Source organism: Condylostylus longicornis, unplaced genomic scaffold (assembly GCF_029603195.1).
Source record: "Condylostylus longicornis isolate FDR11 unplaced genomic scaffold, ASM2960319v2 ptg000137l, whole genome shotgun sequence".
Taxonomy (NCBI): domain Eukaryota; kingdom Metazoa; phylum Arthropoda; class Insecta; order Diptera; family Dolichopodidae; genus Condylostylus; species Condylostylus longicornis.
The window spans coordinates 523,842-650,832 of NW_026578105.1; the positions used below are offsets into that span (position 1 = coordinate 523,842).

At 22.3% G+C, this 126,991-nt stretch overlaps 9 protein-coding genes across 12 annotated transcripts; 4 read left to right on the plus strand and 5 right to left on the minus strand.

Moving 5' to 3' along the window:
• The first annotated feature begins 3,236 nt into the window (after positions 1 to 3,236).
• On the plus strand, positions 3,237 to 9,827 carry LOC129615552 (zinc finger HIT domain-containing protein 3). 2 transcript variants are annotated; one of them, XM_055530795.1, is made up of 4 exons: positions 3,237 to 3,419; positions 3,473 to 3,624; positions 3,812 to 3,987; positions 9,672 to 9,827. In XM_055530795.1, the coding sequence occupies exons 1-3, from the start codon at positions 3,355 to 3,357 to the stop codon at positions 3,982 to 3,984; spliced, it is 390 nt and encodes a 129-aa protein (XP_055386770.1). In that variant the 5' UTR covers positions 3,237 to 3,354; the 3' UTR covers positions 3,985 to 3,987; positions 9,672 to 9,827. The 2 variants fall into 2 exon arrangements, with proteins under 2 accessions (XP_055386770.1, XP_055386769.1); XM_055530794.1 differs by lacking the exon at positions 9,672 to 9,827 and having other exon boundaries at positions 3,812 to 3,991.
• On the minus strand, positions 4,217 to 13,174 carry LOC129615551 (beta-glucuronidase). 2 transcript variants are annotated; one of them, XM_055530792.1, is made up of 11 exons: positions 12,954 to 13,174; positions 6,635 to 6,861; positions 6,379 to 6,558; positions 6,096 to 6,262; positions 5,521 to 6,037; positions 5,292 to 5,464; positions 5,069 to 5,212; positions 4,920 to 5,004; positions 4,688 to 4,864; positions 4,492 to 4,630; positions 4,217 to 4,404 (listed from the first exon to the last, which is right to left on the minus strand). In XM_055530792.1, the coding sequence occupies exons 1-11, from the start codon at positions 12,982 to 12,984 to the stop codon at positions 4,217 to 4,219; spliced, it is 2,028 nt and encodes a 675-aa protein (XP_055386767.1). In that variant the 5' UTR covers positions 12,985 to 13,174. The 2 variants fall into 2 exon arrangements, with proteins under 2 accessions (XP_055386767.1, XP_055386768.1); XM_055530793.1 differs by lacking the exon at positions 12,954 to 13,174 and adding an exon at positions 7,094 to 7,197.
• A 5,986-nt stretch (positions 13,175 to 19,160) lies between these two features.
• On the minus strand, positions 19,161 to 36,721 carry LOC129615581 (centrosomin). The gene is made up of 11 exons (XM_055530842.1): positions 36,572 to 36,721; positions 29,337 to 29,797; positions 23,988 to 24,031; positions 23,615 to 23,844; positions 22,998 to 23,264; positions 22,739 to 22,930; positions 22,469 to 22,654; positions 22,363 to 22,395; positions 22,139 to 22,225; positions 20,146 to 22,051; positions 19,161 to 20,090 (listed from the first exon to the last, which is right to left on the minus strand). The coding sequence occupies exons 2-11, from the start codon at positions 29,405 to 29,407 to the stop codon at positions 19,792 to 19,794; spliced, it is 3,315 nt and encodes a 1,104-aa protein (XP_055386817.1). The 5' UTR covers positions 29,408 to 29,797; positions 36,572 to 36,721; the 3' UTR covers positions 19,161 to 19,791.
• Positions 36,722 to 47,128: 10,407 nt separating this feature from the next.
• On the minus strand, positions 47,129 to 84,258 carry LOC129615571 (sprouty-related, EVH1 domain-containing protein 1). The gene is made up of 8 exons (XM_055530827.1): positions 83,870 to 84,258; positions 53,558 to 53,735; positions 53,248 to 53,416; positions 49,414 to 49,496; positions 49,253 to 49,316; positions 49,035 to 49,183; positions 48,518 to 48,960; positions 47,129 to 48,462 (listed from the first exon to the last, which is right to left on the minus strand). Exons 1-8 carry the CDS (start codon positions 83,887 to 83,889, stop codon positions 48,336 to 48,338), a joined length of 1,233 nt encoding a protein of 410 aa, XP_055386802.1. The 5' UTR covers positions 83,890 to 84,258; the 3' UTR covers positions 47,129 to 48,335.
• A 1,267-nt stretch (positions 84,259 to 85,525) lies between these two features.
• On the plus strand, positions 85,526 to 88,375 carry LOC129615544 (eukaryotic translation initiation factor 3 subunit B). The gene is made up of 4 exons (XM_055530782.1): positions 85,526 to 85,737; positions 85,922 to 86,237; positions 86,296 to 87,845; positions 87,910 to 88,375. Exons 1-4 carry the CDS (start codon positions 85,623 to 85,625, stop codon positions 87,996 to 87,998), a joined length of 2,070 nt encoding a protein of 689 aa, XP_055386757.1. The 5' UTR covers positions 85,526 to 85,622; the 3' UTR covers positions 87,999 to 88,375.
• A 230-nt stretch (positions 88,376 to 88,605) lies between these two features.
• On the minus strand, positions 88,606 to 90,088 carry LOC129615545 (uncharacterized). Its single transcript, XM_055530783.1, has 3 exons — positions 89,820 to 90,088; positions 89,160 to 89,283; positions 88,606 to 89,057 (listed from the first exon to the last, which is right to left on the minus strand). Exons 1-3 carry the CDS (start codon positions 89,953 to 89,955, stop codon positions 88,658 to 88,660), a joined length of 660 nt encoding a protein of 219 aa, XP_055386758.1. The 5' UTR covers positions 89,956 to 90,088; the 3' UTR covers positions 88,606 to 88,657.
• A 2,129-nt stretch (positions 90,089 to 92,217) lies between these two features.
• On the minus strand, positions 92,218 to 94,644 carry LOC129615594 (ATP-dependent DNA helicase 2 subunit 1). Its single transcript, XM_055530868.1, has 5 exons — positions 94,407 to 94,644; positions 93,423 to 94,335; positions 92,730 to 93,363; positions 92,542 to 92,667; positions 92,218 to 92,488 (listed from the first exon to the last, which is right to left on the minus strand). The coding sequence occupies exons 1-5, from the start codon at positions 94,477 to 94,479 to the stop codon at positions 92,375 to 92,377; spliced, it is 1,860 nt and encodes a 619-aa protein (XP_055386843.1). The 5' UTR covers positions 94,480 to 94,644; the 3' UTR covers positions 92,218 to 92,374.
• Positions 94,645 to 95,124: 480 nt separating this feature from the next.
• LOC129615553 (eukaryotic translation initiation factor 3 subunit C) lies at positions 95,125 to 98,862 on the plus strand. The gene is made up of 7 exons (XM_055530796.1): positions 95,125 to 95,229; positions 95,403 to 95,523; positions 95,609 to 96,852; positions 96,924 to 97,077; positions 97,131 to 97,657; positions 97,925 to 98,453; positions 98,525 to 98,862. Exons 2-7 carry the CDS (start codon positions 95,422 to 95,424, stop codon positions 98,705 to 98,707), a joined length of 2,739 nt encoding a protein of 912 aa, XP_055386771.1. The 5' UTR covers positions 95,125 to 95,229; positions 95,403 to 95,421; the 3' UTR covers positions 98,708 to 98,862.
• Positions 98,863 to 100,026: 1,164 nt separating this feature from the next.
• On the plus strand, positions 100,027 to 113,185 carry LOC129615547 (protein ROP). Of its 2 annotated transcripts, none has more exons than XM_055530786.1 (10): positions 100,027 to 100,164; positions 101,142 to 101,324; positions 101,423 to 101,578; positions 102,049 to 102,155; positions 110,481 to 111,000; positions 111,134 to 111,255; positions 111,632 to 111,745; positions 111,837 to 112,004; positions 112,065 to 112,255; positions 112,322 to 113,185. In XM_055530786.1, the coding sequence occupies exons 1-10, from the start codon at positions 100,137 to 100,139 to the stop codon at positions 112,542 to 112,544; spliced, it is 1,812 nt and encodes a 603-aa protein (XP_055386761.1). In that variant the 5' UTR covers positions 100,027 to 100,136; the 3' UTR covers positions 112,545 to 113,185. The 2 variants fall into 2 exon arrangements, with proteins under 2 accessions (XP_055386761.1, XP_055386762.1); XM_055530787.1 differs by lacking the exon at positions 102,049 to 102,155 and adding an exon at positions 103,248 to 103,351.
• Positions 113,186 to 126,991: the final 13,806 nt, after the last annotated feature.

Here is a 126,991-nt window from a genome sequence, read left to right on the forward strand (position 1 = left end):
TTCAGAGAATTTTTATTATTTTTATTATTATTATTATATACTTACTATGTTTTTCCATCTTTTATTTTGCGACTTCTTTTTTTTATATATAATTCTCATTCTCAAGCCTTCCAGCTGATGATATTTCTTACATTACTTTTTATAAAAAAAAAAAATAAAATAATATTAAATTTTTCTTTTTCTTTTTATAAAATATTGGTTATATCTGGGCTGAATGAAATATAAAAATCATATGATGGAATTTGAAACCGGTAATGGATTTGTGACCGAGACTACATGGAATGTTGACACATTATCATGAAGAACGAACACACTATCAAAATACAATCGCTATGAAATATTTTGCATATATTGAAAACATAATTTATATGATATATCCATATATAGTTATATGTTTATATTTGTATGTACATATTATGTATAAATATGTGATACATACTACATGTATTATAAATAATACAAACAATTTTATAAAAATAAATTACATACATATATTGAGTGATTTCTTTTCAATTAATGAATTCGCGAGGGATTGAATTAAATATTTCTTAAAACTTTTATTAGGAGTGATTTAAATTCACACTAAAATACACATACACAAACATATACATATATAAATTATATAAAAAAAAACATATTTTTCATGACTTTTTTGGAGCAATTATTTTACTTTGTACAAACGGTGCAAACCTTTGTGTATTTACATATTACAAATGCATATAATACATTTCAGAGTATATGACGTACATATGTATGTACATATACTTATATGTTTGTATAGACGAACTCGTGTAAGCATAGATATGAATATTTATTAAAATTTTTAAAAAATAACAAAAAAATAACAAATCTTAATGTAACCTTTGAATTTAGTTATACAAAATTGAAAATACATTCAACAGTGTATTTATGCATGCATGCAAAATATTTTATTTAAATGCAAACTAATTTAAAGCCGAATTTATTAATAAAAATTTAGTATTTTGCTGAATGCTGAATAAACAAAAGTTGATATTAGATATGTATAAGTATGTACGTTATAATAAATGCGAAATATAATACCGTACTACTGTTAATCAGTTGTCATGTTAAAAAAATCTACGCGTTTAACACGGAAAATGTTAAGCTAAAAAATTAGGTTAAGGAATTTAAAATGAAAATTAGGTAGAATTGTGTTATCTAAAACGCTATATGTATGAATGTCTGTACGTATGTACATATATAAGCTCGAAATAATTTAAAATTTCAACACTTGCAATGGATCTTTTCCGAAATTTACTTTTGAACAAAATTATTATTATATAATTATTATTATTATATAATTTTTATATTATAATTAGAATGAATTTTAATATTTCAATATTTTATTTATATTTTTAAGATCCTTAAATTTGTAATTTATACATGTTTACTATACCTAGAGTATTTTTTGGACGTTTAAAAAAATTAAAAATTTCCCTGATATTTTCACCTACATTCTAAATTTCTAACCATATGACACATTTAATTCAGTTAAAAGAAAAAAGAAAGAATCAGAAAAAAATAATAATGAACTCATCTGTAACTAAAAACTTTTAATGATATTTTTTTGCGATCTAACTATATACATAAATGTATATATATATTTACATCTTAAAAATATTATAACTATATTTGACTCTGCCCAAAAAAAGTCGTAAAAAAATATTTTGAATGATCTCATAATGTAGATATTCATATTGGTTAGTAGTTATTAGTAACTCTGATTAATATAAGTATTTAACTCAATATATTTAAGTAAATATATTGTAGGCTCCGTATACATTTCTTAGATATATTTCTTAGAAAATAAATTTGTATATTTTTTATTTTTTGATACATAATAATTTTTAAAAATAAAAACTTACAATTGCATATTAAAATAATTTATTTATCCGCTCTAGAATAATTGCAATTGTTTGTAAATAAATTGTATTTGAAATATGTATAAAATGACGATAATATGCACATATTTAACACAGAACAACATTATGAGTAAAAAATATAAGAAAGCTTTAAAACTTCTAGAAGAAGTAATATTAGGATTACAACTAAGTTTTCAAAAGTTTATAGACATACATATCGATGAATACATACATGCATGTACTTAAATGTTATGTATTTTTGCTTGCCATTGGAAATCTTTGACCTCTTTCACTTATTTTTAACTGATGATTTATGTTTCTCTTGCTTATCTTATTTAAATTATAGCTGTTTTTTCAAAACTATAAAACACGTATACGTATTTAAATACGTATGTATGTAAGGGGATCTAAGCCTAAGCTACTTAAAAAATGCATTTGAATCGTTATGTAAAAAATTATTTTCAAAAAAACTCTCTATGCTATGTAAGCGATTAGTTCGATAATCTCGTCTGTTTTAATTTGTTTTACGAAATGTCTGTTCAAAGTATCAAAACTCAAGGCAGAAATTCGAACAATTTACAGGAAATAAACTCGCATAAGTTCCAATCTTTCACGCTTATTAATTTTTCTTTTGCAGTTTTATTTATTTTATACTTGTACATTGACTACACTATTTTTAAAAATACATACTTATATGTATATGTAAGTATGTATTTTAAATATATAAAATACATAACTAACGGCGTTGTAAATATATGCATTTCCGATGTCAGTAAATGTTAATAGGTGGCTACAGATTTTTCAATTTCGCACTTCTATATTATTTAAGATTTCATCTCCTTACTTAGCCTTAAGTTGCTTTTCTCATGTTTTATATTCTACATCTTCATCCTGAAAAAACTTACTCTCATAATTATTCATATCAATTTCCTAACCATCTATATTTTGCAATGTATTATTATAGTACATACTCTACTAATTTTGAAAATATACCATTATTACGTAAATCAAAATTTAGTCAAAATTTTAAACCTCGTATAACTTTTGGCTGCCTGATGTACTTATGGAATGAAGTTAATATATAAAATCTTTATATTTACAGAAATTAATAATAAAGTTCGTATTTCCACATACATATATTTTTTTTAATTTACTTATGAACTGTGCAGTGTATACAAAGTAATATAACTGTGTGGTTAGATAATGAGCAATATATGTCATAATTCAATTTTCAAAGACAAAAATCGATTAATTTTTACAAAAATCGATTTTTAGTTTGATTGTTCCAGCACTCTCACCTCAAAAAATCTGATCTGTCAGGCTGTCAAATTTTTAGTTTGAAAACGGCGGCTGACAGAAGTACTGATGTTTTTGTTATATCAAGTTGAAAACATAAATCATATTTTGTAGTAAATAAACAAACCCAGACGAAAGAAAATTAATCTAAAACTTTTGAAAAGTTTATAATAAAATGTTGTGTATAGTTTGTAGAAATGAAACCAATAAATATAAGTGTCCTAAATGCTTTGAATATTAGTAAGCAAATTAGAAATATCTTAATTTTTTTTTAATTTCTTAAAAAACCTTAGTTGTTCTGTGGGTTGTTACAAGTCTCATACGGAATCAAATAACTGCAAAGTGAAAGAAAGTAAATCAACAGAAGAAAATGTGGATAATCCTAGAATAATTTTGCCCTTTACCACTGAAGATACGGTAGACATTGCACTTTTAAAAAAATTAGGTAATATGCGCTTATGAATTTAAAGTTAAAATTTTTAATCTTATTAAACATATTTTGTTTGAACTTTGAAATGTTCTGCTGGGAAATTTAAGGCAATTATAACAATATGTATAATCTACTTAATATGTTAATGTACTGTAAAAGGTATTTTGTTACAATTATTATTTTTTTTTTTTGATTTTTTTAGAAAAGAGTGATGAGCTTAGAAAACTTCTTGAAAATCCTCATTTGCGAAATTATTTATTAGAAGTTGATAGAGCACCAAGCGCCTGGAAAGCAATGAAGGTGGCTATGCAAGAGCCTCTCTTTATAGAATTTGCTGATGCATGTTTAAAAGTAGTGGAACCAGAAAACAAATAATTGGTATTAATATCAAAACAATTACTGTTTTTATTCTTAAAAAATTTGAATAAATTTAGTACAAATGGTCATAATTCTAATCGGTTTTTTTACATTTAATACTTCAATTATAAATTTAGTTAAATTTTACATATTAGTTTTTTTATTAGTTATAAGAACAGTTTAAAACGCATTTGACTTTAAAAATCAGAAGAGTTAATTTTCGTTTATGTCTATCCTATAATTATCTTATTTATAAATCACTAATATCTCTATATAATGCTGTTTGATATACATATTGGTATAAATCATCAGGTAAATCACAATTATCTAATTCTCGACCTAAAGCGAAATAACGTTTTCTAAGCAAATGAGCGGCAGCCTTTGGTTGACGATTTCTAGTAAATATGCCTTTTTTGTTGCCACCAACACGAGTTACGGCTAAAATATGCAAAAATATATTTGTATAAAAAGTAAATTTAAACTTATAGAGTATATAAAAATTTAAAAAGATATTTTCTGTCATACTTTGGGCAGTTTTAAAATCAGCAAAATTCCAAACAAATTCTCCTATAAACCACCCCTTTTGCCGCAGCTTATCAAAAGCTTTAAAATGTTTTGAGTATAAATCACTTTGATATTCCTCGGTCCAAACAAATGCCGGAAGCTAATAAGTTTATTTTTCTATAAAATTTTTACTCAATTCAAAAATTAATTTTATTACTAAATGCAATCCTTCTACAGTATCCGCACCATATTCAGACATTAATATTGGTTTTTTATGCAAATCGTGCCAATGTTCTGCTTCTTTCATAACATATGAAGTAATCATATCTAATTTTCCAGCGTGAGCATACCATCCATTATACCTATTAAAACTTACAATATCTAGATGTTTGGCCTAAAGAATATTTGCGATTATAATATGAAATTAGCTTGCATATATTTTAATTTACCGCCTTATCATCATCAGCACCAACTGCTATAGCAGCAGTTACTGGTCTAGTGCTATCTAAACTTCTTACATATTGAGCCACTTTCCTAAAAATAAAATTTAAAACTTAAATTTCCGCAATTATTTTAATTTTTATATGTGTGTAGGTACATAAAGTATTTGTCAGCTCTAGCATCTGCCGTACGTGGTTCATTTGCAATCGACCACATTACCGCACTAGGATGATTTTTATCTCGTCTTATCAATTCTTGCAAAGATTTTTTATGATTTTCCAGTAAAACATCTGTATAAATACTAAAAAAGAAAAAAAATTATGTTAAAATTCTTTAATATTTTTTAAGATCATAAAATTAAATTATAATTTAATTATTACACTGTGTCAACACTTGGGCACTCATCAATGATCATAATACCATGTTCATCCGCAAACTGCATTGATTCTTCCGAATATGGATAATGTGAAGTTCTGTAAGCATTTGCTCCAACCCATTTAAGTAAATTAAAATCACGGCTTATTAACGCATAGTCAAGACCTTTTCCTCTTATCTATACCAAAAAATAAAACGTATTATTATATAAAAAAAAAATAACTTAATTAGTACATCGGAATCTTCATGACGTCCAAAACCTCTAAAATAAATTGGTTTTCCATTAATTAGAAATGATGTTTCATTCCAGCTTAAAGTTCTTATTCCAATATTTAAACGATAAACATCTATCGGTTTCTCTTCACCAGTTTTAGGATCGAAAATTTTTACCGTCATTTTATAAAGATATCCTGGATTGGGATCCATTAAATAAGGCCACCATGGTTTGGCTTCTAAAATTTTAATTTCTCCACTAAAAGTACTATTAACGAGAGAGCCAGAGCTTGAGTGATCTTCTGTTTCACCTTTTCCTGTTATTATTACTCTCGCATGTAAACCTTCCGTTTCTATTCCACCAACCTTCACATTAAATTTAACATTTCCTTCACGACTTTCTGGTTCAAATTCTGTTTTCACATCTATATCTTCAACAAAAATTTTCGGTGTTGTATATAAATGAACAGATCTATGAATTCCAGCATAATTAAAGAAATCGAAAGTATAAGATTGTGTTACAACATATCCTAAGTCCCTGTAATTTTGTTTATTTCTTATTTATTTTCGAATGTTAAATAACAAATAATTATTACGTATTTTCCTCTGCAACTGTTCCTTGCGGTACAGTATTATCCAGTAATACATTATCTACCAAAACGGTGATACGATTTTCTTGTCCAAATTTTACAACATCTGATATTTCAGCTTCAAAAGGTAAATGACCAATTGAATGTTTTACAACCTCATTACCATTAATCCACTAAAATTTAAAATTAATATAATCTTTTTATTTACATATATAATTTAAAAAATAATTTGAAAATTTTTGAATTTATGAATTATTTATTTATAATAAGGTTTGATTTTATCAATTACCACTATTGTATCATAATGTACACTTCCAAATCGTATCATTACTCGATAATCCTTTTCCCATTGCTTTGGAATAAAAAATTTTCGGTCATACCAAACTGATCCAACATGATCTCTAAGTGAAGCATCTGTTGTTATGTCATTATAACTTGCAGGAACAGGCATAGGTATAGTCTTTTTAACCTTAAAAATATTGTGTTATATTAAATAATAGTGTTTATTAATTATTCATATTTAAATAAAATCTAATAAATCTTACTTCACTTAAATCTTTTAAATACCATCCATCTATTACACCTTGTGAATATGTTTTTGAATCACATTTAACAAAATTCCATATTCCATCTAAAGATCTTAATTCTCTTGTTTCTGATTCTTGTGGATAAAGTAAACCTTTTGCATTTGCTTCATCCATGTTGAAAATTAATGTAGAAAGAACAACTAGCACAAGATAACCGATAACACCCATAGTAATTATCGAAAATGCTAAAATATTTATATTAAAATTATAATTTAATCAATTTATATTATTTAATTTATTAAAATTAAATATTATTTGTATAAAAAAAATGTTGACATTTCAATTTTGGAACGAAATAAATATTTTTATTTTTAAAAATCAAATTCAAATCAGTAAGAACTCCATAATATATTTTTTTAAATGAAAATTATGAATAGAAGACAAGATAAGACATAAATTTTAAAATTATTATTTTACCCTATAATTTTTGAATGCACCTTATGCGTTGAAAGGATTGAAATTAAAACTGAAGAAATTTTATTTTTTTTATATTTAAGTAGGTATAATATCTTGCAAATTATCTACATAAAATCATAAAAAAAAAATAAATTTTTTTTCGTGATTTGTCTATATATTTCGAAATTAAAATTGATAAGACAACAACGGTTTTACCCACCTTCCTTCTTTTCATTTGCAACATTGTACATACATATTTTTTATTTACATATTTATTTTACCTTTTTTTTTCTTGTTTTGTAATCTAGGTAAAACAGCGTAATTTTATTTTTATAATCGTATCTAAACGAAAACAATAAGAGACACTTGCTGTGTGTGTGAAATACAATTTTACAAATTGATGTGCTATTTAATTGAATTTTCTTTAAAATTTATTATCGAAGTGTTCTAATTTTTAATCTGTAATTTAATAATAATTTCGAGTTGGTTATTGAAGAGCACAAAAACAATATTTATTTGTGACTTATTACCGCCTGTTATTAGATAAGTCACATTCAAAATATACAAACCGACTTGTTGAAAATTGAGTAGGGTACTTCTTATAAAATAATTAAAAATATTTTAAATTTTGTAATAAAAACAAAAATTCTTTAGGTATCAGAAATTAATTTTGAAAAATACGCTTAACTGTTAACTATGACACAAGAAATAATATTTGCTTTAAATTAGTATCTTTAAAGGGCTGAGTATTTAATAATCAAAAAGTAAAGGTTACAAAAGTAATACTGTATTAAAGATATCTCTTTCAAATAATAATTTATAATTGTCCATTGTTTTTTCAATCCCAAATATTTCATTCTAACTGAGAGTTTAACTTGTTCCATCAAGTTTATTGTAAAAAAAAATGTTAATTTTATACCAATTTTTATAAATGATCAAATCTACAAACATATGTATATGTGTAGACATATTCACATTTAACAAAAAGCTCACTTGATTTATCCACAAATATGACCGGTCACTATAATTTTGAAAGTTCGTATGAAATTTCTTTTTAAGTTTTAATATACCAATATCAATACTCTACTTATTCGTTTTTCAAAATATTTATTCTAACAAAAATTTTTTTTTTCTATTTAGAGAACCTGGTATTATTTAAAGTTCTTACATCTAGTACAACTAATACATTTAAAATCTTAAATAATAAATTAATTCTATTGAATCTATTAAATTATTTCTATTTTAGTTTTTATTGTTCAATATTCAATAATAAATTTTCATTTTATACATAAGTACAAATAAAAAATGCACTATCTTAATTTCGTTCTCAATTTTTGAATCTTTCATTACATTCAATATGTACTAAAGTAAATAATGATTGAGTATTGCTTTTAATCACATATATATAATATTAAATAATATATATATATATATATATATATAATATATAATTATATATTTATATATTGTAAATTACGGTAAAGAAAAATAATAACAAACAAAATTTTATTTATTTTTTAATACTATTTTTTGTGTTATATATGTAAATATAATAAATTAATAATTAATCCTTATTAAACGTAAATTAAAATTATATAAAGAAAAGAAGAAAATTAATAAATGTTTGTGATTAAATATTTAGAAATTTATTTTATTTAATGTTCCCATTACACATATGTTTTATTTTTTTTATTTTTTTATTTAAAAATTATTTACCAACTTAATTATTTTTATTATTAAATTTACATATATGATACAATTGACATACAATTGATGTACGCCCTCTTATACTAATTGATAAAATTTTTAAACTCGTATTTATTACAAAATATGTACACGTATTACAAAAAAGAAAATAATTAATATTTTTACACACCAATTTTTTTTTTCAATTTAAAATAAAAACAATTAAAAATAAACTTGTATTATAATTTCGTATGTAAATTCGAAATAAACTAAAATGAAAATTATTAAATGAAAAAAAAAATTGTTTGAAAATTTTAAATCATACCACAACTCATACCACGCACTTTATTACAATTATATTGCTAAATACTAAAAAACAAAAAAAATAATTAAAAAATTATATACTTTTTTGTAAAAAAAACGCATTTTATGAATATTTGATTATTTTTTACTTTTGTTTTTTTTTTTGTTGTTGTTGTATTTACATTTATGATAAGTACAAATACAAGTTTCGATTTCTAATACTAAGATTATCTCGTTGACACAATTAATTAGCATTGAATTACATACAAATTTTCATTATACCCATATTTTGTTTACTTGTATACACAATTCTTTACTATAATTTCATTTTTAAAATAAAATAAAAGAAACAAAATAACAGCAATATAACAGTTTACAAGAAGCCATTTATTATTGGGTACTCAGTACGTTGTTTTTTTTGGTTGGTTTTTTTTTAAATATTTTTTTTACTACAACTTTCAATTTTCTTTCATTCATAAGTTGTTTTTTTTATTATTTTTTATTTTTCTTTATATTTTTTTTTTATTTATTTATTGTATTCTTTTGCTATAAAGAGACTTATTGAATGATGACCTTAATGAAGTATTTTTTTATTTTTTTTTATTTTTAGGGGATGTTTTTTATTTTTATTACAAAGTATAGTATTTTCCGTGGGACGGAATAAAGAAAGGAAGGAAAGATAAAAAAGAAATGCATTTTTTTCTTTTTATGGAATGTAAAAAAATATTATAAAATTTTTGTAATTTTGTTTAAAAACGTTCATAAAAATGTAAAGGCCAATACATATTATGTATATATATTATGCATTGGCCTTAAGAAGAAAAAGTTAGATTTATGCATTTTGTACTTTATAAATTTTGAAATCAAAATGAATAAATTATATAACATATGTAGTTCGAATATTGTTAATTATAATATAATTTTAATTTAAAAAAATACAGGCGATTTTTTATTTTTTTTTAATAAAATTAAAAATTTTAATTTATATTGTTCTTTTATATTTATATTTAATTTATATTTTTTTTTTGGTTATATTTATATGTAATTTATATTCTTCTAGTTATATACTTAATTTTTTTTATAATATGTTTTTTAATATATATTTAATATATGTAAATTTTTATTAAAATATTAATAATTAATAATTTAATAGCAGTTAAAATTCATTTGAAATAAAATATGTAGATAGAAAAATATAATTATTAATTAAAAAATTTGTTTCACAATAACCATGTAATACTGTTATAAATATGTATAACTATTATTATAAAATTTAAATATCATTTAAAATTGAAGAAAAGTCTTATTTCCACAATGTATTTTAAGGAAGGCACATTAAATTCTTAAAAGGAACATACCCAATTTTTAGCTTAAAAAACTTTAAAAAATTAAAATCCTTACGTACATACATATATTAAAATATTACATGTATACATACATATGTAAATGTAATTATAATTAATTTAATTAATTTACAATTTAAATAAATATTATTACAATAGAATAATTTTAAACAAAACATTTATTTATTTAATCTTACCAATGAAAAACTTTTTAAATTTAATTAATCGCATTCCAATAATGCAACATTTTCAATTATTTCTTTTAAAAATATTTAAATATTGTTTTTTTTTTATGTATTTCCTTTTCCAAACAATAAAATAAAATGAATTCAATTAAAATTTTTTCAATATTTAATTTTTTAAACAAATAAAAATATAATTAATGACAGCTATTAAAATTATTTAAAAAATTTTATTTTATTTAAAAATTTTCAAGTATTTTTTTTTTTGAATTGTGCGAAATAATTTCATGTTCTTTAAAAATAAACTTTATAATGAATTAAAATGCAAAACTAACTGAAAAGGGTTGTTTTTTTTTTCAATGGCTAAAAATGTTATTGGAATGCTATACAATATTTATTTTACATTTTTTTTTCTACTTTCTTTTGCTATTTAAATGAAAAAAAAAAATGTGCTAAAGTAAAAGGACAGAACAAATATAATTTAAAATTTTTTGTAATGCAACAAACTAAATATGAACTGAAATCATACAATCAATTTATATTAATTATACTTTTTCATAAAAAATTATAATTATTTGTACTCGTACATAATTAAATAAATATTTTAAATTGTTTATTATAAAATTTTTTTGAATTGTTTAAGAAATAAAACTAAATAATAAATTTTTATAATTACATGAAATATAATTTAACAGTAGGACAGAATTTTGCATTGTATCACATTTTTTTTTTTTGCTAAATTTTATAAATGCATGATAAATATTTACAAAAATGCATAAACTAGGGGGTGGTATTTTTTCTTTCGTTCAGACTTAAGTCGATTGATAGTATTCTGATACTTCAATAAGATAATAAAAGTAGAATAGAGGGCAAATATATACTGTTTCAAGGTTCACTTAAGAGAGAGAAAAAAAAAAATTTTTTGTACGGTTTTTTTTTTTGTTTTAAATTGTGACTTTCCCTTTTCTTTTATTTTCAAAATATTGTCATTTATGCACTTTTAACCATAAAAATGTTTTATATATATAAAAATAATATTAGACTTTACATTTATAATACGTACTCGATTTTCAATTTAATTTCTTTTTTAACTTAAAACTTACGATATTAATATGTTATAAATATAAATTATAAATATACATGTATAACTTAACAAAAAATTTAATAATCTTTACACTTACATTTTGTCTTCAAAGAAAAATAATTGAAGATAATTTATGAATTATAATTATTGAATTTGATTTAATAATTGTTTATCACTTTCTTTCTTTGGACATTTAAAAAAAAATGTTTGCAGTATGAATCTTTGAAACTTACTGACCATTCTATAAAAAATCATTAAACTAAATAACATGTTTTTATATTAGAATAAAAGTTTTTTGCCCTGCGAAACTACCTTTCAATAATTTTTTTTTTATATTAATATTTATCATTTATAAAAATTGATTTAATAAAAATCTTAATGAAAAAAAAATTAATATAAATAATTACATATTATAAAGTTTATTTCACGTTTATAAGAACGTATAAAAAATTTTAACATAGAAATGAACAATTCCATATACCGAGTAATTTAACTACTATATTCGAACCATTATACGAGGCTTATGTCTTTGATCCTGAATAAATAGGTAATATTTTCATAGCTTTTTTTCAATTACTATGTTCTGTAGATAAGTATATCTCTTTAAAAAAATTGTATAGGATCATTAGCCCTTTAAAAGTGCATTTATAGTAAATAGAATGTAAATTAACAACCTGATACTTACAAATACAGAGATTTTGTTGAGATTCTGTTATACCATGAAAAACTAAGGATGTAAAATATAATAAAATAGGTACATAGATACTTTTTCAAAATCATATTGGAATAAATAAATAAAAAAAAAATTTCATTAAATAGCAAAGACACAGCGAATCTATTCAGTATCCTTTAGAGACCCCAGCACATACTTATGTAAATTGAAAGAAAATTATAATCTACATTACTTAATGAATCGAAATTATTTATACCTAATGTGAAATTGGAAAAAAAAAACTTTAGATAAAACAAAAAATTCTCTGTTATAATTTATTATTTTGTCTTAAATCTCATATTTCATATTTGAATATTTGATTGTTATGTTATTGATTGGAAACATTGATTTTATTGAGTAAAGTTTGATGAGCTTTAAAAAAATCTAGGGTGAATTACCCTTTCGAATATCATCACTTGTATATTAAAGCTTTCAAATTAAAATAATCTCGTCTTTGAAAATTAATCATCATTTATTTTAGCTTATAAATTTTAATCATAATTCTATAAATATATCAAAGAGCTTCTATGAAAATATTTGCTTGTATGTACATACATACATTCATACATACCTAGTTCATCAAATAGCTCAATTACCATCATGCAAACAAAACCGTAAAATTTCAAAATCCATTATTAATAATATATCTGAAGAAAAATACTTTTATATGAAAAACAAAAAAATTAAATGAGGATTTCTGTAAAGAGAAATTCCAAAATGCTTAAGTAATTAATATGTAAACAAATATTAAATAACGACAGTCAAAAATCAGAATTTAGTATCGCGGTCAGAAAAAAATAATAACAACCAATGACAGATATGTCACTGATAAGAACAGAACTTCAAAATACAAGTAAAAACATTTTATGCGATCTTACGCCCCTAGTTTCAAAAATAAATATTATTCCACAATTATAGTAATATAAAGGTGAATATACATGAAAAGTTAATTTGACTGATTTTTTTAGTAACTTAGGAATTGAATATCAACATTGTTTAGATTTTAGTGAAAATTTAATATTTTTGCTTTCAAAATGAATTATTTTTCTTTAAAATTCAATAAAAAAATTACGATTATATAAGTAGATTTCTACAAAAAATTTTTAAATGAAATTCAAACCAAAAAAAAAAAAAACAGATTTTTTTTTTCATATTCATAATTTGAGAGCTTAGAAGTCATACAAATAAAAAAAATGCAGTTCTATAACTGTAACTGTAAAAACATAACCCATGCGATTTTAAGTTAAAAGCAGAACAAGAATGATTTTTCTTGGCAAAATGTCAAAATTCATATAGAATACAGAAATATACACAAATGAGACTAATAGCGGTAAGTTTGCTTAAATTCCTATTTTAAAAGGAAATCATCCACCGTTGCCACTATACATGCATTAGTTCATGGCAAAACGTATTTTAAATTTAACTTTGCAAATAAACTTGAGATGACTTAATAAATTGAAATAAGAACACATTTTTCTCAGCCCTGCTTACAAATAAATAAACAAAATTTTGTTATAAATTTTAATCAAGAACATTGTTTAAATTTAACATTAATAACTGATTAAAAATGTTTGAAATCTGAAAAATTATCAAATTATTAAATTTAAAGCACAACTTAAAACTTTTGCAAACATACATACTAACATGATTTAAAGGGGATAGTCTTTCACTAAATTTACTAAATTCAAGATTTCACTCGATTAAATAATTTTTCACATACTTATGTAAGTATTTTGTAAATATTATCTATAGGACTATTATTATTATGTAATTTGTTATATTTTTAGTAAATAATAATATTTAAATATTGTTTACTAGGTAAATATTATCTACATACGTACATATATAATGCTTAATAAAAGAAAACGTTATTCAAATACATGTAGTAATTTATACATAATTCTTTTAAACTGTATTTTATTAGGATTTAAAGCATATAAAACCAACTCAACTATTTTGTGTATTCTTAAACGCCTATAAAAAAGTAAAAGTCGAAAAAAATATTATTACATATAAAATAAGTATTTTTTCAAATTCTTAATTCTGTTTAAGATAACAATAAGGAAAAATCCTTACAATTTCAAATCTTGCTATCGACATTCTTATAAATTTTTATTTAACTCTAATCAACTTATTTCTAATCTCTTATTTTAGCCCTTTAACAGATTTATCTACTTATAAATATAAATATATGTAGGTACTAACCTAAACAGGAAACAGTACCATTTTCGTATATCCTTGCAACACATTTCAGTTTTATTAACATTAACAACAATTAAATTCTAATTTAAAAAACCTCTTTAACTTATATAAAAATATTTTACATAATTCTTTTAATCATTTTAAAAGAAAAAATTATAGAAAAGTAAGATTTGTTGGTTTTATTTGAACTGAAAGGCATTCATAATTTTCTATATCACGTAAATAAAAAATGACTATTTTTATACATAATTATTGGTTGTAGTTGTAATCATAATTTAAATAAATTTCTATATTTCAGGTGAATAAATATTTTAATGTTCAATCATTAATATATTAACACCCACTGATTACAAATGATTTGACCGACAATCGAATAACAAGCGCAAGTAATAATATTTAACTTTAACTTTACCCCCGCTATAATATTTGAGAAATGTTAATATATCAAATAAGTATATTTTGTTTATAAATAATAAAACAAGGTCCTTTCTTTATTGCATTCATTTTGTATGCATACGTACACACAAACATTTACATATACATACATATATATTTGTGTAGATAGAATTTTTAACAAAACAACTATGACTGTAACATTAATATTAAAATAGTGAATTATAATGTGATAGTTGATTTCTTAAATCAAATATCGATTTAATTATAGAGATAGGAATTGCAAGTATAATTTCATAATTATTGTAAAATATAAAATTGATTGTTTTAATATAAATCTAATGTAGTGTATTCGTACTAGTCCATTGTATACTATACATTATAAGTCAATCAGAATTGAAAAAAATAAAGTACCGACCATTCGTTTTAGTTGAGTATCTAAATACTTATTAGAAAGCTTTATACTTTATACGTACCTAAATACGAGTATAGTACATGGTTTTTGTATAAGGGTTATTATTAAGTACCGGGTTATTTTAATTTAGTATTGGGTTAAGTCTAAAGTAATTTCCTCAATTTTTTTTCTTTGCAAATACCCTATTGTACGGGTGTATATAAGGCGTAAACTCCACAATTAATTCAAAAATATTATTTAAATTCGTGTGCTACACTAACATGTTTTTTTAAAATTATTATTGTCAATTAATATTATTTATTTTCTATATGTTCTTTTTATTAGAACACATGTATAGAAACCATTATTACAATTGAAATTTAAAGTAATTAAAATAACTTGTACCAGTCCTTACTAAACAGGAATAATTTAATTTCAACTAAAAATAGTTAAAAAAATAAGTGTATAAAAACTGAAATAAACATTTTAAAATTTCAGTAGGTATATAAAATTTTAAAATTAATTTATAATTAAAACACTTTTTTAAACACAAAAAAAAAAATAGTAATTATTAATTAATAATGATATTAAAAAACATGGTTCTAATAATTACTTGGACGCACATGGTCATTAGTGGCACTCTAAATACTATTTTAGAATCCCATAGACATAGCAACATATGTACATACATTCATAAAAATATTGTCTAATACTCACCTCATGTTTCATAGTTTCTTACATATTAAAAAAGAAATCACATTATTATTAAGAAATCACCTAGCAATCTATATATATATGCACATAATGTTGCAAATGTACACGTCATAATCGAATATAATAAATAAATTATTTTTATTATCCTTTAAGGAATTGTAATAATAATAGTGATTAAATAGCCTTAAAGTTAGAAAAGTGAGACTATTAGAAGAAAATTTTACCGCAAAAAAACTAAATATACGTACATACATGTATACTTAAAAATTAGTATGTAATTTTTGTAAGTTCGAAAGTTACAAACAAATTGTAATTTATAAAATTTATTGAGATGATATTACAGTATTGTAAACTTATTATTGCATAAAAAATAGAAGTGAATAATATGTTCTAGCTCTGTATGTATGTACGTACATAACTCCCTGCAATTTTTTTAAAAAAAGTTTTTGCATCATTAAGTTTAAGAACGTCTATACCAAAATGCAATTTTTGCCATCATATTTAAGTATTTTAGTGAACGAAATTCTTTTCTAAAGTCAGAATCCACTTTTATTTCGTATTTTGGTAAGCAAGTTGTCATCCTCTTCATGATTTTGTGCCCCCCCCCCCCCCACTTGATTTGAGTACATGCGTATGTTATTTCAAAATTTAAAAAAAAACCCTTTATTTCCTAATGACCACAATGTAAATCTAATTCAACTCTAAGAACTATCAATAATTTAACTTGAACTTTATTCGGCAGTATATCTCAATTCTTATAAGGGGGTACATTATTGTATTCATATAAATTATACTCACTTATAAATTTAGCAAAGTAAAATAAATGCTTATTAAAATTTTTAATAAATTTTATTAAATTTTTTACACGACTTTATATTTACAATACATAAGTTAAGAAAAACATTTCAAAATAAACCAAAGAAACGTAAATATATAAATGAATTATTTCTTTATTTCTTTGTGTGTTTTAATTACCCACTAAAATCTAATTATTTTATCTGTAGAAAATTTAGAATAAAAATACATAATTAAAATTAAGATTATATAAAAAATAATAAAGTAAAAATGAAGATAAATTGAAGGTGGTCAAATTAATTAAAAAAATTTAGAAAAAGAAAATTAAAACATGTTTATAGTTATACAAAAAAAACAAACAGAATACAACCTAGCATAGAGTGATTTATTAGTAATATTAGATAATTTGTTGATAATACAAAATAAAAACAAAACACAAAAATTTTTACCTTTCAAAAAATTATAAAAAAATTTTAAGACATTTATTTGTCAAAAGAAATTACTTCAAATCTATTTAATTTTAGTCTTATTTGTATTCGGGCTCATCTATCAAAATGAAAAGCTTGAAAAGCGCCACACCAAGAGCTTTAATATACCCTCAAACTATTATAGTGATTATAGTTTTGTAACAACAAAGAAGAAAAACAGATACTTAGTGAGAATCATTCAAGCATATGTAAATAGGTGACCACAAGAGAAATTGAACATTGATTGCATCTCTTATGCGTAAAAATGGGGAAAGCCGTTGATTACGTAAATCCTTACATAGCTCATTCAAAAAATTAGAGTTAAACTAAGATCTTTTTCAAACAAGCCTCAAAATGTCACTTTTAATCTAGAATCCATCTACAACACATATCAGTCATGGTTACATAATCCTGACTTCAATAAAGCACTTGCAGCAGTTAATATGTTCTTTAACAAGTTTTTGCAGAATGATTGAGCGGATTTAAAGCTTGGAACAATCATTTCTAGATTTAGCGATTTTGCCGCGCTAGAAGCATGCCAATATTTACAAAAATTTTTAAACTTTACCAGATGATCGACTGATATTAAGGATCGGATATTCACTTCGAAACTTGCCAATAATGCGAAAAGAATCTTCAATGAACAAGAAAAAATGTATAAAATTAACTTTTATTTACCGTACATGATTGATCTAAAAAATCTTCTTATTCAGCAAAAGTAAATCAATCCTTTCTTTTGTTATGCTGTATGTTTACTTCTAAGTGACACCAGATGATTAAATGCTAGAATGCTCCTGGAAATCACCATTCCAGGGAATGTATTGAATGTGCAGATATTAGCATACGCAAAAGCAACCTTTCTTGGAAAAGAGCTTCTCGGAATTATGGAATCCGAAAACTTAAATGGAAACATAGAGCCAATAACCGGATTGGTATTTATTCATAAAGAGAAGGAATTCAAAGACGAACAAGAAGATGGATTATTTCTTTGAATTAATTAAAAATAAAATTATTCAACCGTGAAAAGGCACACTCGGAGTATATATAAAGATTTATTTTTAAATTTTCTACTTAAGGAGGAATTTATAAAATAAGCTAAAAAAGCAAATTAAATGTAACTAAATTTAATAAAAAAAAAAAAACTTTTTCTCTAATTCAAATTTCGAATGCGTTAATATAAATAAATTTCGTTAATTTATTAGTTCGTTAGTTTTATAAATGTTTTCTTACATGTTAAAAATTAATTACATTTTATGGAAAAAAAAATTAATATTATTACATTCAATATGAATGATTTTCGTTTATTATATTATATAAGAAGTCTTTTTTAGATATTTTAGTCACAAAAATATTTATATAAAATTTACATACATACATACTATATTTTTTTTTTTTGTATTAATATTTTATTCGAAAGGGGAACATAATTAATTTTTTTGGTTAATATTAGAAGGATTATTTGAACACCAAATTAATGTTAACACAAGGTTGAATTATGTATAATTTTTTTTCACTGTAATTTTTAATAATTTTTTTTTTTTCATTTAACATTTACTATATACAAATACATTATGATTTATTTAATGTTCAAACATTTAAAAAATATATTCGATGAAATGACATGTTTTTGATTCAGTCTTTATTTTAATAATTAAAAGTTTGTAATGAAAATTTACAAACAATTTAAACAATTTTAAAAATATAAATATTACAAATAACTATTCAAATGTAATTTATTAGATTTAATATAAAAATTTAAGAAGAAGTCTTTAAAAGGAAATTTGCTTCTTTGTTATATTATTGGAAAAACCGAAATATATATCATAATATTTAGTATTTGTTGATAATATTGGTTCATTAATAATTTTTGTTCAAGTTTTTGGTTGATTTTTTCTTTTACATAAAAATATAACAATTTTTTGGTACATATATATATATCTACATAACCTTTTTTACTTTCATTTGCTTTTTTTAGAATAATAAATATCAATTTTAAATATCTTTGGCATCATATCCCTAATTTTATTTTGGCATTTTCGATTTTAAAAACAGTCATTATATCATATTATTAACATACATATAGCCATTTTACTTTTTAAATTTCATTTTCATTAAAGCAAAAGGAAGACATGCTCTTTACTTCTCTATTAATACATACAATATGTAGCTTGATTCTGAGCATTTCAGAGTATTATTTAAATATAATATTGAATTCACGTTAATTTATATAATTCGTTTTCGTTACATCAATTTTATAGGTTCGTTTAATTTCGTGCGATAACTTGATATTATATTAAAATATACTTAATTTTTTTTTAAAATATGTGTCATTTCATAAGATCTCATTTTAATACACCTAGGTATATATGTACATATTTTTTTTAATACATAGATATATAATATAAAAATTAAACCATTGTTTATTTCCTAATTTTCTTTTTTAGCTATTGATTTTTTTTATGAATATTTTCTAAATTTGTTTCAATATTGGTACGAACATTTTTTAGTACAACGTTAGTTTTGTGCAATTGTTGACGAATATCTCGTTCAACTTGCTCTTTTAATTGATTTGCTGTGCGTAAACGTTTTAGTGTTTCTTCATATTGACGAATCGTGCGCTTTAATTTGGCTTTCAAATCAAAATTTTCTTTATATACCTGCGAACAATCATGGTCACTTGGTATTGTTAATATTTGTGATAAAGATATTGATTGTTGATTTCTATTATTATTATTTACGTTATCTAAAAAGAGAAAAATGTTAAATATACCAAATTATACAAAATATTTTAGTATTACCTTCAACTATCAATTCAGTTTCTTCATTTTCTGGCGATGTTTCTTTTTCCTCGGCATTAGATTGTCTGCCAGTATCACTGTCTATTCCTAAATCCGGAGAAGAATTTTCTAATCTTTGATTCCCTTGAGGTTCACCACTTCGTGCAATTACATTAATTTCTTCCGAAGTGTAACCGCAATGATTGTTAACAACTCTAAGTTTATCTTCTAAAATATTTTTTTCTTTTAAAACTGATTCGAGTTCATTTGTTAATTCCTGAACTTTGGCTTCAAATTTCAATTTTTCATTTATAGCTTTTGTTCGCTCTAATATTGCTTTTGAAACTGAAAGTGTTGTTTCATCTAAGGTTTTCCGCATTGCTCTGACTGATTTTTCATTTTCAATTAAATGATTTTTTAACTCTATTTCATTTTCATTTAAATATTCAATTGTATTCTCAGATTCGGTCAATTTTTTTTCAAGTTTATCAATTTCTTTTTTTGCGTCATTGTATACTTGTCTTGAAATCCAATCACGTTCGATGGCTTCCTGATGTTTTAGTTCTAATTCCTTAAGGTTTTCCTTTAAAAGGTCTTGAAGTTGTTTATGCATTTGAGTAAGACGTTCTTTTTCACTATTTTGTAAAGATTGTATGTGTTTTTCATGTTGTTGTTTAAGATTGTTTATTTCAGCTTTAAGATTTTCTATATGTGTTTCAGCCACTCGGACTTCAATAGTCAATTGATTACGTTCATCCTGAATTTTATTCAACTGTGCGGTTTTGTTTTGTAATTCCAATCGAAGATTTTCTTCATTTGTTTTTAGAATATTTAAACTTAGAGCTTGATTTTTTAAAGAAGTAAGCTCCACTTCCATTATTTCATTATTAATGCGGTACTCGTTCAATTTTTGGTTAGTTTCGGCTAGTTTTAAAGATTCTTTTTTCAAACGGTTATCAGCCTCAAGTAATTCACATTGTATTTCAAGTATCTTATTGTCTTTCATTAATATAAGCTGTTCATATTGAGAAATTCTGTCCTTAATATTTGACTTAGATTTTCTCCCCAAATCATTATTTTCTGTACTGCTACTACTTCTTGTTTTATTAATAGAAGTTTCTGAAGCTGGCTCATCTCTATTAATTAGTTTCTTTGCTTTAGATAAAGTATTTAGTGACTCCTCCAAGCCAATACGAGCTAACGAAACGTTACGATCTGGTTCAGACCATGTCTCTGATTCTGATTGATCTAAGTGATATGAAGATAATATACTTCGACGTTCCTTTTTATTTATTTCTTTTGATGTTGTTTGCGTATTTTTCTCTAATTCATGTTTCAATCCATTTGCTTCTGATTTTAATCTGCTGATAATTTCATCATTGATTTGTGTTGAATTTAGTAATGCATTGTTATTTTGCAAATTTCCAGTATTATCCAATATATTGGTTATATTACTTATATTGGCAAGACTACTATTGTTTAAAGAAAGTCCAGGAAGTGTAACTGCTGTTAAACTTCTTGATAAATCTAAAGATTTATCAACAGCTTTTCTCATGGCACGACGCCGCTCTGATGCAACAGCATTTAATATTTCTTTATGTTTCAGTAAAGAATCAAGAAAACCTGCTAATTCTTCTAGCCGAGCTGTTAAAATTACACAAACATCAGAACATTCTCTTCGCCATTTATTAGCTTTGTCAGCATCCTCTTTGGCTTCTTTGATTTCAGCTTGTAGTTTTGAAATAAAGGAATTGGATTTGAATATTTTTAGATCATCTTCAATGGCCGTTAACTCTTGATTTGATAAATTTCCTTTACTTATTTCTGATTCCGATAAACTACTAGGCAATTTAAACTCATCGTCCAATACAATCGAATCAATATTTTCAATTTTTTCAGTACTATTTTTGGTGGGATCATTTAAAATCTAAAAAAACGAACAAAATAATAAAAAAGAAAGTTTTTTGCAAAATTTATAAAAAAAAAAGCATTTAAATGAAATGAAAATTTGTACCAATTTTTTAGCCCATGATTCATCCAAACTGTCTTTAAAATAAAAGCATTCCGAGTCACTTAAAGATTTGTTCATAGAAGATAAGAGCTAAAAAAAAACACCAATTTATACTTAAAAAAATATAATTATTATTTATCTATATCCATATATAAATGCTACTGTATACCCATGTACGTATAACTAGATACAATACCCGTATTTGATAGTAAAACACAAACTCTTACCTCTTTATTTACTGATATTTTGAATGATGACGGCTGAACATTGAAAAAACATAAATATAAATAAGTGTTCTGATTTTTAATGAGTACATAGTCATATTTTATATACCTTTCTTAATTGCTCAATTTCACTTTTTAAGGATTTTATAGTGTGAACAAGTTTTTCAATATTCACAACAGCTTTCTCATAAGCTAAATTTTTCTCATTAAGTTTTTCTTGCAATTCATCAACTTCACACATCTTATCAGCAAGCTGAGATCTGCATCTATCTAAATCACCACGAATTTTGAGAACCTATATGAATAAGAACACATATTTTAAAAACAAAAACGGTTACATGCATATGTATAGGATAGTATACACATATGTAATTTTTACATTTATTTGTTGTTTTGAATCTAAAACCTCTTTTAATTCCAAATTTTGAAAATTCAATTCCTTACGACTAGTTTCTAAACGCTCAATTGTTTTATCTCTTTCAGCTACTGTTTCTTCTAGTTCTTTTAAATGAATCGTTAGCTCTTTAATTTTATCATCAGCAACTTTTATGGATCCTTCAAGTTCACGAACCTAAAATAATAATATGTTGTTCATTTTAATCTGTTATTCAAAATTATATTGATTCTTGCAAAAATACTTTTTGAATCATATCAATATTATCTCCATCTAAATTAGTTCGACCCATTAAATCATTCATAATGGTTTCATCATTGTTTAGAAAATGATTAGCTGATTGATCTTCCAATTCTAATATTTGTATTCTTTGGTTAAGTTCATCAATAATTTGTTGATTTTTCATTTCAGTTTCCTTTTGTATATTTTCCATATGTGTTAAAGCATCAGCAGCTTCCTTTAATAATTGTTGTTTTTCTTCAAGATCTTTTCTTAACATTTCCGTATCCACCTAAAAAATATAAAAAACAAAATTACCGGAAATATAAAAATCAAATTTAAAAATTATGTTTTACGTATTTTGTATTTTTAATTTGGCACTACAGATAAATTTTCGTCATAGTCTATTAATCAAATTATTGATTTACTATTTTAAGTACATAATACACAATATCTTAGATGGAAAAAATAAGTAGAGCGTTAATGGAAACTACACATAATGTGTAAATATACATAATTAAACTCAAAAGAAGCAAGTAGACTTGCAAGAAAATTTAAGGTAGGTCTTTTAAATGATTTTCATACAATTTTATCTGGGATTGTTGTATAAACATATATGTATATACTTATTTTATTTATTACCTTATTATCGATATATTGTTTCATTAATGATTCTTGTCCTTCGGGTGTATTCATTTGACTTAATCCCGGAATTTTTTCTTCAAGAAAATATATTCTTAATTTTAAATTGAAATTTTCTTTTCTTAAAGTAGCCATCTGTTCTTCAAATTCACGTACAGATCTACCTTGACTTGGTGATGTTGATCCATTGTTTTGATTAGTAAAAAATGGTGAACGAGATCCAAATGAAACTTAAATTGAAAAATGTAATACATATAATATTCAAATTTTAAAAATTACATACATATATATACATATATATATATTCAAAAAGACTCATAAAAATTTAATCTTCAAAATTCATTTGACTGAAACATTACAGAATTCAACTTACAATGGTTCTCTGTTGTCATGTCTTGCAATTGACCGGGGCTGACACTGTAATAAAAGCAAAAAACATTTATTAAAAATTTGACGAAATTTAATAATATTGGATTAATAAAATAAAAATTGATTAACTACAATACTGTTCAAATTGTAAATTATTGAATTTTAAATAATTTGAACAACAATATTATTTAAATAATAAGATACTACAGGAAATTATTACGTGACCTTATTTTCAAATCTATAAAATTTACAAAATATCAACAAAATTTTATTAATCTAATAATAACCATATAATTTAAAACTAAATAAAATTTTTAATTTTCAAGGTAATAAATTTAGAAATATATTGTAAAATACAGATCAATCACTGTTGGAGATTTTGAAATTATATTTCTAAATTAAATTTTAATGTTGGAAAAAATATAAAATTCTATTTTATTTTATTATTATGTATATATGTATGTATATGTTGGTATGTGTTTGTTTCCCTTAAACTTCTTTCTTTTTTAACTTAAATTTGAATACGTGACGTGGCAAAGAATTCTCTTTTCTTACAATACATACATACATATAATTAAAACTTATACATAAATGTATAAGTAAAAATTTTTTCGTTTATTTATGTACTTTGTAAATACAGTAGTGTATCATTTTTAAAAACTTATAAAATTTTATTTGTAGCATAATAACTCATAGCAGTTTTGCTAAAATATTCTGGATTGCATTGTTTGAATTAATAAATATGCTTAAGTAATATTCCTGTTTTCCTGGATGCACCAAAAATTTCAATTAAATTTTTTCAATTAAGTTGGAGTTTTTTCAATAAGCTCAGATCTATGAAAATTAAATTACAATTGCGGTAGCACCGTAATATTTGAAACAGCATTCGTTCAAATTACCTTCGTTTTATTTCATTTCATTTCACGTTTCCAACTCATTTTTAGTTTATTAATTACATAATATTATTAGTTATTTTAATAGTTTTTAAATATTCAATATTTTAAGTGTTGAACAAAAGATAATTAATCAAAATTTAATACTATGATAGATAATTTAAACAAAAATCGCTACGATAAGAGAAATTTTGATTTCCTAGCCCAAATGATGTTATAAAATTTTTTCACTTTTCTTAGAATTTTCTGTATATAAAACCGCATATAATTATTAAAAATTAAAGCCATATAGACTCTTGCTAAATTCAACAAACAACACTCAGACATATTTACAAAATTTTATAATAATTATAAACACATAATTTATGTGTTTATAGAATGTTCTTATTTTGTTCTATATTATAAATATTGCATATTTTATGTGTAAGAGCATTCAAATATAATATCTATCATAACAAATAATAATTTTTAATCTTATACGATTTATCAACGTGTGGTTTAGAAAAAAAAAAACTGTTGTGGAATTTTTGTTACAATTGGATAACATAACCTGTAAACATGGAAATAATGAAATTTAAAACGTAAATATGTGCATATGCAAATAAATAACACTATTTTTTGTTTTAAAATGATTAATGTAAAAACTTAAAGTAAAAACACTCTTTTTGTCTTATTTTATATTAAATAAAATCTTTTAATTTTTTCATACAATACCATTAAAGTATCTTCAAAAAGATTTTCATTTTTAATTCTTATCAATAATTTAAAATTTTAATGTAAGAATTTAAGTAAGGAACTGCTCATCTATTAATTGAAACTTTGGGAAGCCAAAAACTGTGTTGAATAAACAGTTAACACAGAAAAAATGTAATTGTAAACAGTTCTGAAGCATAACAGTTCAAAATATATAAGCTGTTTTAGTTAATACTATAGCATACATATACTTTCTTTTTATAAGCTTATTTGTTATTTCTTATGGCAGATTTAATTCAATAATATAAAAACTATTTGGATTTCAACCAAGTAAATTTTATGTTACATTAACATAAATTAATGGTTCATCTGAAAAGGATGGGCAAAGTGGAGAATGAGTTGTGTCGTCTATGCGTGGAAGACGATAAGATATGTGCTTTGTAAATGTGAGAATGTTAACCAGTTTATGACGTTTTTCGGAATTTCACAACTTCGGGTAGACGTAATCTATGAGATTCGTCAGGGGTCTAGAAATAGAACTCATATAACTAGATCGCGAATCGCGGCATTTCCCGTGAGATGAGATGAACGTATGGATCGAGGTGAGAAGGGCCACAGGGCTCATATAAAAAAAGTTATAATTAAGAAAGTTCTATAAAAAATAATGGTAATATTATTCCGCAACAACTGATTTAAAGCTGGGAAATATAATTTCTATTCAAAATAAATTCATCTAAAGAAAATTATTTTAGTTCTGAAGATTACTGCATCCAAGTATAATCAGTTGATCATACATACACGTTTTAACTCTTGCCATAGAATATATGTAGATGTTTTACAATTTTATATCGTTACTTTTCAAACTATAATCATATATTATGTCAACAAATATATTTATTACATTTATTACATATAATTATATAATTATATGCAATATGTAGTTATTTTCGAATCTTATATACATATTATGTACATATTTATAAATCTTTATTTTGGAAGTAAATTTATAATTGATTTTCTAATATTTTATATTTTAATCGTTCAAGAGTTTCTAATTACTTTCTAAATAACATAGGTGTATTATTAGAGAGCATTTATTGTAGAATATTTAATTTTAGATTTTCCCTCTATTTTTTTTTTTCACTTCATCTAAAATAAAATCTATAGATGCATATAGTCACACATGTAACAAACTATATATATATAAAAATATAATATGCGCTTAGTTATTTTTGTATTCTTAATTAATATTGTGAAGAGAAACAGACATAAGTTTTGTGTTTTTTTTTGTTTTTAGAGAACTAAAAACCCAAAAATAAATTCTAAACGTTATTATGGATATAATGTATAAATATGTACAAATAAATTTATATGTATGTACGTAATATACCTTTATTTATAGCGATATGTTTATAATATAATTTCAAGATGTATGAAATTTATAAATGAATATATTCTTGTAAGTTGTTTATTCTTCACAATTGAAAGTTGTAGATCGTAACTTTTACATATTTAATATTATACACACTTTACATACATATATGTATACATATTACAATTTCATGTCTCATTTTTTTAATCTTTGCGGTTTTATGTACATACATACTTATTCATCAGTTTTGTTTTTTTTTTTTATATAGAAAATATAAATATTATTTAGTTCACTGAAGTCAGAATAAAAAATTAATGAATAAAAAATTAAATGAAAAAAAAAACCTAAATTGATAAAAGCGAATTTTTTTTGTAATATGAAAAAAAAACTACTCGACATTTTGTTTTTATTTTTTATTTTATTAAAGAAAAACAGCGAATCTGATTTATATTTGGCAACCATATTGTTGCTTAATTAAAAAATTTAATAATATTATTTATATTACATGCAGATAGAAAAAAAACAGGTATTGTTATAATTATATTTTTGGCTATACTTAATTATATAATGTTATAGTGCAATAAATATTAAAAAAACAAAATTGAAAATAATTTCTAAAAAATTCTAAATTTTCGGAATTTTGCACAAAATAATCATTTTTATTTGACATTCCGCCTAATTTACGATGCTCCCAATCTACGTTGTATTTTTATAATGGTTTTTTGTTCTTATATTCTTGAATAAATATATTTACAAAATTTATTTATTTCAATATTTAAATAAAAACAGAAAAATACTTGAAAAAAAAAAAACAATTTAACAAAATTTTGATTTTTAAAAAATCTTAAATAATATAAAGCAGAATCAAAAAAAAAAAAAGAGTGTTGCCCCAAATAAAATTTTCTACTAAGTATATTTGAAAAATTTATAAAAATAATTCTCATTTTGAATAATACAACTATAAAAATTTAGATCAATATTTTGTTTCTGCAGTGTTAGATATTTTTTTTTTTTGCACAAAGTTGCAAAAATGAAGAATTTTCAACTTAAATTATATACATATTAAGATTTTAGAATTATTCGCTGAGTTGTTAAAGATGGATAGAAACTGTGCTCATGCTATTGCGAATTTATTCACTGCACTCCGCCTTACGCAGATTTTTTATAGGACAGTGATGAAACAGATATATTAAATTACTAAGAACAGATATATTAAAGGCGAGAGCGGGGAAAGGCTTCGATAACTTGCGAATAGCTGCAGTGGTCCGAGGAGAAATGTTCTCTTACCTCAATTCGGTTTTTTTGAAAATTCTACAAGTCTATAAGATTTTGAAAGCGAAAAATTTTAGATACCTAAGTTTAAATACATTACATATGTAAATTTTTTCCAATCTTTTTATATATATTTTTTTTTAATATTTAAAATATGTATATTATAGTGTACTCCAAAATTTATTGAGTCTCCAATTTTTATTTAAATACAAATAGATGGATAATTAATGAATTAAGGAAAACCCATTCGCTCATCCACATCATTCAGTTTATGAATTTTACTAAATTTTATATATATAGCAATACAATATTACTGCAAATTGTAATGATCCTAATTGAAACAACTAATTTTAATTAAACCAAAGATATTTCCTAGTTAGAAGCAAACATATATAGTTAAAATGTTTTTGAAATATATCGCACCCACGCAATATTAATGTATATAGAATAACTCACAAAACGTAATATTATCATTTTACACTTCCTTTATTCAGTTATTATTTTCATATTTATATTATATACATATATTTTTTTATAGTCTGTTCCTCTTTTCCTATATATTGTTATGTAGATATGAATTCAGAATGATTTTAATATACAAAATACATAACCGAATAAAGATTTTTGATAATTCAGTTCTAACTTAAGCCTTAATATAAAGCGCGTAAAGAAAAAATTCAAACTGCAAAATTTGCAAAAATCTGCACGTTTGAAAGTAATAGTTGTGTTGGTGCTGTGAGTGTAGAAGGAAAAAATTTCGCGAAAAATACGTAATGGAAAAAATTGGGAAAAAAATTTGATTTTTTTTTAAATTTTCAATTGCGCTCCTGTTATTCGCTGCTTATTGCAAATGCGTATGCTTTGCTAAATAAACTTTGTAAAATCCAGTAATAATTAAGTACATTGATGTAGATAAATAAAAATTTGCACTAGTATAACTAGTATGTCCCCTACTTTCTTGTCACAATTTGAAAGACAAAATCGAAAATTTTATTCTATTTTCTTTTTAAGTTTATTACCGGATATTTCAAATTGGTTTTATAATTTTTATGCTTTATAATAAAAATTATATATAAAAAAAAAACAAATATAAAATTTAGTAAAGAATGTGTATGTAACTTACCAAAATGGGCTTATGGTCCATCGTTTATCCGGTGTTGAAGATGATGAATTGTAACGAAATATTCCAGACATTTTTAATTTATTGAATTTTTTCGTTTTTCTTTTTTTTAATTAAAAACAATTTTTTTTCTTAATTTTTCTTCTTTTATTTCACTTTTATTAAATTTATAAGTAAATATGACATATTCATTTTATACGCGTTTATGTATATGTATATATTTATATATGTATACTCACTTTGTTATAGAATTTTTTATTGATTTACATTATTATACTTGTATATGAGTACACTTCTATAGATTTTTCTTTAATGTATTTTTATAAAATTATCCAAAATAAGTTTTATTATTATTTAGAAAAGTTTTAAATTTATATTCAAAGTTTATTCTTTTAAATAGAATGGCACATAGCTACATTATTACATTTTTCTTTTTTTTTCTTTTTTGAACAATTGTTTTAATTCTATTAATAAAATTAAAAATAAAAATTTATTGAATTTTTAAAAACAAAATCAATTCAATTTTCAAAATTAAGAAATCGAGCAAAAACAGATTCATAAAATATGTACGTTATGACCTACAAATAAAAAAATTTTAAAAATTATATGGTCTTAAAATACAATTATATTTTAAGCAAATTTTTAGCAAATTATAAACACTAATACAATAATATTTATATATATTGGTGATGAACCGCAAAGATATACTTTCGAATATAATTTATTTATAAGAATATTTTTCAATTTTACGAACTTATTTGAAAAAAATTCCATACTTATTTACTTAAGCAAAATATTATTTATTATAGGTATACATTTTATTATAGGTATACATAAGTATATGAATTGTACCGCAACGCCACAGAACAACGTAAAACGCATTTTGGAATCGCCTTAAATGGAATTGCACACAATGAAACTGTAATCAAAAACTGCAACTTCAAAATTATTTTATTTTCAATATTTGCAATCGCTGCCTGTTATATTTTTCTTATTTTGAATTAGAAGTTCTTTGAGTTTTCAGAAAATTCTGTTTTGGCATAGCTGAATGGAGAAGCAAAAAAACACAATAGTCATTAGTCGAATAAAGTAAAGTTATAATTATTTTTTTTTATTGTATGTTATTGTATTTTGCTGCTGCAGCCTTATTTTGTTTTATAGCGCGTTGAAGCTAACATTTTTTCAGTTATCAAATTTTGCAATTTTTAAATGCGGCTTCATTGTGTTTATGACATTAAAAAATTATTCAATTTTTTGAAAAAATAATTCAATTTTTTTTGTTGTATGTTTTTTCATTAATTGTTAATTTATGAATAGAAAAAACTAAATTTTCTTATATTTTCAAACTACAAAATAAAAAACATATGATTGTCAATTTGATAACAATGAAATTGGAAATTTCTTAGGTCATTCACTAGTTGAAGGAAAATTATATTTTTTTCCCTTTCACTCGTTGATGTAATAGTAATCAATAAATGAAAGTCCCTATTATGAACGAAATTTGTGACATTTTATTTTTAATTAATAAAAAGGAGTGATATTACGCTCCCGCTAAAGCTGTTTCCCTATCGAAATGTTTGTGGCAAGAAATCTTGTAAATTGCTTTGCGAACCCCATTCATTACTTTAGAATTACTTGTTTACAATAGCTTGTTTATTAGTGTGAATTTGAATTGTTTAAAGAAGGCATTAAAAAGAAAACAAATTAGCTAGTTTTAGCATTAAAGTCTTAGTGTTTAGTATTTACTTCATTGCAAATAATAAACAACAAATGATTTTTTTATTAAAATTTTGTAAAATTTCACTACAAATGAGAAAATTTTTCTCAAATTAATTTTTTTTTTTTTAGTACTCTTGAATTTTAAATTTCATGTCTTTTCATCTTTCAAAAGTAAGGTAGTAGACCTATATATTTGCCTATATACATATGTATATACACATTTATAAATTTGTTCAACAGTCTAGCTACACCGAATATATACTTAGATATCTGCATAGTTTATAAAGAACGGAAATATGGTTTTATAATTTAAAAATTTATGCATGCACTTAAAGTAAATTATTTTGGACTTATACTTTTAAAAATAATCAAAATCATGTACATAATTTTTTTCATTTATGTATTTTACTTACATACTGTTATGTACTTATTGCATAAATACATACATATGTATTTGAATTTGAGTATTGAAATTGAACATTTAATTTGAATATTAAAAGGAATAAATTCTATATATTTGTTTATCAATTCAATTACAACATGTATCATTTACATATATTACATATTTAGTATCTATACATTTTACATTTTATAGATTGTTTGCCTAATTTAGAATTTGGATTTAAAGTTTTCAAGAATTGAATTATGTATTTTATTCTATAATGATTACATGTATTAGTATAATTGTGATATATGTATAAGTATAGTCCGACCCTGACTATATATGAAAAAAAACTTAACTTGTTGACTATCACAATTATGTATGTTGTATGTACGGATAGTATATACGTAAATTTACAATACAAAGGAATTATTCCAATTCAACTGAAGTGAATTGACTTTAAATATGTAAGAATAAAACGTTGTGAACACAATAATGGATAAAATTGCTTTTTTTTTCTTTTTATTTTGTTTAAATTTAATTCAATTAATTTCAATATTAACTATTTTAAAATTCAAAGTTTTCGAAAAAAAATATTAAATGTGCATATATATATACCTATATGTACATTATATTTTTTGTTACTGGAATTAGAATACATATTATACTCTTTGTGAGCAGAAATAATACATACTACTTATATGTAACGTATATATATATTGTATGTATGTTCTTTAAAAATTAACTATAAAATTGCAAAAAGTGTATTAAATTTATGTTGTTCTTAATAAAAATTATTAAATGTTCTAAATATTATATACAATTTGCTATACTGTTAAAAAATACGTACGTTAATTTAATACAGACATACGTATATAGAAGCAATTGTGTTGTTAATTATTTAAACTGTGATCTCTGTTTGTTTCCCCCACCCACCTAATATATAAACTGACTGATCGACCGCATAAAAAAATTTAATTGTTCTTTTTTTTTTCATTATTTTTTTTTTTCTTTTCTTTCATTCTTATCATATCAAACAGACATTTAAAGTCAAAAGTGTAATTTATTTAAATAATATATAGGGGAAATTTTTTATTCAACGAACACAAACAAATAAAAAAAAAATATTCATATAAGCATTTTACCTACTATTATAATATGTATATAAATAATATGCATATTTGTACATATGTACTATATATGTAAAATACACTTTTGTATATATTATTGAAGACAAGTACTTATAATAAAAATTATACAAAAAGTTGAGTTAAATCAAATTAAAGAAATTTATAAAATTATTGTACTCGTACGCATAAAAAATATTTAAAAATGTTATGACTTTATTTTAATTTGAAAGAATATTTTACATTATTACATTGAAGTAAACATAAAAACTGATACATGCTTGTCTTAATAACTTATCAGAAATTGATTTCAGTTATTTCAATATTAAATTTCAGACTAGAATTGTCAATTACCTAAATCCATTTTATTTTTTTTTAACAGAAGGAAATACGGCTATATGGTTTTGAACTGTGGGGTTGGGCAAAGAAGACTCACATTAAGAAAATTCAAACCCTCCAGAACAAAGTTCTACGGGGCATGATAAATGTGCCATGTTATATATGTAAAGGCGACATCCACAGGGATTTAGGGATTCCTTTGGTTGTAAATGAAATTAGGAGTTGTGCTACAAAGCATAGGACTCGTCTAGGACAGCATGTAAATATGGAAACAGCTCGGTTGCTAGACAATGACGTTATGACAGAAAGACTTAAACGTACAACGCCTTTTGATTTAACACAAAATACCAATTTCCTTATGGAAAGTATTCAATTCCTGTACGGAAAAACCAGGTTAGCGCAGAGGTAGTAGATGGACTATAGAACAAGTCTTATCCGTTCAGAGTTTAGGTAATTTTTTAGGATTGGAGTCACGCTCCCCCACTGTCGGAGGAAAAAGGCAGGTAGCATCGTCCTGCTTCGTCTTTCGAGATTTTTTCCCCTACTAGAAAAAAAAACTAGAACAATAATTAACCTGTTAGTTGTGAAAAGCCAATTGTATATAAAGGCTCCATTGTCATCATTATCACAAAAAAGTGAATGAAAGGAAAAATGAGTGAAATGTAAAAACTACCTTTTACCAAAGAAAAAATAAGTGGAATGATAAATAGCTGCATCAATCATTGTTTTTTTAATGATGACACCCATTTCAGTACTTTTTCCACAGACTGCAACTTAAATGCGAGTATATTCGGGGGGTGCGAATTTTATTTTATGCTGGAAAGAATCATCCCTAAAATTATTTGCCACCTTATACGAAACACTCTGTATATATATACATGGCTAATAATATATACATTTATGTACATATATGTATGTAAATTTTGCTTTGAAATGTACTATTGAACAAAAAATAAATCAATTTATTATTTTAAAATTATTAGTCTAATCTAAATAGTGTAATACTATTTAAGTATAATATTCAAAGATATTTTTAAGAACTGTTGTTGTCATTTCAACTAACATTTTATACGAGAGTAAATTCTCGTATAAAATACTATACATATATATATGAAATGAAATTTTAATATTACTTATATGAAATTTCCTCAAGAACCTACGAGTATATACTTCTCCCATAGGAATCTAAAGATATAAAAAATTCGTCATGTGACTTATAATTTTAAAAATGATTTTAAAATAAACAAAAATATAAAATTACTATATTAATTTAAAGAAAAAAATAATATTTCTTAATAAATTATTGTTGAAATTTTAAATTAATATGAAAAAACAATAATATTAATTTAATAATATTAATTTCATAATAATATAATTATTAAAAAATATAAAATTTAATTGAAGTTCCTTGATTAGAGGTTATCCTTTATATATTATGTATTTAATTTTACAATTATAAATATTTTCTATGGTAATAGAAAATAAATAAGAGTTTTGCTCTCTTTAATTTCCTTAACAAAAATAACCAAAAATCCTTAATATGCCCAGTTATTTTTATATTATTTTAAATACTATAATTCAAGATAATGATAAAGTGTTAAAAAAAAAACTTTTCAAGTAAATATAAGTAAATAACAATAATGTTAATTTATTTGATGATAGTGATATTTACAGAATTACAATAGACGCTATTAAAAGATGCTATCGCTATAATATTCATAATAAAATCGTGATATACGTACTCATACATACATATGTAAGTATATGGCTCGCGTCACACGTGACATATTGTTCTAACAGCTGCTCATTTTTCTTAATAAAAGAACAAATAAAAAAATTTTCCTATACATTTTTAATATGTATAATATTTATTATATAGCAACCTTCAAAATCCTTTAACTAATACATGCATATTTGAACGCTGGCCATAAAACATATAATATGAATACATATGCAATTGTTTCGTTAGTTGTTTTCCTTTAAAAAATCCTTTTTTAAAAATTAATATCATTTTTAGATCTTAGTCGTATTTTTAAATCCGAATTCCAAAATTAAAGAGTTTTAATATTAAAAATATTTTAATAACACTATATTTAACTACAATTTCTAAACTGCGCTTTTTTTTATTTAACAGTAAATTTTATTTATACACATGAATACATATATAGAATATATTTTCATGTATATGTATAAAATTCAAAGTTAATGACACAAAATATATAAAGTTTGATGAAAGGATATAAAATTTCAGATACGTTTACATTTTTAAAAATCAAAGTTGAGTTGAATCATAAATAGAAATTAGGTTGAAAATTTTATGTTGAAAGACTTTTTACTATACAATAAAATTTTATCTGAAAAATTAATATAATTGAAAATTTCTTTGGAAAATTTTAAAATCACAGAATTAGAGGGAAACTATTAACAATTACTTGTTTTATTTTTTTTTTTTGCTTACTTATTATAATTTTAAATATTATGTGTAACGAATTTTGTGGGATGTGATTCATATGGTCAATTAAAAAAAAGTGCTTAGTGTTTACTTGAACACAAACAATATTGTATATTTAACCAAAATAATCTAACTACTCATCTTATCCAAATTAAAATTATAAAATTCTAGGAAATTTAAAATAAGGGTTTAAAAAAAATACAAAACGATTATATTTTACCTATCAGAAATATCATGGGCCTTTTATTAAGCACTATTATTCATATATACGAAATTATAAAATTTTTAAGAAAACAAGGTAGATACATATGTATGTATATATAAACATAAGTTTGATAGGGTTGGGATATATCATTAAATGAAGTATTTTTGAGCAGAGTTGTTTTTAACAACTCAGCAAGTATAGCAGGAATTGGAAAGTGTAAGTTTGATGTGAGTCGGATTCGTATTATATTTTATTTAATATTATAATTTGTAGTAATATTCGTTCGTTTCTTATATTTTAACTATATTAAAATTATATTTAATAATTTATTTCGTTAATATATGATAAATTTATTGATTAATACCTCAATTATTGTAATTTTTCTTTTTTGTAGCGGATTTATTTAATAAAATTATCTTAAGTATTTATAAAAATATTCTTATTAAAATATTCAATAAATAAAACAATATTTTTAATAATTTCAAATTTTTTTTCTAATTAATTTGTAAAATTAATAAAATACATTGTTAATTATATTTTCATTAATTTTTATTAATTAACTACAATTCATTTGAATGAAATAATTTAAGAATATTTTAAATAATGAAGTAAAATAGAAGAATTAAAATCGCATGTATTCAGAATCAACTATTAAAATGTCAAATATAAAAAGGATACTTGCAATAATATTCAATACATTGAAAATACAATGGAGAATTTAATTGTATTGGTACAAAGAACAAAAAAAAAAACAAAAATATAAGGAAAAGAAAAACATCTCTTGTTGGATGCTGGTTTATGACTAATCACAGATAACCTTAATAATATTTTTTTATCTTAAAAAATTTGCTTAGTACCAATGAATTTTTATTAAATCTTCGCGTGTGGTCTTTATATATGCAGTGTTATAAAAATAATTATAATCCCAAAAAATTCACAATTTATAAATTAAAAATTTTTTATTATTATGATTATTTTTTTGTTTTTACTAAATATTATTAATTTAAAATTTACATTTTAAAGAATATAATATTGTTCAGACACCCTTTGTGTTTATTTATTTTAAAATTTTTTTCATTTCATCAGTTTTTCAATTGGACAACAACAAACACACATTTTTATAAAATTTTATTGTTTATTCTTAAAATCCAAAAATTTACTTTTACTGTTTTATTTATAAACACATTTTTTTTTTTTCATTTCATTTTATTTATAACTTTTATTAAATTTTGAGAGACAAAAAAAATAAAATTTTATATTAAAAAATCATCAATTTTTTTCATATCAACTGTTCAATTACACAGTAAGAATAGAACTAGAATACGTAAAGAAAAGCGTTCTCTGTTCAGTAATGTTTTTATGATGATGAATAAGGAAATTTTTCATTGTAAAATTTCATTTATTAGAATATATACATACATATGCACATATATTTATGAAAATTAAAGATATACTAGGTATACACATACATTTAAACATATTAGCGAGCATATTATTATTATAAAATATTATAAAAAAAAATGAGCATATTTGTAGTGTAATGTGATTATTATTGAATGAAAATTCTGAGCAAATGGAGGGTTAAAAATGAGAGAAAAAATGATGGAAAGTGATTGATCATTGTTTGAACGAGTGTAATTACAATATAAATAAAATACGACTAAAATACTAAATAATGTTATATGGAATGTAGCTACAAACAAGATTAAATTAACCGAATTTATTATCAACATACAAACTTGTATAATCAAACATAATTTTTGATATCATATTTATGTAAAATGAAATCCTAAATTGAGATAATGCAACTTAAATTCTCTACACATGTACATTGTTATCTGTTTTGCTTATAAGTGCATATTATGAAATTAACATCAAAAACTATTTAATCTATTTTTTTTTTTTTTGATAATATTGTCATACGGAATTAATTTGAGATATGCAAATTGTTATAATTGATATATTAAGTTTAAGATAGCATCATTAAAGAATTTTATTAAGTATGTTGTATTGTATAAATTTTATGATGTTTGCAAATATTTTGTTGTAGATAAAATTTGTTGCAGTTTATTTTAAATAAAATAAAATAAAATTATTCTATATTAAGTATTGCTTTACAATTCATAAATTCATATAACGAAATATAACAAAGCATAACTAATATCGAAATTACTTCACAATATCAAGATGAACTTGATTTTCTTGATTATGAAGTGATGTTAATTACAGTTCTTTTACTTTTGACACGGAAAAAGTTCAAATTAACGTAGAGCGATTTTGTTGTTGTTTATTTAAGTAGAAAATCTGTAAAATTTTATAAAATAATTCATAATGACGAAGAATCAAGATCAATATCAGTGTGAATATTAGAAAAACATTTATAAAAATTGTAGGAAAATAGAATAGTTAAATAATACGATCTGATAGTAAATAATACTATCAGGATTATTGCTATTTGCAATAGATATTTCTTACATTCTACTCGTATTTCTTAAATTCTATATTACAATGTTACCAGTTATCACAAATTAAAAACTATCTACAATCTACAATAAGATATTTTAATAATTTTAATTATATCGTTTGAATTACACATATTGATATATTTTAAAAAATATTAAAATATCTTATATCTTGGACACAAACCAAGATATAAAATATTTTAATATTAGGTTATGGTAGATAACCCAATAAACAAGATATCATGAATCATGATTTATATTTTAGAGCGCTTTAATCGGTAAAGAGAAAAATGTAAAACAATTTAACGCAACAATATTGACAATTGACACGTCATGTATGCATTGTTCCTATTTACACGAGTATTCTTGCATCAAATGTTTCCCTATACTTTTATAATATTTGTGTTTACACCATATCATAACTATAATCTGCTTTTCACTTTTAATCATTTCAAGTCAATGTTACATTTAACTTTAATTAATTTTCACAAAATATTTTGGGAAAAAAATTTATTTGCTAAAATTAAAATCGCTCCTTGCTACGCATTTTGATAAGTAAAAAAACATTTTTAAGCGAAGTAACAAAAATCTTGTATTTTCTTTTTCTTTTGGAACAATTCTTAACATGTACATAATGTAAGTACGGTCTTTCAGACTGAATGCATACTAAAAATTTATTTAGAAATTTATTGTTAGTTGACGTGAATTTGACTTTATTTTGACATTTTGGTAAATATTACTAAAATCAATTTTACTTTTTGCAGATTGTTTCGAAATTCAAAACGTTATGTTTAAAACACCAAACGTTATTTGATTATATTAGATTTTCAAGTTGTTAAATATTTCAGATGATAAACAAAGAGCTTTCCGAATAATAATTATTTACTGTCTGTGAAACGCAATACTGCAAAAACATATATTTTTAACTATTCTATTAAATCAGAACAGTTTATACGATTTATGTAACTGTGCTACTCTTATTAATTTCTAAATTTAGCAATATTTATATACAAATTAGGTTAGAAACATAATTGCTATAAATATTGGAACGATATAAAAGCGCAATTTTTGCAAGTCTCATATACTGCGTTTATGAAAAGGCCTTTATAATAATGGGTAAAAAGGGAAATGTTTTTTTTAGATAGGTGGGGGTAATAAAATATAGAAAATTATTTTAAATTATTTAATTTTTTTTTTTATTAGTTTAAATTAATTTTTTTCTTTTTTTTACATTTTACACTTTTTTTTCATATTAATTCTCAAATATATATGTATATGTATTATATATATATACAAATATATATGTATATATATATAAACATATATATATACATATATTTTTAATTTTTTTTTTTTGTAGTATTTCATTATTTTGTTTTATACCATTTTTTTTTTTTTATTTATACATTGAAAGATATAGTTAATTCTAAAAGTGTTTTTTTTTTCTTAATGTTTTTCTTAATTTAATTTAAATTTTTTTTCACTTCTTAATACTAATATATATATATATATATATACTTTAATTTTGTTTTATAATGTAAATATTGATTTATTTAAGTTTTTTTGTTTTTATTTTTGTGTTGTTCTTAGTTTAAATGTTTGTTTTTTTTTTTTTTTTGAGACATTTTTATTATATTAAGTATATAATGTTGGTAATAGTTTTCTTTTCTTTATTCCTCATTTTAAAAGTTAAATTAAATTTTTTTTGTATTACATTTTGTATATATATGTATATACACAAATTTTTGTGTGTATATAATGTATACACATATAATATATAATATATTTTATTATAATAATTATAATTAGTACATAAATATATAAATTATAATTTAAACTTATATTTAAGGATCTTATAAAACTAGATTTTATTCATATAATTAAATTTTTGTTCTTCTTGTTCATTATTATTAATTAAATTTTCTTCTTCATTTTTTTTTTTTATTTAAATTAAAACGACAAGTTTTTTTTTAATATATGTATGTATATACATATAAATATATATAAATATATATACATATATATATGTATATACATTTGTTATTTGAATTTTTTTTATTACATTTTTAATAACATTTATCTGATTTTAGTGAATTTTTGTATCTTAACCTATTAAATTAATGAATTGTTGTTTTTTTTTTTTTGTTTTTAATTAATTATTTTTATTTTTAAATTCATTTAGGTATTTTTTTTTTGAGTTTTTTTTTTTCAAATTATGAATTTTTTAAATTGTTGTTTGTTTTTTTTTTTCTTTTTTTGTTATCAAAAATGATTGATGTTTTCTATTTCATTTCTTTTTTTAATTTTTTAATTTTTTCTTCAAAGTTTCTTATGATTTTTTTTTCGTGTAGCCTGCTGTAATTTTTACGTTTTTTATAATTTTACGCTAAATGTTTTATTTAATTTTTCTAATTTTGGCTTTTTTTTTACTTTATCGATTTTACTTAATATTTTTTTTTTAAGTGTTTTTTGTTCTGTGTTATTTATATTTTGTTTTGAGTTATTTTTTAATTTTTAAAGCTTTTTTTTTGTTTTGATTTAAATCAGTTTATGAACTTTGTTTTTTAGTTTCTTTTTTTTTTTTTTGTTGAGTTTTTGTACTTAATTATGTTGTTTGTTTGTTTTGATATTTGATTTATTACAAAAACAAAAAGAAAAAAAAATTTTTTTTTTGTTTATTTATTTAATTATTTAATTAATTTTGAACAATATTTATTAAAAATATAAAAAATAAAAGAAATAATATTAGAGATTCTTAATGAAATACAAAATTTCTATGAATATGGAAGTTTATTAAGACAATATTGCTAAATAATTAAATCTGAAAACGTTAAATCTGAATTTGAGTAGATGCTCTATGAATTTAAATTTTTTTTTTTTTGAAAAAACATTTATAAAGAAATATTATAAAAACACAATTGTGTTCTGAAAACAAATATGTTATATTAAACATAACAAACATGTTAATGAGCAAATATAATATTATTAATTGTGATCCATTCAAATTTAATATGTATCAAATTTAAATTGCAAAAGAAAAAGATTAATATTAACATAATAATTTAGAATTTCAATATTTAAATGTTTTTGCTTTAATTACTATATGAAAATCAAAAAAGCTTTTTCGAAATGAGAAAGAATTTAGTGATGGTTTAATTATTTAATATTTCAATAATTTTAATAATTTTAATTTCAAAAATTATTATCAAAAACAAAAGTACTAATAAAATTTTAAAAAATAATATATATTTGTATTTAAAAAAAAAGAGCTTAATTATTATGGATGATTATGGGAGTAGATGAATTGATAATTTTAATAAAGATTTACAGAAAAACAATAAATATTTAAATTAAAAAAAAAAAAGATATTGTATTTTTTTAGAGCCTTCTATTAATACAATTTCTCTTTTTTTTTTTTTGTTTTTTTTTTAATAAATCAGAAAAAATTATTAGTTATTTTTATTAAAAAACGATATTAAAAAACGAATATTTGAAACTCACATTTATGGAAGATTTTTGTTATTTGCTTGTGTCATAACATTAACGAACATTAAATTCGATTTAAATATCCGAAATAAAGTATTTAATTTAAAAAAATTAAAATTATTTTACTATAATCATATATTAATTTTAATTTATAGTAATTAACATCCATATAATGATTAGCTGTTTTTCGTCTATTATTAACCTTAAATTTTTTTTTTAATAAAAAATATTTATATTTTTTTTATTATATTACTTACTATTTTGATTTATTCGTTTCAAATTTATGACACAATTTAATTTTTTTTTTTAATTAATTTTCTATAGTTTCACAAAAATAAAGAGCAAGAAAACTTTAAAATAAAATAAATAAAAACATAAACGAGATTCATATGAAACACAAAAAAATATTGTTTTGCAAAATTAATATTATAATTAAATTTTTATAATATTATGATGTATGTATAATTATTTCCTTTTGTAGTTAAAAAAAAAAATAAAAATAAATTTAATCTTCTTGGGTCTTTATGCTTTTTATTTTCGTTTCATTTTAATGTTTATTAAATATTGTTTTTTTTTTTTTCGTAATTCAAATATTAATTACAATTTCATTTGTTCTGAATTTGAAATTTTCATTTGTTTTTCATATTTTTTGTTATATACATATATTATGTTTTAACATACTTCATATTTTGTTTAAATTTAATAATATGTAAGTATGTAAGAAATAAATAATAATTTTTTGTTACATATATGTATATTATTTGATATCATATATTTACATATATATATAATATTGTATACCAATTTTGGTATTTAATTACATACATATTTATTTATATTTATATAATTTTTTTTTGCACAACCAAATTGTTCATATTGTATTTTTTATTATTCATTTTAATTTTGTTTTTTTTTTTTTGTAAATTGTTAAACACATATTTTAAATAGTATGTAATTTATAATAAATAACCATTTAATAACGAAAATTTGATAAAAATTTTTTTTAATTTTTTAATTTTTTTTTATTTTTTTGTTTCAATTAAATTTTGCTTGTTTTTTTTTATAATGTAAATATAACAAAAAAATATAGTGAATTATGGAGAAAATAAAGGCAATAAAATGAATAATAATATATTGATAAAAGAATTAACATAATGTATACACTAACACGAAATATATATACAAATATATATATATATATATATATATATATATATAAATATATATATATATATATATATATATATATATATATATATATATGTATATAAATATGTATATTTGATATTAGGTATACATTTTTAAAAATACATAATTTTAATTATTTTAAAAAATCGTCTTATTTTTGTTTTCTTTTTTTTTTTTAATATAAATGTAAATATATATGTATATATATAGTTTATGTGTAAAAATAAATATTAAAAACGATATTTTTTTTAATTTTGTTACATTTTTGTTTTTCAATAATATTATTAAATTCACATTCCTTTTTTTTTTGTGTTTTTATTTTTTATTTTTGTATAATAGATGTATTATAGATTTTATTTCTTTTCTAAAAGTTAGCTGCGCTTTTGTTGATAAAACTAAGTTTTTTTTCTTTTTTAAATTCTTTGTATTTATTTAATTTTTATTAAATATTAGTAGCTATAAACGTTAATAAAAGAAAAAGTTTTTAACTTATTTAAGAAACCAAAAAAAAAAAATTAATTACTTTTGAATAAAACATTATAATTCAAAAAATTTTTAAATTTAAAAAAAAAATTATTTTTATTACAATTTAAAAAAACAATCGTAAATGCCACGTAACTTACAAATTATAGAATATATGTATAATATTTTGTATTTCAAATATACAATCTATATAAACGTTTCATTTTAAGATCATTTTTTTTTTTACTAGGAATTTTATCGAAAAAAATATTTATAAAATTTCTTTTTATAAAAAATCGTTTTGTTTGAATACACATTTACATTTCTTACATTGCTAAATTATAAAACAAACGTTTTTCAATAAAAAGAATTTTTTTTTTGTTACTTTAAGCAAAATAGAAAAGTATTTTTGTGAAATTAAGAATTACAAATGTTAATTTGAATTATAAATAACTTAATAAATAATTCATATATATTTTAAATTAATTATACAAAATTATTAAATGAAAAAAAAAAAAATAAAAAAAATAAATTTATATTATTTTATGTAATTAAACACATGCACAACTCTGACCTTTTACAATCCTCGCCTGAGCTATTACGATAATCGCATTTAAATAACAAAAAAAGTTCAAGAAATTGACTGAATTGTATTATAATATATTTTTGTACGCAAAACTATATATGAACAATAATTTAACTTGATATTTATGTACGTTTTAAAGTTAATTTTCATTACTTTAAATTTTAATGGATTTAAAATAATACAATTAACATAATAGAAAAAAATGTAAATATGAAAAAAAATATTTTATTAATTATTCAAATTATAGAAACGTTTATAGAAAAAAAATTCCTTTCGACCTTCAGTGAGCCCTATAGAAAGTGAAATAAATTTTTTTTCTTACATATTACCTATAAATACATATGTATATACATATACATGTGTATAGATTGATACACATGATTATGTATAAAAATTCAAATTAATTTTGATCCTTTTTCTCATTTCACTAATATTTTTCTAATTTTTTTACGTTCAGAAAATAATGTTTTTGATATTTTTAAACTTTTCAAAAACATAAATTTGAATTTTTTGGTTTTTTTTTTCGTAAAAAATTCCTAATAAGTTTTAAATTTTTTTTAAATAAATGAAAAACTAACCAAAAAGAAAATTTAATACAAAAAAATTTTGTTATGAAAATTTCCGCTGTAAAATTAAAAAAGTTTTTACTTAAGAATCTGAATATAATATAAATATATAAAATATATTATTTATATGTATATATATGTTTAGTTATGTATATTTTATGTATAATTTAAAGTTTTTTTTCTCCTTTTTACTTATGTATTTATATATTAAATATATTTATACATATTTACCTTTTTTTTCTCACAAAATATTTTTATTATTTTTATTTTTTTTTACATTTCACATCAAAATTACATTTTCTTATTTAAAATATTATGGTTTTTTTTTTTTGGTTTATTTTCTTTTAATTTTAAAGTACTTTTTCTTTTTAAATTAAGTTTTTAATATTCTATAAATTTAATTGAAATACTACACTATATTGCTATACTATAATTTTTTGTAAATGCTTAATAATTTTTTGTAAATTCAAATATTCGGATCTTCATTAAAAATATTTTCATTGTGTGTGTGTGAAATGTTGTATGAGATTTTATACATTTTACATTTTCACAGTAAATTGTAAAATATAAATTAAATTGTAGCTAAGAATAAAGTAAATTGTACCAATAATAAAGTAAAACAACATATATTTGTATGTACAATAGCTTAAGCTCTCGTTATCTATTTAAATTTCCCTAATAAAATTATTTTTGTTTCTTTTCTAAACTTTTAAAAAAAATTTAAAATAAAATTTAAAAAATATTATTTTTGAAATATTAATTAATTTAAATCTTGTCAAAATCTTGTCAAACCTTATTATAGTCAAACATATAGTGTAGTTTTTAATTAAAAATATTTCAAATGATTGAAATTCTTTTGCAATAATTTTGATTGAATTATACCACATCGTGTTTTTTGTATGCTTTTTTGCGTTTCACGCTTTTATGTTTTGAAAAATGTTTTTGTTGTCAGTGTTTATTTCAATATTTTAATTGTTTTTTAATTGTTTTTTGTTGCTCAATATGCTTTTGAGAAAATATTCATTTGGCAACTTATTATTTTTATAAAATTGTTTTTCTTATAATAATTTCTTTTATTGATACATTCAATTTATACGTTTTTTTTTATAAGATTTATAATATCGATCTTTCTAAATTCCCATATTTTAATTGATAAATTGTGTTATTATTCGGTTTATATTTCATTTCATTATACAAAGTTGATCTTTTCTCAATTTTAATATTTCATTTTGCAATTTACTCATTTTGTTTTTTTTTCTTAATTTTTATTAATTAATTTTACTATTTATTTTTTACTCAGCCGATTTAATTTTACATTTCTTTTTGTAAATATCTAAATTTTTGTGATTTCAAAAATAAGAATTTTAGCCAGTATAAAATTATTCAATAATATTTAAAATTTTTTTGATTGCAAAACAAATAAAAAACATTAAATATTATAAAATAATTTCTCGACTAAAATTTTAATATTTTGTTTTTTAAATTATGCGTTTTCAAATTACTTATATAAGTATTTTTTTATTTAATCATTTATTTTTTGGCTTTAAATTCTTTTAATTAGTTGGGTATTTCTTTGTTTCTTTATTTTGTTTTTAAATTTCATTATGTCAGAACTGTACTCGTTTAGTTTTGCTTATTTTCATGTTTTCATGTTATTTATATAAGAAGTTTTATCATATCAGATTAAATTTGTTTTGTAAAAATATTTTCTTTTGATTTATATAATTTTGTGCTATACATTCTTGCCAAATAACTGGTATTTTTTTAAAGCAAAATAATAGAAATAGTAAATTTAAAATATTTAAACATAATCATACAGAAGAAACAAAAATTAAAGCATAACCGAAAATATTAAACATGAAATAATGTAATGTTTTTTTTAATATTATGTTTGTTATTTGTAAAATAAACATAAGAAAATTAATAATTTATAATCTATAAGTTTGCATCTAAGCTATTTTTTTGAAATAAGAAAATTTTGCGAAATTGTGTTTCGCAAAATATATTTTATGTGTCCTTAATACTATCTGATTTTATTGGTTTTAGAGGCAATTCAAAGCCATATAAATAAATATTTTATATAGCGCTAATACAATCATATTTATATAGCTTTTAAACAATTGAAAAAAATGTTATTTTCTTTTGAAAATTAATTAAATAAATTGAAAAATTAATCAAAAATTAAATAAGTTTCAAAATCACATGCATACAGAAAAATATTCAGAAAGTTTAAGAGTTATTTAATTCTTTGTTGTAGAGTTGATTTAAAAAGCTTTTTTAAACTTTTCAGTATTTGAAAAAACTTTTACAAAAACGTTTAACAAATTTTGAAGAAATAATTAAAATATTTAAAAAAAGAAATATATACATTTTTAAATTTTTCTTTTCAATAATATTTTATTCAAATTATAATATAAAATATTAAATTAAACTGTTAGCTATAAAATAATAATTAAACTAATCATACTTTATTGTAGATATAAAAAAATATTTTCTTAAATTAATTGAATAATTTAAAATTAAATAAAAAAAATATAATCGTTGGTTTTGTATACTATTTGGTTAGTTGGTTTTATTAATAATTTTTTTTTAGAAATACTTCAAAAATTGTCCGTTTATAAGTAAAATTAAATTAATTAAATACAATAAATTAAATATTTCTTAAATATATTGTATATCTTATTTGTGTATGAAAATAATTCTCAATAATATTTGGCAAAAATTTTAAGAATCAAAGAAAACAAAATTAATTGTATAAAATTTTTGTTAAATATAATGTAAAAAATGCGTTTTAAAATTTGTGTGTTTTTATTTTTAATATTTTGTATGTTTTAAATTTTATTATTCGAATTTTCCCTAAAATTATACAGTTTTAAAACTAAATTATAATAAAATTAAAAAATCATTTGGGTTTATAGTTTGTTTTTTAATCAATAATTTTAATATTGATTCATTTTGCACAGATTGTGTTACAAATCCGATTTTTCAATATATAATTCCATAGTCTTCCTATATATGATTATTTTCGTTATAGAAATATTTTTATGCGTATATATATATATATATATATATATATAATAATATATATATTTATACGTTATTTGGTCAAATTTATCATAGAAAATGAATATGAAAATTTATCATAAAAGTTCCTTTTTTTCTCTTTTCATATTTAAATGAAAATAAACATTTAATAGTTTTGAATTTAAAGTTAAAAAACCAAATTTTTCTTTGCAATCAATTTGTGTTAGCTGCAAACAAATATACATATTAAAATATCTGAAATACATTTCCCTTTACTCAATACTACAAATGGCAAGCCCCGATTATTTTGCTTTTTATTTTGGATCCGGATAACTTCTAAATTTAAATATATAAGACGTGCTAAACTAATTAAAGTACTTCCAATATCTTCGATTTTCTATTTCCTTATTTTTTTTTAATCTATGTTTGTATGTATGTTTTTGATAAGAATATTATATAAAATACAATCTTTTATTCATAATATTATCACAAAAATTGTAAAATATATTTCAGATTTCGTTCAACTTAAAAAAAAAAAACGATATCTAATACAATGTATTGATATCACAAACGATGATTCCTAAATCTGCGAATAAATTATGAAAACATTTATTTTATTGCATAATGTTTTGAAAGTTTCTAAATTACATAGATAAAATACATGCTTCTTTTTGCTCGAATTTATTCATTAAATTGTATTAAATGGCAAATCAAGACTTATAATAACCCTATTTTCTTTCAGTTTGTATAAATTAAATTTATTTAGTTAATATATCAATCGCAGATTTGTCAAAAAATAGAACCATCATTTTTAATACAGATTTACACTTCTATTATTTTATTATATTTGTATTATCGCAAATTAAAATTCTTAAATTTAAAAAAAAAAACCAAATAAAAGAAAAAAAAATCGATACAGCTTTAAAATTTTGCTTTCCTTTCTTTCAATAAAAAAAAATTTGATCATATTCATTTTCTTGTAAATTTGGCCTTTGCTCCAAGTGTCAGACTTGTGGTTTATGTTTGCCACCACATATTCCACACGATACTCCAATCCAATGACAAGTTTTTAATGGAGGATAACACCATAAACAGGGGACGATAAGTGATAGCAATGCTAAACCGACCCATCTAAAAAATTAAAAGAAGTTTTAATGAAACATTTAAAAAACTATTTTCCATTTACCGTTTAGTGCAACCATTTTCGTTAACGCATTCGCATGGATGTTGGGGTGTTTCACCTTCTGAATCACTCATACAGTGATATAGCATACAACGAGCGCAACCCATACCTGATATACATTCAAGACCAGACTTAAAATAATCTGGAGCAAATTCGCATGCTCCTCGTCGATTCCATTCTTCAGTATAGAATTCATGACAAAAACGACAGCGTACACGATTTTTTATTAGCAATCCACTTCCACTACCACCACCACCAATACTACCACCTACACCACCAGCTGAACCACTTAATGGATCCTTAAGTATTGATACAGGTTCTATTATTGAACCTGGTGTTGTACATTCTAAAGCTGTTCGTTTTTTCAAACTACAAGTTGAATCACGACGTGCTGTTACAACAGCAGCAACTGGTTCGTCAACAACTGGATAATTGTAATCGTGAACCTATATTGAAATAAATTTTAAAAGTAGAAAAGAAAAATTAATATTGTTGAATTGAGTTAATTTTAAATAATTACTGCAGTTAATTGAACGTATGAATAGTTATCGCCCGGGGCTATAGTTGTTTGCTGATGTTCCCCATTTGGACTTGGAGGCAATGGAACTTGTGGTTTGTCACAGGATATGTAATGAATATTTGGTTGTTTTTCTTTGTTATTTTCACTCTCTATAGTTAAAAAAAAAAAAATTACTTTATTTTATTAAAAAAAAAGAAGCTAAAAGCGAAATATCTTACTGTGACTTCCACTTCCTTCAGGACTTGATTGATTTTCAGATGGTTCAAGAGGTAAATCAAGAGTCTACAAAATAAAAATTATACGATTTTTTTTATTTATAATATGTATAATATCATTGTATCAAACAGGTAGGTACATAAAATTTGTAAGAAATTCTTACCATGAAGACGTCATCTTCACCAACTGAGTCATATTTAGGTATTTGGGGCCATTTTTGAGATTTATTATTATTACGAGTCAGTCCTGAAAAGTACAAAAAATTTTTCCTCATCATTAAGAATTTGAAATTTTTAATTTTGTATAACGTCTATAATTACCAACACAAAACAACATTTATGTATTCTTAATTTAAACCAAAATATAAAGATATTATTTCAGAGTACATAATTTTGCGTTTTAATCGGAATTCAATACAAATTAAAAGTTTAGTTATAATATCATGAAAGAAAAATAAACTACAAAATGCTGATAGTTTTATGGAAAATTAAAAAATTTAGAAGAATCATCCTAAAAAATTAAGATTATATAAATTCTATTTTAGCTCAAATATTTTTTGATTGCAACAATCCTTATTTCAGTTCATTTTTTAATCTATTGTACTTAAATTCAAAATATTTTTCAAAACATTCGCCTACAAAGGATTTTCCTGTTGAATATTTAGTAAATGCCGTAATTTATATGCCGTAAAATTCTTAGTTGCATTGAAATCCTTCATAGATTTTTTCTAATTTGTTATGGCAGTGCTAATTATTTGTTGTTCATTTGTTATGGCTATTTTTTATTAAAATCTATGTCTTATTAAAACTCTAATCTATGTACTTAGTGCTTATATTTAGTTTTCTCAATTTTCGGATTTCATTATTTAATAATTAAAATATTGAGTCAAAGCCCTTGAGAAATTTAATTAGAAAACTGAAATTTTTCTCATTCATATGTAAATAATATTTAATCATTTTGGTAATATTTTAACTATTTGTTTAAACTAAATTATGTCCTTTTTTCTATTTCAGAATTCAAAAGTATAATAAAGTAATATTATTTGATTCAGTTAAAATTTTAACTAAAAACTGAATGAAAAACCCTTAATAAAATGAACTTTTTAAATATGAATATCAATGCAAATGAAATTTTTTTGAAATAAAAAAGGAAAATATTTGTAGCAAGCACAGTTTCTTAACAATGAATCGACAAATCAAATTTTTAATAGCGACCGATTTTAATTTTGTAAATACTATCATTCTGTTTATTTTGAATCAAAAATGAAAAGTTTACATTTAAAGTCACCACACACACTTATTTTAAAAACTTACCAATAACAAAAAATTGTTGAATTATATTTTCCAATTTATGAGGCAAAAAATATAAAACAAAAAAGAGCGTATGGTGTTAGATTTCGAGAAATTAAAAAAAAAAATAACAGACAGACTATATACAAGACAAAAAATAGAAATTTATAAGTATAGTAAAAAAAAATAATAGAAAATTATCTAAAAAATGTAACCGTTAACTAAAGCAATACATAATATCATTTACTATATAAAAATAAGACTATTCAGCTTGGAAAAACTATGTAAATATCATAAGTTTTACAAAGCAGTAATCTGATAATTAAATTAAATTCAGAAATTTATGTTTAAAATTAATACAAGCAATATTAATTGCAAGCCTAAATTGCTGCTCTTGAATTCAAAATTTTGTTAAGAAAAAATGTTGAATATCATACAGGCAGGGTGATCTTTCCTGTATATGATAATTTTTTAAAATCCCTTTTTTTAGTTAATTTAAATATTTTCATAAGATTAAATATTAAATTATACTAAATTTTTATTTATATCAATTAGGAAAACGTGCTAATATTTTTCAATATTAAGCCTGATCTTGAGGAAATACTAATATTACAAGGAAGCAATTACATTACATAAGCTTCGTGGATATGTTTTAATATCACAGAAAAAATAATTTTCAAGCAGAGAATAATCTTATTCTAACCAATAATTTTAATATAATAATTTTTTGTTAATACATTGAAAAAAAAAATATTTTTTATTGTTAAGATTCTTTGCATCCATTACAGTTTTAAATCAGATTTTTTGCAATTGATATTCAATTCATAATTTATTGATTTCAGTTATCAATCGATCAGAATTTTTGCTTTTGGTAGAATAATAGTAAATTTATACACAAAATCATATAAGTACATTTACATAATTCCTCAATTTTTCATAAAAATATTATCATCTTGTTAAAATTATTTAAAAAAGAAAGAAAAAAAGCTGTACAATTCATGCATATCCCAACTAAAATTTTAATAATAATTTTAACATTTTGTTAAAAAAGTTACTTTATTCCGAAAATAATAATTTATATATGTATGTACGAAATATTCTTACACAGTACTTTTAAATATGTTTAAAGAATTCAAGGTTTTTAATAAAGTCAATATTTGGTAGTTTTATGAAGAAGAATGAATTGAAATCACTGTTTAATAGTCTTAATCATACAGAATTTTTAATATCTTATATTATTACAATTGTTGTTTTTTGTCGCATTAAAAGCTTAGAAGAATCGTTTGTAAAATAAACTATATTCAGCCATATCATGAATTCCACTCGTAGAATCCAACAAATTACGAACTACGACTTTTAAAAATCACAAATTCCACTCGTACAGATTATGAATCAGTTGCAACACCATTTTTTTTTAGTGCCATATTCAAAGGATATTTTTTAAAAACGGAGTTTTGCAGTTTTTTTTTAATTTTTGAATATTTCTGAAAAGTAAAAATTAAGGATATATGAATTTTTATGGAATATGAATTCATTTCCCTTCATGGCAGATGTGTTAGAGGAAGGAAACTGAGAAAAAAATTTAACACGACCGCTCTTTTTAAAATACTTGTTAGATATGAATTTTTTTTTCTTGACATTTATTTTAATACAATTTATGATAACACTATTATGAATATACGGAACAGAATTTTAGTAATTCGGAATTGAATCTCATGATTACAAATGGAATACATGATCAGGCTGATTATAATTTTGAAGCATATATATTGTATGTATTTTTTTATACTGCTCATCAAGTTTTCTTTTTACTGAACATTATTGAAAAATATTTCATTTTGTTTTTTAAATGTATGATAAGCAAACAATTCAATTTTAAATAAATTTACTTAACATACATACATATATACTGAATATAAGATATTTAAGTATTGATTGCTTAAAGTTATATAACTTTTGAATTTAGTTATGATCCTTAAATTTCTATTTATTATATATTGAGTAATACACAAAATTCTATTCATTGTAAGTGCAATAACGTAGCAGATTAAATATAGCAATAGTTTTCTTCATTAAATGTTAACGTAGTTACAAAATAAGTTAAATTTATCTAAAAGTAAAATAATTTTAATTTGCAATTAATAATATTTGAATTTAATTACAGTATTTCGAAAAAAAAGAGTAAATTCATTGAAATTATACAACAATAATAACCCATTTGAAAGCAAGACTTTTTTTTACATTATATATGTTATACGTATATATACTTATGTAATATATTGTGTGCGTTTCATTTTTACAAATAACTTTTTTTTAATCTTATTTCAAAGAAAGCATTCTCAGAAAGCATTTTACTATTATTGAAAAAAATAGAACAATAAAAATAAAGGATTTTTTCATTCTTACTTTATTAAATAGGAATATCATGCAATTTTTTAAATAATATTTTCTTTTTAAATAAAGAAAACTAATAACAAAAAAAACATACAACAATAATTATATTAATTTAATTTTAAATTTTAATTAATTATTTTACATTTTCACAAAAAAATGTGTGTGACTTTAATTTTTTTTTTTTAATTTTTCTCTTATCAATCTTATAATTAATCTCTAATTATACATTAAATTAGATTACAATTAAAATAAAAATGTACATGTATATTTATATTTACATACATATATATATATAGCTTATATATAATTCATACCGTCAATTAAATCATTATATGCGCGAACAATTCCTTTATCAAAAGCTCGAGCATCAGCTGCAGTTTGAAATGTTAAACCATTTCTTTGTTTACCAGCACGCCAATGATGAAATGTTGGCATTACTTTGAAATACTTTAAATCACGATTAATAACACAACTTAATATTACCTTAAAATAAAAAAAAAATATAAAAATTTAGAAATACAAAAATAAAAATTGCATGTATAAGTATATATACAAAAATATTTTAAATTGTGTATATTTTAAAATTTATTTAAAGAATTTTATTATCTATATCTTAAAACTTACATTTTGATCAGAAATTCTTTGGCCATAGATTATATATTCATGTCCTCCAGTACCAGGGGGTAGTCTAGCTCTTTTACGTATTGATACATTCGCTAAACCACCCCCAGCTAATGGTAACCAACCTTCGGTGCTTTCGTCTCTTGTCATAACCTGTGCTCTTACTCGTACTAAATAGTCGCTGAAAAATATAAAAAAAAAAATAATAATATTTTTATTATTAAATTAATCTACGAGTATAAGAGTTTTTGTAATTTTCAAAATAGCTAAATTTGCAATTTTCTTGATTGTGTACAAGAAATATATTTTAAAAATATATTTAAATATATTTTATATCATTTTTAAGGTACTTATTGATATTGAATCACCAGATTAGAAAATAAGTGGCAGTTAAAATTTTAATTATATCAGATATATTTATGGTTTTTTTAAACATTCAAATCTTTTCAGTATTTTTTTCTTTTAGACCAAAAGTTATTTATCTTGAAATATCAGAAAAAGCAAAAACCAGTAATACATTAATCTACATAAAAATTTGTTGTCTACTTTTCGTTTTGTTTTTATTGGATTTTTATGTCAGACCTGCGGGAACCGTCAGAGTGCCAGAGAGAAAAAATCATATTTTTAGCACAGCTAAGCCATTTACGTATAGCATATAGGATATAAATTTCTGTTTATTCGGCCAGGAAGAAAAAATTCACCGCTACTTCCAGTTTTATAAAGACTAACCTGAGATTGTAATCAATAAAAAAAATCGAAGATTTGTGAAATGACACAGCCCATATCTCTAATTTATATAACACAGCTTTAAGGTAACAATTTTATTTTTTATTTAAAAAAATTAAATACTCAATCAAATTATTTAATGTGTAATTAATTGTAATTAATTAATAATTAAAATCTTTTATGATTATTAGAGCGAAAAATATCTTTTTCATATTTTTTATAGTAACAACAAATTTATAATTAATAATAAATTCAACAATTAGAGTATAGTTAATAACCATTAACTATATATATTTAATCTTATTTAATCTAAAAATAGGTAAAATTACAATAGAATTAAACTTTTATAAAATAATAATTTTAAAATAATTTATAGGGCTATGGTATGGTATGAGATCAAAGTAAAAATTATATTGCAGATATTATTAATAAATAAGGTACACAAAATATGTGTAGCCAGGATTATGTTACATGCAATGATATGCATATATATAAGTATATATATATAAGGTAACTGTAAAATGTATACAATTATATTAATTATATTATTCAAAAATTTGATAAATTTTTTTTCCATTTATAACTGAAAATTTTTTTTTCTTAAATAACGCATAACTAGACCTACATCCATGTACATGTATACATATATACGTATATATACATTTAATAACTCATTTTTAGTTCATCTATATATAAATGTCCTTTAACTAAAATATTATAAAAATAAAATTGAATTTCTAAAAATAGAAAATTTTCAATGTTCTTATTAAAAATCTATTCGTTGCTGCTTTCACTTTTTTTTTGGTTTTCTGTTTTTTTTATTGTTATATATTCACAACACTATGTGTGTTAAAGTAAAAAGGGGTATTCGACCTACCTTAAAGAAAGATTTTTTTCCATCCTATTCGAACTATTATTAGGAGTGAAAAAATATATAAAAAAAAAAGGCAGTATTTTAAAAGTTGGTCGTTGTCGTCATCATCAAAAACTGCAATCATTGAGTATTTACGCCATAACCTACATTTTTTCTATTCATTTTGTTTTTCCTTTTATTTTAAAATATGAATTGTAAAGTTTTCTCCCTTTTGGTTTTTTTTCATATTTACATAATGGAACTTTTATATATGCAAATATTAATCGAAAATTACGTACGTTATGTGCCTTAGTATAATAGTTACTTTAATAAAAAAAAAAACTATAAAATAAAATTTTTATTATATACATGTATATAATTTATGTAAGTATACATATATATAAAATTTTAATGTACATAAAATTGCATTTACGTAAGTATATAAATTTATATAAAATTATTATATTATTTACTTTGAACATGCACATACAAACATGAATTTTTATATATGAATACATGAAAAAGGGTTCTTAACCTAGATTTGGAGAATTCAATGACCTGAGTAGTTTCTTGTTTTTTGCTATTTTTTTTTTTCTTTTTTTTATTTTTTTTGTATTTCCTACCAAGATATATGAATGCAGTAATTTTCATTCGTTCTTTACATCTTTTTGAAATTCTTCCTTTTTTTTTTTTGTTATATTTTTTTGTAAAAATCTACATTTACACAAGTTATGAATATCAGCGAATGCAATATTTTGCAATTGAATAACAAAAATTTCATTCTAAAGTTGGATTTTTCTCTATTTATAGTCATACTTATGTTATGTACATATATATTTCTACTATACTTGTAAAATTTCTATGAAAGAAAAAATATTGTGTACACAGGTACTTATTTATTTAATTTTTTTTTTTTTGGTGTGTTGCTGACATCATAGATAACCTAAAAACCTAGTTTATTTTGTATACTTTACGTCATCAAATCTATTTTTAAAAGGATTTCAATGAATAAATTAAAAAAAAAAATTATAAATGTACCTATATTTTTATATATATACATATATATTTATGCAGCATTAATATGTATGTATATTTATATTTCAGATATAACAAAGTTTTAGAATTAATAAAACAAACTATAAATAGAAATATATGTAAATTTAAAAAATCGAAAAGACTAATATCTATAACTAACTCTTGTATATACTAACTTAATTATGATTTGAAAAATAAAATTTATGGGTATGTGCATTTTTTTTAATTAACATGTGTTTGTACTTTTAAAATTTATTGAAAATTTAATTAACTTTTGATATTGCATAATTATACAAATTGCTAAACTCATAATATATAGATGTAACTTATTATAGTATAATAAAACAAATTGAAATTTAAATTCAAATTTAAAATGTACTGTAAATTTGTAAATTTGTAAATTTTAAACTTTATTCACGATATATCCATTCACAATAATATTAATATGAACATTAAATGTAATTTAATTTTGTGCTAATTATGATATATGAAATATTATGATATATGAAATATTGTTGACGTTTAATAATGATGTTTCTTATAATTTAGATCAAAAATTTTTAAAATTTGAGTTTGATGTTCATTTCTTATAAATAATTTCTATAAAAAATAACTTATTTGTTAACTAAAAATAGATAGTTGGCAGTAATTGTAAGTAATTTTTAAAATAATAATTTTTAATAAATATAAGAGAACATTGTCACATCCCAAAATTCTGAAGTATTCACAAAAAATAAATACTTATATGAAAATCGATTAATTTTTTCTTATTAATTTTATTAAACCTTTTCAATAACTCATATTTTATTTTTAATATAATGCATATATGTATATACAAATTATATTTTCGTTATAAAAATGTAAAAGTTCATCTACAATAATTATACAAAATAAACTTTAAATACATATTCATACTTCCGTATATAGATAGATAAAATGATAAAATCTTGCAAAAAAAAAAAAAAACGCAAAAAAAATGCGAAAGGCCATTTCTAAAAATAACTCATATTTTAAGCACATTCAAAAAAAAAAACAAAATTAAAAAGGTTATAATGACCTATGAAAGAAAAACTATTTTATATTTACATTGCGTGAGTAATACTTACATACATTATTTGTATTCACATACATATGTCTAATATTTATGCATATCATTTTCATGTTATACATTTACTATATATCCATATGTACATATATATATATATATATATTTAAATCATACATTATAATCACCCATTAATAACAATTACAAATAAAACTATAGAGAAATATTTTGTTCAAAAAAAAAAAATTATTCACATTTAAATATCAAATATACAAACAAACAAACATACCTACAAATTATAAATATATATTATATCAATTTTCTTTTATTTTATTTTATTGTAGTTATATTATTGTTGTTTTTCAATTCATTATATAATGAAAAAATATTTAGTGAACGATTGAAAAGTAGAATGCGCGCAATTGCATGAAAATATCTAATATTCATTCTTTAAATTTTATTTAAGAACAATATAAAAAAAAAGGCATACATATGAACATCATATGCACGTACATACAAATATACATTCATACATGTACTATATATAATATCCTTGTAAAAAAGGAAAGCAAAAAATTTGAAAAAAAAAAAAAAAATTCAAAGTAAAAGAAAAACTTTTACACCAATTCCTTTAAATACTGAAAAAATATTACATATATACGTATGTATACATAAAGGAAAACTATACACATTCTATATTTAAACTACCACCTTTCTAAATTTACCATTTACACCATTACCATTATAAAAAATATAAAAGCTTCCTTAAATAAAATACACAATAAAATAATTATTGTGTATAATCAGAGCAGAGAGTCACCTAAAAAAAAAATTTCCACATAGAATAAAAAGAAAAAAAACAACAAAATAAAAAATTAATTCATAATTTTTTGTTTTTTTTTTTTTTTTATTTTAATACAAAAGACAAGCAACATTCAAGAAGTTCAAATTTTTTTTATTCTATGTGTTTTTTTTTATTTTGTGTATTGCATATATACCTACATTATCATAAAATACTTTCACAATATAGTTTTTTCTTTAAATTTCGGCTTATACATATACATAAAATAACAGCGTATATTAAGGATACAAAAAAAAAAAAAAATTAATCTCAAAAGGAAGAACATTATTGAAGTAGTCACGTTGTTTAGGGCCTTACAATATATTGCCAGGTTAACCATTACTAAAAATTTTAGTAAAATGGAATGAGTTCAAATTCTTCATCTTTACACCATAATTACAAATAAATTACATAAATTGTGTAGAGTTATGTGCAGTCTATCGAAGGAAATCAGAAATAAAAAAAAAAACTAAAGTAAATTTATGCTTTCAGAAAACTTTATTTTTAAACTGACCTTTAACTACTTACGTATACATATATACATATGTATGTTATAAGAAGAAGTGAAACAAAAAAAAAAATGGGTGAAATGTATGAGAACACTGATTTCGTACCCTTTTTTTTCATATACATATGTAGGTAATAAATGCGGACATAAATGTACAATTATTCATTTTATTTGTTTTGGTTTAGATTTTTAATTAATTCTGAAACTATTCCATGACCATAGTGATTTTTTTTTTTAAATATATATACTTGAGAAATTCTTATTTATGAATATACATATGTAGATATTCAAACGTAATATAGATTTGCATTTTTGCATTACTTACATTTATATATTAATTATATTAATAAAATAAACTAAATATTTAGATTAGAAAAATTTTTATATGTATATGCACATACATCAATTTATTTTGAATATATTAAGAATATAAATTCAATATACATATATACATACATATCTATAACTTTAATTTTTTTATTCTATTCACCCTAACCTTTCAAATACTATAAAATTTCCTCAATTTCATTTCTTTATTTAAAATCCAACTACGATTTTTTTCTTTATACGAGTAATAATAGTGCATAAAAAAAATAATAAAAACAAAAAAAAATAAATATCATTCTATACATCATTTATATTATAAAAAAAAAATATAGGTCTTTGTATCTTAAACAAAATGTTGCTATTTGGGTCATCGCGCAGCCCCAAACCAAACCAATTCAGTAAAAATAAAAAATAAAAAGAAGAAAAACATTTTTTAACACTCCTTTTTTTTCTCTTTCCCTTTTTTTTTTGAATTAAAATGTTCAAAGAAATATTATGAATATGACAACAAATAATAACAACAACAAATTTAGCAAAACGAAATAACAAAAAAAAAAAAAACAAGAAAATTAAAACAACAACTACACAACAACTTTGTTTCTTATAAAAAAAAATAGAACAATAACAAAAACCAATATATAGAAAAGCAAAAAAATTTTCATTGAAAACATCACGTTTTCCATAAAGAAAATGAAAAAGAAAAAAAAAAGCAGAAAATATAAAAATATAAAATAAAATAAGAAAAATAACACACTGAATATTGAGACATTTTCACTGAAAATAATAATAATAAAAAGAAAAAATAATAAAATATCATTGTATGTATTTGTGTGTAACTATACGAAAAAAATATTATTTTGAACATTTTTATTATTCTAAAATCGAGCTAAGTGTAATACTTTCGGGGTATACCTGATTGTATATGTTTATACACATATGTGTGTATACATATTATGTATATGTATATATTGTGCAACTTAAATCGTAAAATATTCAATATTTCAAATAAAACAAAGAAAAAATTAATAATAAAATTAGAAAAACAAAAAAAAAATATTCTGTGCTCTCCCTAAAATCTTAATTTTCTTGTTCAAAAAAAAAAAAAATGTAAAAAAACAATTGCAAAATATCAAAGGATGAAAAATATTCTATAACAATTTTCTGTTATACGGTATAATTTATCTATATATTTATACGAGTATTTAATAGAAAAAAAAAACCGAAATCAAGCAACAATTTGATTAGAAAAATTTTTCATACAAAATTATTACATTGATAAGTATATAAATAGAAATATATTTATAAATATATTCAAATGTATTTTAAATGGATATCATATAATTATACACACAGTATACAAATTAAATACTTAGTTGAAAATTGTTTAAAATTTAAGAATTAGAAAAATTTTAATTTACAAAAATAATGTTTTTTATTTTTCCACAGTATTATATATCCATTCATATAATAAATTTAGTTAGATAAGGTTCTTGTACTTTTATATTCCGAATATTTAACGAAATTATTTGATTTTTTTGTTTTAGAAAACCTCATATAACATACAGTGTCAGAGAAGTTTTATCATATTCAATAATACACTTGTCTCTTAATAACAATATAATTAAAATTTCTCAAAATAATACTATAGTTATTCATTTTTTATCGTAAATTTGATTTTATCGTGAAATTTCATTTTGTTTTTTTTTTTTTTATATTTGATTTTATCGTAAATTTCATTTTATCGTAAATTCTATTTTATCGTAAATTCTGTTTTATCGTAAATTCTGTACATTTCGTTTTATTATAAATTTTATTTTAATGTAACTATCATTTATTTAATATTGAATATTGATTTTTTAACTTAATTCTGCAACAGAAAATATATGAACAATCGAAAAGTATTTTAGTTTCTATAATATCTTAACAATATATGACACAATTTAAGGGTAAAAAAAAGTAGAAAACGACTATGAATGGCAGGCAATGATAAAATTAAATATTGACTTTTATGCTGATCCAGGGTTTCTTTATAGTTCCTACTTTTTGAATTTTTTTTACTTTTGAGTTTCTTTTGAATATTTTTGAATAAATGATAAAATAAGAAATTCTAAAAATTTAATAGGTTTTTCAAAATGAATAAAATTTTTACCTAAAGTTATGTAAGAAAAAGCACTGTTTTACAAATAAATTTTTATATTGATACATAATAATATGTCTAATACACAATATCAAATTACGTACAAATGAAAGAATTTTAATAAATTAAAAATTTTATTTTATATTAAATTCAAGATTTCTTGCACTAAAATCTCAAGATTTCTTGCACTTAGAGACTGTGTGGCAACATAGGATGTTTATCTGAATAATTTTCTTTCAAACTCAATTAATTTTTTTGTATAAAAGAAACTTATATTTCTTTTGTGTCCGTTTTCATACTAAAATCGAAATTGAATAATATTTCCAGGCAATATTCAATTACTTCTCCCAGATTAATGTTCATCAGATCGCATGTAATTATTTGTGCACAAGCATATATGCCTGTCTTAAATGGGAAACATAATATGAGATTTCAAAAAATTGCTCCTCTAATACCATATTTAATCATTGTTTTCAATAAAAAATATTTTTTTTTCACTTTTTGTGGTAAAATTTTGCGTAGAACACTATTCCAAAACCAGAATTTTATCAAGTAGGTAAATATTTAATCACTTCTTATTCACTATATAGTTTTAAGTAATTGAATCATAAAACGGATGTATTAAAAATAATTATAAGTAATTAAATTTATCAAATTACAGGATACTCAAATATCGAATTATGTCGATGAACGAAAAAAAAATTTATAAAGTATTTGGATAAAGTCTACCTACATAAAAAAGAGAGCAAAAAAACAAGAAAAAACATATGCACCTGATGTTGATCAAACTAAAGAATGAAAAAAAAACAGGAGGAATAACCAATGAGCAAATATATGCAAAAAAATTCAATAGCCTCGTTTATGAATTGACATAAAATAATGAAAATAAAACAAAAAAAAAATCTGGACAATATTTGATAAAACTTAAACAATGTTTAAAAAAAAATGTGAAAAATAAATTTATGGCTTCTTATGTCAGAAACAGCAAATTTTTGTAGACAGTACAACAGTATTTATGTAGATGCAATAATTTATTTTGTATAGAAGATGATTTTAGTTTAAGTAAGGAAAAAATTTATTGAATTCTATAGGAAAATTGAAGCAGGGCAAAATGAGTCTTAAAGTTTTCTGATATTTCGCACTTATTCAGCGTTCATATTTGCAGCGTTGAGTATAATTCTGGTTCTTACCCATAAAAATGTAAATAAAATCAGAAGTGCAAAAATATTTGTACAAATTTTTTATTGTGATTACAATATTGATATGAGAACTAAAAAAATTTCACTAATGTCCTGCTGTTCGAAAAATGTTGCCGCGCTCTGGATTTAATGTTATTAAACTCATATAATACAAAAATCATATTAAATTTCTTTTTTACATTTCTAAAGAATATCAATAGAAAAATTAATTAATATTTTTGGAACATTGAACATTGACTTAAGATTTTAAAATAATATACAATATTTTTAAAATATCTGTACTTATGTATATATGTATATTATGAAGTCGAGTAATATATTTGCGCTTAAAATATTCTAAACATTCCTAATATCATACAGAATCATATAGAAAAATATTTTTTTTTTTTATTTCAATTACAAATCTATAGTATATTAATTAAATGTTCAAATATTTAAACAACCTACATTATGAATAATAATTCTTTTATGTACTTAATATATAAGTAAATTTTTTTGGTATAAAATTATACGTAAATAAAAAAGATTAATTTACCAAGTCTATCTAAGAATTTATTCTCTTTAAATTTGTTATTTAATTTTTTTCTTGTTTCAATTTTTTTATTATAATTTTCACATCTGTCTGAAATTTACAACCTACATATATACTCGTATATATATATATGCATTGTATGGATTCAGAACATTTCGCGTAAATTCTTGAATAAATCAAAATCACCTCCATCTTCCTTTTTTTGCTTATTCAACATCTATATTTCCTTAATTAATAATTTAAATTTGATTAATAACACTATAGAAAATAAGTTATTTTTAAATATTTAATAAAAAATATTTCTATATTTAAAACATATTATAAGTATGTAAGATGTATAATGTAACTAATCATTATAAGAAAAAAAAGTAGTCTTTCAAATTTAAAGGAAAATGCTTTAAATTTCATTAATTAAGCCACTTATACTTTGTCATGATATTAAGGACAAAAGTATAACAAAAAAAAATCTTTTTTGTATATTTTTTTTCTCAATTTTCATTTAATTCAATAAATCAATTTTTAAGTATAAAATTATTTTTTATTATCGTCAATACTTATATAAAATAATCAAAAGAAGAAAAAAATTATTAATGTCGTCATCATTTTTATTTTATTACTCTTCCTCTTCTCTTTTATATTATTTAGTTATATAGTTACGTCATAACGATTTTCATATTTTGCAAAAATTTATTTTCTTCTATTATACAATTAATAAATAGATCATTTGCGCAAATTGTGATTTCATCAGGAAGAGAAAACATGAAAAAAAAACGCCATATATCTATACTTAAATATAAATATATATATTTGTACATACATAAATTGTATGCTACTTATACCAATTATATTCATATATATATATTTAATAAGTATAATATTTATAGTCATATTATTTTAAAAATTTATTGATACTCGTGTCCATTTTAAGTAAAATATAATATAAAAAATTATTTAGTAGCATCCAAAATATATATGTATGTATGTATATAGACATATATAAAAAAAAATTGTGTTGGTTCAATTGTGACATTATTTTATATAAACATGTAATATACACACGTACATACATATATGTAAATATGTAAAGAAACACACTCCCCATATACACAAAAATATTTTGAAATTTTTAATAAAAATTTTGCTATTGAAAATGAGATGAAAATTTTTTAGTTTTTTCATCTCAATTTTTTTTTTTTTTATTTATAAGATTTAAGTATACGCCAGTTTTAATATAATTAATTTTAAATTATATGCCAAACTAATAATAATTAATTTTGAAATATTGAAAAAAATTAAATAAAATACTAAAAAAAAAAAACTAAAATTATTCAATTGCAATTTTCAACTTATTCATAAAATATTTAAAAATTTATTGTGGTGAATGAAATTACAAAATTTACTTTATATATTGTATAAAATTTGTAAGTATATACGTGAACTATTAAAAATTAACTTTTTGGCCTAAATCAGAATAATGAATGAGTTACATTTTTTCACTGCACAGGTAGTCTAATTGTTAAAGGAGTCGATAAAATAAAATCAATATAATATAGGGTCTGAAACACAGAGTTGAAATACAACATTCGGAACGAAACTGCTAGACTCCATGTGAGCTAGTCCTTGAAAATTTTGATTTTCATATGACACCCTGCGCAGCCGTTCCCATGGTGGACATTTAAATTTTATAATTTTTAACATACAATTGTATTAGAAATCTAAAATATCTAAATTTTTGCATGTTTTATTTTAAAACAACATCTAGGCGCGACTTTTTAAATATATTATTTTCTTTTGAAATTATATTATTATTAAAATCTTATATTAAGTATATGTGTAAAGTTATGTAATATAAGCAAAATGTACGTAAACTCTAATATATTTTCATAATTTTTCGAAGATATTTAAATACAAAGAGACCAAAATGTATTCGATAATTAGGGCTTAAAAATTAAAATTGAATTTCATCGTAACAAAAATTTCATAAGAAATTCAGGAAAATCACATTGAACTCTAATTAAATTCAAAAAAAAAAATTATGTAAGAATTTGAATACCTATATAGTTATATATGATATTTATCTAATGCAAGTATATAATATGTAAATATATAATAAAATTGGTTATTAGTTATCAAATAATATTCTCGCATTTTATGGACAACAAAGTTATTACAAAAAAATATTCAATCAATTTATATTCGTATATAAATTTATTAAATAGACTGGAAATCAATTTTAATAATAATATTTACTTACATAAATATATTATACGAAAAAAAAAAAACCACAACTTTGATATACATGCATATTATTAATATGAACAAATGTACATATGTACATATATCAATATTTTTATAATTAATTAAATAAATAATGTGGTGTCTTTGATTCATTGAACAGTAGAGTGCCATGATAATTATAATGTAAAGTATATTATTTACACATCAAATAACTGAAAAAATGGAGAATTCTTTTTATAATAAAAGGGTAAAATCTATAATATGCATATACATATATATTTACATAGATAAATCCTTTAATTGACCTATAAAAAATTTAAAACACAAATATATTTTTATAAATGCATATGCCTTCATAGCAAATATATTTTGTACCTGTATTTAGCAAATATGTACCATATATAATATTTTTAGGGGGGTTAATCTAAAAATAAAATTTTAGTTATGCTTGTTGAAAAAAAGAAATATCGACTTTTAAACCTTTTTCTTTTCTTTTTTTCATTTTATACACCACAAAACATAATGTATATATATAATGTACATTAATACACTTTTACTATATAGTTTCCTTTTTATTTTGTTTTTAAATCACTCTGTATGGACGTGATTGAAGTGAACAAAAAATACATACATTAAATCATTTAATGAACTAAATTAAAATACAGAGATTCATAAAGAGATGAACCAACATATAAAAATTCCTATATATTACTAAAAGTATTAAAGGAAAAATCCCGATATGTAGAACTGGTATGGATAACAATAACTTTTCACATTATATGTAGTACGATGAATAATAATCTATTAGTAAGAATATCATTTTGGTTTAGGTAATCTTGCCAATTCTCTTATCGAGAGAGAATCCTGATGAATAACGACTGATCTCAGCCATTAATTGGCGAGTTTAAAATTTAATATTAAGTTTTGTTTTAAAATGTTCAATGGCACATGGCATTGATTACGGTTCGATAAATTGTAACGAATCACGTGTTAAACCTAAACCTAAGATAAATAAATCAAATAAACTAAAATTAAATACTTGTATTGGAATAGCGAATAATCAAATAACAATGGTCGAATTAAATTCATTCAAATATAAAAAAATAAGAATTTTTTTATTTTTTTTTTTTTTTTTTTGTATCAGCTAAATTTTAAAACTGTTTAATTATAGCTTTCGTTTTGACCTTTTAATACTTATTAAAGGAAAATTATATAGCTATGTATGTATATATAAATAGAGTAGGATATTTATATTCATATAATACATACACATGTATGTACATATGTATATATATGAAAAATAATAATAAAATTATCAAAAATACAAAATCCATTCACATTTAAAAGTAGAAAATATTAAAAACGCCAAAAATACTTTTACCTTAATTTTTTTCTTTTCTTTCCTTTTTTTTTTTTTGCAAAATTTTTGTTTATATCAAATATCCTTAAAATTAGTTGAAATATCTAATAACAAACAAAAATAAAAACTGAACTAAAAAAAATAGAAGAATAAAAAATTCGGTTTTGAAAGCAAAAAGAAAAAGAGGAAAAAAGGATGACGTGACTTTTTATTCCCAACTAATTTTAAATTCAGCTTTTCCGTTTTTTATTTTGTTTTTCTATTTTCTTTTTAATTTTACCAAAAATGAATTTAAAAATAGAGAGAAGACTAGTATAAAAATATTGCAAAAAAAAAAATTTTCAAAACCAAAGAAAAATAAGAATTGAATATAAGAAAAGTATAACTGTTTAAGTAACTGTATAATGATAAATAAAAAAATACATACATACACGCAAAATATAGAAAATGAGAAAAAAAATTATCCTTTTTTTTGAAAACTTAAAATATAACACAAATAGTCTATATTATTATACTTAATATAATATATACAAACATATGAACAAACACATACATTACATGTAAATATATATACATATGTTTTGATACAATTTTACATTCATTTACAAATATTTTTACAGTAAAACTCCAATAAACTGTTATAACAGTTTTTTACATTTGATTTTAAGATTTATAATTTTTTATATTTTTATCAAAAATTTATAATCATATAAGTACATAATATTAAATAATTTATTATTATTGTCAAAGCTTACTTAAATTTTGTTATATATATTAAATTTAAAAAAAAAAAATTTATAATAATTTAATTAACGAAAAATTTTATGTATAAATAGCAACATTTTAAATATAACAATAGCTTAAATTATAATGATTTTACTGTATTTTCATGTACATACATGAAAATTAGTTTTTCTTATAATTGTTATACATTTAGTAAAACAAAATTATAAATCCATGTATTTTATAATGTATAAGTATACGGACAATTTAACAGAATGTATTGACTGTCAGTTAGATGAGATTACATATGAGTATAACACTTTTTTATGATATGTATGAATATAAAAAATTATTTCCTTAATAGAACTAGCATTAAAAATTTTATTTTATTCAATAACAATTAATAATATGTTATAATATTTGTTATAATATTTGTAATTATACGTTATAATATTTTAATATACTTTTATTTTTTAATTTTTTGGTATATAAGGACACAATATTATTTGTAGATACTTAGGCTTCCGCAAAAAGTAAAAAAATACAAAAATTGTAAGTAATTTTTACATATTCAAATGCATTCAAATGAAAGGCCACAACTTATTCATTTGATCATTTTGTATCAAGTATGATTTCCAAAATTACTTGAAGTGGAACGATTTATTTAGTTTTCCTAAATTTCTTTTTCATAACATGAATGGGGAAAAAATTTTAAGGTTATAAGTGTTATACTTCTTGAAAATAAATTATTCGAGTATGAGAAATATAACACAGTTGACCCGACCCGTTCTTTTAAAAAAAATTTACTCAAATTTGCTTGTATTTTTATTTTTCCTCTTGTTTTTGAAAATTGCATTGTGTATCAGGCATTAAAAAAGTATTGCAAAAAAAGTTCGTACAAAATATAATACTAATAAATTACTTATCTTTTTTACTTACATCTATAAATTCATCAAATATAGTGCATAAGAAACTGCTATTATACTTTTTTTGATAGAGAAAAATAAAACGCATGTGCATACATATATGATATTTTCCATAATAACTTTTTACGTCATTATACTCAAAAATATCAAAAGAACATCAACTTTTTATATATAAATATATTTTAATTTAATTATCAACTTATAAGCGTAATATAAAAATACTTTATAAGTTGATTAAAAACAATTTTACCCCTTCAAAATGTGAGTTTGATCAAAATTTTCGAATTTTTTTTTTTGTTGTAAAAGAGAAAAGTATTAATGTTACATTGAAATTTTTAAAATAAATTTTAAGTACGATTTAATTTTGATTTAATTAGAATTCTGAATACCGTAATATACCGTAATAAACCGTATTAGAATAAATAATTATTTTAACAAAATTATTGAAAAATTACAAATTATAACTCAAAACATTTAACTATTATATTCTTATACAGTTTTATCTAGAACACAAACCATTTGTAAATTTTACCATCAAATAAATACTTATACGTTACAAGAAATATACGTTACCAGAAAACTTATAAATATAATTCAACAATACTGAAAACAATATTGTACAAATGTACCTTATGTATTTAAATAAATTTTTTTAATTATTATTTTTTTAATTAAAAAAAACATCAACTGTTGTTATGACGTATTTATGCTCGATTTTTAATAACTGAATTTTAAAATTGATTTTATGTTCAAGGGTTAATGCAAGTGTAGTTGATTTTGAAGATTTGTCTGAGTCAAATCAATATGACGTGTCAAAATTTAAAGAGACAATATTTTGCATATGAATACAAAAATGTATTTTAAAGAGGGAAAGGAGGGTACACTCGAAAAATGTTTAAATTATCAAAAATATGATTATAATGCCAATTAAATAATTTTGAAAATTAGTTACAATCTAAAGAAATTTGGATATTTCTTTCTTTTTTTATAAAATAAGAACATTCTAAATATATGGCCGAACCGTTTATGACAGTAAAACTAAAAATTTATTAATTTTTTACGATATATTTTAGGTATAATATACCTAAAACGGTACTTTAATATTTTTGTAATATATTTTTATAAAACTGTCTTTTTCTTTCTTTTATTTTATTAAATTTTTGGCAACATATTGAAAATTATTTCAAAGATTTAAAAATTTTGATAAGCGAAATTATAAATAGAAAGTTTGCGCATAAAAATTTATTTAGTAATTTTTTTTTCAAATCAAAAATTGATTGTTATCAAATGTGTACTTATTTGGTTTGATTCAAATATTCAGGAAGTGAAATTATTTATAATAATATTTTATTGTAAACATACATATATATATGCATTTACTCTAGATATCACTATTTATAAGCAGATGAATATAAAATATAATTTAGGAAAAAATGCACAAGTATTGTATTATGACATTTTTTTACGTAAGAATAAAACTTATAAGCAACAATCAATTTAATAAAATGAAGTGTGAAATTTATAACAAAAATATAGAGATAAATTGGACAAGAATATTTTCATTTGGAATAAATAGTTAATAAATTTGTTAAATGTGGAACAATATGAGAGCCCAGAATATAGGTGTCTAGGTTAATTGTTAAATATTAACTTTTATTTCCTCCTAAATAATTTCTTTTATTTTTTTTTTTTTGAAAGGTAAATTGATTTCTCTCTTTATTTTTTATCAACGATGCAAAATTCTAATAATAATTCGATTAGATGTAGTGATCTGTTTTTTATACCGAAATTATTTTCATATTTATTTTATCAATCTATGTGTACTATGAGTTTGATACATCAAATACGAGTTAGCATAATATACATATCAAATTAAAGTGCAAGAGCACAAACATTTTTATAGGAAAAATGCTCAATTTTAAAAAAAAAAACTCGCATGGAATAATTATGCAAAAAAGCAATATTTTAAACCGACATTATAATTTAAACATAAGTAATTTTTAAATCACCATTTTAAAATTTGCAAATATTTTTTTTTTTTTTTTGATAAAATTTTTATAGCAGCCCAGAAAACGTAAGCAAAAATAAATAAAAAATTTTTGTTTTACTTTTAAGAATTTTGTAAAATTTAAATTGCTAGTCGCCGCGCCGCAGCAGTATACATATGTATGAACATACATATATAAATTCATATAAGTATAATGATTGTACCTACATATGTAAGTATTTTATCTATAAATATTTTCATATTTATATGCATGTTCATATATATATATGTATATACATATAATATATTCATTAATATATTATGTACTTACTGCATGCAGTTTTTATTTTATTGATGATGACCTGATTTTTTTGTTATTTTCTTTTTTTGTATGTTTTCATTTTGTTTTTAAATTTGTACATTTGTAATTTTGCTTTTTTTTTGGTTTGGTTGAATCATCCATTCTTTAAATAGAATTTTTCTTTTACATTTTATTTCCTTTTTCTTTTTGGAGAAAAAAAAATATATAGAATTATATCCACACGTATGCACATATTTTCTATGCACGCTTATATTCACATACACTTACACATATGCATATATTATGTGCAAAATAAATTCATTAAGTAAAAAAAAAAAAAACAACAGAACTGGAAAAAAAAATTGAATTTGTTCAAAAAAAAATTTTATGTTACAATAAAAACATTTTGTCGTAAAATACAGTTTTATATTTTTATACTTTCATAATATAAATTTAAATAATATTCACATGTACATATACGTATATGTATGTAAGCACATTAAATGTGTTATACATTCTATTCCATTGATTGCTATTCACATATAAATTATGTATATGCAATCGAAATACAAACACACTAAAAATTTGAAACATTCTGAATGAAAATATTTTTTATTTAATTTTCGTCGAAAAATATTTTCTTTATTTAGTGAATATTATTCGAAAAATATTTGTTTTTAATAAGTAACAAAAATGAAAATTATTATATTAATAAATTTCAATACAAATCAAATTTTTATATTGCAAAAATACATATAGAGTTTTATTAAAAATTTTTGAATGTGAAAAAAAAGTATAGAAAGCGCTTCAAAAAAAAATTATGCTCTTTTATAAACTTTCTGAATTAAGCGTTACAAGTTTATAGCGAATTTCACATTTTCCGATCATAAACTACGTTTTTTTTTTACTTGATTTTGCTTTTTTTCTGCATAAACTTTAATAAGGTTGTTAAATTTGAAGATAAATTGTCAAAGGTTAACATTATATGCAAATATCAAAACATTCGACTTTGATAACATAAATTTGAAATTCGTTCTATAATGTAAAAAAAGTACTTTGCAAACTTTTTATATTGCAGCACTCAAGTAAAAAAAGCAGAAGTTTCAAAAAATGTTCAAAATGCTGCTTAAAAATTGATTATTTTACAATATGAAAGACAAGGACAATTTCAAGAAAAGAAAACCTTATTAGAAATTTTTTATTGTGTGAATGAACTCTTTTACAAAGCTTTACCTAAATAATAAAAAATTCGCCTTTGTTAATTAAAAAATCAATTTAAAATTCATGAAGCTAAAAATTTATGTAATAAAGAATAGTTTTCAAAATTTATTTTTTCAATTGCTACTTACAAAACACCAAAAATTTAAAACATATTGGACAATTAATCAAATAAAATTGAAAAAAAAAAAGAAAATAAATTTTTTTAACACCTCAAAATCAATATAAATATAGACTTTAATTAATTACAATTTTCAATATTTACAAAATATTATTAATCATTCATAAAAATTCATTTAAAAATTGTTTAATCAGTTGCTTTTTTGTTGATTTCTTATTAGGCTAGGTTAGTTATCATTGTATTTTTTATTGATCGCTGAAAATTCAATGTCATTCATTACATGAATGTAGATAATTATTCATATATATATACAAAGTATATATGTATATATACGAATATTAAAGTATATAAAAAAAGTATAAGTTGATGTCATTCATAAAATTATTTAAATTTGTCTCTTTTTTTTTTCTTTTTTACTTATAAAAATTTTATTTCACTTAGCTTAGTTAAGTACTAATTTTTACTACATGTGTATGCATATATAGTATATATATGTGTATATATATAGTAAAGAATTTTTTACATGAACATTGCATTTTATTTAAAATAAGTAATACAAATAATAAAATAATTTTTCTTTTGTTTTAGCTATGAATTGTACATTAAATTTCGTAAGTTAATCAAGAACAAGTAAATTTGTATTTTGAACAGTATGATTTTATAACATTTAAACATAGTGTACAACGTTCGGAAATACGTTTTCAATATTCATTTTTTTATTTTCTGTAAAAATATTAGTGAAATGCTGAAATTTCAAAATTTCAAATATAATTTATACAAACATTAAAAAAAACAATAAAAATCATTGCTTAGGCAATTACGAATAATATGAGTGTATGTCATAAGTTTTTTTTAAAAATCAGTATATGACAATAAGTATACGAGTATATATATATACGAAAACTGCGCTATATTTGTTTTCATAAACAAATGTTATTAACTAAATTTGCTCATGAACAATGCAAATTTTTCGAAATATAGCGAAATTTGTATGAGTAGCATAATCAAATCGTTTTAACTGTTCGACTTTTATATAGAATAGTTGAAAATATATTGCATATTAATCACGTTATGTTTTTGCAGTATTCCGTTTCACAGATATTGTTTTGTAGTATTGCGTTTATGAAAAGGTCTTATATTATTTAAAGTGAAATTAACTATACTATTTGTTATTGCATATAAAATAGTTAAATATGTAAAAAATTTTGTTATTAAATCATAATTAAAATATTAAAATAAAAATATCATTTATGTATATACATATATATATATGTATGTATTTGCTTTTCATAAATTCCTTTCCCTTAAAAATTTTATTTTATTTTTTATGTTTTTTAAAAAAAGAGAAAAAATTGTTGCTTTTTTTCTTTGTAGAAACAAGTTTAATACATTTACATAACTTATACATATGTATATGTACAAAATGATCCTTTTTTTTAAAATTTTGTTTTTTCATGCGCCGCTTATTGAAAATATTTAAGTATAAATGTATATGTATAAATGTGAGTATACAAGATATTTTTTGTTTATCAATGTTAATTTGAATGTAAAATAATTTTTAAAAATTTTAATTTTTAATTTTAAATAAAAATTCTACTTAAAATTCAATTTAATTTAAATATTTCAAAATTCAGTTTATATAAAATGAAAATGAAAAAAAAAATATGAGTAAATTTTTTATACTACATAAAAAATTTTTATTTTAAATGAAGGTCAATGTAAAAAAATAGTAAGAAGAAAATAAAAAGACTATTAAATAATACACAAATGTACATAAACATATATATGTATATATATTTTATATATACATACATACACATGTATATATGCATTTATAATCATTCGCATGTGTAAAAATATATATTTGTTCTTTTATCAGAAAAATTTTCTTTTATATTTTGCATTTATCCTTAATGGTATATTTGTATTTGTTTGAAAAACACACCTACATTATTTAAAAAATATTTTTCTCAAACATATTCATTTTGTTATACTGTCGTCGCTTTTCCGATTAAAAAAAAAAATAATTGAGACAACAAAGAATATTTATTTATTTTAAATTTATAAGAATAAAATTAATTGGAATTAATTGTTATAACTTAGTAAATTAGGTGTTTAAGAAATGCAAATTTTAAAATTTTTATTAACTTTTCTATTTATTTAATATTTGTATTTAATAATTATTAAATAATTAAAAACAAAAAGAAGAAAATCAGCTTTGATAAAGTGCGTATGTAGCGCACGAAATATATTAGCGAAAAATAAAAGTATTTTATTCCGAATAAAAGGAAGTTTTCTTTTCACACCAATAAAAAAAAAAAAAATTAAAAACAATTATTGTTAAATAGTTGTTCAATTTCAAATTTCTTTTTTTAAATTAAAAATTCAATAATGAAATTAGAAAATGAATGTTAAAAATTTGTTTAATTCTGATAAATATTTTATATACAATGTTAATAACAAAAAAATTTTTACAATATGCAGAATGAAACCTAACCAAAACTCTTTTAAAGTCGATGAAAATCCTTGTAAGATATTTTGTAAGTAACCCAGTTTATTATGCTGTATAACAAAAAAAAAAAATTAATCAATTATTATTTTTGAAATGTTAATTAATTACTTAAAAATAGCAAATAAATTCATAAAGAAATAGCTATACTAAAATAATTATGTTTGTTAAAAATTTTCACTAAGTAACTAAAGCTTTACTTGCATATGTAATCATAATTCACACAAATACATTCATATAATGATTTTGAAAAACAAAAGTTCTTATATTTTGTGAGAAAGAGAAAAATATATGTAAGTATAAAAATATTTTAAAATACACAAAAATTCAAAATAACAAAAAAAAAAATATATAATTGAGAGAAATACATTCATACTTGATAATAAAATATAATCAAGGGAGAGTGCGTATAAAAACAGTAAAATGAAGGAGAGAATGAAATATTTTTATGTGAATGAAACCATAGCATTCATTGATTAAATAGAAAATCCTTCAAAAAGCTTTAAAAAAACTGACGAAGAAGAAAAACAGAAAAAGAAAAATTAAAATAAAAATCCTTATAATGTTTAGTTTATTTCATTTTTAGAAAAATTTTATTGTATTTCTTACTTTTTTTTATAATTCAAGAATTTTAACAATTTTAAGTTTTTCTGTTATATTTATGGATTGTATATCTTTTGATAATCCAATTTTAATATGTACACTGAATCTTATAATATGCAAATATGTGCATATTGAATATAAGTATGCAATTTTTAATTTAGTATAGATATTTTTTTAATTTTATTTATATAATTTTGAATATACCTATGTATGTATATTGATTTCAATATCATATGAAATTTACTTATGAACTCTTTGAATTCAAAGATAAAACAATGGAAATTTGTATGAATTTTGAATTCTGTGACTTAAATTGCAAACTAAGCATATTTGACATTAACATTTGTAAAAAATCAAGTGTGAATATCGAAAAAAAAAAACAGAGATACGAAAAAAAAGAACAGCAACAAAAATATATAGTTAGCAATAAATTTTCTCTTTTTATAATTTTAAACTTAAAAATTTATGGCTAACTGCATTTCAGTACCATGATTTTATGCATACCTGTAAAAAAAAAATAATTCTTATTCATTCATTATTCATTTACTAATGGAATTTTTTAATACTTAATATATAAGAACAAAATACAATTTGTTAAAACGGAATGTTAAACGGAATTTGTTGAAAAACGGAAAGTACTAGTACCCCTGCGGCTAGAGCAGTAGTGAAATTTGCTACTGAATAAAAACAATGTGATTACTTACTTATTTCATTTTTTATTCTTTGGTAATTTTCTTAAGACTAACTTAATTAATATAATAAGTGTACTTAAATATATTGAGAGAAATTATGATGAATAAGACATTTTATCGTTAGATAACAATAGAATTCTAATGTTGAATTCTTTCGCTTGCATATCAAGTGCATGTAGTTGGCTCTTATATATAATAGATTTTATATATTAAACTAGATTTTTGCTAATACAAAAGTTATATTATTGTAAAGTAATAAAATGTGAACACGATAAATAATTACAAGCTATAAGTAGTTAAAATCGCAACATAAAAATGCAGTTTTCCCGAAAAAAAAAAAACATAATTTAAAATTGTAATCTAATTTTTTTAATTATTTCAGTTACTTTATACTTGTGACATTTCAAATAAATTTCAAGCATCTTTAGAAACATTTTGTTAACACATCTAAATTTTTACCTATTTAGTAATAATAGAAAAATAGAAACAAACGAGTTAGATATGAAATGAAAAACTAATATGATTGATTGTTTTTAACTCATTGTAATGTTTATATTTGTGGAACAAATATATACATATAAAAATAAATAAACACATACAAAAATATGCAAGCATACGCTATATAACATATATACAAATTTGAATGTGTATGAAATGATGAAAAAAAATGTATCGTTCAACTCCCCCTGGGAGATTTTCAGTATTATTTTATGAATGATTTTTTTTTTCTCTTTTATTGTTTAATTTTTTGTTTTTATTTTCTTTTATACACACATATATAACAAAAATACATATATATATTTTTTGGCTTATAATAGTGGTGCCTCTATCAAAGTTTTTATGCTAAGTATTTTCATTCTGTTTTTCCCGTTTTTTATGTTTTCTTATTTATTTTGTTTTTAATTTCAATTATTGTTTCGGTTTATAGATATAAAAAAAAAAACAAATTTTATAATATTCTGTTATACAAATATATACGTGTATGTACAATATTTATATTAAAAAAAAAGATTATAAATAAATTTGTTTTCTATTTTCGAAAAAAAAAAATAAATAAATAAAAAATAACCAAATGAATGAAAATTCATTTTTTCTTTTTTCAGTTTGTAGTATTTTTCTTTTCGCAGTAAGTATAAGAAAAAAATAATATAAAATTCAAGTATAAGTTTCGAATAACTAAAAATATTTACGCTATTGTTTTTCAATCATGCAATGAATTCGTTATAATACTCGCTTATCATTAATTACTTATTTCTTATTGAATTTAATAAATATTATATAGAGATTAAAAAAATTCTCAAGTTCAGATATGTATTAAAAAAATTTATTTAGGTATAAGTAGGCTAAAATGCATCAAAAATGATGTAAGCGTTTATTACATAACTGAATGAATACTTATAAAGAATATTCAAGATTAAAATTATAATACTCGTAAAAAAAATTTTATAATAAAATTTCGATAATCCAGACACAGTTAAGTAAGTAAATAATATTGAAACGTTAGCCAAAATAAATCTAAAGTACAAATATGTATAACAAATACTTATATTTGATTTGACCACAAAATTATTTAAATTAATAAAAATTAAAAATAAAATAAATACATTTAAAAGAAATTTAATGAATGTCTTCAGTAAAATAAACAAAATTGTATATAAATAAAATAAATAAATTTGTATTAAATTTATATTTTTCTATTTCAAGGTGCAAATAAACAAAAAGTTCATTAATTTGCCGAAAATAAAGAACAGTGAGTGCAATACAGTTTCGTGATTTTGAAAATGAAAATATTATGAGACAGCAGTGAATAAATATAGAATTAAAAATTGGGTTTCTTTTTTTATGTTTTTTAGAAAATAAACCTATTTCAAAAAAAAATTATGAAGCGAACTGCATACTTCTTCTGCACAAAAGAACTGAAAATTACAAAGAATGAATTTACTTCCATCATTCAAAAATAAGTATTTCCCGTAAAATTTATAAAAAATTTTATACTTGAAATTGAGTATCCAAATATAATTTATAAAATAAAATAATTCTATAGTGGACGAATAGCTCTTTCATAGTAAATTTCACCTATGGTTATAATATTGTATTACTAATTATATTTCGCTTTGTTTTCTCATTTTTAGCAGATAATGTATCTATTTTTAATTTTTTATTTATCATCAATTTGATGCCTATTATAGTATAACATATATATATATATATATATATATATATATATTGTTTATCTCATACTTTTGCACTTAATTAATTAAGTAAATATTCTTATAATATATAACAATATGTGTATATGTATTTATATATAAAATAATTTATTTATGATTTTAAAACGGAAGTTAAGTTCAAGTACGCTATATATATAAGAGAAATATAAAATGAATAAAACAGCATTTCAATTAAAACTATATATCTGCACGTATATACTTACAAAAATGTGTTATAAATGAGTTTAAATAAGTATATACGTATATAAGAATAAAATATAAGATGGTACAACAAAATAATTACTTTTAAATCGATTTCAATTAAAATGAATTAAAAAGGTTTTTTTATTTTGTTTTTTTTTTAATAGCAAACACATTAATTATTAAATTGATTAAAGTGTTAAAATTTTAAATGAAAACAAATTTGTTTTAATTATATTATATAACTAATATGATCTCCAATATTAATTAATAACTAAAGAGTTATATTATAATTTCAAAAATTTATTTAAATTATTCTATTTTTTTTTAAATAGGAAAATTGCAAGCTATAGTGTAAATACATTTTAACATGGGCACTTTTGAAGGAAATTACAGCAGCAGGTGCTAAAATGATTACCTCACATAATAAAAGAGTACCCATAATTAAAATACATATAAGTATTATATCTAAATAAATTTTTGATTTTAAATGAATGTGGTTCTGAATGGACAAATTGTTCTGTAAAAGGATTCTGTGAGATATTTAGGGCTATATATATAGTTGGACGAAAAATTAAAATTTGACATTCAGAATTTAAGCGTTGTGATATATGAAGAATATGCATAAATTGTCGTTGGCCAATAGAATGATTTTCAAAATAAGTTTTCAAAGAGTGATGTTGTATGGTAGCTATACCAGATCTTTGAGATCTAGTTAATAATTATTAATAAGTTACAGGATTAACAAAATAAAATTTTAACTCTTAATTTTATGTTATCTTCTTAAAATAATAATTCAATATAATATTGCAGACATACGTTATAAAGGCATTTTTCAAGGATGTTTTAAGCTGATGTTGTAGATTTTATCTTATAAATTGTCAAAGCTTTTGTTCAAATTTTATGTTGTACCAAAAACATTGTTTATTTTTTTTAAATCTAATCCTAATTACGTGCATACTATACATCCTTAATGCATAGGATACTTGTCTATATCTCATGAAAATTCTGTTTTGTAATTGCTATCAAAAGTTTAGTTTCCTGGTATTCGAAATTTGAAATTTTAATATTTTTTACATATTTAATAAATTTTAAGATTTTTTTGTTTATCTCTTAGGTATATGTTTTGCTTTTATATTTTTTTTTTATTTTCAATTATTAAATTCATACATGTATAATGTATGTAAAAATAATATACTCATTATTTTTTCCATAAAAAAAAATTTTAATTATTTTTGTTATAAATATATTTAACTATATTTTTTAATTATTGTATTTTGATATAAGAGAGTAAGTACACAATGACATATTTTTTTGCGAATTTAAACATACATTTAACTTACATTTAATGTTTATATATATATATATATAGATTTGTGTATATAGCTAATATTTTGATATGTAGTTGTGAATAAATATTTCTATTTAGCACAAACACATAAATGTAAGTAATATCAACATAAATTTATATTCAAACATTTTGCATACTTTAAGGCTAAAATAGAAAAATTTCCTTTTAAATTTAAATAAATAAAATTATTTAAGCATTTAAGTTTCAATTTTATTATTAGTACAAAAAAAAACATTGATAATGAATTTTCATCGCTAAATTTTCTGATACCTATTAAGTGCACAAAGAAATTTTAAGAGTTGCGCAGACTTTCTATTTTAATTAAGAATTATTAAAGAGGAAAAAGCAAAAAATTAATTTAAAAAAATATTAATTATTTTTTATTTATTAAATAATTAATTTATAAAATAATTATTTAAAATATTTATTGTAATATTTTAAAATGAATATTTTTATTTTAAAATCCTTTTTTATATTTTGTGTGAATTTTCGAGGATTTTTTATTTCTCTTTTTTTTTTTCCTTTTTTTTTTTACAATTTCTGACAGAACAAATAATTTTGATTTTTGATTCAGTTTTTTTTCTTTGCACACAATAAAATGATTTTAATACATATATGTATCAGTGTATATACACGAAGTATGTGTGAATATGTGTGTGTCAATATAATATTATTAATAAGTAAATTTTTATTAAAACCTATATGCCTATATATTTAATATACAAGAAGTATCAATATTTTGTATATAAGTATATAAATATAATTATGTGTGTAAGTATAATAATTCAATATATTAAATATTTTGAAAATGAATTACTAAAACTTTAGAAAATACTAAGTAGTTACTAATATTTTGTAAAATTGATTTTTTTTCTTAATTAACTAAAATTTAACATTAGATATGAAAAATATATTTTGTAAACAAACACATATTCCTATCGTACCTCATAATTTTAACCCAAAAATAAAATTTCACAAAAGTATTTCAAGAATTTTTCTTTATATTTTTCATTCATATTTCTTTTTTCGATTGTATTTGAGATACAATCTTGAAATAAATTTAAAATTAAAGAAAATTTAGTGCGTTTTTTATATTCACATATATTTATGAGATTATGACAAAAAAAAATGTTTATCATAAACAGCTTTCCAAATTTATTTTAAACCATTAACGTTAAGTTACAATATACTGTGTATAAGAATATGTAGTTCATATAATGAAAGCATAATTTTATATATATATATATATATATATATATATATACTTATATATATATATTATACATCCAGATTTTGCATGTAATAGAATTTTGCATGGGAAAAGGAAAAAAAACTAACAAAAGAAAGTGTTAATTGTTAACACTAAGTATAATAACAATGTATTAAATAATAAAAAATGTATTAAATATAATTCAAATAGTTGTGATTTGAAAGATTAGTTATAATTTTTTCGAAATGGAAAGTTATTAAGTGTAAAAAGAATTTTTATACTACACGAATACTGTATAATACTACATAATGTAAAAGTAAATTTAAATTATTCATGTTTTATTACTTTCTTGCGCCAAAAATTATGCAACACAATTCCATAAATTATTTATGTATATTTATACACATAATGCCATTTTTAACACCTTTCGATCGAATTTTTAATCTGAATAATATATATACACTATTTTTTCTTAAAATAGATCAAACATACCTAGATTAAGCAAATAGATTTAGATAAAATGAAAATTGAAGTATTTCTCATAGAATTTTGCTAATTTAAACTAACTTAAAAGATAAGTTAAAATAATTTAAAACTTGCAGTAAGGGCACAAAATATTCAAAAATACATTATTAAATTATTATTATCCTAGGATTGTATCAGTTTATAAAATAATTTAAAAAGTACGAATCAAAAATTTCATTGACAGAAATATTTTGTAACACATGTAAATAAGTAAATATGTAAATATGGATTTGTGTATCAAAGGATGTTTAAGAATACAGGAATGTATATTTGGCAATGTATGCACTTACTTTCATGTGTGTGTGTATGTATAACACGTTTGAAACTGAAAATCTTTTATCACATTTATACACATGTACAATATAAAGTATACATATATATATATATGTATAAATTCAATTTTTTCCCTTTTTTTTTATCAGACGCAAAACAAAAATTTTCTAATTTGCAAATTAATAATATGAAATTCATGAAAAATTTAAATTATTTTAAAACAGTAAAATACACCTAAAATTTTATTAAATTTTAAAAGGGTGGATTTTTTTAATTTTTTTAAAATATTAGCAAAATTTAAAATGGAAAAAATTTAGATACAAAAACAACGATGAAAAAATATTAAGAAAAAAAAAACGAAAAATGACTTGCGCACTCCGAATTAAAAAAAAAATATATTTTTTTGCGATATTTTAAAAGTCAAGCATTTTGAAACTTTAGCTTTAAAAACAGCAACAAATATTAAAATATAGATTAGGAATACAATAACCACACAAGTATACTTGGCTCTTTTTTTCATATACACAGATGCATTGATCATTAATTAATTTTTTTTTTTTTTAATTGTGCTAAATACTTAATGTTAATATTGTGTCTCAATTTTTACATTCAGTAATCTTAAATTTCTAATAATTGATTTCTTGTTTAAAGTACCGAACTATTTTAGCGAACTAAAAAATTTAGTTGTGAATCCTATCATATCTTGTTGCACATATAAGTATATGCAAGTGTATTTATTTTATTACTTATTTATTTGAAAATCGATTGATTAGTAAAAGAAAAATAACTAAAAAAAAATTGATTAAAAATTTAATAATTAATTTTTTTAATTGAACTCTTTAAAAAATAATGTCAAATTTTACTATTTATAAATACTTAACTAGTGTTTTAATTTTGTTAAATTTATTGTTAACTAAAAAAAAACAGAATTTTACAAAAGCCTAAAATAATTGATTTGCCAGCACATTAATTGAATATTTTAATGTAATGTAAGTATAAGATAATTAAATACAAAATTTAATTATATTTATACATACATCCATATATTACAATAACTAAAATTATTTGTTGATTGATAACTTTTAATGTTAAAATATTAATATCAATAAATAAATAAACTGCATTTTTTCACTTAATAAGTATATACTTGCAACTCTACCTATACTAACAAGTCTATCTAATGCTAATGCCTATATCTGCCTATAAATCAAATTGTTTAAAATAATTAAAATTAAAAAGTAAATTTAATAAATGTTAATAAAACAAAACTAAACAGTTTAGTGAATACATATAAGATTCTTTGCATGCTTATCTAACAAAGGTAGGTGTACGCATATTTCGAAACTATCGTGGCCAAGTATTTGTAAGTAATTTTGATATACGTAGGTACTTTGTACTTTTAATGATCATTTTTTCATTCAAAAGTCTAGTACCTACTTACTTAATTACTTAAATTTTAGAAATTAAATTTTTCTTGTTCAGAACAAAGTTATTAAAAAAAAAACTTTTTTTTTATTCAAATTTCAAATTTTTAGTGCAGATTTGCGCAATGTCCATTAATAAAAATAATATAACTTTTTTTTTTGCTGTTCCCCATTCTATTTTCTCTTTTTTTCTTTTTGTTTTTTTTTTTCTTTTCAATTCAGTTCAGTTCAGACAATTTCTACATTATTTCATACAAATGTAATTTAATGATGTTATATATAGAAAACATAGAGGAGTAGAAAAATTGTGAATTAAATCGCCTTGAAAAAAAATACATATTCTCAACAAAGAAATATTGTAGGTACCCATGTACCTCTATATAGCTGTTTAATAAATATATATATATATATATATATATATATATATATATATATATATATATATATATATATATATATATATATATATATATATATATACATATTCTAAAACGAAATATAAATTTATATACAAAATATTTTATTATATGTTTATGTACCTATAATAATATAAAATAATATATACGAATGTATGTATGTATTTTAGTTAAAAATTGAGCAAGGTTAAATATTTTCCTGAATGGACAAACTGGCTACATTAAAATAAAAAAAAATGATAAATAAAATATTAAAATAAGAATGAATTTTCAAAAAAAAAAAAAAGGAATTTAGCTATGAATTAAATATTTGGTTATTTTCAAATTATAATCAGATGTCGTTGCGATAATAAAACTATAATAGAAAAAAATAATATTATTACTTAAAAATATTTTCGTAATAAAATTTCAATTTTTGTAACATTTTTTTTTTCATTTTCCAACTCTGGTTTGGTGCCTTGAATCTCATGGAAAATATTGTTTGTAGTTTTAGTCTAATATTATTCTTTGTTTTTTTTTTTTGTTTTAAGAATCCATTAAGTAGGAAGGTAGGGTAGGAATTTGAAAAAATTTTTTCTTGTTTTTGGAATTTGAAAAATTAATTTTCTTCAACCAATTTTGTTTTTCATTAAAGAGATAATATGTACGTTTTTTTAATGATCATTGTGCCTAACATACAAAAAAAAATTTCCTAGGGTAGGTATGTAGGTACTGCTTAACATTGGGTGTCTAGGTAGGTACAAAGACAAAAAGAAAATTGTTTTTTAAAAGTACAATTTAAAGTATTAAATAATTTTTTTTTCTTTGTCGGCAATATTGCTTACCTTTCATGTCCCTCTGTCATGATTTGTTATAACAAACCTAATTTTATATCGTGATACGACAAATTTCACCATTTTTGGAGCATAAAGACATCAGCTAATTAAAATTTTCAATCAGCGAATTTATTGTTGACCTTTTCCGTTGTGTTACTTTTATATTATATATTTAATAAATTAAATTTTAATTTCATCAAACTCATATACAGATATAGTCGCAACGAAAAAAAAATATTCGTCAATTTTTTTTTTTTAATATAATTGTAAAATTAGAATATTAAAATATTTATTCATAAATGGCATATAAATCATATTCTAACAAAATAATTACAAAATATTCTGAACAAAATTTAGATTTTATTTATAAAAAATATTTTTCTTTTCCTTTTTACGATTTAAAAAAATGTATAGGAATTTTCTTTTTTTGCAAACTTATTTTTTATTAGAATTTGTTTTTTTTTTTTTTTTGAAAATTTGATGTAGTTTCTACGCATGTAGAGAATTTTTTCACATTTTTTTTTCCAGAAATGCTTTCCTTTTTTCATAAATTTTCTTTGATTAATAAATAAATTTTCTTTTAATTATATCACGCTAAAATAATTTTAATTTAAATATTTTCTTTCATTTATTATCTAAATATATAAATAATTAATTATAATTTTTATACAATATTTATTTTCACTATTATTCTTCACAAAAAAATTTTAACTCTTGAAAAAAAAAAATTTTTTTTTGTATATACCTAAATGAATTTTTATTTTAACCTACGCAACTTTACATCACGAAAGAATATTGAAGATTGACGATTCAATTTCAGAATATGTCAAATTCTCAAATATCAAAATGAAAATTTGAAATTATGTGTGTGTATATTTGAGATTTTGCCATTTTAGCTTCTACTCCGGTAATCCGGTATGACATTTATGACGTTTTCGAAAACTACTTTATCGATTAATTTTGTATGAAAACGGGGTTCAAATCGAAACACAAAATGCGAATTACCTAGTATGTATTATAACGAGACAATTACGATTAGTCATTGTACAAACATCTATTCCTATTTTTCACAATACAAAAGTATTTTTCATATAGAAATTTGTATAAATGTAAACGCTTTTTGACATCAGACTTTGTGGGACGGAAAAAAAATACAAATTACTCTATCTAGTGCATACAGTAATTCCTGATTATAGATCAGCTGATTTTTATTTTTACATTTTGACATAATATGCTCAAATTATAACAGAAAATTCGTGTTACTGTTGGTTAGAAAAACTCAGAAAAAAAATATTTTCAACGCGTAACCATTAAAATTGCACAATCTGTCTTCCAACAATTAAATGACAATTTATTTCTTGTATATTGCTTATAGAATCGATGCATTTGTGAAATGTGAATTCATTAAGGTCATTATAATATTGATCGCAGATAGAAGACGTAGTCATGCAAAAAAAATCTCTTAAAAACAATATACGAGAAGAATATTATATTGCAATTGTGCATGTTATCCAATATGTTGTGGTTTGATCAGTCAGTATTGGTGTACTTTTCTGATTGAGTGAACTCCTTACAACTTTTTAACGTCATTTTTAAATTGCATAATACTTTACATTTTTGCTAATGTGTCAAGTAAGTGACGTTTATAAATGTCAACTTTTCTACTATAGTGCTAATATACTTTCTTTTTGGTGATGTTCACTTTTTTGTAAGTACCAATAAGCGCATAAAGTAGTGACGGCAATAAATAAAAAAAACTGAAATGGCCAAGAAGAAAAACGAAGAATATTCAGGAGAAAGTGGAGACGATGCGGATTATGGTGAAGAACCCAATTTTGATGATCCTGAAGATTTTGTAGATGATGTTAGTGACGAAGGTAAGAAAATTATTCGAAATTTACTCACAGCCATGCTGGCATCTTGCTTTTAAATCTACTGTATGAAATACTATGCTAACTTAACCTCAACTTGTCAGAAAAATATACATAAGCAAAATTATAAATCAAATATATAAAAATATTTAGAATTAAAAAACTAACAAATTGTTTAATTAAAATTTAGAATTGTTGGGTGATTTATTGAGTAAAAGGCCATGTGAAACTGATGGTATGGAAAATGTTGTTGTTGTCGATAATATACCGAAGGTTGCACCAGCCCGACAAGAAAAATTAAAGACGGTCATAGATAAACTATTTTCCACATTTGGTGAAATAGTCAACACTTATTATCCTTTAGATGAAGAAGAAAATACAAAAGGATATGCATTTTTGGAATATAAAAATTCGCAAAATGCCGAAACAGCTCAGAAACAATTGAATAATCATAGATTAGACAAAAGTTATACATTTTCTGTCAATCTTTTTACTGATTTGGCGAAGTATATTTATTACTGAAATATTAATTGAAAACTTCTCAAAATACATATGTTCTTACAGATATGAAAATGTACCAGAAGAATGGGAGCCCCCAAAGCCACAACCTAATAAAATACAAAACGATTTGTACAATTTCCTGTTGGAACCAGATGCATACGATCAATATTGTGTAGCAGCCGAAACTGCGCCAAATTCTGTTCAGGTTCAATTTTGGCAAAATACCTTACCAGAACCCACTGAATTAGAGTCGAGGGAAAGATTTACCGACACTTTTGTCAAATGGTCACCATTAGGAACTTATATAGTTACTTTTCATAAACCTGGTGTAGCTATTTGGGGTGGTACTGAATTTAACAAAATTAACAAGTTTCCTCATCCAGGAACCCAATTTGTTGACTTTTCTCCTTGCGAAAATTATTTAGTTACTTATGGACCCTTACCAAAAAATCAACAAAATATCATTATTTGGGATATACGGTCAGGTCAAGAAAAAAGATCCTTTGTATCTGAGAACATGTCATCTATGTCAATGTTCAAATGGTCTCATGATGATAAATACGTAGCTACAATGGGTACAAATGTTATTCATATCTATGAAACACCAAGCTTTTATTTATTAGATATGAAGTCAATCAAAATTCCGCAATTGATGAGTTTTAGTTGGTCTCCAACTGATAATATTATAGCTTATTGGGTAGCGGAAACAGAGCAAGTTCCTGCAAAAGTAGCATTAGTTTATATACCTAAAAGACGTGAAATAAGAACAGTAAATATCTTCAATGTCTCAGATTGTAAAATACATTGGCAAAAATCTGGTGATCACTTATGTGTCAAAGCTGACCGTTACACAAAAAAATCAAAAAAAGATAATGACGTAAAATATCTTGGTCCATATCATACATTTCAAATATTTGACATGCGAACAAAGGACGTCCCAGTTGATAGTGTGGATATAAAAGATTTGGTTTTGGCTTTTTCGTGGGAGCCTGTAGGCACAAAATGTGCCATAATACACGGAGAACAAAGCAACGCTTCCATAAGTTTTTATGAAGTTAAGAAAGGGCAACAACCAAATCTTATAAAAAAAATGGACAAAAAAACTTGTAGTCATCTCTTTTGGTCTCCTCGTGGACAATTTATAGTTCTGGCTAATTTGACTATGGGGACATTTGAATTTGTAGACACGAACAATGACTTTATAGTCATGGGTAGCGGGGATCATTTTAGAGCATCTGAAGTGGAATGGGATCCTACTGGAAGGTATGTTGTAACTGGTGTTAGTTCATGGAAAGTAAAGGAAGACACTGGTTATAATATGTGGTCGTTCCAAGGACGAATTGTTCGAAGAACAATGTTAAAAAATTTCGTTCAATTTTTATGGCGTCCAAGACCACCTTCTTTACTAACAGAGGCACAACAAAAAGAAATTAAGAAGAATTTGAAAAAGTATTATCCGCAATTCGAGAACAAAGATAGATTACGAATGACACGTGCTTCTAAAGAATTATTAGAAAAACGTGCACAATTAAGAGAACAATTTATGGAATATCGCAACAAAAGAATACAAGAATGGAAAGATCAGAAAAATAGGCGTTTACAACTAAGAAACCGTATGTTTTTTTGGAAATATTTTTTAAATGAGAAATTTTTATTTTTTTCTCTTTTTTTGTTTAGATATCGATACTGATACACTTGCCACAGAAGATGTTGAAGAGGAAATTGTTGAATTTTTGGTAAAAGAAGAATTAACAACTCTCGAGTAGTTCGCCAGCATTTTTATACCAATAATTTTTTTAATAAGCGACTTGCATATTTAAGATTTGATCTTCTTTAGTAGTCAAATATTATATAAGGAAGATCTACAATTAAAGGATACATACTTCAAAACATAAGATTTACGAATAATTTTTTGTAAGAATTTTTTTCAAAAGAAATAAATATAGGGGCATACATTGCGCATATTAATAATATACATATTTAAAGTTAATTTCAAGTTTTTACTTTAGTTTTATGGTCATTCAAATTTAGAAAAAATTAATTAGAATTCTTTTCAAGTTTTTAGTTAAAATTTCGAAAGTTTTAAATTAAATTTACTCAAATTTTTAACAATGAATTATAAAAGAATTATTCGATTTATGTATGCAATAAAATATGTAAAGAGAAAAAATTTGTAATTTTTTAATCAATTTCACTATGATTAGCAATCTATGAAAGGAAAAGGTATCAAGAAAATCCACGTAAATATTTTCACAAAAAAATAAATTAAAATTTCATTATCTTAAAAAGTAATAAATTCTAATTTATAAAATTGACGTGGTTCATTAAGTTAACTCTCAGTTTAAAGGACAGGTACATACTAAAAAAGTTACATTTAAAGTTAAGGATAAGATTTTATTTTTAACTGCAAACAGTGTTTGATACATCAATTTTTATTAATAATTATTTCGTCAGCTTTTTTTAAAATTTCTAATTGAAATAAAGATTTTTCTACAGAAGACATTTTATTCATTTTTGATGTAATTAACCGCATAAAACATGTATCTTCGTCGTTTTCTTCACTTTTTCGCATTTTTTTTTGCAGTTTATCTTGTATAGCTTTCAAAGTTTTTATAAAATCTAGTTGAAATGTTTCGTCATAAGGACTGACTTGTTCAATTTTTGATTGTGTCGCTTCGTTATCAGAAAAATCCGACGTATCTTGAACTTGCATATTGTCGGTACTATTCTGTATTTCACTTGTAATTTCTGTACAAAATTCATTATAAAATGATTTCACATCTTCTATTTCAGGTTCATCGCAATATATTTCATTTTTTGGAAATCTTTAATATAAAACTTACATTTATGTACATACATATGTAAAACAAACTTTATATTTTATACATATGCATGCATGTATCTAATATATATAATAAACATATTACCTCCTCCTCGGTTTTATATGTTTGTCGATAAAACTCATCGAACTTTGAAAATCAGATCCATCATATTTTAGCATTCTTTTAGATCTAACATACTTGTCACGGAGCCTTATCCATCTCTTTTTCGCTATAATAATGTTTGAAATTGATTATATTTGTTTAAAATGGTGAAAAAAAAGAAATAATCGCGTCAATTGATTGTTGCTAATTTTCGTAAGAGTAAAAATAAAAATTTGCATAATTCTTCGTCCCTTTCTTTAACTCTATGAAGTAACACCAAACTAAAGCTTAAAAACTGTTACTTGGATTGGAGACTTTTAATTATGATTGCAATTTTGTTTCATTTTTGCTTATTTTATACGATTTAAGTGAATTTAACCTTTATTTTGGATTTTTTTTCTTATTTCAAAACCAAAACAACTTGATCGCTTTTTCAGAGTTGTTTCAAAGGAGTTTAAAACACTAACATTCAAATCGGTTATTCTATATGCTGTCTTTCATTTCAAACTTTAGCAATTAGAAAAATTTAAAATAAGTGATTGATATAAATGATAAGATTAGTACACAATTATTTGTAACAAATATTTGAACATTGGAAGCATTATAGCGTATAAATCGACTTTAGCAATTATTCCTTTTTGCACAACTTTCAGTAAAATTCACCATCGCAATTGAATTCCCTTGATAACGTCATCCATATTCGGTCCCTTTCAGAAACATTGCTATAATTGAAATTTTTTTTATTATATAGCAAATCAAAATCTTTAACTCTTTCAATGAAATCTTCGTCGGTTTTCATTTCGATTCAATTTTATGCGTTCCGTGATCCGTCCGCAACTTACTTTAAATCCATTAACTTTTGATTCAATATGACATTTGACAATTAACATGGTTACAACACGTATCGAATACGTCAGTTGGCTAGGTAGTAAAAATTAAAATTAATATACATATTGTTAGGATGTAAGTACCAGATATTTTTGCATCAGCTGATAATATGTATAAAAGTAAAAAGACAATAATTTTTGTATTAACTATTTTCCAGCCGAATATAAGAAAAAAACACGGTAGGCTCGTCACCTACATAGTTATACTCACTGACGCAAGAAACTGGTTCATGGTTATCTACGATATCATGCGCCAGCTCTATGCTACTTCAGGCGTGAAACGATAAAAAAAAATACCCGTCTAAACCACTCAAGACAAATATGATTAAGTTTTAAATAAAACTTTAAAAGGAATAAAATTAGTTTTTTTGGTGTCGGTCCACAAATTCAGTGGTGTACATATAAATTAATAAACAAGTATTTTTTGACAAACGCATACCATATTAATTTAGCGGTTGACAGTCACTACCCACGAAAATTCAATGCAGTTTATTAAAATTAAATGTCATTCAACCCGTTAAAATCAAATGTCAACCAAAAATTGAATCATATTTTTGTGGGAAGTGACCGTCAACCTAAATATCAACAAAAAATTGAATATTTCTAGTGAAAATGAACGTTAACCTTTTAAAATTAAATGGAGTGAATAGCAAAAGGATTTTCGATAATTCACCTATGTAAACCAGCATTTACACATACAAGTTACTTGCATGCAAGTTTGTATAATATTAATTGTCAATTAGTTGTTCGAAATGTCAAATTACTTGCTATTATGACGTAGGCGTTTAGCAAGTTAATTTTTGAAAATGTCTTTGAGAAGAAAACAACTAGCAATATATTTAATTGTTTATAAATTTTAGAAACCATAAGTTTGCTAAGTTTAATTTTTTCAAAACAAAATTCAAAAATTTTAAATTAAAAAAAAAAAAAAATCAAAACAACAAATTTTTTTTTGTGAATTTCTCAATATGTCAAATTACTTGCTCAAATTACTGGCAGCAAAATTTTCTTGCAAGTTGAACTGCAAGTAAACAAGCAAGTAGAAATATTTCAATGTGTTAGTAAAATTTTTGTATGTATTGCAACTTTCTTGCAAGTAACTTGTACGTGTAAATGCTGGGTAAGAAAAGTTCTAAATTAAATCTGAAGTCTTATACGAGGGCACTATTTATATTTCGGGTCCTGCCAATACTAGTGCTGCCAGGTGCAATCTGACACTTCCGTTGGAAAGTTTGACATTTTTTAGGACAACTTCACTCAGAACGTTTTGTCATTCGAGCGCGAATTGTTTTGTTTACAGTGACTTGAAAAATTCATCTCGGTCAAAAAATGGAATTGTCCCGTGAAAATTTTCGTGCGATGATTTTTTACGATTTTCGGCGCGGATTATCGAGACAAGAGTGTCTCGTCAACTTGTTTCGGCTTTTGGTGATGAAGCACCATCAAAAACCACTGTAAATCGCTGGTACCAAGAGTTTGGTTTCGGACGCCGTTCGCTCCAGGATGAATTTCGTGAAGGTCGGCCAAGAAGAAATAAGGAAAACAAACAAGCGCCGGCGAATCATTCTTCATCATGACAATGCAAGCTCTCACAAATCAGCTGAAACAATGGACTATTTGAGCACTCAAAATGTCGGATTGATGGGTCATCCGCCGTACAGTCCTGATTTAGCACCCAATGACTTCTTCTTATTCCCTCACATCAAAAAAAAATTCGTGGACAACGATTTTCAACACCTGAAGAAGCAGTCGATGCGTTCAAAAACCATGTTTTGGAGGTGTCTCAATCGGAGTGGAAAAAGTGCTACGAAAATTGGTTTCAGCGCATGCAAAAGTGTATTGATCTTCATGGGGAATATTTTGAAAAACAATAAAACCATTTCCAATGATAAATGTTTGTTTTTTATTGCTAGACCCGAAATATAAATAGTGACCCTCGTATACTAGAGCAGTAGTTATAAAAAAAACTTATGAATTCCTTTAGAACTTTCAATAAAACTATTATTTTCGAACGTGCTATTTTTGCAGATTTTGCAGTTTCAATTTATCGAATGTGCTTTATATTGAGACTTAAGTTAGAGCAGAATTTCCTATTTTACGGTACTAAAATTCAGCTAAATTTAAACATTTCACTTTTACCGTACTGTATTTCACAATTGCACAACATATTTCAGATTTTAATATAATACCAAATTGTAAATTTTATTAAAAAAATATTTTCTGCTGTAACAAATTCTTAAATACATATGTATATACATATATATAAAAAAAGAGAATATTTTTTTTTTGGGTTCAGCATTGACAATAAAAAAGCCTTCATATTAATTATGCTCATGAATGCAACTCTATGACTTTTTCAATTAATTTGGGCTTTGTAATAGACAAACCTGTGACATTATTTTCTTGCAGATAAGCTTTCAATTGTTTAATAGTCAAAATATTCAACTAAAATGAAAACAACAATTAAAATTTTTTCTAGTTGGAATTTAATAAATTACTTCTTCTTTTGATAAAAGGTCTTCAATCTGCTGACGTGTTGGACATTCCTCTGTTATTTTCTGAATTTTTTGCGCCCTTTCTGGAAGACCATCGCCTGGTCTCTTCTTTTTAGTTATTTCTAAATCCTAAAACAATATAACAGTTCAATTTTTATGAATTATAGACTAATTCTATGAAAACTATTTACCTGACCAAATATATCTGTCAAATTTTCTATTACTTTTTGAATACGTTCATCTTGTTGCTCAAAATCTGGAGAACATCCCTCCCCTAAACCTTCGTATTCAATATCAAAAGCAGATCCAATAATGTTTGCTTCAATTATTTCTAATGTTGGGTCCCTGAGTATATGTGGCGTAAATTTGATTTTTAATTTATTAGAGATTTTTTCAAAAATTTTAACTCCATCATCAGGAGCCTCCACAAGAGAATAACCTTGTAAATTCAATAACCTAAATTCATTTTCAAAAGGTAAGTAAACAATACGAAAACCATCATGATCGTTAAAAGAATTTTTCTTTTCTGTTGGTAACAATGCAATAAAACGTGGCGGGACTTTTCGTCTAGGAACTATAACACAAATCGCTACTTTTTTTCTTTGAATACACTTTTCCCATAGAGCCCGGAATAATGTTGTCGAGCCATTTATAATTCTTTCATCAGGATAAAGAAAGGAAGTGGTTTTTACAAAGTTATGGAATGATATACTTTCAAGGTTCTTGAAGCCAAGTAGACGCATTCCAGGGGCTAACGGACTACGCATTCTAGATACTTCTTCACAAGTAAATTCCACTTGACGACCTCCTATAATTAATACTTTCCTAAAAATTAAATTCAAATAAGCACACACATTTTCTATTTGAGTATGTGTTTTACAAACCTTGTATCACTTGGTTTTAAATCTTCTTCCTCATTGGATTTTGGAAATTTTTCCGTGGAAACATTTTCGTTTAACTCTTGATCAACTTCCATTCCTGATTCAATCGTCTTGGTTTTATAAACCCTTTTTACATCGATAATAGAGTTATTTGTTCTTAATAATTTCACACTTTTAGGTAAAACTTTTTTTTTAAAATAATTATATAGCCCTACAGAAATTTCTACATTATTTCCCAGAATCCATTTTAAATGATAAGTACAACGCTTTTTAGAGTTTTGCTGCAAATTTCTATTAGAAATCATTTTTATTAGTTCTTCTTTATTCGGCTCAGTAAATTGATCTATCTCAATATGTTGTACCATAGATAAAAATTCTTTGTAAAATTTATTGTAATCAAAATTCTCGCACATTGGTAAGAGCTCAAACTGAACATCGGTTTCATCCAAATCTTTTGCTTTCTGCAAACATTTTTGAAACTCAGATGAGCCTTCTTTGTATGGCTCATCACAGTTAGTAAAGTATATGATCGTTTGAGTACTTAATTTGTAGCCACATTGCTTAAACATATTTGTACATAATCTAATAGCATTCGCAATGCTTCCATCTTTTATTCCAAATCGTTTTGGGAAATCAAAATAATCAGGTGTTGTGAAATTCAAAAAGTATTCCATGATTTCTTTTGATAGCTCAGCAAGTGGCAATAAAACAGCTGTGTTTGGGGCTACTACTATATTTTTCATTCTAGTTAAATCTTTTGGTTCAGGAGAATTTTCTGTGTTCACAAATACTACTCCAATAAAATCTTTCCCGCGTGTTAGCAAACCTGATAAAAGGCTTTTCTGAACTATGTCCAATGTGTTAGCAAATTCATCAATATCATTATAAAGTTTTGCGTCGATTAAGAATGTAATTGCTTTACAAATTGCACATATTTACGAAAAATTGGAAATTAATAATAATTGTAATATGTTATGTACTACTTACCTTCGCGTCCTGAAAACAAATCTACGTCTTCTTCATCTGATTCTTCATCTTCATGATCATTATAAGCGGACATATTAACTTGCCTTTTTCAAATATTTAAATTCATAGAAAAGTCACGTTATTAAAATTAAATTAGCGATATTGAAATTTAGATCTAATCTTACGGGAATGTTAAATAAATAAAACGAAAAATTTTAACGTGTTTGTTTTTAAAGCGACTTAATTGTCAATTCTAATTAACTAGGAATGGCAAGATCGCAGTACTTTTTTACTAGTGTCAAAAGCTTTTGAATTTGATACTTTGTTTTCTTTAAAAATTTTGTTTCGTGTGTTTATGTTGAATTATAAGTAAATTGCTGGGACATGCAAAATGTGTTTTAACGTAGAAACTTTCCGGGAAAAGAACAGACTCAAATGCTCTTACTCAACACCAGCTTATATGATGACTTTTACATTAACGGTTGACATATATTCATTCCCCTTGTCGACAAACGAAAAAGTTTTTTGACTAACAAAATGAAACGAAGGCCAACCTTTGATATAAGAAGTTTCAATTAATTAATCTTTAAATTAATTCAAACTAAAGTCGTTGGAAAAAAAGCACGCTACCGCGAGTTCGTACATTAGCAAAACTTATTTACGTTACCTTCAAAACCTTAGTATGATTTTTTTAATCAGCGGAAAATGGTAACACTAACTGTTTATTCCTTCCAAATATCAATGTCACGTTATTGTCAAACATGTATAATTCTTTCTATAAGAGTTTCCTCATAGACTTAAATTTGCCAAGTGGCTACAAAAATTTTTAATAGTAATTTTTAAGGTATGTAAAAGATTTGAAGCAAAGATATTGTTCTTAAATATACATAAAACATCCGTTTAAATATTTTTGTAATATAAATGTATAATTTTTAATATAAGTTATTGAAATTTATGTTTCGATGTGTGAAATTTGCGCAACATGGCGATAATTGTCTAACCTTAATTCTTTTTTAGAAGAAGTAGAAAACTTAAGATGTCTCGTTTTTTTGCTACCGGTGGATCAGATTCAGAGTCAGAAAGTAGTGATGAAGAAGTTCAAGCACCAGCCTTCAGGCCGACTGCTCCGGCTTTTACTGTAAGTTTCTCAATATATATGTATGTGTATGCATATGCATTATTTATCTAATCATTTTAAATTCTTAAAAAAAAAAATATTTCAGCAATTTAGTGACGATGAAGAAGAAGTGAAGAGGGTAGTGCGGTCAACAAAAGAGAAAAGATATGAAGATTTGTCTAATTTGATAAAGAATATTAGAAACTTTAAGAAAATTAAAGATATGTCCAGTATATTAACAAGCTTTGAAGATCTTACAAGAGCTTACCAAAAAGCATTGCCAGTTATTATGAAAGAAGAGAATGGAAACACTCCTCGATTTTATGTTCGTTGCCTTGCTGAGTTGGAGGATTTCATTAGTGAAATTTGGGAAGATCATGAAGGAAGGAAATCTTTGTCTAAAAATAATTACAAATCATTGGGAACTTTAAGGCAAAAAGTAAGAAAGTATATTAAAGATTTCGAAGAGGATTTGACGAAGTTTAGAGAATCTCCAGATGTAGAAACAGAAGAAGAGGAAGAAAAACCTGAGTCTGCATCGGAATCTGAAGAAGAGCCAGCACAACCGACAAAAGTTGCTCATGTCAAAAAGGAATCAGTTGAAAAACCTACGAAACCTCAAGATGATGATGAATCTGATGATTCATATTGGGGGTCAGATTCGGAATCAGAATCTTCTTCCTCTGACGATGGAAACCAATATGTCAACATAAGAGAAAGATTTTTGAAAAAAACTACGGAAAAGGAGGAGAAGGAAGAAGATGCTAAAAAAGAAAAGAAGAAAGCAAAAGAAGTTAAACCACGTCGAAAAATTGCAGAGGATGATACTGAGGAAGGTGAATGGAACGTTGTAGTTAAAGGATCTGCACAAGCTGCGGAAAAACCTAAAATGTTTGCTAAAGATGCAGAAATAGACACAGGCGTAGTTTTAGCAAAATTATCGGAAATAGTAGCTGCTAGAGGCAAGAAGCGAACTGATCGTAAGCAACAAATTGAAATGCTGTACGAGTTGCTCGATATCGCAGAAGAACACAATTTAGGAAACGCAGTCGCTATAAAAATTCGTTTTAGTATTGTTTCCGCTATTTTTGATTATAATCCAAAAGTTTCTGAACCTATGAAGTTAGAGTATTGGGGAAAAATGTTAAAAATGATGCAAGAGCTTTTACAAACCCTATTAGCGACAAATGATATCACAATGACGGAAAGTATTCTGGAAGAACACGAAGAATACACGAACGCACCATATTTCATTAGAGGTTGTCCTTTAACTGCTGTAGAAAGGCTTGATGACGAGTTTACCAAATTGTTAAAAGAATGCGACCCTCACTCAAACGAATATGTAGAGAGGTAATTTTTCCTTTTAAATTTAATATTAAAAAAAAATTAAAATAATTTTTAATAATCATTTATATTTTAAGATTAAAAGATGAAGTCACTGTTACTAAAATTATTGAACATGTTTTAAAGTATTTTGAACGTGTGGGAACAGAAAATGAAATTTGTCGAGCGTATTTAAGAAAAATAGAACATTTGTATTATAAGTTTGATCCAAATGTTTTAAAAAAAAAGAAGGTAACTTACTTCATAACAAACTGATATGGTTTTAAAACAAAATGTTTTTTAAGGGAGAACTTAACAATACAGATACTTCTGTTGAAGTAATGGACAAACTGTGCAAATTTATTTATGCCAAGGACAACACTGATCGTATTCGTACAAGGGCTATTCTGGCTCATATTTATCATCATGCATTACATGATAACTGGTTTCAGGCTCGTGATTTGGTATTAATGTCCCATCTTCAGGAAACAATTCATGTTGCTGATCCACCTACATTAATTTTATACAATCGAATGATGGCAAATCTTGGTTTATGTGCATTCCGCCAAGGTAATATTAAGGATGCTCATCGCTGTTTGGTAGAATTAATGGTAACGGCCAAGCCGAAAGAGTTATTGGCTCAAGGATTACTGCCTCAGCGTCAACATGAGCGTTCAGCGGAACAAGAAAAGGTTGAAAAACAAAGACAAATGCCATTCCACATGCATATTAACTTAGAATTACTTGAATGTGTTTATCTCGTATCAGCAATGTTATTGGAAATACCTTACATAGCTGCCCACGAATTCGATGCCAGAAGAAGAATGATAAGGTAAATTTGAGTTACTATTATAAATTTCGAATTAAGTATGTTTAATCCTTGAAACTTGCACTAAGTCGCTTTGGCATGGCAAATAAAGAGATAATATTGCATATAGCTTAAGTTACGAAAGGAGATATAATATCTGACTTGCCGAGGGGAAAACCTACGAGGATAAGTTTTCCAGCAATGTAGTCGAACATATTTTACAATTTAAATTTTAAAATCTTTGGAAATTGTGAAAATAAATATACAGCCTAATTAATTTTCTATTTATAGTAAAACATTTTATCAACAACTAAGATCCTCAGAACGACAGTCTTTGGTTGGTCCACCCGAGTCCATGCGAGAACATGTTGTTGCTGCAGCAAAAGCAATGCGTTGTGGGAATTGGCAAGCATGCTCCAATTTCATTGTAAATAAGAAAATGAACACCAAAGTTTGGGATTTATTTTATGAAGCAGATCGTGTTCGGGAAATGTTGGTTAAATTTATAAAAGAAGAAAGTCTTCGCACATATTTGTTCACATATTCTAATGTTTATTCATCTATAAGTATACCTTCATTGGCCCAAATGTATGATCTTCCAGTTATTAAAGTTCATTCTCTTATAAGCAAGATGATAATTAATGAGGAACTAATGGCGAGTTTAGATGATCCAACTGAAACTGTAGTTATGCATCGATCAGAACCATCTCGCCTGCAAGCATTATCTATGCAATTAGCAGACAAAGTCACAAACTTAGTAGATGCTAATGAAAGAATATTTGAAATGAAGCAAGGAAACTTTTTCCAACGCGGAAATTTGGTAAGTCAATATGTGAAATGTGAAATGTAATATGAACTTTTGTTTAATGAAACATTTATTGAATGTTGTAGGGTAATAGAGATCGCGGTTATAACAGAAATCAACAAAACCAACAAAATTGGAACAATCAACGAAGAGATAACAGGGGTAATAGAAATAACAATCGTCGCAATCAAGGCAATCGTAATGAACAAAGAGAGCAACGAGAACGTGAAAATCAACAAATGCAACAAGTAATAGCTGAAGAAGAGTAAATTTTTAATTGCAAATTGTATATTGGTTGATTAAAATTGATATAATTTAAAATTTTATATTATCAATAAAAATAATGATCAATTATATTTTCAAAAGTATTTGGCTCCCGTATAAGAAATCCAATTTTCGATTCGGGGGCTTTTTGAAAATAATAAAATTTGTGTCGCTTGTTATTTTCCTTTATTTTATAATAATATATTTTTTACCATAAATAAAATTTCGACATATGCGGGTATGTGTGAATGAGCGTGGTAATGATTTTTAAAAGAGATCGGAGATATTTAACTACTCTAACTTAATGACATGTTATGCAAAAATAAATTTGCAAACCAATTTCTTCTTTGACTATTTCCTTGATACGTACTTAGTAAAGTACTTAATATGCCGCAAATTCTTTAACGTCAAAATTTTGATTTTAGTCTGCAAACTGTCTGAAACTAAAACTTTTACGGACAGAAATCTAGTAAACTTTTTACCCGTAATTGACTTTGAATTTTGATCATCCGTAAACGTCAAAACAAAAAAAAATTTTTTTTTAGATTTAAAATAAATTTATACTTACATATTAAAAATTAACAATAAAAATATTTTTTATATTATTTTTAACGTAATGATAGTCACTCAACACATCAAATTTATTTACTGAATTACTACGTCAGACTGTCTGCATGTAAAAAAAAAAATCTACACTTTTGACGATTAATTGACTTTTTTTAAACGTTTAAGAATTTAAACTTTGACTGATAGTAAAAACGTAGTAGAGTATCCGTAAACTCAGACAACTCAGATTTTGTAAAATTTGACGTTTAAGAATTTACCAATACTCTTTCCAACTTATCTCTATTATGAAAAAATAAATTTTCCAGATAAAACAAGAAGAAAAAAAAAATGATATTTAGGTGATAAACGGTGAACATCAAATAATGTAAACGTAAATTATGTATACAGTTTTTTTTTGTATATAGAGAGAGAGATGTTTTTCCAATTGACTAAGTATAGGCGATCCTTTTTTTTGGTTTATTTTGTTAAAGTAATACTAATAATTTACCCACATTTTACCATTTTTCTATGCCAGAAAACAAATTACAATCGAAACTATTTTATTATACGTAATACGCACATACTTTCCTGTTTAGAGAGAAAACACGGTTGACAGAATAAGAGAAAAAATATATGTAGTAAAAACATATAACTCATTTTTATTAATTGATTTGATTGAGTGTAAATCTCTTTAACTCATTATATTTCCATTCTGATGTAAAAGAAACGAATATAGTTGGCAATGTTGATCTATTTTAATTGACATTTAATGTCATTTGTGTTGCTTACACAAATTTTGCAGTAAAAGACTAAAATAAGAAAATTTCATCAGTCGAGAACAAACTTTAAATTTCTTTTATTACAAATTTTAAAAATAGAAACAAAAAAATGGCATTAAAAGTTTTAGTGGGGCAAAGTAAGTAAAAAATATATATATAATTATTTAATAATTATAGCTTTAGAGTAATGTGTTAAATTTTTTTCGTAATGAAATAAAATTTAATTTAATTACAATCAATATAAAAGAGACATGCAAGAAAAAAAAAATAAATTGGATACGCCCTGCAAGAAATGTCTATATATTGATTATAATATTTAAGAAAAAAAATGAATAAATTACATTAATAATAAATTATGTAATTGAAATGAAATTGTAAAAAATAAAATTTATTTTAAAATACCAATAAGATTTAAAAAAGAGTAAAAAAATATTGATTTTTCCCATGTACAAATGCCTTTGCGCAAATTGCAGATATGTCATGACGTCATTATATTAAATATCAATGAAATAATTTTGAAATTGTTTTTATTTACATTTTGTTTTCCAATTTCAAATCCATTATATTTAATTTTTAACGATCTGTTTTTTTATAAAAATTAACAAGTGTTCACCATGGGTTTTTTTTTAACTTGTCATAAAAATAATTATTACATTAGAAGATCTTTACCCAACTTAAAAATATGACTAATATGTTTTCATGACTAATTGTATATTTGTAAAGAATAAACGCATCCTTCAGTTATTTATAAATTATATAAAACATTTGCTAAATTTTTTTAAATTATAAAGGAATCGTTCATAGGAATTGCAATTCAATAAATATAAAAATTTACATTTGCATATTGCAAAAAATATTATCAACAAATGCCTCATCTCTTTAGAACTTAATGGAATACGTAGTTAGTCAGTTGTTGTTTTTCAATTTAAGTTTCCTTATAGAAATATGATTTACAACAAAAGTAAACATCACTTAATAAAATGTGTATGTAACTATGTGTTATAGTATGACTTATAAATTTTATGCATATTATTTAGGTTTTTATTGCTATTGTATTGATAACATTGGAAAAAAATTGAATTTTTTCTTTAATATTATTATTTTCTACTTTTAGAAATTATGAACGAGGTTATTAAATACAAGCCTCCAGCTCCAACAAAAAAGCCGGGAGCTGCTGCAACATCAGCAAAACCGCCCGGTGGTGTAGAATGGCGTGTTCTTGTTGTTGATAAACTTGCAATGCGTATGGTATCAGCATGTTGTAAAATGCATGATATTAGTGCGGAAGGAATAACTTGTAAATAGATATTTTTTTAAAATATGTGTAAAACATCGCTTTTATTTTAATATACATATTTATATTTTAAATATGACAAATTTAATGTAAAATTTTAGTGGTCGAAGATATACATAAAAAGAGAGAACCTTTGCCAACGATGGAAGCTGTTTATTTAATAACTCCTTCAGATGAATCTGTTGGTGGGTTGATTCGCGATTTTGCACATCCAAACCGACCAATGTATCGATATGCACATGTGTTCTTTACCGAAGGTAAGTAGTACATAATTGTTAAATATTTTTAAAAAACTTTAGAAAAATAACACATTAAAAATAAATACTATTAATGAAAAATTGATTTTACAGTTAATAACATTGTATTTTTTTTCCAAGTCAAAAAACATTCAAAACTTATTTGGCTACATGCTTATTCTTTGATTTCCAATAAAAAATTTCATTAACAACTCCTTCCATAAATAGAAATTATTTAATTTTTTAATTTTTTATTTTTATGAATCCTGTTGTTTTTTATATCCTTACTTTACTTCATTATTAAAGCTGATTAATGATAAAAATGACTTGGAAAAGGAAAATGTTAAGAATGCAACTTACTCTCATTAAGTAAAAAAAATTTAAATATTAAAGAAATTTTACATTTTATAAAATTAAATAATTTTACACATACATAATTTTGTAAATATTTTTTAGAGAATTGAATAAAAATTATAAAATAATTTATTTAGCAATGCCTGATCATATATTCCGTATGTTAGAACTTCGAAAAGATGTACTTAAATTTTTTAAATGCTGTGTAGAAATAAATATAGCATTTATACCGTTTGAAGAGCAGGTGATTAAATTTATAATCATAAAACAAATTGCAAAAACAAAAACGGTTTTTAATAATGGCTTTTAAATATAGCGAAAATTAATACATACTAACAATATTATCATAAATATAATATGGTAATGGTTTTTGTCTGCATACTGGGTACATTTTTCATATGATATTATATAACAATTCTACTTTTAATTTTTTTCTTGTATAAGATAAAGTGTTTGAGTTTTATTCAAATAAACATATTAATCCGTTCAACATAATTTTCATTTGTTTTGTTGTTGGTGATAATTAATTATAATTTTTAAATTGTATTAATATTCATATTTGATATTTCATCATTAAATACATAGTCCGCAATTTTTGAATTTTAATTTTTAAATAAAAATTCCTTCTTAATTTAAGTCTAAATATATTCTTTTAAATACTTCTATTAATTTATATCAATATATTAATTGATATGTAATTGAATAAAGTACATTTTAAAATTAATTTTTATAATAAATTAAAAAATAATATAAAAAGTTACTATGATTTTATTTTATACAATTTTAGCTGCATTGCTCAAATTATTATTTAAAAAATTATCCCATATAAATTAAAGAAATTTTATAAATGAATTTTAATTTCAATATATAATTTGTAATTTGTTTTTTTTTTTTAGAAATATGATTGAAAGCATATTTCTTTTATAATAATGAAATAGTTTTTCTTATGATTTGTAGGATGATTAAATCATATAAGAACTTAAGTAGTTCTAAATTAGTAACTAAATCGATAAAATTTGAACTTAATTTTAATAATATGCAGAATATTGTTTTATTTCAAATATTTTTTTTTTTGTGAATTGATAACACAATCTTAGAAATCTAAATTTACATTTTTTTAACTAAGTATTTTCATTTTAAATTTTTTTATTTATTTCTCAATATAACAAGATTTTTACATTTAACGAATTTATAAATAAAAAAATTTACGGAATTATTTTAATAATTATAAAAATAATTTCAATGTATTTATTCATATAATAATAATTAAGAATTTAATAATCATTATTAATAAATATGTTGAAATTATTTTGCCACCCCCTTTTTATAATTATAGTATGCCCTGAGGAATTATTTAACGATTTGTGTAAATCGTGCGCTGCAAGAAAGATCAAAACTCTAAAGGAGATCAATATTGCATTTCTTCCATATGAATGTCAGGTGCGAAATAATTAAAAAATGAAAATTTTTTAACCGTATATTATTAGATACATAATGAATAAAAATTAATATTCAAATCTATTTGAATAAAAATGACATAAAAAAAAGACATAAATATACTGCATCGATTAACATATTAAAAGAAAAACGAAGATAAAATCTTAATAAATAAAAACAAACAACCAAAAAGATTCTCCTTAAGTTTTGTTGCAATTTTTTGTAGTGTTCAATTTAATTGTTACATTATACAAAAACACAAATATCAAAATACGCCTTAAATTGTATGTCAAACAAATTAAAACAACAAATGAATGCGATATTTATTTTAAACTATATTAATAGTAATATTTGAAAATATATTTTTTTTTATTCAATAAGATTTCACATTATTTATTATACATTTGTTCATGTAATTATTTTTTTTTTGTAGAAATTAAAAAAGGAATTTAATTTCTTTTTATGTACATAAGTACATTGTAATTTGAAGAAAAATTACATTACAATTACAGTAACATGATACGAATGTAATTTTAAAATACAAATTATAATTTTCGAATTCACTGTGTGCATATTGATTTATAAATTTTTCATTTAGAATTTATTAAATGAAATTAGGCTAATTTTTTTTTATTTTCCTTCAAAGAAAATAATATTTTGTTTTTATATTTAACTTTTGTTTTATTTGAAACACAGTGTGTGAAAGGTAGAAAATAAAATTTATTTAGTAAATTAAATTAGTAAAATACGTAGAAATGAAAATTAATTGTAATAGATTTATCGCATAATATATTTTGAGTTTATTTTTATCTATTTTTATTTAGTTAAATAGCAAAATTTTCTTTTTTTGCGATAAATTGAACAAAATAAACTTATGAACTAGATTATGTAATTAATTTAATATTCAGTAATAGAAAAACAAATACGAAAGTACGTGAATGTACAAACGTACGTACATATATAATTTTTATTTTGGAATTTTTTTTTTGTTTAGAATTATAATAAATTTAATATTGTAATTTAAAATTCGCATTTATTTATTGGTTTGACATACATTTTATATTGGCGACATATCAAAAAGTAAACAAACGTTTACACTGACTCTATAAAATACTTTACGTCAAAATGTTAAGTTTTTACTTAGTACGTTTGAGTATTTTAATTAATTCACAAAATAATATGCATGAAAGAGAAAAAAAAAAGTATATATTAAAATGTATAGAAAAATTTGAGATACAATGAATTTGTAAATTATAAATGTTACACAATAATATCGATTGTACACAATTTTCCTACAAGCGCAGAATTTGAAAGTTTAGCGTACTAAGGAAAATTAAATTGTTTAGTTACTCTATATAAAATTTGAAATTTTTAATGTTAAATAAAAATACTTTTTACAATAAATACAATTATCCATATTCTTTAAGATGCATCCTTTGGTCTGATGCGTCCAAGAATTTCAAGAAAAAGAATACATTTATTTTCATTGTATCCCAATAAACTACTCGTATAATATACACTTTTCTATTGAATTTGCATGTTTTTGTGAATAAAAGCTTTTGTAGACACTTACATAATTAAAATACAAAGAATAAAGGAAAATAATTTTATTTAGCTTGAATTCATTTATATTTAAAAAAATTATATGAGCATTATATTTTGTGTTATATTGTTATTTGATTCCATATTAATATAATGTTGTAGAATTGATATGTTATTGAATGTTTACGTTTTATAATTTTATGTGTTAATTATCGTTACTTTTAAATATAAATAAAAATTTTTAAGAATTTCAATAAGTTACATTTGCGTACATTTTCTCATATTTAAAATTTATTTTCATTTTTTCATATAACTGAAAATATTCATATATATAACATAAAAATTTTGTGATGTTGCGGAGGTGGGCCACATATCTAGAGTAATTTCAGGTATATACAGAAAACATATAATTTTTACACAATAAATGTGCCTTCAAACAGAAACAATTTCGATTTTGTAACTTTAGGTACTTATATTAGATTTCGTTTTGTACAAAAAGTTTATAATGAAATTCTAAACGAACATTAAAAAATAACTTATAACTGATAAGAAAATTATATAATCCTATACAATGGTATGTACTTACATAATATAGTAAACTTTCTTTATAAATTCAAAAAAAAAAATTTTTGAAACCATTAGAGGTTCTTGAAAACTCGTTTGTTATTATGTAAATTTTACAGGAAATTTTGGTCTTTCAAAATCTTTTCTGGATATTCTGATTGGAATTTTATAATAGTAAATTGTTTTAAAATTAATTATTTAAGATTTAATTTTAAGCTCGTTCAACTTTTGATTTTTCAAAAATTATTCCCATTTTTTAAATTATTAAATCTGAAATAATATTAATATTTTTAGAAATATAAATTAAATCAATGTATATCTAGAAAATTTCAAAGTAATTTTTCTTTATTTGAAATTTTTTGTATATGTATATATTAAGAATAAATATATTTTCACTGTTAATCGAGTAACAGTAAGTCTTGTGATAATTTATAATAACAACTAAACATGGTTTCATTTATATTATTAATTCTATTTCACACATTATACATACATACAAAAAATCAAAAATCCAAATAAATTTTTTTTTACATATGTAAATTACATTATATATAAAAAAAATTGGAATACATACATACATATTAACATTAAATTACCCATTGAAATTGATAATGAATCATAATTATAATAAAATTTAAAGAAACACAACAAAATAAAATTGTTTTTTAAAGTGTCTACATTTAAGCTTTAAGGGAAAAATTTACACAACAGTCAAATAATAACTCTTGATATACTAAGTAATTCCTAACATGATTTTTTTCTTTAAATAATATTCTATTTATTTATTTATTTATTCATTTATTTATTTCTAATCATAATTTGCACGGCCTATTTTTTTTTTATAAGTAATTGCATACAAAGAATGAATAATTTAAAATTCATTAATTTTTTTTTTTTTTTAATAAATTAATTGTTATAAATTAGATAAATTTTAATTTGTTTTAGAAGAAATGTATATAAGTAGTTGATCTTTTGTGGCTGAATTTCAAATATTCTGAATAATTACGTCAAAAATAGAATTCACTTAAATTGAAGTGATGTTATAGCGTAAATTAATTTTACGTAGTTATTTTTTTATTTATATAATTAAATTCAATTAAATGGATTCGATTATAAAATTTAACATTTTACATAATTACATTTGAATTATATTTGAATTTATATTGTTGTTACTTTGTTATTAATGATGTTTGTATTCGCATGTAGAATTTGATATTCTAATAAAAATTAAAATTTTCATATTAAATGTATGAATAATATAAATATATTGGGTGTTTTACTTGTTAATTTGTAAGTAATTTTAATTATTTAATCTAATATGGGAGATTTAAGTGTCAAAAATAGTTTATTTTAATATATGTATATATATTTGATACATATTTTTTTCTTTATTTATATTTCATTAATATGTATAACAAATATATTTTGTTAAACTTAATATTTTCATATAAAAGTACATAGCAGGTATAAATTTTCTGCAATTGAAATTGTCACATAATAAAATTATATAAAAAATTTTCTATGATAATTATATTAGTAAATCATATCCGAATTTCCCGATATATTTATACAATATCCATACATAATCATAATATTTTATAAATTTATCTTTAATATGATATTCCTTTAATATTTTTATTGTAATATCATTTCTGAATTTAAAATATATTATGTATATATATATGTATACGTATTTTAAATGAAATATTTCATTGAATTTAATTTCTATTTCAATATATTTCTAGTATGTCCTTGTAAAAATTGGAAAAATTTCTTGATATTTTGAATACATGCACATAACTTTTATGTACTAATAATATACATTTCGAGAACAGGAAATTTTCTAATTCTTTTAAAATTCCTAAAGTGTCATTTGCAATTCAAATAAAAAAAAAACCCTTTCCAAAACAAATGGTGTAAATTAGTTCAATTAGAAAGGGGTTTTGTTCATTTACTTTCTAAAAATAAATTTTTTCATACACCTCATTTTTGTTGCTTTGTTGTTTTTTCATATAAGAAAATTTCCTTACATTGGATTGAAAAATTGATTGATTTTCTTAAATTTTAAGTATACAAAATAAAAATATTATGTTCTAAAATTTTTGTATAGCAAATTTATATACATACATACACATGTTTAAATTTAAGTTGAAAAATATTAATAGTGTAGTTTTAATTGGCAATAAATTGTGTTTTAAAATGTACGTATGTATATGAAATTATTATGTTAGGACATTTAGAATAAAAATTGTTCCTATAAAATTATTTTATTTTCTTATTACATTGAATTTTACAATTTTTTTACTATCAAAATTTAAAATTTTTTTTATTAATTTTCAAAAAATAAATTTTAAATAAATTAATAAATTTAACAATATTGTTATTTGTATATACATATGTAAATAAAGTTCAGAATTATTTTAATAGCACAAAGCCGAAAAAAACATTTTTGTAATGTTCAAAAAGTTTAAATTGTTTATTTCATGTTCAATTGGAGCATAATATGTATAAATTATTCATAGCCTATTACATATAAATGGCACATAATAGGTCTGTATATTTAAAAATAATCATATTATTGTAGAAATGAAGTCAGTATAATACAATATCATATTAAAGATAATTATTATGTACTATAATTAATTAATTTAATTTAATTTTTTTTTATAAAATTATATTATTGGATATTTTCAAGATTTTATTCTTTTAATCTGTGAATATTAAATTTTAAACATTTAAGTAAAGTTGAATGATTAAATTAATTAAAAAACAAACAAAAAAAAACAGAACATTACTTATCTATTCTTAAAATTTTCAAATGTAATTTTTAATAAACAAAATTTGTTTGTTCTTTCAGTATACTAATTAATTGCTGCTATAAACTTTATTATAATCTTTCAATATTTTCTGTAATAAAATACGAGCATATATTTTGCCCATTTTCTCGATAATTTTATAAAAATTGCTTTCAATTTTTAAAAAATTGTTATTTGCTCGTATTAAGAAAGCTATTTTATAAAAAAAAAAATTGCTATTTCAGAAAATCAGAAAATTTTTTATCTTTTTATTAAAGTGTACATGAAAGATTGTAATAGAGAATATGCTCGAAAAAAATTTCCTTTTTTTCTCTTCTTTATAAATTTTTTTATATAAATCTATATATTTTTCAGAAAATATTTAGTTTTGATCCAGAAGGATTTGTATATATTATTTTTATATATATTTCAAAATAATATCGTAAAAATATAAAAAATAATTTCACTTCATTGAAAATCATGGCAAAACAAAAAAAAAATAAATTTCATTTCACTTAAAAACATAATTTGATACAAATAAAAATGTTATCAGTTTATACAGGAATTCAAATTAAATAATTTCTCGCTATTTCTTCAATTTCTATCCCGTCACAACGTCTATGTATTTCTATTTTTTTTTTTTTTTTAGTTGTGTGCAATTTATATATACATATTTTTTTTTCCTTTTAAGTGTTTTATAAAATGATGTCTTCGATCACAATTATTTTTTTTTTAATTAAAAACAATAATAACAAATTGCAAAGCACGTTCCTACAAAATAAAAAAAAATTGTATATAACAATAAAATAAATTTTGTAAAAATTTTCACTAAAGCACATATAAAGAAAATTTAATTGAATGTATCCCAAATACTAAAAAATCACAATATTCAAAAATTTTGAAACAAACACATTAGAAATAATTAATTTTCAAGCACTTTAACATTTCTGATTTTAATTTACCATAAATAGTTTTATTTCCTAACAATTAATTCTAAATTATTTCTTCGACAATCTTTCCAATTTGACTTTGCAAGTATATTTTAATTTCATAAAAGATTTTTTCAAATCAATTAAAGAATATATTTCAAATTAAATTAAATTAAATTAAAAAATCTTCAATTAATAAAACTGAAACATTTGTTTTTTTATAAATTAAAAATTATAATTATATCGTAAAAAATTATATCGTAATTTTTTTACGATAAAAGAAAATTTTTACGATATGAAATTTTTTAAAACGCATAAATGAGATTGAGAAAGAAAAATTTAAATAAATTTGTAATTTTATTAATTGAAGTGGAGTAGGTAGGTATCTTGCATTTTTGTATAACAGCTTTCCTTTACTTTTCTCCACAAGTGCTTAAAAATTGAAATGTAAAGCGCTGGTGTTCTATAAAAAATAAAATTTTAAAGGAAATTTTAAAAATCATTTATTATGAAACAATTTTTTTTTTTGGCGATAAGTGATAAAATTTAAAACTTTTATTTTTTATTAAACATATATTTTAGCTTTTAATATAAATGTGCGTGCATTTTGTATTTAAAATGGCGATTAAAATTCGAATTTCAGTTTCTTTGCGATTTTCATTGTTTAACAAACTAATTGACTAATATACATCTTTAATATAACTGTTTCTGTTAATACATCCTTTCTGTATCTTTCTGTATTACCTATATATCAGGGAAATTCTATAAGACTAAAATCTTAATGCTCATAAGAATCTATCTTTTTCTTATCTTCTTATATTGGATGTTTGTAACATTTTATTACTTCTATTTCTATAGTATTAACCAGAGTTACAATTTTATGAACTGAATATTTGTAAAAATGTGTTTAATGTATATATATATACTAATATCAATGTTTGTATTTGACATTAAAAATCCTAACAAGATCTATGAATGTTTTCTTAAATGTTTAACATTTCCAAAAAAAAATATAAAATAAATCATTAACTTGGTAAATTGTTTGTTTGTGTTTCACGTTTGAATAATGTTAATGTAATAAATGTTTACAAAGCAACAAAACAAAAGACAATAGTAACAAATTAATAAAAAAAATTGTAATTCTTTAAATCCAAAATTTAATTTTGAAAAAAAAAAATATAAACATATATAAAAATTAATTTTTTTTTTTAAATTATTTCTCTTTAATTTGTCCCTCATAATAACTACAATAAACAATTACATATTTCTCATAATGACAAATTGACAAATGACAATGTATAGGTATTTTCTCTTGATTCCCCGGATACATTTCAATGCCTATATTCACCAGCATTTGCTTCAGTTCGGGCTAAACATATTGAACGTATTGCAGAACAAGTTGCAACATTATGTGCAACTTTAGGTGAATATCCATCAGTACGTTATCGTTCTGATTGGGATAGAAATGTTGATTTAGCTGCTTCAATTCAACAAAAATTGGATGCCTATAAAGCTGATGAACCAACAATGGGTGAAGGTCCCGAAAAAGCACGATCTCAATTATTAATATTAGATCGTGGTTTTGATTGTGTATCACCATTATTACATGAGCTAACATTACAGGCAATGGCCTATGATTTATTACCAATTGTTAATGATGTATATAAGTTTTGTCCAGGGCCTAATCAACCGGATAAAGAAGTTTTATTAGATGAAAATGATGAATTATGGGTTGAATTACGTCATCAACATATCGCTGTTGTTTCAACTCAGGTTACACAAAATTTAAAAAAATTCACTGATTCAAAAAGAATGTCAACAAGTAAGCAATTAATTAAAATATACACATACATACATTATATTGACAATACATAGTTCATTTAAAAAAGTATTAAATTTTTTTTTTTTCATAAAGGAATTAAAGTTTCTATTTCTATTTTTTTTTTCTGTTTTAGCTGACAAAGCATCAATGAGAGATCTTTCACAAATGATTAAAAAAATGCCACAATATCAGAAAGAATTATCAAAATATTCTACTCATTTACATTTGGCAGAAGATTGCATGAAATCGTATCAGGTTTGATAAAGAAAATGGTTTTTATTAAATTAAAAAAAAACTAACACCAAGCCTCTTAATTGCAAATTATCATCTTTTAATATTTAATTTTGTAAAAACAATAAGATTCAATCTTATATCTAGTTTCTTTTTTTATTGCTCAATATTTATAGCTTATCAGATATAATATTATAATAAAATGTTAAAATTTATTCTATTCACTTCTTTTTCCAAAGAGTATTGATAAACTTTTTATGCACTATTTAAAATTTTATTTTAAAGTACAGCACACACGCGTTATATTAAATGTTTTGTGATATAAAATATCAATTTTTAAATTGAGTTTAATTTAAAATTTTTTATTTTTGCATAATTATATGCATGCAATATAATATAGAACTACGTTGACAAACTATGCCGTGTTGAACAAGACCTTGCAATGGGTACAGATGCTGAAGGAGAGAAAATTAAAGATCATATGCGTAATATCGTCCCAATTTTATTGGATGCGGTAAGTAATAAAAACAAAATCATAGATGAATATATTAAATTTTTGTTTTCAAATAGCAAGTTACATAAATAATGGTTTATTTTAATTTTAGAATGTTTCTAATTATGATAAAGTTCGTATTATTGCATTGTACGTTATGATTAAAAATGGTATATCAGAGGAAAATCTTACAAAATTATTTACACATGCTCAACTCAGTCCAAAAGATCAAGATATGATTAGAAATTTGAATTATTTGGGTGTCAATGTCATTTCAGATGTAATTTAGATTCTTTAATTTATAAAATTATACTTAATATTTAAATTTTAAAATTTTTAGGGTAATCGTAAAAAACCATATTCAGTACCAAGAAAGGAAAGAATCACTGAACATACTTACCAGATGTCACGTTGGACACCAGTAATTAAAGATGTTATGGAAGATTGTATTGAAGACAAATTGGATAGTCGACATTTCCAGTTTTTAGCAGGCCGTAATCAAAATCCTACTTATCATGCTGCACCTACCAGGTTATTTAAAACTTAAAAAAATATAAAAAAATATTTTTTTTTTAATATAACGTTGAAAAATTTTAGTGCACGATATGGACACTGGCATAAGGATAAAACACAAACAGCCGTAAAAAATGTTCCAAGGCTAATTGTATTTGTTGTTGGTGGTGTTAGCATGTCCGAAATGCGATGTGCCTATGAAGTTACAAATGCAGTTAAAAATTGGGAAGTTATAGTAGGTTCTTCTCATATTTTGACACCAGAAATATTTCTCAATGATGTTGGTAGTTTATCTAAGGAAGATTAAACTTAAATATTCAGGCAAAATAACAAAAACAAAATATTTAAATTTGTTTGGTTATTAATAGAAAACAAAAACATAAATATATACATATATATAAAACAAAAGATAAAATAAAAAGTTTTCCCTAATATTTTTTCCTCCACTTTCATATTTATAATAATATTATATTATTCCTAAAAAACTATTAAAGTTTTATTATGTATATGTTTATAATGATATAAAATTTATTAAAGGAAACGAAAAACAAAAAAAAAAATACACAAAAAAGATTTGCAAAAACTTAATTTGTTTTTAAATTTTTAGAATAATTAAAATAAAAAGTTGTATTACGAAAATAAAATATAATTAATGAAGAAAAAAAAGAGGATCTTTAATATTATGCTCTAGACACACTACAGCTCATAATAACTTCATAGTTTATTATTATTCATAAATGTGATTTAAAGCAATATTTTAATCTATTCATGAACCAAAAGTAAAATATAATAAATTATCGTGAAATATGAGTTGTGGTGCATCAACGGCGTATAATTATAACTAAAACAAAAAATCATATAAAATGTAAAGTTATTTCAAAAATACTAGAAATATAAAAAAAAGAAAAACAAATATTAAATAATTAAATTTTAAAAGAAAAAAAAAATAAAATGTATAAAAAATGTATGAAATTTAATTCTGTTAATTAAAATATATTTATATGAAGAATAAGTATAAACGATATAGCAAAATCATATCTAATTAAAGTAAAGCACATAACAAAGAAACAAAATTTATTACATTTATTAATGATTATATAAATACCTGTTTTATTATTTTTAAAATATATTTTTCAAAAATTTCTTTATTTAAATATTTTGTTAAATGGTCAATTGTTAAATATTCAATTTTGAAAGTAATGTTAAAAGAAACAAGTAATTGACCAAATTTATAAAATTTATCTTAAAATATGTATAATTTTCTGATATTCTAAAGAATTTTCAAATATAATATGTTAAATAATATAGTAAAAAATATAGTTTTGTTACTTAAATTCTTATTTCTAGTATTTAACAGTTTAAATATTTCTTCTATATAAAATATTTTAATAATTTTTGTTAATAGAGATTTTGCCTCACTTTACAATTCGTTTTCTTTTATACTGTTAACAACTTAAAATTAAAATTAAAAATTAAATTTTTTTTTCTTGAATCCAATCATTTGATTGATTTTTATTATATTTTTCGTTTTATGCAATAAATAAAAAAATTGCATTTATCATATAAAATTTTTATTAGAGAAAAATATTGCTCTACCTATTTGTTTGTTACCTGAAGTTTTTGAAACTTCGTTTCATTTAAACTTTAATGGAACATTCCAAACTAGAAATATTCCAAAAAAAAGGGTCTTCTAGTAATACAGTTAAAAGAATTAACAAAACTTAATTTCTATATATTTTACTAAATGAATTTTCAATGAAACAAACTATGTAGCTATTTTATTGAACATCGTTATCAACCTTTTCTTTCTTTGATCATATCAAGTTTGTATTTTGTTTTCTAAAAACTATAATTTAATCTACAAATTCATTTTATCCTGGTCATGATAACAGTTTCTTAGCTTTTCAAGTAAAATTAATTTTCTTTTATAAAGATTTAATTGTTAGATAATATTTTGTTAGTTTTGTGCTTGAATTATGTAAGGTAAATGTATGAAAAAATATATTAATTAAATGATATTTTTAATTTCAAAATATATGTACTTAAAATGTGTTGATAATATGAAAAAAGTTGTTAAACTTTTCTTTTTTATGTTTGTGATAATTGCGTAAAAAAAAAAAAGAGATCGAGTGTTTTATTCATGATATCAATTTTATTTATAATGATATAATATTGTTTTAAGAACGTTTTTAAGATTATATTCTAATAATATGAACTTTGATTTTATTTATTATTTAAACAAGAAGTGTAAAAACAAGAATTTTTATTTGTCCATTATACAAGTTAAGTTTTGCAAACTAGAGTTTGTTTTTTAAATAAACAATTTTAAATAATTTTAATTATTATTAATTATATTGAAGGAATTTTAATTTGGGTAGATTTATTTTTTATGTCTTTTGTTTTCAGTTTTGTTTTTCTAACAAATGTGATATAATAATATATGTTAAAAAAGTTTAAAAAAAAAAAAAAAACTAAAAACAAAAAATTAAATAAAAAAATGAATTTACTTCACTTGTTAAAGTCAATAAAAAAGTTTTACAAAATTTTGTAATTTAGAAAAATGATTTTGCAAAGTAAAGTAAATTAATCTCATTATATTTCAGTTTGAAAAAAAAAAAATTGTTATAATTGTATTCCAACAATTTCCTAAATATATAATTAAATTATTGTATATTATATACTATATTAATGTACATATATATGACGAACAAATATAAGTATATAGTTATATTGCGAAAAGTGCGATAAAACAGAATGCAATATTTATTTGTTAATTTTTTTTTTTTTTGGAAAACAATTTCAAACAGAAATGTAAATTATCATTATTATAATACAAAAGTATTATGTATCAAATAATTCGTTACTAATTATAATATTGTCGTATAAGATATATAATATTGAAACATTATACATTTAAGACGCATTTTAATTAAAATTTTTAGGAGTTTCCAAAAATTAAATATATAATATATGTATATTTATATATATATATATATAGATATTTATATGTTTAAAATATTTATGAACATAGTATGAATACAATACTTATGATGTGTATGTAAATTTTTACATATGAAAGTCATAGTCGTTTGCATACTATATAAACAGTGTATAAATTTTATGTATTTAAAATAATATATTACAATTGACATTATATGAAAATAAAAGATTTATTATAAAATAAAAAAAAAAATTTCTCAAAGTATATAACATATTATAACATACATACTAAACAATTGCATTATGTTTGTATTTAAAAATACATAATTGTACATTTTATAAATATATACATATTGCAATATATTAATAAAGCTACTTAACTTCAAAAATATCAAAAAAAAATATTACGAAAGTCAATTTATTTATGATAAAAAACTTATGTATCAAAACAATTTACAATAAATATAATAATTTACAATTCATGAAAAGTCTCTAATATATATTACTGTTTTTCAGACATACCATAATATTTACTTATAATATATGAAAAAAAAAATTTCATTATAAATTACAAAAATTATCTACATTCATATATTATATAGAAAATGAATTAAATAAATATTCACATGAACAATTTAATAGGAAAATTTTAAATATACAAAAATTATACAAAAATAATCGCAATATAAATATACACATATTATGTACAAGTATAATATAATGTCTTCGTAATATATAAAATATATTATATAAATACTTTACATAGAAGATATATTTTAATTTAGGATTTTCGCTAAATGAAAATAAAAACAAAAAACAAAACAAAAAATGAAAACATATTGTATTTGTTAAAAAAAAACCTTGATACATGCATATATATGTATATATATATAATATATATACAAAAACATATATAATATATAATTATTATCAATTAATAATTATATAATCTTTAATTAAAATGTCTATTAAACGAAATCGATTATAATTGAAATTGATCAAATGGTGTATTTATTTTTTATTTTTTATTTTTTTTTGTTTTTAATTAAATTTTTGGAGAAATATAAAAATTAAAGCAGCTAATGAGTTTAGTTACAGGATGTCATGGCAATGTACTTCTTATCAATAATTTTATTTGGTGTTTTACATTTTATTCTTAAATATTTTTCTTAACTTTATATTTCCATGCAGATGCGCCAATACCTAAACCATACATCGATATTACAAGATTAGATTTCTTATTTAATCATCAAATTAATACATAATTTCACACTTTCATCTACCAAAACGAAGATGTCGCTAATAACTCAAATTATTTTCTATTTCGCCAATATTTATGCAATTATATTTGGAAAATACATAAAATTGAATCAAAACATATAACAAATTATTATGTACTTTATAACGTAAGTTATCACACTTTATTCCACAAATGGTACAAGTGAAACAATGTATGAACTATATTGGATGGTGTAGCCTGATATACGTATATGTATTTTACTTAGTATCGTTTAAAAGTTTTTAAATATCTACTGTATATTATTAAAGATAATGATTTAAAAATTAGCATAAGATTTATTTCAAAGGTTTCTTAAAATTTTTGTAAAAAAAATATTTTTTTTTGTGCACGCATTCTTATATAACGGAAATAACGAAAACATTCAATCTTATAATACTTTAAAAGTGCTCATCAATGACCCATCAAAGTAGATATTAGCAAATATATAATTTGCTTTTCTTTTTTTTTTTGCTCTACATATTCATGTAACTTTGTATTGAATATTATAAACTAAAAATTCTCATAACATTTAAAACTTACTAACTTTTAACCTTTTAATAGTCTCATTTTTTAAATTCTTTCTTTACCTTTAATAGCTGTTCAACAATCCCAATTACATATGATATAGGCTAATATACAAATGCATGTTTATTAAATAGAGTGTTTAACCAATTTTCAAAAACTAAAATACAAAAAGTATAATAAGTATGTATAAAATAAATATATAGAAAAATTTTTAAAATTGCTATTAAAATTCATAATCACCTGTTTACATTGCAATGAAGATTTTTTTTTTTGTTCAATTATTGGTTACAAAATTATACGTACATATGCACATCTGTGTATCCAATAAAAATTATATAATTTACTTTTGAATCACGAAATTCTAAAACGTTAACAATAAGAAAAAAATTGCAAAAAATATAAAAATTCTAAATCTGTTATTTTCTTTATTAAATTTCATACACAAAAAAAAAATAATATAGAAAAGCAACTGTTATTATTTTTATATTAGAAATTAAATCTCTTATATTAATGCTTTATAAATCGATGGTCCTAGAAAATATTCTATTAAAATATGTGTGATAAAATGTTAGTTTTTCAAAATTAAACCAAATTGCTATTGAGTTTTGTAAAATCAATATTAATCCGTTCCCTTCTGTTATTTTTATAATTTTATGTCAATAAATTTTTATTTTATGTCTGTATGATTATTAGTTAATGATTTCCTTTAATTTTACCAGGTTAGATAACTGTGAAGCTTACCGCACACTCACTAGTGTTGAACTTCAGAAAAAAATTAATTCAAATTTTCTGTGAATGTCCACTTGAATAATTTTTTTTAGGATCCATGGCTTTATAATACCACTTACTACATGTAGGTGTTGCAAACCTGTTCTGATTTTTTTTTCTTGATACCAACATAAACGTTTTAGACTGAAGTGTTTTGGTCTGTTCGTTGATCTTTAACCCCTTAATAAATGAATTATTAAAACAGTAGTAGAGCAATTAAGATTCCAGTAAACATAAATGCTTAAAAAATATTTTGTCCCATTCAAAAAAAAAAAAATTGCACATGCACCATCGACTTGTTTTTTCAAACCAAAAAATTTACAATTTTCAGAAGAAACTTTAATTAAAATAAAGAATAAAATTGAAATAAAAAAATTATGAAGATGAATACTGACTGTTGCATTATTATAAAAAAAAAAAAAATAAAAAAAGAAAAATTATTACAATAATAGTTTCAAGTACAGTTCTAATGTCAATGGGCCAGCCATTGAACACGATTTAAAAATAATGCAAAAAAAAAAAATGAAGAAAAAAAAATAATAATAATATGGAATATCAAAACAACAATAAAATAAATATAATTTAAAATAAAATATAAAAAAAAAAAAAGAAAACACTAGCAAGTAATCCAACAACAGAATTGTTAATAATTGGAGTTTGTCAGGCAGAAAATTTTAAACTATACTATATTATGTATGTAAACCTATTCAATACATACATACAAACCATACATAACTACGCTATGATACCACAAAATTATACACGAGAAAGCAATTTTCAATTAATTTCAAGTGATTTACTGGAATTTAACGATTAAAATTTTTATGATTTTATTTTGTTTTTTTTTTCTTGTTTTCATTATGTTTTAACAGTTTAAATGAATGGAAAATTGTAAAAAGAAATGAAACCAAAAAAAAAAATAACAAAAAAACAAAATGAAAAACTGTTAAGAAACATAAACAAATCCAGCTGATGAACAAATACAAAGATCTATATATACTTTGATTTATAACTGCATAATTCTATGGAAAACCCGTGAAAATCATCATATTTAAAAATAGTTTAATAAAATTTCCCGAAAATATTTTTCTATATAGATGCATGTATTTTAAGAATGAATAACACATTCAATACATAATATGTTCATTATAAGTACATACATATACTCATATGTACACCCACATGCATAATTTTTGACATTTACAAACATGAAAAAATTTCATCCATTAAAAAAAAAAAGAGTAATTTTTAATGTGGTTATAAATTTATGTATGTATAAAATTAATTGTTTTTTCATATGCAATAAATATTTTCAAAAATACAAAAAAAAACAATAAATTTAACCAATACATGAAAGTATATTCAATACTAGTTATAAAGAAGTTAAGGAAATTTGAATCGGTTACTAAGACTATATTTTATTACAAACTGTACAGTAAGCCTAACTTCCAAAATATTATTAAGTGTACATATGGGAGCATTAAAGCTTTTTATTTAATTTTTTTGAATTGACTAGGTGACAACCAAGCTGGGTTTTTCTTTATATTAAATATTGGCTATTGATATTTATTATTTATATTTCTTTTTAGTACTCAGTATTGATATTATTTTTGTAATGACTGATTATAGTTCCGAGGCATTTCGATGAAAGGAACGGTCTCATAATCACTATACTGTTCTGTTCGACATATCCAAATATCATATTGCATGGGAATACAATACAAATGATCTATAATACATTATACATATATAATGTAAATATTTATATTGCAGTATGTTCCAAAATGCATAACTAGAGTAGTTAATATGCAGAGAAAAGCATTTCTGTTTAATAGTAGCTACATATTGTGTCAAATAAGACATTTGCGATAATTTCTTCAATATTATGTTGCTTGTAATTTTTTTGTTTAGACCAAAAAATGAATTTCCAGTGCTACAGTAAATATTACAATTTAAAATGTTGAAAAACTGCTGTACTACCTGGTTGCAAAGAAAAATCTTTTTGAGTTTGACATAATATTCAAAGTAGATTGAACTTTTTTTTTACAGAATATATCAGATAAAATAAACATCCTCTGTAAATTTAAAATAAAACTGTCAGTATTACAAAAAGGGGCTCTCCCCCCCTACCCCGTCAACACCTTAATTAAAGAATCCAGCTTAAGATAATTAAGGCGTTTAGTCTGATAATTAGGCTCCTATTTTTATTGTAATGATTCTTTTTATAATTACTAACAAACCGGCGTAATGTTCAATATCTACGTATATTTAATATATTTACTAATCTTACTAATATCTGATTAATGTCAAAATATATTGATTCAATCAAAATGACAACGTCTCACTAACGCATTAAAAAATTGATTATTTTATCACCCCATTCCATATATGTACTTGCAATCAAATTAGATATTATAAGCGTATAAAATATAAACGGTAATACTATGAAAAAACTGCAACTACATATACAAATGCGAGTACAATATTATGGGACTTGGATCCTAAAAACAAAATTCAAGAGAAACATATATGCAATACTCGTAAATTTCGAATAATAAAATTAAAAAGAGTGTTGTTTTCTCTAGCAATATGATGTTTTTAAATTATTGTTACAAGAATACAAGAAAAAAATTTATTTTTTTTTCTTAATTTATGATAGTAAATTTAAATAGTAATACATATACACACAACAATATGGTACAACTACGAAGATCAGAAAAAAATATAAAAATAAAGTAAGAGTCCGAAATTCGATTCAACCCATACTTAAGATTAACTTAAAATGAAAAATTTAAATTCACTCATACCTAGATTGTAGATCATACTAATACCTAAGAAATTCTCTATATTAAATTGAAAGATTCAATGTTGAGATTCAATAGTGCGCCTTTGTAATTTTTAAAAAAATACATTTAAGACTTTTTTAAATAAAAACAATTCACAAAAAATTTAAAAAGAGAGTTATAGTTCAGTTGAAAACAAGAGAGAGAAATGTAAAAGCATTGCTCAGCTGGCAATGGAGATTGGAGACCAACATTTATTTTTTCTTCTAACCAGTAGAGAAATATTGTTTTTTTTTTCATGACTTTCATTGTTAAACAAAACAGTGAGGTATTTAAGTGACTATGCTAAGGGCTGGGGATAATAAAAATGAATTTAAGAAAATTTTAATATTTAAATCTGCAAAAAGAAGTAGATTCACTAAAATAGAATAAAGATAAACACCCCCGAGCATTATCGAAATGGAAATGCATGCCATTGATAAATAGTTGCGTTTGAAGTTTGAATGCGGATTTCGAAGCAAGGGTTAACTTTCACATGAGAACAGTCACTAAGACTAAAAAGTAACCTAATGAAAAAAGTATATAGTGAGGATGTAGTTGGAGCACAAAAATTCTGAGCTTACGACATAATAAATGAGCAGAAAACAAAAGAAAATTTCTGTTATTTTGCTTGATGTACTCAACGCCAAGAGACAATCTCAGAAAGCGAGGTATAAAAAGTTATGGCATTCTTAGATTTTGTGCGAAGATTTAGGAAATTTTAATAGATTCGACAATTAATTTCGTAAAGAAAATATTCTATACGTACGTGTAATTTAATAGAACATAAGAATATTTAAAATTAAAAATATCGAAAGAATATAACGTAAGTGTGTATTTCAACACTGCAATTTGAATAATTTCATCTTAAAACAGAATTTCAAAAAAATTCTTTTAAACATAATCTCATATTACATTATAATGAATTCAAAAAATTATTATAATATTTAAGGTGTGCTACCATCAAATGTATGTATGTAGGTATATAACCTATATATCAAATTAATAGTTTTAAGAACACACAGAAATCTTGCAAGTACACGAGTTTACACATACATGTATACATAAATAAGTTATGCACGTATATAGATTTTTGATTGTTTTTTGAAATACAAAAATGCATATATGTACATATGTGAATATCTGATGTATATATGTAATATTATTGTTGAAATACCTGTATCATTAATCACTACAAAAAAATGATTTGTTTTGTTTTTTTAGCACAGAAAATTTCATGCTTCTCAAACTTTTTTCTTCTTCATCGGCTTTCCACATACATACATACGTATATATACATATATTGAAAAATTTTTAATTTCAGAATAAAAGAGTTGCCAAATATCTTGTATCGATCGACATATGGACGTGATATTTACATATAATAAAGTTGAGTCAAACCAATGAATTGTATTGTAGCACTTTTCCCTTCAATAAGTGAAAATACTGCTTTTAAATATAGTCTATGTATATCTACCACACTATTAAAGTATTATTTTTATTCATGTACGAAACTACTTCTAGAATTGCATATATTTATGATGATCGATTTATGCAGCCTTTGAAATAAAGCAAAAATATATTTAAAGAGGGGTTAACATAATGCTCGATTTTAAGGGTTAATTGTATGAGTTCAGAAAAATATTTATATATTTTAAAATGGCATAGAACTTACCATTAGCTTTCTGCGTTTATAGAAATTTGTAAAAGCTCGTGGTTTCAGAAATATAAGGTGCCAAATATTTAAATTTTACAAAACAATGAGAGGCGGTATCTTGTAATGAAATGAACTATTTATTGGTATCTAAAAGCTGTTAAAATTCCTACCACCTGTGCTCTAGAAGAAAAACGACATCAAAAATTTGGAAAAAATGGATTTTAGATAACGGTAAATTTTAACGGCCATTTTGTTTTTTAAAAGTTTAAATATATAGTATGCTGTTGTTATAGAAGTCATTCACTATATTTCTGCGTTTGCAAAATTTAATAAATGCTTATGATTCCATTTTAATAAATAGTTTAAAAATGGCATTTTTAGAGTTGTGGGGAGGTATAACTTTTGGAGGGGAGGAGATATGTAAAAATTTTATTCTACAGAAATAAGCTTCTAGTAATGATCTGTGTACATATAAAATTTCAGATTTCCACACAACGGTGTAGGAGTTTTGTAAAAATGTTCACGGACGGACGGCCGTACAGAGTGAAACTGATAAGTACTTTTATTCAAAAAATTTTTTTTGTAAAAGTACTAAGAATATTATCGAATAGAAAAATTAGAAATGAATTTCATAAATGAATTTTTCAACTATAAACCAACGTAATAATATGTGTTGTGCCACTTACATTACCATAAAATTTTTAATATCTACATACTATATAATATAACATTTACGGTCACGGTTAATAAAATATTTCATTGGTAAAAGCCATAAGAATAAATCGGAGATAAAATATAAAAATTGTTTTTTTTTTTTCTTTATGTGTTAAAACTATCCAAATTAATATCTACATCTCACATATCCATCTTAAAATACATGTTTTTTTTTTTAATTTCAAAAAGAGAGAGAATAAAAAATTGCAAGTACATACTAGAATTAAAATAAAAATTAAATAGAAAAAAAATAACAAGACAATTAAAAAAAAAAAAGTAGTTAAAATTTATTCATTTTTTTTTTTTACTGGTTTTCATTTATTTTACTTTTTCTCTCATTTTCTTTGAAATTAACAATTTCTTTTTTGTATTATTTAATTTTTATTGTATTGTTAAAATATGAAGGTTTTTTGTTATTTTCTTTTTTATTTCTGTTTTTCTGTTAAATTACAAAAAAACTAGATACCCCATTCATCATATTTTTAACGTCAACAACTTGACATTTTTTGTTACAAATAAAAAAAAAATTAAAATTTCTTTAATAACCTAAAACCGAAACTCTTAAAAAAGTACCATACATAAATACTAAAAAAAAAAAATTAAAAAAAAAATTGACAAGAAACACAATTTAACTTACGAATTCTAAGGTATATATTAATTTTTTAAAAAATTTTCAAAAAAAAATTTTTGTTTACTAATTTTGTGTTAATTTACATGTTATATTTATTTAGGTACATGCATACATACATAAGCAAGTATGAATGTACACAAATTTGCAAGAAACAAACGTTTCCTTATTATTTCCACTGAATAAATTAAAAATGATTTTTGAACATACTGAAGAGAATTCTTGAAATATTGCGGGTTTTCGTTTATGCACGCTACACTGAAAGTTCTACATTAGAACTAAAATTTCTAAAAGTCGCGCAACGTTAAACAGTATGCAAAAATTTTCGCTCAGTTTTTTTTTTTCGTTTACGCAGTCTACAAATTCTGAAACTTCTAAATAATCAGTAAAAATAAATAACAGAAATTGAGAAATCACATTATTTATGAAATTGTATTCCAATACTTTTCGCCTTCCAATTCACTGCAAAATACGAAAATTTTAACAAAATTTAAAGACTTAAAGAAAAATTACTTTAATAAACCTTCAATATCGGAATCTGCCATTTTGAAATTTCAATTTGTTTTTGAATTTTAAATTTAAAAAAAAAAACAAGAAATTTCATAAGGCAGCGACAAAATTCATACTAAAGGTTTGCGCTATATATTTCTAACATTTCTTTATTGCAGCTTGAATTTCCGAACGCACTTTATTGCATTCGCGCTTTACTGCATTCGCACTTTATTCTAGTAATTTCCGATCGATCTATATTTTCAGTACATGTAGCGTGAATTTTCAAATATACTACAAGCTAGAACTATTCTAGAACTGAATAAACGAAAACACCTTATTTTCATTTGTAAAAAAAAAAAAATTTTAAATTTATTAATAAATTTTATGATTTATGGCAACTCATTTTATATACTTACTATATTAAACAATTAACACCAATCATTGGTCTTAGAAGGAAAAAAAAAAAAACAATTCTAAATTAAATTTAATACATGAAATAGACAAATATCAAGTGATGTTATCAATCTGTTTCACGTTTTCATTAAAAAAATTTTTGGAAATCAAATTAAAACTACTCAAATTTTTTACATTTTCGGAAATCGCAAGGTAACATTTTGTAATTTCCGAAATAACTACATATATAATTATTAATAGTTATAATAATTTGCAGTTCGGAAGTACTCGTTTATTTTCGTGTATAAAATATAATTTATATAGGCTTTTTTTTGTATGACAGCACGTCATAAAATGATGAGAAAATATGCTTTACACATGAATTTTAGAACTATATTTCGGATAATAGTAAAAGAGACTGTCAATTTTTGTTAACATTCGATTACCGCAATATATGCAATATAACATACAAGATGAGAGAGAGAGACTATGACGTCGATCAAGGAATTAATTATATATTGAAAATTTAAATAGAAAAACAAATTATAGGCATGGTTTAAAAAATTCCTTCAAAACAATTAAGAAATAATATCGACCATGACAATCATTAAGGTTCACTTGTCTAACTTTTGCCAAAGTAGTTTAATGAATACGTATTTTAAATTAACCCATTGTTGTACTTTATTAAAAAATTATTACCAGTTTTTCAAACTCAGAATTTAAAACATCGGTACGCGCAATAATTAATGAAAAACAACTAAATTATCCGAAATATTATATATGAATTTGTGAATTTTTTTAAAGCTGTTGTGGTTTTTGACCTCTTAAATTTTACATTATAAACGAATTATGAATTTTTGTAAAACAATATTTAATTTACTCGAAAAAAAAAAATATACTTGTAAAAATGAAGACACATGTATTTGCTATTAAAATATTAAGAAGAAAATAAAAAATTAAAACTAGTTAAAATGAGTTTGCTGTTTATCTACGGGCATTATAAATTGAGTTTAAAACAAAAAAAAAATTAAAAAAAATTCATGTTTTAATTTCTCTTTTTAACATCGTGTTGTGTTATTTTCCAATTTTTATGCGGCAATTTTTTTTTTATAAACAAAAAACAAAAAACTTTTCAATCATTTTTATCTTCGATTTCCTTTTTTGCACCCACAATATTCTTTTTTTGCTTTTTCCCTTTTTTTTTGTTTTTAACTACTAAATCGATAAGAAATTAAGAAATCTTATCGTCCAAATGGAAAAAAAAAAATTTACCATCTTAAGATTTACATAGGTACATAACAGCGTGCATATTTTTACCTTTATTGTACAGTGAATAACGGATCTTAAAGGGGGGAATATTACTTGAAATAGGAAAATGGAAACTTCCAGCTGCGGTTTTGATAAATTACAAAAAAAAAAAATATACAAAATTTCAAGCAAAATTATGAACTTTTGAATTTATTTTAATTACGTGAACATAAAATTATTGGATAGGAATAATTGGATTTTATTAAGTTTTATTTAATACGAAACAAATTGCAATGCAATTTTTTATTTGTACTCAAAATTTAGTTATGTCAACTAATTTCTGATTGACATTAAAATATTTTTTAGAAATTACCCATCTGTTTGCGTAGAAATATAATAACGCTGTAGAAATTTATTAAGGTACAAAACAAGAAATATTTATTTTACTCTCCTACAGATTTGTTATGAATTATTTAGAACTCTTTTTCGACTAAAAAAATTCCGTTTTTATTTGTCAGTTTTCCCTTCAAAATAATTTACTTTAACTACCAAAGCGTATCTCCCTTAACTATTAACACGAAACATTGCAGAGGAGATTTCTTTTTATTACTATAGGAAGAAGATTCCATTTTATTTAAAATTTATCCCTATATAATTTCGATTTTTTGTCCCTTAAATTTTCTAATTTAAAATAGTTTAACTTCTTATATTCATGGTATCTTGATCAACCATATGAAAAAAATAATTTTATTCTATTTCGGTTGCATTTATTATAAAAAAAAACAAGATAAAGTTCTTCCAATTATTTAAAATTCATATGAATTGTTTGAAGAGTTTTTATTTCAACATTAAATTTATTTGGTTTTAATCCTATGCCTTTTCAATTTTCAATGTTAACGAAAAATATTACAAAAATTTAAAACCAAAATATTAATTTTAAAGTTATTTTAATTTTTTAAGTTGATAGAAATTTGTAAATTCTAGGAAAATTCCCCATTCTAGGTAAATTTTGTAGTTATAATTAATATGGAAATTGTAAACTTCTCATTAATAAAATAAAATAAGAAAAATGCTGTAAATTATTTTCAAATAATCATTCTGAAATTACGCTATACTGAAAAATTGTAATTTCTATGTAAGAATATCATAGGTTTTTTGGAAATTTCCACTGAATGCATTTCGTGTTAAGTTGAAAAATCAAAATCTGAAAAAAATTATTCAATTTGTAAATGAAGAAAAAAAATTTAAATATTTTTTTTTTTTTCTGAAAATATTTTAATTTTGATAT

Excerpts from the sequence above, each read along its gene's own strand:
- LOC129615552 (XM_055530795.1), top strand. The coding sequence starts at position 3,355 with ATGTTGTGTATAGTTTGTAGAAATGAAACCAATAAATATAAGTGTCCT. Across the intron at positions 3,420-3,472 it reads CCTAAATGCTTTGAATATTA|TTGTTCTGTGGGTTGTTACA; the intron begins GTAAGCAAATTA and ends AAAAAACCTTAG. Across the intron at positions 3,625-3,811 it reads TGCACTTTTAAAAAAATTAG|AAAAGAGTGATGAGCTTAGA; the intron begins GTAATATGCGCT and ends TGATTTTTTTAG.
- LOC129615551 (XM_055530792.1), bottom strand. The coding sequence starts at position 12,984 with ATGATGGTAATTGAGCTATTTGATGAACTAG. Across the intron at positions 4,865-4,919 it reads GTGCTGATGATGATAAGGCG|GCCAAACATCTAGATATTGT; the intron begins GTAAATTAAAAT and ends AATATTCTTTAG. Across the intron at positions 4,631-4,687 it reads CTGTAGAAGGATTGCATTTA|CTTCCGGCATTTGTTTGGAC; the intron begins GTAATAAAATTA and ends TAAACTTATTAG.
- LOC129615581 (XM_055530842.1), bottom strand. The coding sequence starts at position 29,407 with ATGTCTGGAATATTTCGTTACAATTCATCATCTTCAACACCGGATAAA. Across the intron at positions 22,931-22,997 it reads ATATTGATATGATTCAAAAA|GTTCGTGAACTTGAAGGATC; the intron begins GTATTTTTGCAA and ends TTATTATTTTAG. Across the intron at positions 22,226-22,362 it reads AAATATCAGTAAATAAAGAG|CTCTTATCTTCTATGAACAA; the intron begins GTAAGAGTTTGT and ends GTTTTTTTTTAG.
- LOC129615571 (XM_055530827.1), bottom strand. The coding sequence starts at position 83,889 with ATGACAGAGGGACATGAAAG. Across the intron at positions 53,736-83,869 it reads ATGACAGAGGGACATGAAAG|CGACTATTTAGTACGAGTAA; the intron begins GTAAGCAATATT and ends TATATTTTTCAG. Across the intron at positions 49,184-49,252 it reads TGAAGGAAGTGGAAGTCACA|AGAGTGAAAATAACAAAGAA; the intron begins GTAAGATATTTC and ends TTTTAACTATAG.
- LOC129615544 (XM_055530782.1), top strand. The coding sequence starts at position 85,623 with ATGGCCAAGAAGAAAAACGAAGAATATTCAGGAGAAAGTGGAGACGAT. Across the intron at positions 86,238-86,295 it reads CTTTTTACTGATTTGGCGAA|ATATGAAAATGTACCAGAAG; the intron begins GTATATTTATTA and ends ATGTTCTTACAG. Across the intron at positions 87,846-87,909 it reads GCGTTTACAACTAAGAAACC|ATATCGATACTGATACACTT; the intron begins GTATGTTTTTTT and ends TTTTTTGTTTAG.
- LOC129615545 (XM_055530783.1), bottom strand. The coding sequence starts at position 89,955 with ATGAAAACCGACGAAGATTTCATTGAAAGAGTTAAAGATTTTGATTTG. Across the intron at positions 89,284-89,819 it reads AAGGGAATTCAATTGCGATG|CGAAAAAGAGATGGATAAGG; the intron begins GTGAATTTTACT and ends ACATTATTATAG. Across the intron at positions 89,058-89,159 it reads CATATAAAACCGAGGAGGAG|ATTTCCAAAAAATGAAATAT; the intron begins GTAATATGTTTA and ends TTTATATTAAAG.
- LOC129615594 (XM_055530868.1), bottom strand. The coding sequence starts at position 94,479 with ATGTCCGCTTATAATGATCATGAAGATGAAGAATCAGATGAAGAAGAC. Across the intron at positions 93,364-93,422 it reads TTAAAACCAAGTGATACAAG|GAAAGTATTAATTATAGGAG; the intron begins GTTTGTAAAACA and ends TTTAATTTTTAG. Across the intron at positions 92,489-92,541 it reads ACCTTTTATCAAAAGAAGAA|TTGAATATTTTGACTATTAA; the intron begins GTAATTTATTAA and ends TTTTCATTTTAG.
- LOC129615553 (XM_055530796.1), top strand. The coding sequence starts at position 95,422 with ATGTCTCGTTTTTTTGCTACCGGTGGATCAGATTCAGAGTCAGAAAGT. Across the intron at positions 95,524-95,608 it reads CGACTGCTCCGGCTTTTACT|CAATTTAGTGACGATGAAGA; the intron begins GTAAGTTTCTCA and ends AAAATATTTCAG. Across the intron at positions 97,078-97,130 it reads ATGTTTTAAAAAAAAAGAAG|GGAGAACTTAACAATACAGA; the intron begins GTAACTTACTTC and ends ATGTTTTTTAAG.
- LOC129615547 (XM_055530786.1), top strand. The coding sequence starts at position 100,137 with ATGGCATTAAAAGTTTTAGTGGGGCAAA. Across the intron at positions 102,156-110,480 it reads TTATACCGTTTGAAGAGCAG|GTATTTTCTCTTGATTCCCC; the intron begins GTGATTAAATTT and ends GACAATGTATAG. Across the intron at positions 112,256-112,321 it reads TATCATGCTGCACCTACCAG|TGCACGATATGGACACTGGC; the intron begins GTTATTTAAAAC and ends GAAAAATTTTAG.